Source organism: Mauremys mutica, chromosome 2, assembly GCF_020497125.1.
Source record: "Mauremys mutica isolate MM-2020 ecotype Southern chromosome 2, ASM2049712v1, whole genome shotgun sequence".
Classification (NCBI taxonomy): domain Eukaryota; kingdom Metazoa; phylum Chordata; order Testudines; family Geoemydidae; genus Mauremys; species Mauremys mutica.
The window spans coordinates 73,293,676-73,415,571 of NC_059073.1; the positions used below are offsets into that span (position 1 = coordinate 73,293,676).

Genomic DNA, 121,896 nt, shown 5'->3' on the forward strand with positions numbered 1-121,896 from the left:
AAACTGCCCTTCTTGGCACCATAGAATGAGTTCCATAAAAGCCTTTTCTCAAAACTACATCTGCTCTGGGGAAGGCAGGTTCACTCTGTCGAGGACAACTCACCTCCACAGGGGCTAAGGGAGTCTGGACTGTACCCCCAGAGAAGCACAGCCCTGAAGAGAGCTGGATGGGCAGCTCTGCCCCATGTAACCAGGACAGCCAAGAAACCCCTTGCCAGCCCCCTACCAACTAGAGACACCAATAAAGCTGGTCTGTGATGATAAAATAAACTCAGCTGCCAAGACTATCCAGCCAGAGAGGGAGCATCCAGCATTGCTGCTGCTTTTTGTTCAATAGCTGGGAGTGTTCTCTTGCTCAGGCAGGGTGAGTGCAGAAGCCAGTAACAGGCAGTTTCAGCAGAGCCCCAAGGAATCACCCAGCTAAACAAGCTGGCTTCCACTGCTTGGAGGGGGATTTTCATCAGTTAACATATCAGTGGCCAAAAGCTCAAAGTTCTGTTAACAAATGTTTTTTCCTGCTGAGCCCCAGTTACGTGCTAAGCATTTTGTTCTGCCACCAGGAGCTCTAGTCAAACCCTTCCTCTCATTCACAGTCTCTCAGCCCCAAAAGCCATGGACTGAGCTTCCTTCCAAGGACATGCCCAAGTCAAAAGTAATTATTGATTTGGTGTGCAACAGAATGCAGTACGAGTGTGGAATGGGTTTTATTAACACTATTGAGCTGCTTGTGACGTCTTTCTCTGAACATCACTGTAATTGGCAGTGACGGTTGCTAGATTTGTCACTGGTCCCTTTGTCACTTGTTTCCTCATTAGGGAAACCAACAAGTCGTTAAATCTAGTGACAAAATTGCTAACTTGGCAAATGTGCCCTATCCTTCCCTGTCGGGTGCCTCAAATGGTGGTGGGGCCCCATATGGAATCTTGTAGATTTCATTGATATCGGCACCAAAACAGGAGAGGGTATTAGAGGCTATTTTTAGAGAATCTGAAAGACAGTTGCAGGGGACAAAGCTATAACAATGGAGCTATCATAGCTGCCACATACAAAGGTGTTTAAAATCAAATTCAGCAGGTAAATCAATACATGTCTTTCATCCCATGTGCTGCCCACTCACTGAATCTTGGTGGAGAAGCTACTGTAATGGTGGTTCCCCAAATTGTTCTAACTTTTGGAATTGTTCAAAGACTCTATATCCTGTTTGCCGCTTCTACTGGTGGGGATTTGAAAAAGCACACTAGCATTACATTAAATACCAAAGCATGACAAGACGGTCAGAGAGGCAATCTATGTACCACTAAATCAGGTTGAGGGTATTCTCTGCACTTTATATGAGATGTACAATTGTGTAAAGCCTTCACCAGAACTTAAATCGGAAGCTGATAGCTTCCAAAAATAAACAAGGCATGTCAGAGTTTGTTTCTTAGTGTAACCTCTTGGATAAAATGTCTTATCAAAAATTAATGATGAGAGTAAAAATATTTGAGTCTAGATCTTGACATTGAAATGTCTCATGGTTTACTTGGCCTTCAAGGTGTGTGTTTGGCGTTATGCTGTTCTGGATTCATTGCATATAAAGAAGCTGGTGCTTCACACACTGAAACATTAGGAATATCCATGCGGTTCAAAAAGAAACCATCTTAATGTAATGCCAGGTGAACTTGAAAAGAACAAAAAGTTACCAGATCCTGAAAGTGTTTGAATGCAAGGTTTTTAACCCCATCTTAGATACGGTATTAACCCAATTGGACACTAGGAGGCCTAAGTATGATAGAGGTGGAGAAAGGTTTGCTTTTTTGACTGCTGTCTTTTCAGTTTCTCATCCATGAAGACCTTCAGAGCACATACCTAGTTAGTTTAATCTGGGAAAACACTGTAAAATTCTACTGTGAAAGCATTCTGCTGAATGTTTTCTTTTTAATAAAGATGTGACCTACTTTTTCACAATAACCTGTATTGGGTTCATTGGGCCTTAATCAGCACTGCATTACTCCAGTTTTACATAGGTGAAACTCCACTTAGATGATACCAACATAAAACTGCACTGAGCTCTTACAGTTTCACTGCATTTACAGTGGTATAAAACTGGAGTAATGCAGTGGTGACTCAGGGCCTGTCTACACTTAAAAGGCTAGAGCTGCAGCTGCGCAGTTGTAGTACTTCAGTATAGACATTACCTACACTGACGGGAGGGATTCTCCCATCAGGGAAGGTTATCCGCCTCCAAGAGGCAGTAGCTAGGTTGACCAAAGAATTCTTCCATCAACCTAGCATGGTATACAAGGGGATTTAGGTCTGCTTAACTGCACTGCTCAGAGGTGTGGATTTTTTTTACACCCTGACTGATGTAGTTAAATCAACCTAATTTTCTAGTGCAGACCAGCCCTTAGACCCACAGTGGCTAATTGCTTCTGTATCTCAAAAGACTTAAAAGTACCACCATGCTATAGTTGTAAAATAGCTCTGCATTTCTATTGAATTTTTGAATACAGTGTTGCTTAAAACCTGCATTACTTTTCAGCGTGCAATTCATTTTGGCTAGCTATTAGAAATTCTTTAGAAAAATCCATTTAGCTGCTCTTGTGGAAGGGAGGTGGTTTGGGTTTGGTTTGGTTTTGGCCTTCTCCAGTCACCTTCAGGATTTTCTCTTAGCAGCATGTTAGTGATCAAAAGTCACAAGAAAAATAAGTCTGAGAAACAGATTTTTATAATCTTTGTATTGAGCTTCTAATTCATATAAGGCCAGATTCTGTCAGTTCTGCTATAAGTTTTGCCTTACTGTTAATGCACTCACTGACTTCAGTGAGGTGCTCCTTGAAAGTGGCAGAATCTAGCCCAGCAACTTTCACATTATTAGAAAATATTATGTAAGCTTTTCTCTTTGATGCCTTGCTTACTTTATATTTAAAGTAGCCCAATTGACCTACTTTCTTTAATGAGTTCCAAATAGCAAGTCTCATTCAAGTAACCGCAGAAAAGATACACACTTAAAGATTCCAGTCCCTATTGAGCACTAGAATTTTTATTGCTACTTATATCCCTGGTTTAACATTTCTTTAGGCTAGTAGATAATTAACTCTCAGGTTTAGGCATCAGGACGATGCCATATAACTTCTCTGATTAAAAGGGTGGGGACTCAGACAAGTATTTAGCCATCCTGATGTATTAAAATATTCAGTCAGGTAGCAGCATGTAGAATGGGCTTGGTTCAGTGACATCTTCCACCATTAACAATGCTTGGTGATGAGAAAATGCTGGGTTTTGGCCATTACTCAAGACTTCACATAAACAGACCTTCTGTTTACTTGTCTTTGTTTTGCACGCTAAAATACATACTGCAGGCCAAACAAAATAAATTAAAAAGATCATAAATCTGTGAGTGACAAGTGGAAGGGAGGTAATGTATTTAATCGGACCAGATTCTGTTGTGGAAGGAACAAGCTTTTTAGCTACACTGAGCTCTCCTTCCGATCTGAGGAAGGAAGCAGAATGTCTGAGCTAAATACAAGTTGGGACAGATTGTTAAACCGAAGGGGTAATGCATGTTGGAAGTGGTCATTTGAAATGAAGTGGACAATTGTGGATTAGATTGTTATGCATAGAGTTAGAAGTGGGCAACTAAGGGTAGCAGGCAGTGTCATATGTTACAGATTGTTCTAATGAGCCATAAATCCTGTGTCCCTGTAAAGTCCATGGGTTTGAAGAAAATCTCTCTAGCTTGAAAGCTTATGACTGCCACCAACAGAAGTTAGTCCAGTAAAAGATATTGCCTCACCTACCTTGTCTCCTGGAGCCAACATGGCTGCAACAATACTGCAGTAAACCTGTTTATCAATACGACAGCATGGTATCCCTTCTACAAAAGATTCCTAATTAAGAGAGGATGATGATCAGTTCTGAGCTTTTAAAAGTAGCTTTATTAAATGTGATATTCTTTAAATTATACTAATCAGAATAGTTGCTAGCTTGCAATAATATCCTGCAGTAATTCCTACCTCAAAGTGCCAAATAATGTAAAAGCGTTGTGTGGGCCTACATCTGTGAAGCACTTAGCAATGACCTCAACTCACATTAACTTTTATTAAAGTCAAAGGGAGTTGAAGACATTCAGCACTTCACAGGAGTAGTCCCTGCTTAGCAATACCAGAATCCTTAGGTATGTTGTCTTTAACCTCCTTTTTATTCTACTTTATTGCCTTGCTAGCTATTTTATTTTTTCCAGTTCTACAAGTCTTCTCCATTTTAACTTTTTATAAATGTGCCAACTGTAGTATGTGAAATTCCATCCAGCCTCTTCTTCCATATACAAATGACCTAATGTCTGTCCTGGTCTAGTGCTCATTTCTTGCCTGCCAACAGCCTCTTCTGTCATCTTTTTGACCCTCTATCTACCACAAGTTTTGCAAAGCCAGAAGCTGGAATTAAAGCACAACTTTCCAAGCAGGAGACCGCAGTAAGGGAACATACTTTCTGTTACAGCCTGGTTCTGCCAAAGTCAGATGCAGTCATGGATGGGGGAACTGGGAAAAGTGTTCTGCCTGGTTAGTTGGATGAGCATGGGCCCTTAGAATAGCAGGGATCTTTTGGGCCTCAGATGATTCATAGAGCCTTTTCCACCTGTGACTACACAGTACAGTTCCATGGAGATATCCCAGATACTGAATTTCTTATTTGGTTCAAACACATTTATGAAGCTTCATTGTCATGAACTGTCTTGACCTTGGCCATCAAACTGCATATATTGTTCTTACTGCGACCTGCTAAGCCACATCATCCAGACAATGCAAAAACCTGTCAGTCACAGGTACAATATCTGCCAGTCTTTGAAAAAATGTAAGAATTTGATGCTGGCTGAAAAGTGTGACTACCTGGGCCCCTATAAGGCAGCCTTTATGCTGAAGATTAAGCAGGAGTCATTTGATAGAATCCAGCAGAGTCAAACTTTCCCTTCTCTGGTTACTCACTAATACTAATGTTAGGATTTCTTTAATCTTGACCATGGAACTTGCTTCCTTAATGTTATATTGTTTCCTAATAAACCAGCACTCTACAAAACTGTAGATAATCACAAATAATTTACCAAAAAAACAAGGAATTACAGTAATTCAACTTTTTTAGATCTGGGATCTACCACTACTTTCTTCTTAATTACATTTTTTTTCTTAAATTGACAGAACCTTCCATCCCAAATGTTGTTATAGAGTTTGAATACTGCCCATGCTGCGAGTGTTTCAGAGGTGTTGAGAGAAAATGGCAATGTAATCCACAATAGAACAAATATATTTCTTGTAAATTTTATCACTGTAAGTGATTAGTTATTTTAGCATTTGTTCTGATACCCTGCTGTGAAAATGTAATCAATAGTTAGAACATTTAGTTAGTATTGCAAAACAGTCAGAAAGAATACAAAAGAATGAGTAGAACTTAGTCTGCATTAGCCATTGAATATATCTAGTAGAGGGAACAAGATGCACCTATTCTAAAATGGTCCATTTTATCTTTTTGCAGCTTTCTCAAAAGTGCTATCAGCGTTAAAATGTACATCCACAAAGTGAAATAAATAAGAACAGTATAAATATTCCTCATTTTATTAATTGTTCCTCTCACTGGGTTAGTTAATTGTCTGCTTACTGCTTACAGACATGAAGAGCTCTGTGTAGTTTGAAAGCTTTTCTCTCTTTCATCAAGAGAAATTGGTCCAATAAATAATCCTCACCCACGTTCTCTCTAATTTCCTGGGACCAACACAGCTACAACACTACTTACTGCCCTGTTGTGAGTAGAATACACAAATCCCTGGTGCAATATGGGTCATATTGAAACCTATTATATGTTATCATTCAAAAACTTAAAAGTTAATATATCTTCAGTAGTGAAACTTCAAAAGTATGTGAAGGGACACTATCATTAACTTAGTCCAAATTTTACATTTTTAACAGAAATAGAATTTCAAGGAAATCAGTTTTAAAATGTAAATATTCCCTGCAATATTTGAAACAATTACTGTAGCATTTAAGAACACACGAGCAAGTAAACTTCAAACAAAAGTGAAACTGACTTCATTGATTTTCATTATCCACACAGAAATATGTGCAAAGAATAAATGCAGCATGAATTAAAGTAATCTGTCACTTAAAGTGTTCATCCCTTTAAGTTGGTGATGCTTCGAAGTAGGTTCAAGTTTTTGTTTGTTTGTTTTTTGTATAGTCTGTGAGGAAAAATTGCTATATCTAAAAATAAAATGAAATGTGGTAGCCAGTTAGGCTATGACTAAATGTTCAATATTTGGAACAGCTTTCAGAACTTAATCTCAGCTATCTACTGTGCATATTGTGACATTGCACTCCATATGATTTTATGAAAATATGCTAATGAGTGAATATAATGTTACTGGAATATGCTTCATACAAAAGGTCTCTTGTAAGGTATCATTACAAAGCTTATATGAGTGTAGTCATCCTATTTGTATAAATGTATCATTCTTGTATCTGAAACTAGAAATATGAAATAACTCTAAGGTCCTATTGTAATTTATGCAAAGTGTGGGCCATTAATGGTGGTTTGGCATCTTGATGGCTCCCATCAACTAGGACAATTGGTTGTAAATGGCTCCGTTTACTTGCAAGCCTTCCTGTGAGTCAAGCCAGGAAGAATGAAGGCTCGGGGGTCTCACAGGACATATGAACATGTCACCTGATACTGGAATCCATCTTAAGCCTGGTGCTTTTCCATTTAGAAGAAGGGGTGGGGAACCAGCAAGAAACAAAGGAGCCCCCCCCTGTGCCAAAGCTATTAAAGGGGGTGGAACAGAACAAAGAGGGCTGCAGTCATGAGAAATCCCCTAGCTACCACCTGAACTAGGACTGTACCCGGGGGAAAGGATTGGGCCCAGACTAGAAAGGAGTCTAGTCTGTGAAAGAAGCATATTGGAACATCTCTGAGGGTGAGATTTACCTGTATTCAGTTTCCTATTGTATTAGGTTTAGACTTGCCTGTTTTATTTTGCCTGTTAACTTACTTTGTTCTGTCTGTTATTACTTGGAACCACTTAAATCCTACTTGTTATATTTAATAAAATCACTTGTTTATAAACTAACTCAGAATAAGCAATTAATACCTGGTGGAGCAAACAGCTGTGCATATCTTTCTATCAGTGTTATAGAGGGTGGACCGTTTATAAGCTTTATACAGAGTAAAATTGATTTATTTGGGGTTTGGACCCCATTGGGAACTGGGTATCTGGGTGCTGGAGACAGGAGCACTTCTTAAGCTGTTTTTAGGTAAGTCTGTAGCATTGGGGTGCGTGGTTCAGATCTGGGGTCTGTGTTGGAGCAGACTGGCATGTCTGGCTCAACAAGGCAGGGTTCTGGAGGCCCAACTGGAAGAGAAAATGAGCTCAGAGGTAGTCTCTGCACATCAGGTGGCCGTCCCAAGGGGTCTCTATGACCGAACCCATCACACATATATTTGTTGCTCTTCATTTTATTATGTGTAGTTCAGGGTTGTCATTTCAATAAGAGCAGCATTACAAATCTTATTATTTTTAAAAATAATAGAAACCCTTCTTTACTAGTCAGTACTATAGGTTTGACTTCTGTAGTTGTGTACAGCAGTGCAAAGCAGATGCAAAATGCTACTGTTTTGATTTGGTAGAATTTTACTGTACTTACTTTTCCATTTGTTAATTACAACCCCAGGTGAAAGGCAGTGGAGAATTAGGCTCATAGTATCTAAGCACTAAACACAAAGTATTTAGATTTCCAAAGCACTTCTGAAAGACAGGGAGACATCTGCTTCCCAGAGAGACATCTGCTTCTGCTCTCTGATAATAAGATTACTTAGCATCATTGTCAACAGAGTGCTGATTCCCTGAGAGGTGTAATATATAACACTGTGGAGAGAGGAACAAGACTGGAGAGTAGAGGCATGCCAAGTTGTATCCTCTCCCACTAGATGATGGCTGAAGCCAACCTTTTCAATTATCTTGGGAGACATCAACTGAAATAAGCCACCTTTTTTAGTTTGGGTCTTAAATGGTGTTCTTTGTACATCTATTGCAAAGTGCACTTATTCAGGTCTTGAACTCAATGTGTGCGCGAAGCACCTTACATGACCTACCACTGCTCTGACAGGCCTGTCATGTAATATTTGATGTGAAATAAGATTTTCTTAAGATGCTAACTTCCATTCAGATGAATAGAAGAATTGTACAAGCTATCCACATCTCAAATTCATCACATGATTTTGATCAAATTATTGTACTGCAATAAATATACTGCAGGTCCTGGTACAGAGACTGTATAGAGGCAAGGCTATGTGAGAGAATATGCATCTACCCTGTTTAACTAATGTGTGACAGAACTTTGTATTATAGTTGTAGACCGGTACATGTTTGGAATTTCCTGACAGACCTGAACACTGAAGTTAGTTACTTGCTTTCTTTTTATAGCTGAAAGAAGAGTGCAGAGTGATCGTGCTTTCCCACATCCATTTAATTGTAATGGACTAAGAAAAATGGAAAACTAAGAAAATTGGCCTGACAAAGTGTTAAATAACATCACAAAAATTAGAGGTGATTGGAACACTTCCATCAAAATTAAATCAGCAAAATATAGGAATAAAATCTTAACATTGTAGGGTTTTCTTTAAAGGTTTATGGCCATTCCGTTAAATATCAGAGTGCTGCAATGCATAATCAATGTGTCTGCTGGCTCACGTTACTGGCTTCCAGATTATTTTCATTGTTACAGACTAGATAAATCCTCCTCCCTTTCTAGACAAGTAATTTTTGAGTGATTTTAAGAGTCAATCAAACCAATAGAAAAGGTCTATTGTGGTTGGTACAAAAGGTCCAGGACAGTCATACTGAAAGGCCTGTCACGAACCATGGAGAAAGCCCTGAATTGTTTTTCTCTAACCACTGTAAGACTTGGGGGTAGCCCATGTAAAAAGACTGTGACAGATATATAATTAGAATTGGAAAAAATGATAACCAGACATGATGATTTCCCTCCCTGTGTTTAAGAATAGTAGTATTCCCCTCAAAAGCATGGCTGCTGCCTTTTCAGACTTTACCTGTTTCCAGTTTAAGACTACAAATAAGATGCTTTTAAAATATATATCTTAAATGGGTCTTTCCATTTTATTATAGGTTAGGAAAGAGTCAACTGCAAACAAAAATTCTGAATCTGAAGCCATTCCTTTAGTTTTTCTCACAAGCCTCAGTACACAATCTGTTCATCCGATCTCTAAATATAATAAGACTCCAAAGTGATTATACATGTTTTTCATGCTCACAATAGTGCATAAATTTTTTTACAACTTAATGAATGCAATACTGGCTTTTCAACTAAATACAGAAGTCATACCAATTAGCAATTATTCTCGGAGGTTTGACACTGAGGATTTCGTTCTTCCCTTCCCCACTGAAAGGGGAAGAGTTTTTTGCCATTAGCTTCACTAGGAACAGGTTCAGGCACTAGAAACTATTTGAGCTAGAATGATATTCAAAACACTGGAGGTATATAATCTAGGGAAAATAGGAGATCTTGGACTCCTGCTTACAGAAGAATCCCTATTTTATGAACTAATAGGGGATTGAGGCGCTCTTAAGATTGAACATCTCAGAATTACAGCAGGTATGATGCATCAGTTGCAGTATGGTGCACTGCATCATTTTCTTCTTTTTCTTCAAACCACTGCAAAACGATTTTTAATGCACTTAAGGTAAAGAGATGTCAACTTGTTCTTCATCAACATCACTTTTGTGATATTTTGTTTTTTCTTTTTTCTGTCGGGCAAAATGGATCATATAACCAGACATTCATAAGACTGGAGTTCACAACATGGTATTTTTACTGGAGTTACCCAACATAGATCAGCAAATTAAAGCTTGGCTTTGTTGATTGTGTTGAAACTGCATTCATTTTAAAATTATGGGTGGTTGGGTAGGCCAGATATATTATTTGAAGTCTTCATAAATACTTGACAGTTGCTGACAGGTCAAAAGAGATCAGAAATAAAATAATTATGGGGCTAGATGGAACTGTGTAAATAGTGCATTGAATAAAGCAAATGATATAACAGTACAGAGAGTGTAAACACCAAGGAGAAACTTGAAAAAGAAAAAAAACAAAAAACCTTACTCTAGCTGCATTCTGATTTCACTTGTTCCTGTTAGACCACTTCAAAGGCAAATATTTGCTTTTCAGAAGTGTTTTTAATGAGATCCAGGGATAAGTCAACTCTAGCAGGGAGAGTTAGTAGCACTCAATGAGAGGGTGTAATTCATTATCTAAAGGTATACTGAAATAATTAGCCTTATTAACCAACCCTCTTCACACCTGAGAAATCTTCAGATTCCCCTCTCTGTGGTATAGTTCCTGCAGGGAACATTGATATATAGAGAAAGGGAATTCACATGCAGGAGTCTCCTAAGGAGAGCTGCTTTGCTTGTACCATGGATCTCAGAACACACTTCTCTGGATCCTAGGTAGCAAACAAGAGATACATGATTGGAGATATTTTTTATTTAAAAAAAAAAACACAAACATTTTCAGTAATTGCCAGTCACATATTAATGGTAGATGTTAAAATATATTACTAGGTACTAATCAATTGGGCAGGAGGGAAGGAATTGCAGAGGCTCCCTAGGCATCTTGTTGCAAGGAGCAGTGTTGGCGCATAACTCTTAAGGCAGGGGTGGCCAACCTGAGACTGAGAAGGAGCCTGAATTTACCAATGCACAGTTCCAAAGAGCCACAGTAATATGTCAGCGCCTGCCAATCAGCACCTTCCCCTCTCTCCCCACACTTCCCAATCAGCTGTTTTGTGGCATACAGGAGGCTCTTCTGGGAGGAGTGAGGGCATAGCAGGCTCAGGGGAAGGGACAGGAAGGGATGGAGTGGGGGCTGGGCCAGTGGCACCCCCCCAGGCACATTGGAAAGTTGGTGCCTGTAGCTCCAGCCCCCGAGTTGGTGCCTATACAAGGAGCTGCATATTAACTTCTGAAGAGCCGCATGTGGCTCCAGAGCCGCATGTGGCTCCAGAGCCACAGGTTGGCCATCCCTGCTCTAAGGGATGCACATGCAGAGTCTCACCCAGGTAAACACAACTGAAAATATTGAACTAATCTGCGAGGACTAGTAGCCAAACACCAAATTATATTCAGTATTATCTAACAATTAAATTGTATAACACAGAATGTAGCACAATCATTTTACTGTAGAAATCTGTTCAACTCACTGCTATCAGGCATGTTCCTACTGCAAGTGGTTATGTTCAGACCTGTGGGATAGGTCCCACTGCAGTGCTTCTGAAATGCTTGCATGGAATGAATTATAGGGATGTGTGTCAGTCCTGCATCCACAATAGTGTATCTAGTATGGATGCACTGCACTGTTGCAACTTGCACAGGTAAAGTCATACCAAATGCAAGTTGCAAGGATAGTTCCCAGCACAAAGCTAGAGATGTTAATGTGATTTGCCTGAGGCCACACACAATGAATCAGTGGCAGAGCCAGGATTAGAATGTGGGAGTTTGCAGCTCATAGGCCTTTGCTTAATCCATTGGACCCTGTTACCTTTTGGGAACCCCATCCTCTCTGATCAATGCAGTCCTGCATTAGTAAAATTAGTCTGTAGGGGTCTGATTGTAGTGATCTAACTCTGGCAACTATATTACATTTTTCCCCTGATTGGGAAACTTTTACAATCAGTTTCTGTAAACAGGATTTTTTGAAGTTTCCTAGTGTATGCTGATCTCAATAGCAGCTATTTTTCTAAAACTGTTGTGGAAATTTACCAATCCAGGCACAGTCTCCTTGCCTGTGCTTCATCATGATCATAAAGGGAAATATTTATTTTACTCCTCTGTCCAAAAACATTACTGTTCCCATATAACATTTTTGCAGAGTTGTTCAATCAGTCTCAGAGTGTACAGTGACTTCCTTTTAGCTGGGTCGTGAGCCTGACTCCCTGATAAAGAAATTCATCCTTCTCTCCATCTTTGTCGGTCATATAGAGGTGTAGCAGTTGTACTTCCATATCTATAGCTTTCTGAGGTCTGACCCAATCTCACTTAAGTTACCAGAAACTCAGAGTTGTTCTTGAAACTTGGCCTGGGAGATACACTACCCTTTGTGGCACCAGATGTCTCTACCGAGGGTGTTAGCTAAACACAGCTGTTGCTCCCTGCAGGCACCAGATTAGGAGGGTGAGGGTGACTGCTTCTTACTGTGGAATCAGCTCCTTCAACATCTGTGCTGTCTTGTGATTCCCCTTGCTCTAACCTCTAAATGTGGCCCCTCTTTCAGCATCATCTCAGCACCCCCAAATTAGACCAGCCCCAGACACAAATGCCCTGCTACTCCCAATCTCCTACCTTCCCAAATTCCAAACCTCTCTGTATCCAAGCCATCTAAACCTGGGTTATCATCTTGAACTCCATCAACTTCCTTTACTTGCAGCACAAACTGCTCTACTTACAGCCCTCTGCACCTGGAACAAGGCCTCCTCACTTCCCCACCCCCACTAGCCAAAAACCCTGACCACTACTGCCCTCACTCCTTTTGCTGGCCTTCTTAATATTTGATTTTTACTGCTCTCTCAATTTGCTACCATCAACTGCCTTCCCCCTCCTTGACCCTAGACTCCAGCTGTTTCCATTCCCTGCACCTCCATTTTTTTGCCTGTCTCCAACACATGGATCCTCCAGCCCAACTGACTACAGGCTCTGCCACCTGTACTCCCTTGTCCCATAATTGCTTCCTAACCTCAAACACTTTCTGTTCCTTCAGCCCCCTTGCACCAAACCAACATCCCCACTCCTTCAGCTCCAACACTTCATGCAACAGTTGCTCTAGCCACATCTTCAAGCTATCCCAATCTCCTTTCCTTCCGTTCATCAGTAGCTGCTGAGAACTAAGCTCCCATCCTCTACCACAATTTACTGAGGCCCAAGCCCCAACCCTGCTCCCCACCTGCCCCTGGCTTCTCCAGTCTGCCACTATTCCCCCTTCTCGCCAGTTTCCATCAAGATGCTTCTGCTCTAGGGTTGCCAGGTGTCTAGTTTTTGACTGGAACTCCCCATTGAAAAGGGACCCTGATGGCTTCAGTCAGCACTGCTGAGTGGGCCATTACAAGTCCTGTTGGTAGCATAGCAGGGCTACGGCAGACTCCCTGCCTTCCCTGGCTCTGTGCAGCTCCCGGAAGCAGTCAGCCCATAGGAACAGGGGCAATCAAGGAAGCACCATATGCTGCCCCCACCCCCACAGCTCCCATTGGCCACAAACCACGGCAAATGGGAGATGCGAGGACAGCACCTACTTGGCCATGCCTCTGCTTAGAGGCCCGCTACGCCGGCCACTTCCAGGAGCAGCACGGAGCCAGGGCAGGCAGAGAGCATACATTAGCCCTGCTGTGCTGTTGACCGGGAGCCACCTGAGGTAAGCGCTGCCTGGCTGGAGACTGCACCCTGAACACGCTCCTGCATGCTAACTCCCTCCCAGACCCTGAACCCCCACCTGCACCCCAGCCCCCTCCCACACCTAACCTCCCTCCTTGAGTCCCCTCCTGGAGCCCACACCCTCTCCCTGTGCCCCCTCCTGCACTCCAAACCTCTGGGCCCTGGAGGGAGGCTAAAACCCTTCTTTCCTCCCCAAAAGGGCACTCTGCCTGAGGAGCCCAGGTGTAGGGGGGCTTTGCTGAACAGGACAGGATTTAAGGGCCAGCCTAGGAGTACAGCAGGGCCTAGGACAGGCCTCCCCTGGGCCCTATAGTCCTAGTTGTTCCCGCCCTAGCCGTGACTTTACAGGGCCTGCATAGGCTAAGGCAGTACCTGACTTCTGCCTCTGGTCTCCCACCCACCTCGCCCCCTGCTCTTCCTGCCCGCCCTGCCACTTACTCCAGCTGCTTCCCCTTGTCCCCCTGCAGGCCTGGCACCTCTAGGGTGACCAGATGTCCCAAATTTGTAGGGACAGTCCTGATATTTGGGACTTTTTCTTATATAGGCGCCTATTATCCCCTACCCCCTCCCGATTTTTCACACGTGCTGTCTGGTGACCTCTCCCCCCACTGAGCTGGTCAGCACGGTGGCACTGGCAGGGCCCTGCTGCTGCAGCTTTGTAGCGACGCCCGGTGGCCCTCGACGGAGTTCGTCACCATCCAGCAGCTGCCCTCGCGAGCGCGTCGCCAGCCTGCGCCTTTGCTAGACACGTGACCGGGGCGAAGGGGTGGCTGCTCCTTAGCCTAACGGCAAGGTTCTGCACGCCCCTAGGCAACGGGTGACGACATACACCCGTCAGTCCCTGATTGCTCCTCCGGGATGCAGGGCGGAGTCTATCCTCAGATCACGTGATGCTCCCCTCAGCTGGTTGAACACGAAGGCTGCCTCCCTCCGCTTGAGAATGGCCCACGTGACCCCAATGTTTACATGCTCTCAGCTGGTGGACCCCTCCCCCTCTGCAGCCGCTCACATCGACCCAAACAGCGGAGAGCGAGCGCGTGCGGGGGGAGCGCAGGGCTAGTGCTGCGGGACTGCCCCTCCCCCACCCCCCCGGCCGGAGACCTGGAGGACGCCGCGGAGGGGTGAGTGCCCGCGCGCGGGGGCAGCTGCCGGGCCGGGAGGCGCTCGGATGCCCCGGGGAGGGTCGCGGCGTAGATTGGACCCGAGGGACTCGGTGGCTGGGGAGGGGGCGGCCGGATGGGCCCTACACCAACCGCGGGGCAGGTAGAGCGCTACCCCCGGTCCCAGCCCGGAGTCTGGCCCCCCTCCCCCGCGCGCCGCTCCCCGCTGCGGGTCGGGCGGGGGTGGTTGTTTCATACTCTGGACTCGCCGCCCCCTGCCCTGCACGTCGGCTCTGGGCTGGCCTGGGGGGGCAGTGGCGAGAGACGGCCCCCGAGCGGAGGGGGGAGGGCGGGGGGCAGTGTCGAGGGACGGCCCCCGAGCGGAGGGGGAGGGCGGGGGGGGGCAGTGGCGAGGGACGGCCCCCGAGCGGAGGGGGAGGGCGGGGGGGGCAGTGGCGAGGGACGGCCCCCGAGCGGAGGGGGAGGGCGGGGGGGGCAGTGTCGAGGGTCGGCCCCCGAGCGGAGGGGGGAGGGGGGAGCGGGGGGGGCAGTGGCGAGGGTCGGCCCCCGAGCGGAGGGGGAGGGCGGGGGGGGGCAGTGTCGAGGGTCGGCCCCCGAGCGGAGGGGGAGGGCGGGGGGGGCAGTGTCGAGGGTCGGCCCCCGAGCGGAGGGGGGAGGGGGGAGCGGGGGGGGCAGTGGCGAGGGTCGGCCCCCGAGCGGAGGGGGAGGGCGGGGGGGGGCAGTGGCGAGGGACGGCCCCCGAGCGAAGGGGGGAGGGCGGGGGGCAGTGTCGAGGGACGGCCCCCGAGCGGAGGGGAGGGCGGGGGGGGCAGTGTCGAGGGACGGCCCCCGAGCGGAGGGGAGGGCGGGGGGGGGCAGTGTCGAGGGACGGCCCCCGAGCGAAGGGGGGAGGGCGGGGGGCAGTGTCGAGGGACGGCCCCCGAGCAAAGGGGGGAGGGCGGGGGGCAGTGGCGAGGGACGGCCCCCGAGCGGAGGGGGGCGCTGTGCAGGTCTGTCCGGCCCAGCAATTTGGCAGGCGTATTGGGGACTCGAACAGCCCCGCCGCTCCCTCCTCGCGGGTGCAGTTTGGTAGGTTTTGGGGTTGAAGGGTTTGGTCTCTTTGGCTGCTGCTCTCCTTCCCCCCAAGCTCGCCAGTCAAAGCGGGGGAGCTTTTGGGGGGAGGGGAGGCTCTCCTGCACGTTTGGGTCGCAGGGGGACAAATTTGATTTGCCCTGTCGGGAGCCGTGGAGGGGCGCTGGTAGGGAGAGGAACTGAAAATAGGATAGGCCCCTATATCCCCTGCTTACACTACGGTGGGTAACTGTAGTGTCTGTGCATGGCTGACAGCAGCAGCCGGGGCCTTTAAAGATGTATGTCTGTGTCCCCGCCCCGGCCTTTGCCATAAACCACATTGTGTCTCTGTTTACGGTGTCGTGTCTGCTTTGGCTCAGAACAATGTAGGGGGGGGGGGGGCAAGAACGGGCTTCGGAACAGCCACCTTGCTGCTTAGCTGTGTTTTCTTTGTTGTCTTTTCAGGTGGGAGGGGGACTAGCCGTGATTCAGATTCTACCTGTAGCTCCCACTCTGGCTGTAGGTTTAGTTTTGTTTTGGTTTTTTTTGCCTCGCTGGAGCTGTCAGCGGCTCATGGTGAAGTTGGAGATGAGGAAGCTGGTGCTGGTGGGAGGAATCATCCTGGCATTTATTTGATATGCAAGCAGCAGCTTAGGCCTGGTCTCTGTAGTCTCCTCTTCCTATCTGTGTAGCAGAGGATATGGCCCGCAGTTCTGATATACTTCAGCCCCAAGGGAGAAAGCAAAGGAGAAAAGGTGTATTTAGAGTTTGTGAGAGTTTGTCTGTGTCTGCTGAGTATGTGTGTCTCTTTGCAGTGCCTGCTAGCACCTTAGAGTTACTGTTCTCACTAGTTAGGCAATGTCTCCACTGTAAAGTGAGAGTGTGATAATAGCATGGGTAGGCATATTTATGCTAACTTGAATCTAGGTAGTATGGGTAACATTAGTGGTGAAGACATGGCAGCATGAGCTAGCAATTCTTGTTGATTCTAGACCCCTGCCTAACAGGTTAATTGAAACCTGCTGTTGCTTTAGGGTTGCTAACTTTCTAATCCCACAAAACCTATAACAGGGGTCGGCAACCTTTCAGAAGCGATGTGCCGAGTCTTCATTTATTCACTCTAATTTATGGTTTCGGGCACCAGTAATACATTTTAATGTTTTTTAGAAGGTCTCTCTCTGTAAGTCTATACATTATATAACTAAACTAGTGTTGTATTGTAAAATAAACAAGGTTTTCAAAATGTTTAAGAAGCTTCATTTAAAATAAAATTAAAATGTTGATCTTATGCTGCCGGCCCGCTCAGCCCACTGCTGGTCTGGGATTCTGTTCATCTAGGCCGGCAGCGGGCTGAGCGAGGCCTGTGGCCGGGACCCCGGCTGGCAAGGGTCCGTCAGCCAGAACCCAAGACCAGCAGCAGGCTGTGCGGGGCCAGGACCCAGAGGGCTGGAGGCTGGGTATGTGGGGGGTGTAGGTGTCAGGACAGAGAGGGGCCTGGGTATGGGTGGTGGTGCCGGTGTCAAGGCTAGGGTTTGGTGGGTTGGAGGATGAAGGAGTCAAGCAGAGGGCTGGGTGTGTATGAGGGAGGTACAGGGCTCAGGGCAGGGGCCTGAGGGGTGTGCAGGGCTCAGGGCAGAGGGCGTGGTGTGTGTGTGGGGGGTCAGGGCTCAGGGGAGAGGGCTGGTGACTGCCCCCCTAAGAACTCCCAACCCTGCTGCTCCTTGTCCCCTGACTACCCTGTCCTGGGACCCCTGCCCCCCAGAACTCCACCCCCCATCTAAGCCTCCCTGTTCCTTGTCCTCGGACTGGACCCTATCCCCTACCTGTCCCCTGACTGCCCTGACCCTTATCCACACCCCAGTCCCCAGCCAGACCCCCGGGACTCCCATGCCTATCCAAACACTCCCCGCCCCTGACAGGACCCCCAGAACTCCCGACCCATCCAACCCCCCCGACTCCCTGCCTGCGCCAACCCCTCTCCACACTCCTGCCTCCTGACAGGACCTCCAGAACTCCCAATTCATACAACCCCCCCAGCTCCTTGTCCCCTGACCACCCTGTCCAGAGACCCCCCACCCTAACTGCCCCCCCAGGACCCTCCTTGCTCCCGGTCCCCTGACTTCCCTGAACCCTATCCACCCCTGCCCCCTCACAAACCCCAGGACTCCCATGCCCCATCCAACCCCCCCTGCTCCCTGACTGCTCCCTCCAGAGACCCACGCCCCAACCCCCCATGGGACCCCACATCCCCATCCAACCCACCCTGCTCCCTGTCCCTTGACTGCCCCCACCCCTTATCCAACCCCCCCAGCCCTGGGCCCTTTACTTTGAGGCTCCACGCAGAGCCAGACACGCGGCTCCGCTGGAGAGCACAGCCCCGGCCCTCAGAGCGCTGCGCGCGGCGGCGGCTGACCTCCAGTTGAGCAGGGAGCGTGTCTGCCTCCCCGCGGAGCCAAATGCTGCCCCGCGGGAGCACGCAGCCCCGACCCCCCAGAGCGCTGCACACGGTGGCAGGGCTCCAGGGGAGGGGCCGGCAGCTTGCTGTGCTCGGCCGACGCTCTGGCCCCGGAGCGTGGACCCCGCGGCTTGCCGTGCCGGGAGAGTGGGGCCATTGCCCACCCCGTGCGCACGGCTATGCTTCTGCTCCCTGCTCCCACGGGGGGAGCAGAGGGCAGAGGAGAGCGGGCTGGGCTGGGCAGGATTTTTAATGGCATGCTGGAGTCCGGACAGGCTCCAGCGTGCCATTAAAAATTGGCTCGCATGCCGTCTTTGGCATGCGTGCCATAGGTTGCCGACCCCTGCCCTATAATATGGAGATATACCTATCTCATAGAACTGGAAGGGACCCCAAAAGGTCATCAAGTCTAGCCCCCTGCCTTCACTATCAGGACCAAGTACTGATTTTGCCCCAGATCCGTAAGTGGCTCCCTCAAGGATTGAGCTCACAACCCTGGGTTTAGCAGGCCAATGCTTAGCCCTGCCCCGCCCCTGCTCACTACATTCCCCCTTCCTCGGTGGCTTGCTGTCCTCCACCCTCAGGGGTGGCTCCAGGCCCCAGCATGCCAAGCGCGTGCTTGGGGGGGGCGCTCTGCCGGCACCGCAAGGGCGGCAGGCAGGCTGCTCTCGGCGGCTTGCCTGCGGAGGGTCCGCTGGTCCCGTGGCTTCGGAGGACCTCCCGCAGGCAAACCGTCGGAGGCAGCCTGCCTACCGTTCTTGGGGTGGCAAAATCCCTAGAGCCACTCCTGCCCACCCTCACTCACTTTCACTGGGCTGGGGCAGGCGGTTGGGGTGCAGGAGAGGGTGAGGGATCTAACTGGGGGTGTGGGCTCTAGAGTGCAGCCAGAAATGAAGGGTTTACAGTGTGGAAGGGTGCTCTGGACTGGGTGTTGGGGTATGGGAGGGGGTGAGAGCTTCGGCTGGGGGTGCAGGCTCTGGGATGGGACTGGGGATGAGGGGTTTGGGGTGCAGGAGAAGGCGCAGGGCTGGGTCAGGTGTTTGGGGTACAGGCGTACCTCTGGCGGCTTCCGGCCAGAGGTGCACCGGGGGAGGGACGGGGGCTAAGGCAGGCTTCTTGCTTGTCCTGACTCTGAGCTGCACCCTGGAAGTGGCCAGCAGGTCCTGGTCCTAGGCGGAGGCACGGCAGGTGGCTCTGTGCACTGGTGTCGCCCGCAGGCACCACCCCTGCAGCTCCCATTGGCTGCGGTTCCTGGCCAGTAGGAGTGCGGAGCTGGTGCTCGGGGCAGAGGCAGCGCATGGAACCCCATGGTCCCCCCCGCCTAGGAGCCGGACCTGCTGGCTGCTTCTGAGGCACAGTGCAGAGCTAGGACAGGTAGGGACTAGCCTTTTAATGGCCCAGTTGGCAGTGCTGGCCGGAGCCACCAGGATCCCTTTTGGACTGGGTGTGCTGGTAAAAAAAAAAAAAAAAAACTGGACACCTGGTCACCCCATGTTTCTTTAGTTGCAAATATATAACTACTCACCTTTATAAACAGGCATAACTCCCACTAATGACAATAAATAGACTTTGGGGCCCAATCAGTGCCACAGATAAACATAATGAACTACACAGTCCGCATTTTTGTATTTTATATACAGTACACACACAAATGTCAAGTGCTCAAAGGTTATGCATACTTGCATTTGATGTGTAAATGTAAGAAAATCAAGGTTGCCTGTGCTTTTTAGCTTCTCTCTATTTGAATCAGATTACTTCCTCCATGCTGTCGGGGTGCTAGTGGGTTGGGGATGCCATTAAACATGGCAGAGACAGGCTTGCTGCCTTCATGTGTAGTGCCCAGCCTCCCAGCAGCCAGTACAGCTTCATCCTGTAGTCCTGAGCTGAAGTATGATTCATCACTGTGGGGACCAGGCATGTGCAGTCTGGTCAGTACTAGGGGTACGTCCACACTACCCGCCGGATTGGCGGGTAGCGATCTATCTGTCAGAGATTGATTTATCGCGTCTTGTCTAGACGTGATAGATTGATCCCCGAATGTGCTCCCCGTCCACTCAGGAACTCCACCAGGGCGAGAGGCAGAAGCGGAGTTGATGGGGGAGCCGCATCCATTGATCCCGCGCTGTGAGGATGGGAGGTAAGTCGAAATAAGATATGTCAACTTCAGATACACTATTCTCGTAGCTGAAGTTGTGCATCTTATATCGACACCCCCCCTCCCCCCAAGTATAGACCAGGCCTAGGAGCTGAGAGGTTTGAGCATGCTCACTGAGGACGGACTCTTTGGCGCTATTAGCAGCTAATGTCTAAGTCTCTATTGAGTCACAAGGGTCTTTTTTCCCACCTTGCAGAGCAGATTGTGGCTTTCTGGAGCCAGTCAGTACCTATTATTAACTTGTTTGTATAACAATAGGGCCTTGAAATCCCCACCAAGAGCAGCGTACCATTGTGGTAGGTGCTGTACATACACATACAATAGAACCTCAAAGATATGAACACCAGAGTTATGGACTTACCAGTCAACTGGATACCCTGTGGAACCCAAAGTAATCAATCAGGCAGCAGCAGAGACAAAAACAAAGAAAACAGCTTCCCTCCCCCCCTCCCCCCTGGGGCTTTTGCCTTGGGACTTCAGCCCTCAGGGCTTCAGCCGGGGAAGGAGTGGGGTTGGGGCTGCAGCCGCAGCGGGAGGGAGGGGTTGGGGGGAGGGAGGCAGGGTTCCAGGCATAGGGTGGGGGGCAGGGCTTCTGACCCTTCGGAGCACTGGGGCTCAGGACTTTAAACGTGGGGGGAGCGCTGGGGCTTGTGGAACATTTCAAAGTTACAAACAACCTCCGTTCCTGAGGTGTCCGTAATTCTGAGGTTCTACTGTAGTAAGAGACAGTCCCTGCTCTGAGGAGCTTACAGCCTAAATAGAATGGGAGAACAGAAATATCATCCTTGTTTTGAGTCACAGAGACTAAAATGCATTGCTCAAAACCACACAGGAAGTCTTTATGGAAAGTTAGAAATCGAACCTAGATTTCTTGAGTCCTAGTGCAGTGCCTTCACTACAAATCCACCTTCCTCTTTTTTGTACTTTGGTAAGAGAAGCAGTGTCTCAAAAGCAATTTAGGGCATTCTTTCTCACCAGCTTTTCTCCAGTTTGATAAGTGTGTTTTATTCACTGAAATTACACTGGAGAGTGAGAATCTCTAGTGTGACCAGACGGTTGGACCTTCTAACTGAGGGGACATAATCAGGCTCCCTGAGATAGGACAATAAATTTGTGGGTTTGGAAATATTTGTATCTGTAAACCTCATCTAATTTTCTGTCCTCCTTTTTTCTTAATCTCTTCATGATGCTTTTTCTCATAAGGAGATGTGTCATTCCCCTCCTCCCCTGTAAGCCTATATTAAATATGATTGTAATGTTAGGGTATGTCTACACTACGGGATTATTCCGATTTTACGGAAATCGATTTTTGGAAACAGATTGTATAAAGTCAAGTGCACGCGGCAACACTAAGCACATTAACTCGGCGGTGTGCGTCCATGTACCGAGGCTAGCATTGACTTCCGGAGTGTTGCACTGTGGGTAGCTATCCCATAGCTATCTCATAGTTCCTGCAGTCTCCCCCGCCCATTGGAATTCTGGGTTGAGATCCCAATGCATGATGGGGCCAAAAATTTGTCACGGGTGGTTATGGGTAAATGTCATCAGTCAATCCTCCCTCCGTCAACGGCAGACAGTCATTTCGCACCCATTTCCCTGGATTGCCCAGGCAGATGCCATAGCACGGCAACCATGGAGCCCATTCAGCCTTTTTTCACTGTCACTGTATGTCTACTGGATGCTGCTGACAGACGCGGTACTGCAATGCTACACAGCAGCATCCCCTTGCCTTTTGCAAGTTAGCAAAGACAGTTACCAGCTCCACTGTACCGTCTGCTGCTTTGCAAGTTGGCAATGACGGTTACCAGTCATACTGTACCGTCTGCTGCTGTCATGGGTGCTCCTGGTCGGCCTCAGTGACGTCGGTTGGGGGAGCCTGGACAAAAATAGGAATGACTTCCCAGGTCATTCTCTTCTTTAAATTTTGTCTAAAGGTAGAGTCAGTCCTGCCTAGAATATCAGGCAAGCCTACTAAAGAACCAGAGAGGCAAACGGCTGCTCTGGGTCAGAGCCCCAGAGATCCCGCAGAAATGATGAGCTGCATGCCATTCTAGGGGGTGCCCCTGCAACAACCCCACCCGTTGCTTCCCTCCTTCCCCACCCCTCCTGGGCTACCGTGGCAGTTATCCTCCCATTTGTGTGATGAAGTAATAAAGAATGCATGAATAAGAAACAACACTGACTTTATTGCAAGCAGAGATCAAAGCGGGGAGGGGAGGGCGGTTGGCTTACAGTGAAGTAGCGTGAACCACCATTCTGTGGAAAACGGTGCCAGCATCCAGTACAGGAGTCCTATGCGCTGGCACTAATATACATATATCCTGAACCACCTGCGACAATGTTTTTGACTCTTCAGGCTTTGGGAGCTCAGCCCAGAATTCAGATGGTTTTCAGAGAGTGCAGGAACGTGGGATAGCTACAGTCGTCAGTCGCCCCTCCCTCTATGAGCATCCATTTAATTCTTTGGCTTTCTGGTACGCTTGTCTCAGCTCATTAAGTTTCACACAGCACTGTGTTGAGTCCCTGTTGTGGCCTCTGTCCATCATGGCCTTGGAGATTTTTTTCAAATGTTTTGGCATTTCGTCTTTTGGAATGGAGTTCTGATAGAACAGATTCATCTCCCCATACAGAGATCAGATTCAGTATCTCCCGTAAGGTCCATGCTGGAGCTCCTTTTTGATTCTGGGACTGCATGGTCACCTGTGCTGATCAGCGCTCCACGCTGGGCAAACAGGAAATGAAATTCAAAAGTTCATGGGGCTTTTCCTGTCTGTCTGGCCAGTGCATCCGAGTTCAGATCGCTGTCCAGAGCGGTTACAATGGTGCACTGTGGGATTGCTCCCGAAGGCCAATACCGTCAAATTGCGGCCACACTAACCTTAATTCGAAATTGCAATACCGATTTTAGCGCTACTCCCCTCGTCGGGGAGGAGTACAGATATCGGTATTAAGAGCCCTTTATATTGATATAAAGGGCTTCATTGTGTGGATGGGTGTGGGGTTAATTCGGTTTAACACTGCTAAATTTGAGATAAACTCATAGTGCAGACCAGGCCTTAGGTGCTCAGATACCACAATGACAAGTGGAGTATGAATGCTTGGAGAGAGACTATTTATGAGGGGGTCATGTGTTCATGCTGTATCCTAGCCATTGCACTGTGTCAGTGGAACTCGGAATACTTGATGAGGTCAGAGAAACACTGATGCACTCACTACATTGTATAGAAAAGTCAGTTTGCACTTTAAGGGGTAGATTCTCTGTAGGCTAACGTATGGTTGATGGTTGCAGTTTTCCCAGAACTTGGGTGGAGAGGGGGTTCTCACTTGATAGCCAATTTGAAATATAGCATTAGGAGTATTGGAGGGACAGAACTGGTACGCAGTGCCAAATTCTGTAAAAAGCGACAGAATCCTGTGGCACCTTATAGACCAGGGGTCGGCAACCTTTCAGAAGTGCTGTGCTGAGTCTTCACTTATTCACTCTAATTAATTTAAGGTTTTGCATGCCAGTAATGCAATTTAACGTTTTTAGAAGACCTCTTTCTATAAGTCTATAATATATAACTAAATGATTGTTGTATGTAAAGTAAATAAGGTTTTAAAAATGTTTAAGAAGCTTCATTTAAAATTAAATTAAAATGTAGAGCCCCCCCGGACCGGTGGCCAGGACCTGGGCAATGCGAGTGCCACGGAAAACCAGCTCCCGTGTCACCTTTGGCACCCGTGCCATAGGTTGCCTACCCCTGTTATAGACTAACAGAAGTATTGGAGCATAAGCTTTCGTGGGTGAATACCCACATGCGTCTGACAAAGTAGGTATTCACCCACGAAAGCTTATGCTCCAATACTTCTGTTAGTCTATAAGGTGCCACCCTTTGTCGCTTTTTACAGATCCAGATTAACACTGATACTCAGTGCCAAATTCTGTACACTTGAAAATGAGACACCAGCAGGGATGCTGGAGCAGTTTTTATAGTGGGGGTGCTGAGAGCTATTGAACCAAACTGTAAACCCTGTATATAATGGAAACCACTTCAAGCCAGGGGGTCCTGCTACACTCCCAGCACCCCTAATTCCAGTACCTATGGACACCAGTTTGCCAAAATTGGATGTGTATCCACATAGAAGCTGATAGCTTCTATCCCTGGTGAGGGTGTTGGATGTTAATCCTTGTTTTATTTTCAGCATGGAAACATACTCTAAGGGGTAAAAAGATCTTTTAATTATATAGTGTCTCAGGACTATAGGGTTGTTATAAAAGAAAGCTTGATTATTATGTTGCTAAATTTTGGCTCAAACAGGCTTTAAACATAGAGGTAAATATTTTTTTAAGGTTTTCATGATTCCTGGAGCTAAATTTGGAAGCAGTCTCTAGAAAATGATTGCAGCGTATCATTTATACATTGTGATTGCAACATGTGTGCAAATAACATCCCAAGGAGTTATGTTAAACCCTTGAAGATTAACCCAAACTACAGATTATGCAAAATTGTGTGTGCAGACAGTAGCCTTTGAAGTTTTCTCAAAGCAGCTTTTAATAAAAACAAGTCTCTATAGCCCTAAAATAATCTAGAGGTGACATCAGGTGTCACCATGGAAACTCAAGCTTCATTCCTGTGTGCAACTGGGTGGAGTTCTAGAATAGGGAGGTGACCTTTTGACAGGAATAAATCTGTTACTCCAGTTGGCCTATGCCAGAAAAGATTGGATTTGGCCTTCAGCTCAGAGAATGTCTTTAAAGAAGGAAAATTGGAGCACTCTGTATCTCATTTAACATACTGTATAGCCCAAGAAGGGTAAAGAGCTCACTGGAGAAGACCTGATTTGATGATCTAGGACACTAAAAAACCAAACCTCTATTTACGTGTTTTGGAAGACCAAAATGTCAGATGGGGTGTCTCGTTGTGGTTCTTCTAAATCTAAATGTTAGGTGGATTATGAGTAAGACTACGTTTATGTCATAGAGGTCATGGAAGTGACAGAATCTGTGACTTCCAGAGACCTCCATGACATTCTCTGCTTCATCCCCAGGGGCTGTGGGACTCTGGAGTGGGCAACCAGCAGGGACCTGGCAGGATTCTAGCCACAGGCAACAGGGCCCCATGCAAGCTTCCAATGACGGGTGACAGACTCCTGAGGGAGCTCGCCTCAGGGGTCCAGCGATGGGCAACATCCTCGTGCGGTGGAAGGGGGAGGGGGAAGCCTTAAGTGAGCAGCTGGGGGTGTCCCATTTTCTCTTCGTGAAATTATGGTCACTGTGCAGCTCCCAGCTCCCATGGGCAGAGGGGGAACCCCACAGCTCCCAGCCACCATGTTGGTGGGGGAAACCATGGAGCCGCAGCAGCAAAAGTCACAGACAGGTTGTGATGGGTTAGATCCCCCTCTGGTATGCCACCTAATGTACTGGGATTTCACTGAGCCCATCTGCTCCACTAGTCTGGGCTCCCTCTCTCTGTTTTGCTGAATCATGCTGTCTGGCAGCACACACACACACACAGATAGGGAGCATCAGCTGTAGAATCAAACAGAGCCTGCAAACAGCTCTCTGTGAGACTGTTTAGCTAGGAAATTGCCCAGCACTCTAGTGCCACTTCCCTGTGGAAAGTACACGCAAGATAATAGTGTGTTGCACTGTATAGAAAGATCTGCGAAGCACAAGCTCATAAAAAAATTGCCCTCTCCCTCAATGTGAAGAGAGAGATGCACTGTTTCTTGCCCCCCTCCCAAAGATATGGATTGAACAAACTAGGTTATGTTATAAACAAGAAATAAGTTTAACTATAAAAGACAGATTTTAAGTGATTATAAGGGATGGCAAACAGAACAAAACAGATTACTAAGCAAATAAAACAAAGCATGCAAACTAAGCTTGGTTCACTAAAGAAACAGGTAACAAAATGTAATTTCTCCCCCTAAATGTTTAATTAGGCAGGATGCAGCGTTTCTGTTGCTCAGAGTTCCAGTTACTTCTCTTTACAGACTAGACTCCTCTGTCATAGTCTGGACTCAGCCCTTGCCTTTCCCACCGCTTGGTTCCTTTTTCTCTTCAGGTACTTTCAGCAGTCTTTCTTCTTGGGCAGCAAGGCAAATGGAGAAGAGTCCTGTTTGCCTTACTCCCCAGCCTTAAATAAGATTTACATAATGCGGGAATCTTGACCTCCCACTCCTTTTAGTGGAAAATTACTAGAAGTCCAAGATAGTGTTTAGTACCAGGTGACAGGACCACCTGACCTAGTAGCGTCACAGCTATGTCCCATGACACCTCTCAGGAAGGAGAGAGATCAGTATCTTTAAAGTCTTGTTTCTTCCTAATGGCCTATCAAAGCTGATGGCCTATTGTTTGGTGGGTGTCTCCCAAATACACACACAGTTGTAATTGTTACATAGTCAACATTCGTAATTTTAGATACAGAAATGATACATGCATACAAATTGAATAATCACATTCAGTAAATCATAACCCTTCCAATGATACTTTATGCAACCCATTTTGCATAAAATATATCTTAGTTAGACCATATTCATATCATAACCATATTTCTATGAAAAATATGGGGTGTAACATCACACAGGTCACGGCTTCCGTGAATTTTTGTTTATTGACTGTGACCCGTCCGTGACTTTTTTACTAAAAATAACCAAGACAAAATCTTAGCCTTAATTATGTGAGTACAGTTCATAGTTTCTTTCTAATTCTATTTTTGTATCCATTACTGTTCTTGTAAATGCTACATACTATTTTATTCCCATGTGGGATTGTTGTTTGAGTAAAGTTACGGAGTCTTATAATTTATCTGCTTTGTCTTTGAGTTCAGAAGAGAGAAAAGAGAGTGTGGATGTGAAACAAATTAATACAAGAACCTGTGAAAACCACTTTTAAGGACAGAGCTAGTACTTGTTGGAGACTTCCTGATGGTGAGCTGTCACTGAATGTAAAACTGTTCAGAAAAAAAGAAATATATACATATGCTTAATCAATTAAATCCAGTTAAAAATTAATGTGTTGTATTGGTACCTTCAGGGGCAATTTCCAGAGACCTAAGGGAGTTAGGTGCCCAACTCTCATTAAAAGTCTTTCATGCCTCTTAGAAAATCTGTTATTAAATCATGTACATCTCTACCCTGATATAGCGTGACCTGATATAACACAAATTTGGATATAATGTGGTAAAGCAGCGCTCGGGGGGGGCGGCTGTGCACTCCGGCGGATCAAAGCAAGTTCGATATAACACAGTTTAATCTATAACGCAGTAAGATTTTTTGGCTCCCGAGGACAGTGTTATATCAGGGTAGAGGTGTATTATCGTATATACTTTGTAACGCTTCTGTACTACATTTTTGCCAAGTCTGTTGGAAGTAGCAATTACTGTACTAAACTTTTTTCTTTTTGCTTTAAGTCTTTGGCCTGCTACTCAAAAATACAAAGATTTTTCTTCATTGAAGAGGTCCAAATTTCCACTGAAGGGGGTGCACAAAGAAACTAAAAACTAATAGGGCCACTAAAAATGTAATTTTAGAAACCATGATTGTCAGAAAATAGATTACATTTTAACTTATCACTTTAATCCTGAGATGCTGGTAGTTTCGTAAATCTGACAATGTTGAGGTATCCCCAAACACCAACTTTAGTAAATACCCAGTTGAATCTCTGAAACAACTGTGCCATCAGCCAGACACAGTGAAAATAATTTCTCCCATCCAGGGACAGTTCTTTACTTCATCTACTGATGTTGAGCACAGCTGTGCGCAGAGTAACAAACAATAGTACTAAAGGACGCATTGAGGTCAACAGGACTATTCACATGCTTAAAGCTAAGAATGTGCTTACATGCTTTTGTTGGATCAAGATTTGTTTACTGAGGATGGGACAAGTATTTTGCATGTGGGAACTGAAGGCATTGAACTTGAGGGCACTGAAAAGTTAAGGTCTTGTCTATACTGGGAGTTAAGAGTAATCAACTAAAGGGGCGGAAGGTAAATATGCAGAAGTTAATGCCTGCTAAATCCCTGTGTGGACACACTGATTCAGAAGTGAAGTGGCCACTTTACTTCTGAAAGAGAACATCCACATGGATGTTTAATGTGCATTAACTTCACACCTTTAATTGATTTGACTTAACTTTTCTGAATGTCCCCATGTAGACCAGCCCTAAGTGAGGTAGTGGGATTCAGACTATCTGTTTAAAACCATAAAACTAATTCCATGAAAGACACAGACAAACTTTGTTTTAATTATGCATTTATAGTTACTCTAACATTGAGTTTGCTATAACTTATAATGCCATTTTAAAGCAACAAAACATGAGGAATATTAGGGGAAAAGGTAGCTGTAACAGAGTTAGTCCATTTAGCAGTATCAACAACTGTTAAAAATAAAGGTGTAGACAATTTTAATTCTCTTAGCGTATGCGCAGTGTGCACAGCCATTTGATAGCATCATCGTCATCCAGGTGAAGAGCCAGTTGTCCATCATCAAAATAAGCCAGCAGGCACTTGTCAAGGATGTCTGAAGTTGACTGCATCTACAGCACAGGTCATTAGAGAAACTCCATTTTGAAGAGATTGTCCACACAATTACCGTGCCCTAAACTGGTTCAGGGATGACCACAGGTGCCTTGGCATGTCAAAACCTGGTGGGCAGACGGTTGGGTCGGTGACTAGAGAGTGATTAACGACTGTTGTCATTGACTACTTGTTATACCAAGCAGATTCCACCATCATGTCATGCGGTGGCATAAGTGATCATAAAGGGGGTCTAAAAGACAGACAAACTGGCGAGTGATCAAAGAGGTCTGAATACAAAGGGAAATCACTGTTTTCACAGGTCTTGGCCATGAACATGCTGGAGGCTCCCTCATAGCAGCTATGGGGCAGTGCTATGATACTAAGGGCATGTTTTCACTAGCAATGTTAAAGCGTTGCTGCGGTGGCTGTGTAGTCGCAGCACCAGCACTGGGAGAGAGCTCTCCCAGCACTGTAAAGAAAAAAATCACCTCTGCGACGGGGATAGCTCCCAGCGCTGGGAGCACGGCTCCCAGTGCTAGTGCACTGTCTACACTGGCACTTTACAGCGCTGAAATTTGTAGCGCTCGGGGGGTGTTTTTTCAAACCTTGAGCGAGAAAGTTCCAGCGCTATAAAGTGCCAGTGTAGATAAGCCCTAAGTATTGGCAGCCATGGCAATGGATTTGCATGCAATGTCCTGGTAACAATGTGCATAGCTTTGTATGAGATGAGTCTCATGTGAGACGAGTGACACCAGACAGGAGCAGAGTACTCTACTGTTGAATAGCAGAGGGCTGATGTTCTAAGTGTCCAGGCTGGGCCGGCCAGTTTTCTGAGCAAGTTGCTTTTACAGTTAATATGTGGCATCGAGTGTTTGTTTTTACAATCAGCATCTAAAATATGTAAACCATTCAGGAACCAGACACTTGGAAATGACAGAAACATTGTGTAAAAATTCAGCTGCCTCCCTGGTTGAAACATTTTGTCCTGCACCAAGTATCTTAAGAAGTTGCTGGTTTCATGTCACAATGATTTTTCTATATGACATTGATGTCTTTTAAAATAACATCCAAACCTTAAAAATGCTTTGCTTTCATTTATTCTATCTATAACAGTTATAATTTGCCTAATTTTAAAATACATATTTTTAGTAAACTCATGAATAAACAATGTGGCTATATAAATACATCTTTCAGTGAAAGAATGCCTTTTTCCTGATGATGGCTTTTAATTAATAGCTGTAGTTGTATTCAGCAGTGATCAAACAGCATGAATCTAATGGCAAGTAAAGCCAACTTGAAAAATCTTGCTAGGGTGAATAGCCAGAAAGTTGGTAATAAGTAGAGCACTGGAGTGCATACTGTACAGAAAATCTGGCATTGGCAGGGGGACGGATAAGATGACCTAAATGGTCATTTCTCTTTATAACGTGTGAATCTATGAATTGATGATCCAGATGTGAAAGTAGTCATGAAATTTTAAGGGCAGTATATAATATACTGTTTGATAAATGATGTGCCATCATATGTAATTGTGCAAAAATCTGAAAGTATAGTCCTTTCGGGTGCAATAAATGTACCACTTGCCATCAGTTCTTGGGGAATACTACACTACAAAATTAAGTCGACTTAAGTTACAACGACTTACAGCCACCACTCTAATTAAACAGCTAGTGCATATCCATACTACAGCCCTTGTGTCGGCAGAGCACATCCATGTTAGCAGCTCTTGCATAGACACAGAAAGCAGTGCACCGTAGGTAGCTATCCCACTGTGCAATTGGTCACCATCTGCTATAGTGTGTATTGGAAAGTGTTGCAATGCCTCATGGGGGCAGGCACAGTGTCCCATTATGCATTCTTTCTCCATTTCATCATTACATAGGTTTCCTAAAGCATTCCATGGATTGTTGGTTCTGGGCTCAAAACAAGCACTGAGTGGTGGGATTGCATCATTATGGGATAATGAGCATTGGCTGCAGAACTTTTGGTTCCACAAAGCCACCTTCCTGAAACTGTGTGTGGAGCTCACCTCAGCCCTATGACACAGGGACACCAAAATGAGAGCAGCACTAACTGTGGAGAAGCTAGTGGCAATCATTGTAGGGAAGCTGGCAATGCCAGACTGCTATCGATCAAGTCAAGAATCAGTTTGGAGTGGAGAAAAACACCCCGGAGGTTACTGTGATGCAAACATTAACTACCTCCTGTTATGAACGACTGTAACTCTGGGCAATTTGCTTGAAATAGTGGATGTTTTTGAAGCAATGGGATTCCATAACTGCAGTGGGGCGATAGATGGCATGTTTATCCCCATTTTGGCCCCAGACCACGTTGTGATGGAGTACATAAACAGAAAGGGCTTCTTTTCTATGGTTTTGCAAACTCCCTTGGATCACTGGGGTTGTTTCACCGACATCAACGTAGGCTTGTCAGGGAAGGTGCATGACGTACACATCTTTAGGAACACGAGCCTGTACAGAAAGCTGCAAGCAGGGACTTTCTTTCCAGACCAGAGGATTACCGCTGGGGATGTGGACATTCCAATAGTGATCCTGAGAGACCCTCCTCCTGTGGCTTATGAAGCCTTACACTGGCCACCGTGACAGCAGCAGGGAGCACTTCAACCACATGCTCAGCTGTTGAATGTGCCTTTGGCCACTTAAAGGGGCACTGCCATTGCCTCCTCAGGAGGTTAGACCTTAGTGAGGAAAATATTCCCATGGTTATAGCTGCCAGTTGTGCCCTTCATAATATATATGAATCAAAGGGGGAGAAGTTTTCCCCGGGGTAGAGTGTGGAAGTGGAGTGGCTGTCTGCTGCTTTTGACTGGCCAGATATTAGAACTGTAAGATGGGCCCAATGGGAGCTATTTGGATCAGGGAGGCTTTGAAGGAGCATTTTAACAATGGGCCACAGTAATTTGTGTTTGTTTAGCCAGGCTTTTTTATTATTATTATTATTATTTTTTTTTTTTTGCACCATGGTAGGAACCTTGTAATGATTACTGTGTGTGTGCTGCTGTGACACTGCAAATGCACCTACTGTTACTATCTCTGAATGTTAACAGTAGTCACCATATGTTGGAGAATAATAGATTCATTCACTTTCCATAAGTTCAGTTTTATTTCACACCCACGGAATCATAATTATGTGTTGGTAACCAGAACTTCCTACATACGGAGAAAAGTATCTTTAAAGGGGAAGGAACAGGAAATTCACAAGCACAGTTGCCAATGAGGATCTTGCAGCTGGTTGTACGTCCAGCTGTCATTCTGCAAATTGTCAAATGAGGTGGAGTGCCTGGGGGGGTACTGCTGAGATCCCTGAGGAAACGAGGAATGTGAGGGGGACGTGTTCAGATGGGAACTGCAACATGTCTATTTGCTATCTCAGCAGCATTATCATCTTTTCCTGCTCCATCTCCTATCCTGACTATCCCTTCCCAATTTCTCACTGATTGCCTCCCTCCTTGCTTTCTGCTCACAATCTGAAGCAACTGACGACTGCAGAACCTCCTTGTACATGTCTGTCTTACTCCTCTAGTTTCTTTTCCTTATCTAAGTGATGTGTTCCCCCGGTGTGTGGGAGAACATCAAGGGCACATCTGCAGCTGCTAAAGAAATCATAGACAGATGTGTTATCAGTGCATTAACACTCTTGATGCAAACAAGTAACATCTTTCTATTATGGTGCCTGCTGAAGTAATTGCTGAATGGCATGGCAAAGTTTCCTACCATGTGGAAAGACAGCAGCCTTCCCAAGAAACCTTTGGCAGAGGATTGCTGATTACCTCCAGGAAAGTTTCCTAGAGATCTCTATGGAGGATTCATGGGACATCCTGGTGTGCATAAATAAACTTTTCCACAGGCACCCCTCTGCAGAATGAGTACTTGCCAGAGGCATCAGGCTTGGCAGAGCTGGGCTGCTGATGCTTGCGGTGGGAAGCAGTGGTCAGCACATCCCTCAGCCCGCGCCGCTTCCTGCAGCCCCCAGTGGCCTGGAGCGGCGAACCGTGGCCAGTGGGAGCTGAGATTGGCTGAAACTGTGGACGCGGCAGGTAAACAAACCGGCCACATGCCAAAGGTTTGCTGATCCCTGAGTTATGAAGTCATCCATTTTAGAATTACATCTGAATCAATCTGAAGGCCAAATTTAAGAGTCCTACCTTAGCATCCATTTGTGCATGCACAATTCTGTGTATATAATTACTTGTGTATGAACAAGATACTGTGCACGTGTGCAAAAAGCCATTTGTGCTTAAATAGTTTGCATGTACATATTTAATCATTTGTGCACATAGCAGATTGGTGTTTTTGACGTTTTGATCTGAACTCTTATGCCTAAAACCTTCAACCCCTTACCTGGTAGAAGTCACTAGTTATCCTCCAAAAAGTGTGATTTAAAGTGACAGAATCAATTCAAAAATAGCACTTCTGTCTTCTAAGATTATAAGAAATACATTTTGTTTTACTTGCTAATAACATTTAGTCTGTCAATTTGACAGTGCTTTCAGTAGTCAGTTTTGCTCCTTTGTATGGTGAATGTTTCCTTATGTTTGTGTGGGGCTTTTGCACAGCAGGAAGAGAGAAAATTTAAAAGTGGAAGTGGAGGAGCTGGTGTTGTAACTGAAGCTACTTGAACCACTTCTTGAAATTTGACTTCATTACAGTTGATGTGTCGCTTTCTAAATGTCCCTTTAAGTAGTTTACCAGTTATTTCTGTGGTTTCCTTTTTAAGTGTGGAGAGAATAAATGAGTGCTTATATTTTCCCATGCTGTCAAAATGAGATACAACTTAGTCAATTGTGCATGTCTTCGTAATAAAATCATCTGTCATTTTTCTTGCATGTGTTGGCTAGCAGTGGAAATGGGGCTCCTTTAAATTCTCACTGTTAAGCTGATGAGCTGAACATCTCATTTAAATAAATGTACTATTTCCCGCCTGGTTATTATTTCAGGCTATGTGCATATTTGCTTAGAAATCATTGCATCTACTTACTTTGGTTCCCTTTTGTCTAGTTTGCTTTGCAACCGAAGGTTAAGAAATATATTTATGAAAGCACAGGCTCTTGAGCCCAAGTTTGAGAAAATTGAGGGGAGGCTTGGGGTGAAGCCCTTTTTAAATGTGAATTAGACAATAAGCACCTTTCTTAGAAAAGGGGGTTGGATTTGCAGGGGAGCCAGAACTATCTTAATGGGACTTGATCAGCGTTCCCTCTAATTTATTACGTCAATGTGTGGAATGAATTTTGTTGTGACACACATCACCTCCATATTGGTGCACAAAACAAAATTCATGTGGTGGGGGTTGGGCCGAGGGGTTTGGAGTGTGGGAGGGGGCTCAGGGCCGGGGTAGAGGGTTGGGGTGTGGGGGGGTGGGTGAGGGCTCTGGAGTGGGGCCTGGGATGAGGGGTTTGGGGTGCGGGAGAGGGCTCAGTGCTGGGGCAGAAAGTTGGGGTGTGGGAGGTGAGGGCTCTGGGGTTGGGCCAGGGCTGAGGGGTTTGGGGTGCAGGCTGCCCTGGGGCTGCGAGGGGGGACAAAGGACTCTTTCCCCCCCCGCCCTCTCTCACCGCAGCAGCTCAGGGCCAAGGGAGAGGCGCCTCTCCCTGGCCGTGGCACCTCTGGCTGGGCTGGGCTGAGGGAGGGGGCTCCTCCCCCTGGCCATGGCACTTCAGTTGCGGGAGGGGTGCCTCTCCCCCCAGCCACGACAAGTCCATGCTGGGGGAGAGGCACCTCTCCCCGCCTGCGCCACAGCCCTGAGCCTCTGCACAGGGCTTACTATGCCTCCATGCTCTAAGCCTTTAAGATAAACACCAGATAGGATTTGCCATGTGCCTCAAGCTAAGAGCTGTCCACATTGCAAGCTTATTGCCTACTACCATAGAGTCTACTGAAGCACTCTAATTGGTATTTGAAGAATCAGGCCCTTAGTATACTAGGCCCATATCCTTATTTTTTTTAAACAGAGAAATACTTGACTGTGCATTCTTGTATTCTTGTAGAGACCAACAATCTGTATTAAATACATAGCTCTAGGATGAGGTTTCAAATGTCAAGAATGTAGCCATCTGCTATTTTTAGCCTTGACCTCGCTTGTATATTCTTTTGCTGCAGCAGTTACGCATGAAGAAACCTTAAGTCATGCTCAAAAGTATTGATTGTCATATATAAAAGGCTAGGTGTGCACTTTTAGCTGTGATCGCTTTAATCTGTGTAATATCCTAATCTTGAGTAAAGTATGACTCTTAACACATCTCCACAATACCTGGGTTTATGCCAGCTCCATTTCTTGTGCATCATGTTTGTGTAATATTTCTTAAGACATGGTAAATAGTCTATTTTATCTATATGATAGTTGGTTTATATGCAGGTGTCTTGAATCTGAGCTCTGTGAAAGCTTTGAAAAATATAAGGTGTATAATGGTGGACCATAATACTACTTCAGACTGGTTTCAACAATAAAAATATAAATTCTTTGATGTAAAGAACCTGCATTTTGTTGTATTTTCTGAAATTGAGTGTTTCATGGAAGGGGGGGAGGGTGACTTTATTTTTTTATACTTAATGTAAACCCATGTGAAGCTGTCGTTTTAGACTTATGACATATTGAAATAATAGCATGAAATGAGTTTACCTGTTCATCTTAATGGGGTGTTAAATTTTAAAGTCTAATTATGACTACTGAAATGTCATCATGGTTAACGATTTTTCCCTTTTGTCATTCTGCAAGTAATATCCAGCCAATTTTGTGTTTTGTTAGGGCTGGAAGTGACACTTATTTGAAATACTAAAGTTCCAGTTATATGAAACACGTAATCGCAAACTTTTCAAAGCATGGACTGATTAATGGAATAGTTCACCTCTTGATTCACTCAGAATCATATGGGTCAGCTTTTTGTCAGTTTGCCATTATGTAGCTACACAAACGGCTTATGTGGAAAACAAGATTGCATTTTTAGCTGTTTAATGCAATAAGTGAGTTGTATGTTTTTGGAAAAGATAAGTGTTGTCTAGTTTTGGTCCTCATTTCTTCACCTACTCATCTAATCTTTCTCAGAGATGGTAACGAAGAGAAACCACAGTCATGTGACTATCCTGCTCACTGCAAGTCATCTGCAAATGCTCTACAAATTATCAGTGGTTTGTGAATCTCTTCTACAGCATAGTGCTGCAAGTGCAAATAGAATATTCCTCTGGGATGAAAATGATACTTTTGAACAGGGTCAGTTAAATATAGGACTTAAAAGGAACATAAGTGGTGTATGGGCCTTGTGCTGGCCCTCTCCTTGGGGTGAATTTGACTTCTATTAAATATTGATTGTGGATAATTGAGCTGCTTGTTAATATCCATGTTTAAACATGTGCTAAAGGAAATATAAACTATTCATCACTGTTTAAAGTGTTACACTTCCTTAGTGCAGCTTATGGTATCTTAGAAATCTCCTATTAAACTTGTTCCATCAGCAAAGACAGTTAAGCTTAATAAGCTAAAATGCTTTTGAATGTTCTTTCTGTCTTTAAATGCTAAATCGATAGAACCATAAAAACGGGCAAAGGAGAAAAAAATAGCCTTAACTTTCAAAATTTCTATTATTATTATAGTTTTTTTTCATCCATTGGGTTGATAAAGTTGTTTATAATATATTTTTAGTAGAGGTTCAGATTTTATCAGCTAACGACACTAACACTTTTGTAAACCAAGAAAATAACACTTCCTTTGAACACGTCAGTTTGGACCCCAGTGCATGTGCCTCATGAGAATACCAGAGGTTTTTTTTAATAACACTGTTGTATCCATGCCATGTATATGCCCTCTGTGTCCTCATGCTCCTGCACGAGTACAAAGGGGTGGGGTGACACCCCCTCTCCTTCAGTTCCCTCTTCCCACCTTCACAACATTCATTTAACTGCCATAATGTGTATCAGCCTGTCTGGATTAAATGTTGTTGGTTAAATCCCCCTGTATAGGGCTTCTTAACAGGGTGGAGTCAAAACCTGTGCACTTCAAGCTCTGCCAATCATTCAGTGGGCTAGTTCACCTGAAATATAGACACTGCAGGTATCTCTGCTGTTTAGGAGTCACATATATGTTGAGTAGATATTTCTCCACAAGAACACAGAAGTTGAGATATGAGTCTGAAGCTTTGTCTTCTGGAACAATTCATGAAGGTCTTATCAGACCCTGAGGAGACAAGCTCCAGAGTTCTGCTAGTGGGCAAGCCAGGATTGTCCAACGCTTTCTCTAGCAGGCAAGTGACACTGAAGATCAGCACTGAGCAGATGGCGTGAAGAAAGGACTGACACCTCCAGCACTGAAGCAGATACCAGCATCATTGGCACTGAAGCTGGCACCAACAACGCTGGTACCAAAGTCCAGCACTGATAGGAAGTGCTCCGGGTATAGAGGCAACAACTCCAGGAGTAGGTCAGTGTCCTTCCATAAGGACAAAACATGTAAAGCCTCTAGAAATAAAACCACCAAAACCTGCACAGTGGTGAGGACTGGTGGTAAGGAGCAGCCCATGAGAGAGACAGACTGCTCTGGTGGCACATCTCTGTGTTGAGGCCTACTGTGGATGACGTGCTCCTCAGAGAACCAGGACAGGCATTGTGCCAGAGCACCTACTAGTGCAGGCCCCAGTATCACATATGTTGTAACTGCCCTAAGGAGTTTTATTCCCTCTTGCTGTCACAGGGTCATATGTTCTCACTTCTTTCCAGCAGCAAACCCTCTCCTCTGAGAGCAGTGGTCAGCAGCACAGAAGGACCTGCCAGCTTTCCTAATAGGTCTCAGCTACCATGGTCTTCTCAGGAATGGCACCAGACTGGCCAATACCAAATGACCCGTTCTGTATTCCTATGCATGCTCTCAACTTGCAGGAGGCAGACTTCCATAGAGCTATCCATCTGGCCAACACTACTTAAGATGCACAGTGGGGCCTATCCTTTACTAATAGAGTTCTGTATTACAGCACCAAAAATAATTAGTAAATGCCTGACAGTAGTGGCAGCACAATTAAGGAGATAGGAAATCTGCATATATTGTAACTGGATGATTAGCTGATCCGAAGCAGGTCCCAATACGAGACTGCTGCAGCCTTAGACATGTCCTCTTGCTGCTCTGTCACCTAAGACTCCTTGTGAATTACCAGAAATCATGTCTCACATAATCACAGCTGATAGAGTTCACTGTCAGCAAGAACCCATGTCCCAGAAGACAGATTCTGGTCTCCAGTTGACAGCAAACTACCTAAAATGAAGTCAAATGACAAAGTGTACATGTCTGTTACTCCTTGGTAACATTTTGGCATATACATTTGTGATGCTGCTTACCAGATTACGTTACAATTGTGGCTGAGGTCCATAGGCTCCTGGTCCAGACATTTTGTGAATAAGAGTTAGCCCTGCCTCAGGTACTGCGAGAGAGCTAACTTGGTGGCTTGATCCAATGAATGTACAAAAAGGGGTTCCTTAATCTAACCTATGCCAAAGGCTTATCAGAGTCCCCTCAGGGACAGGCTGGGATGCATACCTGAACCATATGCACATGCAAGGAACATGCTGTCAGGATGACCTAGAACTGCCAGTGAGTCTTCTGGAGCTGAGAGCCATCATACTGGCCTCTATAGCATTTCCTTCCTGTTCTGCAGAACTCTACGGTACAAATCCTGACAGACACGTCCAAAATGCATTATATGAACAAGCCAAGAGGCACTTGGTTGTCACCTTTCTACCAAGAAGCCATCAAGCTTTGAATGTGATGTCATCAACATGGGATAATTCTGTTGTTTCTACACCTCCCAGGGGTCAGCAATGATGCATGGTAATCAGCCATAAATTGTCACTGAGGAAGTCTGTGATAGGGCCAATATTTTGTCAGTGGGGGCTCCCATAATAGAAACCTCTTCACCATGGAAGAAGGGGACAGTGGATTGACATTCACAACATGTCCCTTGTAAATACCCAGTTTCAGCTTGTCTGTGGTCTAAAAATACCAGATGATCCATCTAGCATTTCTAATTTGAGGATTACCACAAATCTTGGCCAACTGGTCAAACAAGTTCCAGATGATGATTTTTCTAGTCATAGATCTAGCACTTAAGGTCCTCCAGCTGAATGTTGAAGGATTGTCTGCTGCCAGGTGGGACCTTATTAGTGTTCTGGCAGGGATGAAATTGTCTAGAATTATGCCAAGTTGGTTAGTATATGCAATGGCTATGTTTTTGAGAAATTGCCATTTCTGTGTGCACATTGGTGATACAAGAAGTGCTTGGAGGCACCAGAAGAACAACCTCCCGCAAGGATCATTATCTCCAACATTATTGAACTTATATTCAAATAACCTATCATATACTAGGTCTTGCAAGTTTGTTTATGTAGAGGACATATGCATCGGCAGTCAGTCACACTCCTTTGACATACTTGAGAGTGTTCTGAATGCAGATCGGGTAGCTATGGCCGATTATTGTCATCGGTGGTGCCTGATACCAAGTGGTAATTAGACAGTGTTAAGTGTTTTCCACTTACATCCACTTCAGAGAGATGAACATAGTTCTCAATGGTCAGCAAATAAAGCATGATTCACACCCAGTATATCTAGGCATCACATTGGTGTGGCAGAGCTCTGACCTTGCTCCCGTGGGTCCTGCGCTTCTAGGCAGTTTATACTAGCCTCAGTGGCTCACTGTGACCCTCCACGTAGCCCTTCTCTCTCTAGGGCCAGGGTTACAGTCTACTGAGCCCTTTTCATCATAGGCTGCAAGGAGGTTGGTGAGAGAACTCCCACAGTCTCTGTTCAGACTCCTGTCCTGACAGGGACCTGACTTCCCCTTTCAGGAGATGTTCCTGTAGTGGTGGGTTGGGGGGAACCTGGGCCCGCCCTCTACTCCGGGTTCCGGCCCAGGGACCCTAATGGTAGCAGTTGTTGGCAGCCAACCTTTCACTGCCAGAGTTGCTACATTTCCCTGGGCCACTTCCCCACAGCTCTCCTGCTTCTCCCTTCTTCACCCTTACCTTAGGGCTCCTTTAACGATGGTTTGAGAGTGTCTTCAGTAACCAGCCCTTCAGCCGCACTTCTGGCTCCCTGGCTCTCCCCTGCCTGACTGGAGTGAGCCCTTTTTATAGTATCAGCAGGGCCTTAATTAGAGTCAGGTGGTCACATTAGCTTAATGGCCTCACCTGACTCGTTACAGGTTAATTAGAGTCAGGTGTTCTCATTAGCCTGGAACAGCCCCTGCTCTGGTCAGTCAGGGAACAGAAAACTGTTAATCCAGTGGCCAGTATATCTGCCTTCTGCTATTCTGCTGTACCCAACTGGCCTGGGTCTATCACATTGGATAGAACTCTGATATCATGCCCGTCTTAGAAAGACGGCAACTAAGATCAAAACACGCAGCAACTTCCTTGGAAAGCTGGCCAGAACAACATGGGGTGCCAACACCCAAACGCTACAAACTTCAGCCTTGGCACTGTGTTATTCAGAGGTGGAGTATTGTATTCCAGGATGGGATCACTCGTCTCACACAAAGATGATCGACATACAACTTAATTCCATCATGCATATTATTTTAGGCACACTTAAATCTACTCCTCTACCATGGTTACACGTTCTCTGCTAAATTACTTTGCCCAGTGTTCGCAGAAAGGAAAGCGTAGCAAAGCTTGTGACAAAATTGCCCACACCTACCATTAATTAAAGATTTGTTTTATCTATCTGATGGTTGTCTGCCCTCACATTGCCCATTGTGGATAAATTTACTGGGTGAGGGATTTACGGTAGAGAATGTGTGGCAAACTTCATGGTCTGCAGAGAAAGTGACAAATTATCTTGTCTCAGATCCCACTCAAAGTCAACCCGGGTTTGATTTATCATGAATGCAATGGAGCCTTCTGAACTGGTTTCGTACCAGACATGGAATGTGTGCTGCAGTGGAATTTTGGGGACATTTTAGAGACAGTCCATTATGTCAACATGGACACCCACAAACCATGCCACACCTTGTTGATGACTACAAAATTACTCAAATTCCTGGACGCGTTCATGCCTTGAATATCAATAAGATCACTGTGGCTTGGCTTGATCGGATTGCATGTGCTGAATAAATAAACCACAGAGGGCAACATTAAATGCCTGAAATTCTGCTCCAGAAGGAGTGTGAGCCAAGGCCAATTGCCAGAAGCCTTTCTCCTGTGGTCTCCAGGACTCCTATATGCGACTGCCAGTTCTCATCCCCAAGATAAAATCCAAGATCAAACTGGGCAAGGTTACGATAATCCTGATAGTCCCTTACTGGTTAATATAGTTTTGGCTGTCATGTGTATTGCAGGTGGCCTCTTGTGCACCTCTCAACATGCCCACATATAATAGCTCAGAATCAAGGTCATGTGCTACACCCAGAACCACAGTCATTGCATGTGATGGCATGGAAGTTGGTTGAATGCTACTGACAGAGACTGCTCCTTACAGTTTCAGGAAATTCTCTTACAAAGCAGAAAACCTTCCATTTGGAAAACGTAGTCTCAAAATGTTTTTTTTTTTTTTAAAGTAGGTAGTCCAATACAATCTGGCCACAGTAGAGACCCTGATACCAAAGATCCTCAACTACATGCTGTACCTGAAACACACTGGATTATCATTTAACTCTCTCAAGGTTCATCTTGCAGCAGTATTCGTGTGTCACAGTCGTACTGTGTTCTTACATCCCATGTTATAAAAATTCAAGAGCCTACTTAATTCTTACTTACTGGTTAGAGACCAGAATGTCATGTAGGATCTCAATATGGTCTGAAAACTCAGAGTCTTTGTTTTGAACCACTGTCTGATTGCTTGGTATACCACTTGACCATCAAGATGGTCTTTCTGTTTGCTGTCATTTCAGCATGGAGAGTCAGTGAGCTCCAAGCTCTGGGCAGACTGTGTTACACATCCTTCCTTAGAGACAAGGTAGCATTGGGACCAAACCCCAAGTTCATCTCGACGGTAGTGTTGGAATTCCATCGCAACCAATATGTTACCTTACCCAGCTTTTTCCTGAAGCCTGCACTTAACACCTGGAGCAGAGCTACATATGCTGGACATGTTATAATTCTAAGCCCTTCAAGCTGTCTTCCACCCTTCTTCATAGATATATCCCACCCCTGAAAAGGCCAAGCCATCTTGTCTCAGATAATCTTAGTGGATCAGACAGTGCATTTCCATCTGGTATCAGATGACTGGTGACCATCTCTCTCTGCCTTGATGTTTAGAGGCAGCATCTTCTGCCTGCCTCAGGACTGTGCCAGTCTCTGAGATTTCAAGGCTACAATGTGGTGCAACCCACTGACTTGTGTTAAATATTATGCCCTTCACATAGTAGGCAGGTTAGATGCCAAATTCAGGTTAGTACTTCAATCACTATTTGATAAAGGTGAAACTCCTCACTCCCACTACCAAGGGAGGGTACCGCTTGCCATTCACTTACCGTGGGATCCATACTGACTACATCATAAAGAACCAGAGTTACTGTTGGGTAAATAACCATTCTATCCCTTAGACCATCTTCTCTTGATCTATATTCTTAGATTTCTATGTAATGGATGCCAGTATTCTGTCTGCTGTAATAAGTAATTCAGTATCCTCTCTGTCAAGGAGGACAAGCACTCTAGAGTACCAATTTTCTTTTAAAGTTAACACTTACTAATGCTAATGTCTTGAGTGTATCCTTTTGTTTAAATGCAGATGTCTGGAAGTGCATAGTTTAGACTTTTTTTCTCAGCATTTAGAACAGCAAGCATTGAAACCACTGTTACATAGTACATCAGATGAGAAATTGTTGAAAGAATACAGCATTTTTGAAGCTTAGAGAGTTGGACTACCCAAACTTTAATTTTGGATAATAGGATAGTGGGTTGTTTTTTTTTTAAATGCATCCAGAACTGATTGTTATAGATGGAAAAACCAAGTAATAAGTTGCTTATATAAGGTTCTCTTGAGGGAGCCCTTGTGAGTTACTGTGTTGTAATATGTGCATGTAAGTTCTCCATGACAGGAAATGTACTCCACATCAGCTCCACCTGAAAATGACAAGGTATACAACATATGGAAGGCATGTGGGCCAAACACCACCTTCAGCATTCAACTTATTCTACGTGTGGCAGGGAAAGGAGTAGTGGAATTTCAGACAAGAAAAATAAACCTAGTTTGACAGGAAACAGTTACTTGGAAAGGCGTCGGTGCCAATTCTAGCTCAAAGAAAATAACTTCAGTACTCTGTGCGGGCAGTCAGGCAAATGATTCAACAGTTTTCTCTGTCCAGTTCCCAGGGGCGGCTCTAGGCACCAGCAAAACAAGCTGGTGCCTAGGGCGGCAAAATCTAGGGGGCGTCCCCTGGGGCGGGGGGGGGGCGGCAGGCTGGGCCGGCGGACCTGCCGCAGTCATGCCTGCGGGAGGTCCACCGGAGCCCCGGGAGCAGCGGACCTGCCGCAGGCATGACTGCGGAGGGGGCGCTCGTCCCGCGGCTCGGCTGCGGCAGCTCAAGCGGACCCGTCGGACCTGCGAACCGTCCGCAGCCGCGGGAGGTCCAGCCGAGCCACGCGGGACCAGCGGTCCTTCTGCAGTCATGCCTGCGGGAGATCCGCTGCTCCTGCGGCTCCGGGGCGCCTCCCGCGCATGACTGCTTGGGGCGGCCAAAAACGTAGAGCCGCCCCTGCCAGTTCCCATAGATAAATGAAACACCTCAGTAAGGGAACTGCAAACAACTGCTACATAGGCCATAAAAGATGCCCACAATTCTACCCATAGTCTAGAAGTACTCTTTGATTCCTCATTTATGCTTAGCTCAGTGAGGAATCCCACCTGACGTTCTCGTGAAAATTATATTGATCAAGCTTAAGCCCCAGTTCTGCAAACTGATCTGCCCGGGCATGCACTTACACCTGCATGTTGTCCCTTATGCCACGTGGAGCCCAACTGACTTCAGTGAGTGTGCTCGAGCAGACACTCTGGGTGCAGAAGACTCCAGGCGGATATAAAAGTGCATACACACCGATCAGTTTTAACATCAGTGGGGCTGTATGTGAGCACGGGAGTCTGCCGTGCTGTACTACAGTATCTAGTACCTTCCAGTAGTGCATTAAATAATCTGACTAGGCATCTGTCACATGTTTATTTCTCATCCTCTCCCAAGAAGGAGAAGCATGTGCAGTGGAGTGTCTTGTTTTGGTAATGTCTTTTTTATAATATGAATATACATGTTGCTAGGAGTATATTACTCCTGATGGAATTCTGGGCCTAAAATATTGTGCGCAGAATTTTTAAAATTCTGCATATTTTATTTGTCAAAATAACACTATATAATCACTCCATTTTCAATTATTTTGGTAATTTATTTCAAAATATGTCAGCAAGTATGTAACAATACAGACAACAAAAAAGAATTAGGAAATAGTTTTTGGCAAATAGATTCCTTACTAAGCTATTAGCACCGCTATATGGCTCCATGGAGTAGATGGCAATGGTAATATTTCCATGTATGTCAAACACAGAAGACTTTTAGGGTATGTCTATACAGCAGAGAAACACCCGTGGCTGGCCCATGCCAGACAACTCAGTCACGTGGGGCTCAGGCTGTGGGGCTGTTTCATTGCTATGCAGACTTCCAGGCTCAGAGTAGAGCCGGAGCTCTGGGACCCTTCCATCCTGAATGGTATTAGAGTCTAAGTTCCAGCTCTAGTCCACAGCGATGAAACAGCCCTGCTGCCCAAGTCCTGCAAGCCCAAGTTGGCTGGTGTTGGCCAGCCGCAGGTTTTTCTTTAAGAACATAACATAAGAACATAAGAGAGGCCGTACCGGGTCAGACCAAAGGTCCATCTAGCCCAGTATCTGTCTACCGACAGTGGCCAATGCCAGGTGCCCCAGAGGGAGTGAACCTAACAGGCAACGATCAAGTGATCTCTCTCCTGCCATCCATCTCCATCCTCTGATGAACAGAGGCTAGGGACACCATTCTTACCCATCCTGGCTAATAGTCATTTATGGACTTAGCCACCATGAATTTATCCAGTCCCCTTTTAAACATTGTTATAGTCCTAGCCTTCACAACCTCCTCAGGTAAGGAGTTCCACAAGTTGACTGTGCGCTGCGTGAAGAAGAACTTCCTTTTATTTGTTTTAAACCTGCTGCCTATTAATTTCATTTGGTGACCCCTAGTTCTTGTATTATGGGAATAAGTAAATAATTTTCCTTATCCACTTTCTCAACATCACTCATGATTTTATATACCTCTATCATATTCCCCCTTAGTCTTCTCTTTTCCAAGCTGAAGAGTCCTAGCCTCTTTAATCTTTCCTCGTATGGGACCCTCTCTAAACCCCTAATCATTTTAGTTGCCCTTTTCTGAACCTTTTCTAGTGCTAGAATATCTTTTTTGAGGTGAGGAGACCACATCTGTACACAGTATTTGAGATGTGGGCGTACCATGGATTTATATAAGGGCAATAATATATTCTCAGTCTTATTTTCTATCCCCTTTTTAATGATTCCTAACATCCTGTTTGCTTTTTTGACCGCCTCTGCACACTGTGTGGACATCTTCAGAGAACTATCCACGATGACTCCAAGATCTTTTTCCTGACTCGTTGTAGCTAAATTAGCCCCCATCATGTTGTATGTATAGTTGTGGTTATTTTTTCCAACATGCATTACTTTACATTTATCCACATTAAATTTCATTTGCCATTTTGTTGCCCAATCACTTAGTTTTGTGAGATCTTTTTGAAGTTCTTCACAATCTGCTTTGGTCTTAACTATCTTGAGCAGTTTAGTATCATCTGCAAACTTTGCCACCTCACTGTTTACCCCTTTCTCCAGATCATTTATGAATAAATTGAATAGGATTGGTCCTAGGACTGACCCTTGGGGAACACCACTAGTTACCCCTCTCCATTCTGAGAATTTACCATTAATTCCTACCCTTTGTTCCCTGTCCTTTAACCAGTTCTCAATCCATGAAAGGACCTTCCCTTTTATCCCATGACAGCTTAGTTTACGTAAGAGCCTTTGGTGAGGGACCTTGTCAAAGGCTTTCTGGAAATCTAAGTACACTATGTCCACCGGATCCCCCTTGTCCACATGTTTGTTGACCCCTTCAAAGAACTCTAATAGATTAGTAAGACACGATTTCCCTTTACAGAAACCATGTTGACTATTGCTCAAGAGTTTGTTTTTCTATGTGTCTGACAATTTTATTCTTAACTATTGTTTCAACTAATTTGCCCGGTACCGACGTTAGACTTACCGGTCTGTAATTGCCGGGATCACCCCTAGAGCCCTTTTTAAATATTGGCGTTACATTAGCTAACTTCCAGTCATTGGATACCGAAGCCGATTTAAAGGACAGGTTACAAACCTTAGTTAATAGTTCCGCAACTTCACATTTGAGTTCTTTCAGAACTCTTGGGTGAATGCCATCTGGTCCGGGTGACTTGTTAATGTTGAGTTTATCAATTAATTCCAAAACCTCCTCTAGTGACACTTCAATCTGTGACAGTTCCTCAGATTTGTCACCTACAAAAGCCAGCTCAGGTTTGGGAATCTCCCTAACATCCTCAGCTGTGAAGACTGAAGCAAAGAATCAATTTAGTTTCTCCGCAATGACTTTATCGTCTTTAAGCGCTCCTTTTGTATTTTGATCATCAAGGGGCCCCACTGGTTGTTTAGCAGGCTTCCTGCTTCTGATATACTTAAAAAACATTTTGTTATTACCTTTAGAGTTTTTGGCTAGCCGTTCTTCAAACTCCTCTTTGGCTTTTCTTATTACACTTTTGCACTTAAGTTGGCTGTGTTTGTGCTCCTTTCTATTTGCCTCACTAGGATTTGATTTCCACTTTTTAAAGGAAGTCTTTTTATCTCTCACTGCTTCTTTTACATGGTGGTTAAGCTACGGTGGCTCTTTTTTAGTTCTTTTACTGTTTTTCTTAATTTGGGGTATACATTGAAGTTGGGCCTCTATTATGGTGTCTTTAAAAAGGGCCCATGCAACTTGCAGGGATTTCACTTTAGTCACTGTACAGCACAGTGTAGACATACTCTAAAGGGCAGCACATCCTTAGGAGTGAAATTATGCCATGATCTGGCACACCACTTAAATATGTGTATGAAGTTCAGCATCTGAATATCCCCATTGAAACTAATGATTTGCCAGATTGGGGCCTTAGTGAATAGCATGGCTAAGAAGTACTCAGAACGTCACTGTACAGTCAATGTACTAGAACTGAAACTGTTCCAGACAATAGATTAGAAGGGCAATGGGAGTGGATGCTCCAGCATGGCAGTGGGGAGCACAGGCCACTGGTTGCACAGAAGTGGGAGATCACACTCCAACCCCTCTCTCCTAGGGACAAAACATAAGGGCAGGGCCTTCCCCAGAAACACCCAGGGGCCCTGCCCCTCTGTGCTGGGCACACCACGATAGCAAGCACGCATGTCTACACATGCTCCCTGATCCAGGTGTGGAGCAAGCTGGCTCAGCCCAGCAGGATCCAAGTGTGTGGGGGAATCCCAGGTATGGAGTGAGAGTGTTCTGTGTGGGGCAGTCAGGATGAAGGTGCCTCGAGGTGGGGATCTTTATGCACAGGAGCTCATTGGGGAGTTCTGGGTACAGGAGGTAGGGCCGGCTATAGGCCGATTGGCCCGATTCCCCTGAATCGGGCCCTGGGCCGGCACCTAAGAGGGCCCCGAGCCAGCGCCTTTTTAATTTTTTACTCACCCGGTGGCACTCCAGGGGTCTTTGGCAGCATTTTGGTGGCGGGCCCTTCATTTCTTCGGTGGCATTTCGGCGGCGGGTCCTTGAGTGCCGCGGAAGACCCGGAGCGAATGAAGGACCCACTGCCGAAGTGCTGCCACAGACCCGGAGCGCTGCCAGGTAAGTACAAATTGGGCCCGCACTCATTAAAGCCGGCTCTGGCAGGAGGAATGGGACTATTCCGGAGGTCCCAGGTGAAGGTGATTGGGGCTCAGCAGGGTGAAGGGATGGCGTTTGGCAGAGGGGTCTGGGTGCAGGGGTCCAGCGGGGGTTCAGGTGCTGGGGGAAATGGGGCTTGGTGGGGTGGAGATCTGGGTGAAGCTTGTTGAGATTCTGTGGGGTGGGGCTCGGCAGGGTCCGGTAGAGGGTCAGTTGGGGGTGGTTGGGAGGTGGGGGTCCAGATGCAGGGTGTGGTGCTTGGTCGGGGAGTCTGGGGGTGGGAAGGTTCTGGATGCACAGAGGTTGGGTGGCCGGGGGTGGGGGTAGGGAGACAGCTCCTTGCACAGTGACCCCCTCCCCCTGTAGCTGGGGAGTGATGGGGGCAGGAAGCTACTTGTAGCTAGGGGAGGTTTCCAGGGGTGGCTCTGACCCAGCCCCAGGAATGGCCCAGGCAGGGGAAGAGGAAGTTTCATTTCCTTCCCCCCCCTCCCCCCGCCCACCTGGGACTAGCAGTTCGAGCCCTGCACAAGTTGGGAACCACTGGCTGGGATGTCCCTAACCCTGCCTTTCCCTGGCTCTGGGTGCATTGCAAGAGGGACAGAGTCTTGCATGCATGCCCTGCATCACCCCTCAAAACGGCGATATATATCTTTTCCTGGCTGCTTCCAACACCCAAACCAGATGTGCCCCTGTTCAAGACCACTGCCTATGAATCAATTATTCTGCAGAGAAAGAGTAAAATCTGCAGGGGACATTAATTCTGTGGTTGCACTGTGGCACAGAATTCCCCCCAGGAGTAGTATGTTGGAGATGGCAAAGTCAAAGAAATGAACCTTACACCCAGAACAGAAAGCAGTGAGGTTTGTGATGATCTTAGGCCTTGAGTTAGTTCTTAGGCTTTGACCCCAGTGAATGGTCTGTCTCCTGTGCAAATGAATTTTACTCCTATTGAATATTCCATTGTGCCAGAGAAGTATAGTTATCAACCACTATCTTTGTCCTGGAACTTTAGATGATCATTTAGATAGCCTATTTCCAGGTCATAGAATTGTAGAACTGAAAGCGATCTTGAGAGGTCATCTAGTCCAGTCCCCTGCATTTATGGCAGGACTAAGTATTATCTAGACCATCCTTGATAGGTGTTTGTCTAATCTGCTCTTAAAAAATCTCCAATCATGGAGATTCCACAACCTCCCTTGGCAATTTATTCCCATGCTTAACCACAGTGACAGGGAGTTTTTGCTAATATCCAACGTAAACCTCCCTTGCTGCAATTTAAACCCATTGCTTCTTGTCCTATCCCCAGTGGTTAAGAAGAACAATTTTTCTCCCTCCTCCTTGTAACAGCCTTTTATGTACTTGAAAACTATTATTATGTCCCGTTTCAGTCTTCTCTTTTTCCAGACTAAACAAACCCATTTTTTTCAATCTTCCCTCACAGCTCATGTTTTCTAGACCTTTAATCATTTTTGTTGCTCTTCTCTGACTTTCTCCAATTTGTCCAAATCTTTCCTGAAATGTGGCACCCAGAACTGGACACAATACTCCAGTTGAGGTCTAATCAGCGCAGAGTAGAGTGGAAGAATTACTTCTTGTATCTTGCTTATAATACTCCTGCTAATATATCCCAGAAAGATGTTCACTTTGAAGATAAGGACTGAGACATTGAACATAATTTGAAATTCTGTGTGAAGCCAGTGTACAGAGCAGATGGAGGCTGGCTGGACTGTACATGAAGGATTTCCCACATCTTGAGTAGCAGTATGTGAGTGAAGGTACTTAGCATAATCAGTCCTAACTTCTTTGTCATCTAATAATAAACACCGTTCTTTATCTAAAATAACAAAGTAAATAAAATTGATGGAGTGTCTCACTTTTGGAGAATGTAACAGTGTTGCAAGTAGTGTGTCTTTTGGGGTGTGTGCAAAGGATTCTTCGTAAATGTGGTACTTTCATTTTATTTATGTGGAAGTGGTGAGCTTGAATCAGTAGTGTACATGCACCGTTAAAATGATGCAAGCCCTAAATGAATAAACATAACAGTTAGAAACTCGATGTGTTACTTTCTCTGTCATTCATAGTCTATTTTCTGTGTATTATAGCACCTCTTTTTTAACTTCTCATGTGTCTGAACATAATTAAGCCATTAGTTTAGTTAAACTGAATTGAGTGTGCCTAAATTATTTGATTTTGTTTAAATTATTCCCAGTTACTTTATCAGAATATTGGTAAAAATGCACATTTTTCAAATCCATTCCACTTATAGTAAAACATGTAATTGGGAATGAGCCCTCTTATGAATGCTGTGGTTTACTTTGCCATTCACAAAAACACCCTTTCTTCTTAAAAGGTATGGTTGATGCCATTAATTATAAATTAATTCTTTTGCTATAAGGATGTTCTGTAAATGTTTCTTTTATTGCAGGTTGGCTTTTTTTGGTGAGCAGAATGTATCCCTACTTAGATAATTATTTTTATTTCTTCTTCTTTGAAGATATCACACAGGACTCTCTCACTCTTGGGTTTTGTACTTTGAGCATGAGGCAGATCACTACAACCCTTGCTCTACATTTTATCAGCATATACCACCAATGTCCACTCAGTGCTTAGAACATTCTAGCCAGTTTCTGAATTCTAGCTAACAACAGCTCCTAACAAAAGTCAGTGAGAAGTTAAATTTTCATGAAGTGGGCATCTTAAAATACCCAAGGGGATGCAAACAATAAAATCAGAGAAACTGATAAACATCCTTAAAAAATCTTTCCAAACTCAGAAGAGTGGTCAGTAGTTGAGTAACTATCTTGTCTTATATCTGCAAAGAAACTAATTATAGATAAGCTAATCATCTTTCTCTTCTTTAAAGAGTACTATATTTCTGCAGCATTCTCAACAGGGCAGAGTGATAAAGGGATGTCTCAAAATAACAATAAAAGGCAGAGCTCCAAAACAGGCTAATGTCTAACAAAAATGAATTGTATATCTTAACAAGGAACAAGAATGGGAATATATATATATATTTTCAAAATTTGGTCAACTTGAATCAGGAATATGCTAAAAGAAACAAATACTTTAAGGGTGGGGGGAAACAGTTTAGAGGTAGCGGCTCTCTACTTTGGAAAACTGACTGAGACATCAGAGGCATTTCTCCCTGGAAGCCAAATACAAGTATTCATGCATGTAGATAGAACCATGAGTCTGCCTTCTATTTGGCCAATACAGAAATATTCCTAACACTTGCAGCTGAAAGATGCTTTGGATAGTGTGAGCAGTATGTTACCTTCCAATTGGAGGCTTGCCAGCCCATAAAAGTAAGAGATGCATTCAGGCAGCTGTGTAAATCTAGTCTAATGAGGTTCATGTCACAGAATAGGCTATACCTTTAATGTCAAACATAAGGTAAGTTATTCTGAATACCTATGGTAGTGGCAAGTGGTTTTTTTGTTTAAGTGGTTGACTAGTATAGTGTTACTAGTCACTACACCATTACAGCTGTTACATAACAAAGTGAGATTTTAAATGTAAACTGCAAACCTTCTGCACTATCCTAATTGATCAAATTAGTTACAAGTCCATTAGATCTGTAAAAACATTTTTATATAGCATCAGAGGGGTAGCCGTGTTAGTCTGGATCTGTAAAAAGCATCAAAGGGTCCTGTGGCACCTTATAGACTAACAGATGTATTGGAACATAAGCTTTTGTGTGTGAATACCCGCTTCCTCAGATGCATGTAATGGAAATGTCCAGAGGCAGGTAAAATATGCAGCCCAGAATCAGTTTGGAGATAATGAGGTTAGTTCAGTCAGGGAGGATGAGGCCCTCCTCTAGCAGTTGAGGTGTGAACACCAAGAGAAGAGAAATTGCTTTTGTAGTTGGCTAGCCATTCACAGTCTTTGTTTAATCCTGATCTGATGGTGTCAAATTTGCAAATGAACTGAAATACTAAATAAGTATAAAAATATCAAGCGTAGGAACACAAATTGAAAATGAGTGTAAAAGCCCTCTATTTTGTTATAGTATTTGTGTCAACTGAATATGCCAATAAATGGTGAGTGTGATTTCGTCTGCACCTCTTAAAGGTGAAACATTGAACTCTCAGCTCAGGAGAAAGGGGGGTGGAGGTTCTAAAGTGGTTTTAAGTAACCATCTGTGCCCTCCTGATCCTCAATTGTTTCGGGTGCTGGAGAGGCCCCTGGTGTAACTTAAACCTGGGTGCATGTAAGTTGTGGCAGCTTTCCTAGGCTGGTTTATGGGTCATGTACTGCCCAGAATCTCTGCTGTGCTGTATGCTGTCTCTGCCTCTGACGTGCCCCTGTGTCAAGTGTTGTGAGGAGGTCCTCACAGGGCAGCTATACAGTTGTCTTCTACTGTGTCTGCACTGCGCAAAATCCTTTTGCACCTGGAACTGGAGCTTTGAGTCCTTTGTATGCTGTTCAGCCTTTTTACCCAGCCTGAAAGGGATGGAGCAGATGAGAATATCCTGTGTCGTCTTTAATATCAGAGCATGGATGATTATCGTAGCATGTGTAGGGATTAGCCTTGAAATAAAGTATTCTTTCCTTTCCCCCACCCCTTGGAGTGAGTTGACAAGGAAAATAAAAAATAAATGGTGAGGGGATCAGCTGTTCCAGAACACTTGCCACTTTTATTGTTTTGGATTGCTGTTTAGAGACTAAACGTATCAGTAAAATGACTGACCAAAGTTCTGGCCAGAGATAAGAGAGAGCAGCAGGCCTCTTGTCCTGATTACCTTGAAAATATCACTGATCAGAGAAGGACAGAATGGCTGCTTCTCCTTCCTTCCTGTCCTGCTACTTTGCTAAATTTTTCTCTAACTTTTAAATTACTTTAAATGACTCTAAATGTAAATTTTCCTCCAGTTACAGATTCTGTCTGTACAGTTGAGGTAAGAGTTCTTATGGCTTGGTATGAGCTTTCTTCAAAATGCAATATGGGCACAACTGTTTTGGTAAAGGAAGTGAGATGGGAGTCCAGTTGTCATTTTTAGCTTCCAGTTGGCTATGTTTGTCAATCAGTGCAGCAGGATGTTTAGGACTAGATTTATATCTGTGCTGGGGATGAGACCAGTGCAAAGACACAGGGCCTCTTACACTAATGGTATTTCCCAGTGGGAGCTTATGCTTTCCCTACAGCTCCTCAATACCATTGCACCTGGCTCGAAGGGGACTGGAGTAGGGACAAATTTCTATCTATAGGTGTAGTAGCTGGTCTGCAGGGCGGAAAGCAGATTGTGCTTTTTTGAGTTTTCTGTAGCAAAAGTTGTCCAAAATAAAAGAAAAGAGGGGTGCTGTGGATAGTGCCCAGTAGGAGATATTTGGTATTGATTAGAATTATTGAAACATTTGAATTAAAAAAAATATATAAGGTGCCCTACAAAAGGAAAGTTATTGAGAGTGCCTTTTTTTATATAAATATGCCTGAAGCGTTCCCTTCTTCTCATGCCATAAAGGGTCCTCTGCTTGTTTTTCACATTAGATATTCAGATCCTATCTAGCCGGGAAAAGATGATGATGACTGGACAACTGGTGAAATGATATCACAAGAGTCATGACTGAAAGCTTGAACAAGTGATGGAGGGGTTGTGCTTGTCCACGTATATGGCTGCATATTTTGCTGGGCGTACATAAGCCATCAAAATGTGCTTTTTACCCCTGGTCCTAGGAGGGCACATTCTGATGGGCTCCCCATCCCAATCAACATGGGCTCCTTAAGATCCATCCTCCTCCCCACCCCATCACACCCCCCAACCTATGTCATGCAGTAAGTATTCAGATTATGTCTGGACTCCATGTTTTAGACAAAAGAGCTTGGGATTCTGGATGAAATGGTTTCACTTCCATCTACCTTAACTCCAATCTCACATAATTACAGAATCCTTGACTGATTCAGTGTACTTTGGAAAGTGAATCACTTGCCGAAACCAAGAGCCAAGGGCAAGGGCCTCACTGAGATTTTGGTTTCCCAGTGCACTTGCTCAGTTGGTATGTTCAAAAAAAGTTATACATTCTCAATAGCAAAAAGAGCTATTGGGATGGGAATAGACTTCAAGTGATAGGTCTGGTCTACACTACGCGTTTAAACCGGTTTTAGGAGCGTTAAACCGATTTAATGCCACACCCATCCATACTAAGAGGCCCTTTATATCGATATAATGGGCTCTTTAAACCGGTTTCTGTACTCCTTCCTAATGAGAGGAGTAGTGCTAATATCGGTATTACCATATTGGATTAGGGTTAGTGTGGCCGCAAATCGACGGTATTGGCCTCCGGGCGGTATCCCACAGTGCACCACTGACCGCTCTGGACAGCAATCAGAACTCGGATGCAGTGGCCAGGTAGACAGGAAAAGCCCCGCGAACTTTTGAATATCATTTCCTGCTTGCCCAGCGTGGAGCTCTGATCTGCACGGGTGGTGATGCAGTCCCAAATCCAAAAAAAGTTCCAGCATGGACCGTACGGATGTGATCGCTGTATGGGCAGACAAATCTGTTCTATCAGAGCTCCGTTACAGATGACGAAATTCCAAAGCATTTTAAAAAAAATCTCCAGACAGAGGGCACAGCAGGGACTCAGCACGCTGTTGCGTGATAAGCGTAACGGAAAGACAAAGAATCAAATGGACGCTCAGGGAGGGAGAGAGGGAGGGGGGACTGAGGACTCAAGCTATCCCACAGTTCCTGCAGTTTCCAAAAAGCATTTGCATTCTTGGCTGAGCTCCCAATGCCTGTAGGGTCAAACACATTGTCCGCTGTGGTTCAGGGCATAGTTCGTCAATTTACCCTCCCCCCCACCCCCAGAAGGAAAAGGGGAAAAAAATAGTCTCTTGACTCTTTTAAATGTCACCCTATGTCTACTGAATGCTGCTGGTAGACGCGATGCTGCGGCACTGAACTGTAGCATCCTCGCCCCCCCTCCTTGGTGGCTGATGGTACAATATGGCTAATATCTGTCGTCGTCATCAGCCTTGTGGCAGATGGTATAGTGCAGAAGGACTGGTATCCATCCTCATAATCAGCCCGTGAGTGCTACTACTTCCCAGTAGATGGTACAGAACGGCTGGTAACAGTCTTCATCATAGCAACAGGGGGCTGAGCTCCATCAGCCCCCGCCCTTCATGTGTAAAGAGAAGATTCTGTTCTGCCTGGACTATCATAGCAGCGGGATGCTGGGCTCCTCTCCTCCACACTGCTTAATGTCCTGTCTGGACTATCATAGCAGCTGGAGGCTGCCTTTCCCTCATTTTATCTCACTAACAAGTCACTGTTTCTTATTCCTGCATTCTTTATTACTTCATCACACAAATGGGGGGACACTGCAATGGTAGCCCAGGAAGGCTGGGGGAGGAGGGAATCAACAGGTGGGGTTGTTGCAGGGGCACCCCCTGTGAATGGCATACAGCTCATCATTTCTGCGGGATCTGACACGGAGCGGCTGTGCTCTCTGGTTCTCTGATACACTGGTTCTCTAGTACACTTGCCCCATATTCTAGGCAGGACTGATTATATTTTTAGATACCATAAAGGAGGGATTGACTCAGGGAGTCATTCCCATTTTTGTCTTTTGCGCCCCCGGCCGATCTCAGCCAGGGGCACCTATGACAGCAGCAGATGGTACAGCACAGAAGGACTGGTAACCGTCATCTCATTGCCAATTTACAATGGCATGGTAGATGGTACAGAATGGCAATTGTCCTGTTTTACTTGGCACTGGTGAGGCCTCAACTGGAGTACTGTGTCCAATTTTGGGTGTCACGCTTTAGGAAAGGTGTAGATAAATTAAGACCATAAGAATGACCCTACTGGGTCAGACCAAAAGTCCATCTGAAGGGTAGATAGTCTGGTGTAGGCTTCCAAGGGAGGCTGTGGAATCCCCATCTCTGAAGGTTTTTAAGAACAGATTGGACAAACAACTGTCAGGGATGGTCTAGGTTTACTTGGTCCTGCCTCAGCACAGAGGGCTGGACTGGATGACCTCTCAAGATGCCTTCCAGCCCTACATTTCTGGACGTTCAAGTTCAAAGAACGTTTTATTGATGTATGGAAGGCTGACAATGAATGTATCAGAACATTAATAAAATAACTACTGGTGTATTTTTAGATTGAAGAAAGGGGTGTGTTTGCGTGTGTATGTTAGTGTTACTGACCTCTAAATACTCCTGTGATGCTGGTAGACCAAGGCTACAGGTGTCAGCTCAGCACTGACAGATTCATGGCAGAAAACCAGACCAGCTCACCTGTATGTTAGTAATGTTTAAGATTAGGTGTTAGACTTGAAAGGATGTGTTTAAACTATGTGAAATCCTTATAAGTTGCTGCATGTATTAATCTTACTTGTGATGTCTGTATCCCATGTTCTAGGGTAATATGTAAGTTTTGCTTTATAACTGTAAAAATGCCTGCTCTGAACTTGTGAATGTATGCAAAAAGAATGGTTCCTCTGCCCATCAAAGACTATTCCCTGCCCACAGATGGGCCATTCTGAAACATCACAACACATAGACTGGGTGAATGGCCCCCATAGATCATTGAAGGTGCTACATGCAAGAAAGCTTGTGCTGTTAGCTTGAATTCTGGAAGAAGGAAATAACGAGGACCTGACATGAAAATTCTTCATCTCTTTTCTGTTTTGGGCTCTCACAGTCCTGGAGCTAAGAAATAAAAGTAGAGATCCCCATGGTCAACCTGAGTTAGCCCTAAAAGACATTCAGTGCTGACAGGTTACCTCTGTTACTCTTTGGAACCATAGACTGTAGCACATTTGTGTATATATGTTGCCTGCTTTAACTTGTAATTAACTCTCTCATTTCTTTTTCCTAGTTAATAAATCCTTATTTAGTTTACTATGGGATTAGCTACAAGTGTTGTTTTTGGTATGAGATCTGAGGTACAGATTGACTTGGGGTAAGTGACTGGTCTTTTGGGACTGGGAGCAACCTGAATATTTTGTGATCTTTGGTATAAGTGACCATTTATCACAAAGTCCAGCTTGCCTGAGTGGCAAGATACAGGAGTGCCCAAGGGGACTGTCTGTGACTCCATGGTAAGACTATTACAGTGCTTCAGGAGTTCACATGTGTTCCTGGGTTGGTGAAATCTATAGAACATACCATCAGTTTGGGGTGTCTGCCATGGTTTTTTCCAGTCTACCCTGAGGTTGGCACTCACAGTCATGAGTCATTCCGGACAGCATAACAACTCCGTTACATTTTTTAATTGAGGTATGGAAGTCTTTCTGGCTATATAAATTATTTTCTAGTACTACTGTAATGTCAGAAATCACAAACTTTCGTAAACATAAACTTTCAAGCAATGTCTACTTTATTAACACTACATGCCAGTCACAAGAGTCTGCAACTTACAGATGACTTTGACTTTACTAGTGACACGCACCATAACTATGTGCAAAAAGTGCAGCATACAGACTCGACACCAGTGCATCACGAATGACAGTATGTGTAATCAAAACAATTGTGTTATTTGAGCTCTTGTCCGCTGGAGTAGAGTGCAGTGGGAACTGATGAGTGGAGGGTTGGTGGCTAAAGGAAGGGGCTAGAGGGTCTGATCCCTCCCATTCTTAGGAGTTAGTAGAACTACTGCGGTGATGTCCTTGGTGCCCCCTGGTCAAAAACTTGTTCAAACAGCTGGGTAGATGTAGCATGTATTTCTGTGCATCTCCATCCTTCCTCCTCTCTAGCAACTGTTCACACCACTCTTTAGCATCCCTCATGTTTTGACTGGAGTCCTGCATGGTCTCGGAGAACTTGTCCTCATTTGAGCACTTTGTTTCATCTCTGATTGCAAACAGTTGTTCTGAAATTGTTAGTGGGATTCTCCCCAGTGAAATTGCCAATAATCAAATAGAGAACAGTTGTTAGGTTGGGTAGTGGTGGTGCTGGCAGCCCATGATAACTGTTGCAGCTACTCAGAATTTTCCACCTCGTACAGTAATTAAGTACTGGTGAACAGTGTTTGCAGCCATACTGGGGAGAAAGCATTTGCCCATATATTCTGCCTTTTTCATCAGCTTTTTCTTGCCAGTTAACATACAAGGTATGCATTTGCTAAGTGTATGGGTATATCTGCCTACATTATTGTTCATTAATTATTATCACTTGCATCTTCAAGAGTCTCTCTCTCCCAGGAATGAAATGTGTCAGCCTGAGCCATTTAAACTGTGTCTGGGGGTCCAGCTGGGTACTGAATAGTTCCTGGTTTTCAGCCAACTTGCAGTATTCTGGGTTATTGCCAGCTTCCTGCCTGATGCCAAATGCCTCACCTCATTCATTGCTGTAGCGGGTGGGGAGGTGCTGCCTTTTCCTCCTCTCCAGGACATGAAGTGTTCTCACTGGTTACATGGAGAGGTGGCAGGTGTCCTGCTGAGTGTAGCATCTAGTTTATTACAAAAAAGCACTAATAATGTGTTGATGCCAGAGCTAATATTATTCTCCTTTGGTACTTTTGTCTCCACTCTTTTTCCTTTGCATGGAATTGACTTTGAACCTAAGGCCCATTAACTTTCAATGAGTCTTATGTTCCTAAATGCCCAAGCCACTTTTGAGATTGTAACTTAGGCACTTTTGAAAATGTTATCCGATATCTTGTTCTGGAGAGTACTGGAACTAACTTGATCACAGGTATTGTAGTTCTTATATTGGCCAGTATGGAAGAATTGGCTGAGAACCTGGACATTTAGGTAATGCGGATCACAGAAGAGCATGGTACTAAGAATAGAGGATGAAAGCACTAGTATAAAGAAAATGAACTTTAAAAATAAATAATAACCCCCTGTAAGTCTATAGTTAGGATTCCATGAACACGAACTACAGTAGTTAATATCTGAAGGGATTAATGTTCAAGGCACAACAGAAAACAAATGGAAGGAAAATGGAAAGTAGTCAGATCATTATGGTTATACTAGTGGCTTTTAAAGGACTAAAATTAAAAAGGGATTTTTTTTAAGTGTGTAGCAGAAGGGAGATACTACGTGGGGTAATACAGATATGTAAAGTTAAAACTGAAAGGGCATGAATAGATTGCAGTGGGTGTCAGTTCTTATGCAATTCAATCAGCTTAATGTTCTGAAAGATTTGTGAAAATGTGCATGTAACAAATCCACTGGGCATTAAGAATCTTATTAGGAGAATTCAAATAATTTTACTTATTGAATTTGGAAGGTAAATTTTCACAAATGAGTATTTAAATTGAACGTGCAATTTGCAGGTCTCCAATAATGAATGCATTTTCCCCAGTATATTCAGCCATTTGGAACATGCGTTCCTGAACATTTTGTCACTCTTGTAGATTCTTCTTTGATAGTTCTACAATTCTTAAAGTACATATATCACTGTTAGAGGGAAAGTTGCGCTTTAAATCTCTTTAGTTTCTCTTAGTGCAACCTGTCATCAGAGAGGTGCACTCATCTTCACCCTTCTCAGGTGGAGCCATGCAGTCCTACCACCAGAGCCGGCTCCAGGGTTATTGCCGCCCCAAGCAGCACAAAAAAAAAAATAAAAAAAAATCGTGATCAGCTCTACTGCCGCTGCTTCAGTCTTCGGCGGCAATTCGGCGGCTGGTCCTTCACTCCAAGAGGGACCGGAGGACCCGCCGCCGAAGAGCCAGACATGCCGCCCCTCTCCGTTGGCCACCCCAAGCACCTGCTTGCTGGGCTGGTGCCTGGAGCTGGCCCTGCCTACCACTACCACGCTGCACTCCCCACCCCCAGTTTACCAACTGTGATAACATGACAGATCCACTTGTGCTTGGCACCTGTAAGCCCTTTTCCTCCAGGAATCTGAGCAGTGGCTGATTAAAATGACTCAGAAACAGGTTCTTCAAAACAAAGTAGTATTCACCCAAAGGTATGTAGCAAGCAGAGAAAAGGGATAAACCCAACGCCTGGGTCTTACCTAAACTTTATTCCTTTGCAAGTTTTAATTGCGAGGAAAGAATATAGACATCCTTACCCTTGAACTGGGAGAAACAAACACCTCTGCAGAACTCTCTCAGAGAGACTCACCTCCAGTTGCAGCTGCCCATTTGCCCCCTTTCCTTTTTTTGGGTCAGGGTCTTTAACCTGAAGCCTGGCAGCTGGCCATTTACCAATTAATAGGCCCTCCCCCATTGTTCCGTTAATGACCCTTGGTATTCTTTCTGGGGATACCTTATCTTTGTCATTGTTTTGATTTGTTTTCTGTGTGTATACCCCTATCAGCTTCCTTTGATTTATCTCCAAGCCAGTAAATTGAGGTGCATATATTTATAAAATATACAGATGCCTCCCTCATTCTCCATAACATTCAATATTCGTTATTTGCAATGTATTTGTATTGCGTATTACTGTATTTGTTATGTTCATTTTGGACACACAAGGCCCATCATCTGGCGGCAACGCAGCAAAACAAAAGATTATGGAAGGACCAAAATGCCCATATTGATTTTTCTGCTCACATTCAAGTCCAGAGAGGACCATACTACTTAAAGTTATACAAGGTGTACAAAATATTTGTCCTTGAGTTACTTTCAATGCTTAAAATATTATCTGAGACAAAACATTGTATAGGTAAAGAGTCAAAGGACATAAATATAAATTTATGAAGACAAGTTATTACCACTGAATTGTGTATAGATCTGTACCCTAAAAGATGAGAATACTACATCATCATACAACAGCAAATTGGAGCCTTTGTCTTTAAGAGGAAAATGATTATTGATTCAGATTGAGGTTTTTATGTTGCTAAGTGAAACCATTCTTTGTTACAGAACTCTTTCATACAGTGATAATGGGGCTAAGGTTGGGAGCATTTTAACTCTTGACATTCCTGATATTTGTATATTTAAATTGCAAACATTAATGATGCCCCAATGTAGTTTTTGTATCAGTGTAATATTTCTGCATCAGTCTCCTCATTCTGTTTGCTTTTCTTGTCACAGAATTCAGTAATTCTGCTGTATTATGGATATTTAAAAAGATGTATAACTAAGGTTCTCTGTTAAAGTACCTCACTCCAGCAATAGTGTTGCACTGGTCACTTCAGTAAACCTAACATTAAGGGCCAGATTTTCAGTCAGTTGTAGGGTTGTACAATTGTGTATACCTGCGATTTGTAACCTTGCAAATTCCCGACTTCTTAGACCACACAAATAGGAATGCATAAACTAGGGATTTGAATAGGTATATGAGAGAATATTCTAAAATAAGCCGAAACCTCACTGGGATATATGATCCTGGCTGCAAGTGCTAGTTGGAATGTGTCTAAGTAGTTAGTAGTAAAATAGCAGCTGGTATGCTTTTTGTGAATGAAGTCTTATATATTCTGTTAGAATGCATTCAAGCTATACAAGGCAAAATGCCCACACTTGCTTGGCACACACTAATTAGCAGATGGGTGCCAGGTGAATTTCTGCTAACGTATTCACTAATTTTTTTAAAATACAAATATGCAAATTAAATGTTTTGGTTTATATGTGTGTACCATTGTCAATCTATGATTGGAGTGATACAAATATTTGTAGTTTTTTTTTTTTTTTGGTCCTCTAGTGGCTAACATGAAAAGTTCTACCACCTGAGCTCCCAAGTGTACAGGAACTCCTCACTTAAAGTCGTCCTGGTTAACATTGTTTCGTTGTTACGTTGCTGATCAATTAGAGAACATGCTCACTTAAACTTGTACAGTGTTCTCTTATAATGTCATTTGGCAGCCGCCTGCTTTGTCCACTGCTTGCAAAAAGAGCAGCCCGTTGGAGCTAGCTGGTGGGGGTTTGGAACCAGGGTGGACCGGCAGCCCCGCATCAGCTCCCCACTCCCTTAAGTTCCTGTGGGCAGCTGCCCAGCAGGCTATCAATTGCCAGCAGTTCAGCTCTCCCTCCCCCCACTGCGATGTGCTGCTCCTGCCCTCTGCCTTGGAGCTGCTCCCTGGAGCCTCCTGCTTGCTGTGCAAGGGGAGGGGGAAGAGAGGGGCTAATATCAGAGTGTTCCCCTTACCCCTGCTCCTGCCCCCTGCTTATCTCATTTCCATAGAGCTGGGGGGAGACCACCACAGGGATCAGGACGGAGGGAGGGAGCGTGCTGGTGGGCAGCTGCTGTCTCAACTTCCTGGTCTACTTAAAAAGACAATCTACTTAGAGTGGTTCAGCATACTTAAAGGGGCAATGCACCTCTCTCTCTCTCACTCACACACACACACACACACACACACACACACACACACACACACACACACACGTCTGTGTCTGTCTGCCATGCTGTCTCCCCCTCTCTCCAGTCGTGCTTCCTTGTAGAGTATGAGGCTACATTAACAACGTGTTAAACCTTGATGGCTCAGCCAAGTTCTAGTTCATCATTTAGCAGTAAGGCATTCCCTGGGAAATATCCCTCTCTCTTCCACCCTCCAACTTCACCACCTCAACCAAGCTTCACAATCATCATTGCTATGTACAGTATTAAATTGTTTAAAACTGTGTGTGTGTGTGTGTGCGCGCGCGCACACAAACACGATATAAAATCTTTTGTCTGGTGAAAAAAAATTTCCCTGGAACCTAACCCCCCATATTTACATTAATTCTTATGGGGAAATTGGATTAGCTTAACATTGTTTCGCTTAAAGTCATATTTTTCAAGAACATAACTACAGCGTTAAGTGAGGAGTTACTGTATTGGATTTTGTGGAACTTTCCACATTTGAGTAGAATTGGGCTGGTAATTCTTCTGCATTGCCAGAGCAGATAATATTCTGCATCTGTGTGAGAGAGAGGGGCTCCATCCATATAGGAAGCCTAGGTGGCGGTCTGTGGCACATATGACAACTTCCTGCCATATCTTTGGGTGACCTTATTGAATAAAGTTTAAGTATCTTTGGGGTCCATTGTATGAAATCAATGGTGATTGTGTTCTACTCCTTGGGGGCAGGCTGCCACAGCCCCTCCAGGAAACAAAATAATGGATGGTGGTGAAGATTATAATACCCCCCCCCCCCGAAAGATACCACCTCCCAGTAAGGCTCACATATATTAGTTCAAACTGGATTATTCAGAGACCAAGAGACAAAGGCAAATTTTTTGGATAAATAGCCTGAGTTTACACTGTCTTGGGGCTCCTCTTCTTGAGCCAACTTTCTGTCCAAGGGATGTCCCAACCCTGGAGGAAGAGTTGGAATGACTTTCACCCGCTTGAGCCCCATAATCCTGCATAGTTTCTTGTGAGCTTTTAGCATGCATATAGAAATGTTTGTTGGGTTTTTAAATATATTTTCTCTGTAATGCTTTTATCGGAAGAATAAAAGTGCTTGCTTAGAAAGAGCCATGTGGTAACTTGTAACTGCTAGTAACACGCTAGTCATAGCTCTTGAAGAGACTGCAAAGTACACTTGCTGGCCTTTTAGGCAGACTGGCTTGCTGGAGATATCACAGTAGATGGCAGAGGACTGTGCAGCCTTCACACCTCTCTTCAGAAAGGAGTGGAACAAGGGTCCCTAGCCAAAGACAGGTGATGGCTGGAAACTTGGAGTAGACCATGAACGGAGGAATACAGGTGCAGTTACTGTGAAACTAATACTGTCCACTAAACTTTGAGCCAGGAACTGTGATTTCTGTTCTTATCTCTGTTGACTGACTGACTCATTTTATAGTTCTGTGCACTGCATAACCCTTATTGACCAAGACCTCATATCAAACCCTAGGAGACAATCACGTATTGGATTTTAAAAAGCTGATTTGGGGGATAGGACCCAGGTCTTTCAGACATACCTCAGCTTATCTGCTCAGCCACCCTTCCTTTCAGAATTAATATAATTCTGTGGGTTTTGTTTAGCTGTTTCTAACCACTAGACCACAATCCTCTCCCAACACCAGAGATAGGACCCAGGATTCCTTATCGCCAATATTCTACTTCTGTCTAGTTAATGCGTAACTCACTGCCAGATTGTGTCCAGTTATCTTTCAGTAGGGTGGCCGGACAGCAAGTGTAGGATGTAATAGGTGCCTATATAAGAAAAAGACCCCCAAAATGGGACTGTCCCTATAAAATTGGGACATCTGGTCACCCTGTTTTTCAGTGACTGGTCCAATTAGCAATTACTCCTGTGATTGGCAGAAAAAGGTTGCCCCTTCCCTCCCTTTTTTGTTGCTTCTTGATGCAGTAAGAATGTTTGAGAAAGGTGTGTTTCCGCAAAAATGCCCCATTTCCCTGTAGCTGACAAACTTAATCATAGAATTTTACCAGTATGTGAGTCTGAGCAGAATTTTATTCCAGCTCATGCATCATTATCCAAACTGTTAAGACATCTGGAGTCGGTGTGGTATTTAACCACTAGTGATGCAAACCAGAAAGAACATAGGTTAACTTTATTGATTTGGATTAAATAGTTTGAAAATAAACAAAAACCCCAGGCATAACTTTTCCTCTTTTAGGAAAGGAACACTTATTTGTCCAATATTAGGCAGGATTTTCAAAAGTACCTGGGTGATTTAGAAGCATGAGTTCCACTGAAAGTTATGTAGATGCTATTGAAAAATCCCACTCAGTGTATTTTGAAAGCTTTTTTTTGAAGATGCTCAGAAACCATGGGGATAGGTTCAGTGCAAGAACCTAAACAGAGTAGAACATGGTGAATATTCAGACCTGACAATTATGGAGGGAGGGGGAATCTTTGTATGTGTAGACTAAGTAAATTGAATCTGGAAGACAAAGATTTAGGCATGGAATACTACTGTCACTTTTTTAATACTTCGTTAATTTTCCAGTGAAGTCGAACTACACTTCAAACCAGTAGCTTTACTGTTCTTCCCATTGCTACCCCTTTTGTTAAGTGATTTCTGTATTAATTAGTTGATGCTGCCTTTTTTTCCTGTGAAATTCAAAACAAGTAAACTTTTTTTTTTCTCCCAGGATTCATTTGTGATGTTCTGATGTGCTGTTGAAAGGAAAAGAACAGAGTCTGTTACACACTGACACTTCAAAACGCTCCTGCTAATGTATTTTCAAACTCATTGAATTATCATAGAAATTCATCATGGGAGGAGCTGTGAGTGCTGGGGAAGACAATGATGATTTAATTGATAACTTGAAAGAAGCTCAGTATATTCGCACTGAGAGAGTGGAGCAAGCCTTCAGAGCAATTGACCGTGGTGATTATTATCTAGAAGGATACAGGGACAATGCTTATAAAGACTTGGCTTGGAAGCATGGAAATATACACTTATCAGCACCGTGCATTTATTCTGAAGTCATGGAGGCATTGAAACTTCAACCAGGATTATCTTTTCTGAATCTGGGTAGCGGAACCGGATATTTGAGTACAATGGTGGGATTAATATTAGGTAATTTCTTTTTTATTTTAAACATATATGAAATGTCGGTTACTGAATACAGATTCTTAGATTAACATGTCAGCATTTTTGCCAGGGTTTTGTGATTTAATGTGTTATAGTTTTAAGTGAGATAATAAAAAAGCATAGAGTTAGGAATTTGGAACGTGCTTTCAGAATATTGTGAAATATTTAAGAGCTGCTAGCTAATTCTTAGAAAAACTGTTATTGAAAAACATTTTTTAAGAATTGCATTTTAATGAAAACAATATTTTTGCTGCTTACACCTCATCCACAGATTAACCTTCTGTAGTCACCTGAAGCTGCAAGCCTCTTTGACACCACCATAATTACCACAGAAGTAAAATGTTGAGTCACAAAGAATATTATGATTTTCAACAGGGAGTATGGAAACAATTATTTCTAAATTTTTCTGCAGTTTTTAAGTTCACTAAGGACTCGTAAAGATTGTTGCTCACATAGAAGGCAAGAAATGTATATGCTTAGGACACAAAGTAAGCTGCTCTTCACAAAATAACCTAGATTAAATAACAGCATTAGTAAATTTTATGGCAGATATTCACTGCTTAAGACTGGGGTTTTTTTAAGCGAAGTTAGCTGTGTAGTTTACTATTCATCCTCTCAACTGTACTTAAATAAGGCTGTGCTACCAGCTGAAAAGAGAGTGTGGTATGTTGTTGCTAACTGAATTTCATTTTAAAACTATACCGTACAGAGCAGAAAATGTACATTAAAATGTATTTGTTTTCAAAATGAAAGAAACTAAGCTTTAGTGCTGATTTTTATAAGTATCCTCAGATGTTTTCTACCTAGTGTAATAAATTTGCATTACATAACAGAATTTCATTTATTTTGATAGTGGGATGTAAATGTTACAGCCACATTTTTCTTCCACTAAATAAATATTTGCATCTCTCAGTATTGTTTTCTAGTTAAGGAAGCACCACTTTCACTGCTACAACACTCTCACAAAATGTATACTTTTTCCAGTATATGGAGTTCTTGAAGTCTTGGATTACTCATTTTTACAAATAGAGATAATGGAGAGCAGAAAACCATTAAGGGAAGCAGATACTATTCTGAATGGAAGGAGAATGTGTAACAGATTTAATTTGTCAATTCACTTCCAGGAGGTGTAGGATTCCTTCCAGTTTAATGTAAACAAAAGTCAGACCTGATTCAGTGCTCCCTCTTGTGGAAACAGCGATTCGTTTCCTTACCCAATACAATATAGTAAGCAGTAATGCTTCTGGGGAAATATTCATTCATAGGTATAAACTCAAAATTCCAGTACATGCTGCTTAAAGAATTATAGTATTTCACTTTGTTCATGTAACGTACTATACCTCTTGTGCTAGCTCTCTGTTTATGAGCTTGGGGAGTTTTATCTCCATGGGAGATGATAAATATAGGCAATTTTGTATGAGTTCTTCCCCAGTAGCTGTTAAAGTATAAATATAATATGATTAGAGGCTACTTTCTCTTTTGTTTGCTATTAGCCCTGTGTGCAGGACCATAAATATTTCCCCAGATGATATCAGGAGTGAAGATAATGAAATAAAGCCCTTTGTCTTAATATTTATTTGTTTTATTTGGCTAGGGGTGCTCTGCACCTGCTTCTCTATATGAGGTTGTATTTATCTTATCTAGCTAATCTCTGTGGGGTCAGGGGTGTATGATGTGTGCTGCCTGGCCTACTGTCTCCTCACCCAGCACAGTTCTGATTCTGAAGAATGACCTGTGCAGGTTTCCAGAAAGTGAATGAAAAGAACTAAGTAGTGAAAGTGACTAATTTCTCCCCACCTTTTCACATGAGGGGTGAGACCTGCAACAGAGGGCCTTCTAACTGTATGAATCAGCAGACACAACCTGCTCTGCAGTTCTTAAACCAGCGTGGTTAGTCAGATTTATAGCAATATTTGAACAAAATATTTTTGAAAAGGAAAGTTTATTTTACTGGTTTTAATAAAGCCAGCCCCTTCATGGAAAATGGAACCTTTACACCTTCTCAAAATGGAGCCTATTGTTTCAATTTGTACTGTATCGGGTTAGTGTTAGGAAGCTGAAGATCGTTTGTCAATGGTTGGGTATCTGATGGTTCAGTATAGGGTGGGAGTAGTAGTGTATACCATATTGATGAATGTTAATGTGACGCTAAATTAATTTGCGGGTGACTTCAAAATGAGGAATATTTAAAATACAAAGGTCTATATAACTTGCTACAGTAGTCAGAGATTAAGTTTAATATAAACAGAAGGAAGATAATACACACAGAAAGCGTAGTTTACATAATTTTAATGATCAGTACAGACGAATCCTTTGATTTCAGTAATTGAGTATTACAAGATATTAGAACTGCAAACACTTTTCCAAGACTTGATAATGGGTGGTAGATAATTGATGAGGTTAGTATAATCACATTGTGCAGGAAATTAATGTTACTCCAGGAAGTAACACAAAAGTTAGGGTAGTGTCAGTTTTTAGGAATTGGTAAGACCATTCTGGAATAGCATATACGGTCATATCCTCAAATTGGAAAAGCTAATGAGAATAATGGCACCACCTCTGTTTTGTTCAATATAACACATACATACATTTCAGTATTGCTATCATTATACTCCATATTTTGGATAGTCATGTTGCTGCAGAAACTAATTGCTGTCTCGTAACACGTTGATCATGAAAAGTTCTAGTATTACACACAAATGTTCCTCATTACTCTGACAGACACAAAACTCAAAAAATGTGTTTGATATTCTTCGTGATTGTCTTGAAAAGTGGTAAAAATTAATCTGTTTGGAAATTTGCATGAATTTTGGAACAGATGGGCGATAACTGTAATTGAAAACAGCTAAGTGCAGCAAAAATACTAGACACATGAAAATAATGTAGGAGGTTATGTTAGGGGAATGTGAATTCATTTATAGTAAATTATATTTGAAAACCTGCTGTGATTCCCAGGAATGATTTTCTAAAATATTCTGTTTTGAAAACACTGATGCCTGTTCATTTTTTGCAAGAATGCTTGCTAGCTACTTCTAATTACTAGTCAGAAACTTTTTTGTTAGAATGATATTCTGATGAAGAATACCCTCTTTCTATGGGAAAATTTCAGTTTTGCAGAAGAAGTTTCATTTTTCCATTGGGAAAATCAGAATGCCAGCTGCCAGTCTGGAAGGTGTTTGTCAATTTCACTTTCTGCTGGTCCAAAGCGCTCTGCTGGAAGGGCTGAGCAGGAAGCAGGGTTGGGGAGTGAGGGCTGGTGGAGTGGCTGGGCTCTCTGCCTCCCAGGCAATGGGGCTGAAAGGCGGTTTTCTTACAAGAAGATGAAAAACCTTTTATTTTTGTTTTCCTAAAATAGAATATTTTTTGAAATGCCTTCACATACAAATTTCATAGTGTGTGTGTGTATGTATGTGTGTGTGTGTGTGTGTGTGTGTGTGTGTATATATATATATATATATATATATATATATATATATATATATATATATGAAATTTGGTGTGTGAAGGCATTTCAAAATATATATATTGCATTTTGTCCTGGCTCAAGTTAAATTTATTTTTAAAAATACTGAAAATGTTTACAGGAAGGGATTTCACATTTTACAGCCAGCTTTACTAGTAATGCAAGAGACAGAAAAGGGAAGCAATGAGCTAAGTTAATAAAGGAGGTATGCATACCAACAGGACACCTTTCAATGCTGTGAAAGCAGGTATCTCCCCTGTGGAGCACTCTGCCTCCTGTAAGTCTGCCAGCAGGAAAGCTTTATGAGCAATGCATGTAACAACCTCTTTTGGATCCACTTTGTTTATGGTGTATAAGATGTTCTAATTTCTTACTAAGAATTACAGATGTTTAGCATATTGTGGTGATGTTGCAACATTAGGTCACGCTTACTAGGAGTATATGAAAGTTTTTGGGTTTTTTTCCATAAATGACAGGCTTTGCTGCAAATCTGCTATTTATTTTTATCCAGGGTACTTAAACATCAGAAATACTTCTATATTTTTTTTCTTTAAATGCTCAAAATACCTCTGTTCTGGAGAAAAAAATCCTTATGAATTTCCCTGGATGAATAAATTTTGTTACTGAAATAATAATTTGAGGATGCTTCTTATATTAGATAATTAAGTGTTGGGCTAAATAATTCTAAAACTAAAGGCTTGGGGAATAGTGATTACTGAATTAATAGAATGCAACCTCTACTTGCTGTTTGGTTGAAATGTGCTTTTCCTCTTCTCTACATGGCTACTAAAATCTCTGTTCTGTGGGCTGCCTATTACATACTGAATTCCTACCTCTCTATGCCCACAACAAACATGGCCACCTCTTTAGCTGGCAACCCGTCTAACTCTAGTCTTAATGTCTCTCCTTGCACCTCCCTACTTTAGAATAGTCGACTTAGCCCTTTTACCACAAACTGAAATTCATTTTCAAGCTGTTTGTTAAAAACATATGATTACTAAACGAGTTGAAAGGGTAAGGAGTTGGGTTAGAAGTGAATGTGGTGGACATGTCAGTGGGATTAATCTGAATAGAGATCTGCACCAACACTTTACTGTTGTAGATCAATACTTGTATAGCACTTTAGTAAATTTCTATGGTCCAGTTGGCTGAAGGCTGATACCCCATAAGGATTCAGGAAATTGCATAATTGAGAAATGTGTATAATTATGGGTATAGATATGCACATACTATGCTGAATCTCTGCCATCATTGGTTGAGATGATTCCACTTCAGTATAATATGCTTTAAATTTACCAACTTTTAATCCTTCTACAAACAAATACATTATAACTATCAACACCTGCTGTCTTTAAAAAATTGTGCCACTCTAAAGTCTAATTAAAAGGCTAAGAAAAGATCAGACTTACTGCCTTATGAACTTTCTCTTATGAAGGCTAATAGGAAAAATGTACTTGTGCTTTCTTGGCGTTAGTGAAGTCATGTTATAACAGGAAATAGGGAGCCAGAACTCCTGGGTTGTACTCCTGGCTTTTTCACTGGCTCACTAAATAATCATGTGCCTTAGTTTACCCATCTGTAAAAAGTATAAAAATATCCCTTTTTGTAGGGGTGTTGGAGGGCTTAATCAAATGTTAATAAAAGCACTGTGATACCATTAGATGAAAGGTGTTACACCAGTGCATAAAACAGTACTTATAAAAACACTTTTTTTAATTACAGGCCCTTTTGGAATAAATCATGGAATAGAGCTTCATTCAGATGTGGTAGAATATGCCAAGGAAAAATTGGAGAGCTTCATAAAAAATAGTGATAGCTTTGATAAGTAAGTATCTCACTTATCCAGTTCATTTTGCAACCAGAAATGTTTGGATTTTTTTTTACTGAGGTACAATATTAAGGAATAAATGACATTTTGCAAATTTTAACATCTTGTTAATGTTCATTATTGGAAATCATATTTGACGTTTGTTGGACATATTTAAAGTGAGGTAAGTGGAAGTTAAAAAATACAGATTTTGTTTTTGTTTTTTAAAGTAGGGAACATCTTTGAGTGCCAAAATCTATCCTCCTGCCTTTTTGCCATAAACACACTCAATTATGCTGTGTTCTTATGCAGCTTCTTTTGTGTGCAGATCTGGAATAAATGTATAAGTATAACAACTCAGATTAATATTAACAGTCTGAGGTGTCACTGTGCCTAGATATTACTGAATATGAACATACAGCATGTAACCTAGCAGTGTTGGTTAGAGCACGCAGATGAATGAAAGAGACACAGGGATGGATTTAAGCAGCTGGCATCAACATTTAACAATGGGGAGTGGCATTATACACCATCCCCTTTTCACGTACCAGGTATTTAATTGGGTCCAGTGGAGAATTACAGGGCTTCCATCATATAACCAGTGACTCGGGATAGCCACTCTTCAGACTTACCCCTTGGATTTACCTCACTCTTGAATCCTCTCACTTTTCCCTCTCAGGCCTTGTCTACACTACAAGACTATTTCGAATCAACTTAGTTCGAATTTGTGGATTCGACCTTATGAAGTCGAATTTGTGTATCCATACTAAATACACTAATTCAAATTTCTGAGTCCACATTCACGGGGCCAGCGTCGACTTTGGAAGCGGTGCACTGTGGGAAGCTATCCCACAGTTCCCGCAGTCCCCGCTGCCCATTGGAATGCTGGGTAGAGCCCCCAATGCCTGCTGGGGGGAGAAATGTGTCGAGGGTGGTTTTGGGTAAGTGTCGTCATTGAACCGTCAATCACAACCTCCCTCCCTCCCTCCTTGAAAGCGCCTGCGGGCAATCTGTTCGTGCACTTTTCTGGTCAGTGACAGCGCGGACGTCACAGCACTGCAAGCATGGAGCCCGCTGCGATCATCGCCGTTTTCTCCTCCTCGCACTTTATCGTCCACCTCTTCCACAGTCAGCTGCTGAGAAATTGGGCTACTTTTCAATGGTGCTGCAAGCACTGGGGGACCATAGGGGACGTTTTACAAACATCAACGTCGGGTGGCCGGGCAAGGTTCATGATGCGTGTGTTTTCAGGAACTGTGGGCTGCTCAGACGCCTGCAGGAAGGTAGTTTCTTCTCGGACCACGAAATAACTGTTGTGGATGTGCAGATGCCTATAGTCATCCTCGGGGACCCAGCCTGCCCGCTAATGCACTTGCTCATGAAGCCCTATACAGGCGCCTGGGACAGCGACAAGGAACTCTTCAAATACCAGCAAGCAGCGTGAACTGTGACTGTTCAGTTTCTTTACAGAGAAGCTGAACCTGCCCCTGTTTCTTTACCCAGTTACTGTTGACTCTCCTCTTCGGTTACATACCCCGTTCACCCCGTTACCCCCACTTCCAGCAAACGTGTAAAAATAAAATACATGTCCCATTATTACTTAACAAAGGTTTCTTTATTCATGACTTTTCGTGAAAGGGTTGAAACTGGGACGCAGGCTGTGCTGGGTAGGGTGTGCGGTGATGTAAAGACCGCCTCTAAACTCAAGGAATGACAGGCTCCTGCTCCTAGAGCGGTCCGCAGTGCCGGAATGCTTCTTTCAACGGAGCCTGCCATCCCTCTTTATGGAATTCTGTGTGCGGGCGGATATGTGACCTTGTGGTGGAGGAGGACGGATACATATTCCTCAGCTGCGTGACTCTGTGGTCCAGGACAAGGACCGCTGTATAAGATCTGTAACCGCCCTCCCCTGCTGCAAAGTCACATCTCCCCCGCCCACACAGATCCTGGAAACCACCTCCAAAAACCGACCAGGTTGCCTACTGACTGCACCGTGTGTGTGACCCGCTGCTGATCCTGCCCCCGTGTCTGTACCCTGGGAAAGGTGACTGTCCTATGCAATTAACCACCCCCTTCCCCATGCCCCCCATTCGAACACAGTCTTCTTTGAAAAAACATAACGGAAACAGTAATTAACAGCAAATCATTTTTATTAATTAAATAGACAGTTAGGGGATGGGACTGGGATTGGGACTACTGTGAGTCTGGAAGTGAAGGACTTCGGCAAATGTAGGGTATGAGAGCTTTTGGGTACTTGAGCACTGTGCTGTGGTGCAGTGACAGTATTCACGTCCCCGGCCGCCCCTCCTCCTGATTATTTTCGGTGAGGGGGGTATGGAACTTTGTGGCGGGGGAGGGCGGTTGCAGATACACTGCAGGGGCTCTGTCCTCCTGCGGTCCTGCAGAACATCCACAAGGCGCCTGAGCGTGTCCATTTGCTCCCTCACTAGTCCAAGCATTGTTTCAGTCGCCTGCTTGTCTTCCTCACGCCACCTCTCCTCCCGTTCGCTGTGTGAGCGCTGGCCCAGAGAGACGGTCTCCCTCCACTGGCTCTGCTGGTCCGCCTCTGCTACGTAGCAGCCCATACGTTCCTCGAACATCTTGTCCCTTGTCTTTTTCTTTCGCCGCCTAATCTTCGCCAGCCTCTGCGAGGGGGATGCTGTGGCAGGTCTGGAGACATTGGAAGCTGTGAGATGGGAAACAGGGAGTGAATTCCTTGCAAAGATACATTTTTGCGAACAATTAACTGAGTCTAGGCTGTCTCTGTGAATTCTGGGTTGAGACCCCTGTGCCTGCTGGGGCAGAAATCATTTTCGCAGTGGATTCTGGGTAAATGTCGCCAGCCATTCCTTCCTCCGGGAAAGCAACGGCAGACAATCATTTCTAGCCCGTTTTCCCAGAATTGCCCTGGCATACGCCATAGCGTGGCAACCATGGACACTGTTTTGCCTTTTGAGTATGTCACCGTATGTGTACTAGATGCCGCTGACAGAGGCGGGCCAGCAGCGCTACACAGCAGCATGCTTTTGCTTTTGCATGACAGCAGAGATGGTTACCAGCCATATTGTACCATCAACCATACCATAAATTGGTAATAAGATGGTAATAAGATGGGCATGGTTACCTGTCCTTTTGCACTGCCCCATTTGGGGCTGTCATAAGTGCCCCTGGCCGAGCAGCCAGGGGCGCAAAAGCAAAAATTGGGAATGACTCCCTGAGTCAATCCCTCCTTCTTGGTATCTAAAAATAGAATCAGTCCTGCCTAGATTATGGGCAAGTGTACTAGAGAACCAGTGTATCATAGAACCAGAGAGCACAGCTGCTCTGTGTCCGATCCTGCATAAATTATGAGCTGTATGCTATTCACAGGGGGTGCTCCTGCAACAACACCACCTGTTCATTCCGTTCTTACCCCAGCCTTCCTGGGCTACCATACCATTGTCCCCCCACTTGTGTGGTGAAGTAATAAAGAATGCAGGAATAAGACACAGTGACTTGTTTGTGAGAAATGAGTGGAAGGAAGCCTCCAGCTGCAATGATAGTCCAGGCAGGACATTAAGGAGTGTGGATGAAGGAGCCCATCATCCCTCTGCTAGTCCAGGGGCAATCGAATCTTTTATTTACAATGAAGGGTGGGGGCTGATGGAGCTCAGCCCCCTGTTGCAATGATGAGGACGGTTACCAGCCATATTGCACCATCTGCCATGAAAAATTAGGCACAGGCGCCCTTGATCGACCTTACTGATGCTAGTCGGCATGGTTACCAGCCCTTTTGCACTGCCCCATGTGCCAATAGGCTGATGATGAGGACGGATTTCCATCGTTTTGTACCATCAGCCATCCATAGCGTGGGGGAGCAAGGATGTTGGTGTTGAGTGCTGCACCATCGCGTCTATCTGCAGCATTCAGTAAAGATAGGGTGACATGTAAAAGAGTCAACAGAGGATTGTTTTCACTTCTGGTGGTGGGTGGGGTGTGTGCGCAAATTGCCGAACTATGCCCTGACCCACCGCAGACACTGTGTTTGACCCTAGAAGCATTTGGAGCTCATCCAAGAATGCAAATACTTTTCGGAGACAGCAGGAACTGTGGGATACCTTGCATCCTCATTCCCCCCTCCCTCCATGAGCGTCCATTATATTCTTTGGCTTTCCGTTACGCTCGTCACGCAGCTGCGTGCTGAGTCTGTGCTATGCCGTCTGTCCGTAGATTTTTTAAAAATACTTTGGACCAGGCGTAAAATTACAGTAATTCCCCTAATTAGATGCAGGAGTCTCCGAGCGAGATCACCCTGAGGAGGGTCACTGAAGGAGATAGAGAGCGCATGCTGCGTGAAAGCTAGCACGAACCAGGGCCCGATACAGCCGTGCTTGGGGAGGCAGTGCTCCCTGAGTACCTCATGAAAGCCTTGCGCGGAAAACTGTGCTACCACGGAGCACCCAATAAGGCAGCTCTCCTCAGGAACCTCCTGCTGATGCTTTTCGATTAACGCAAGGAGAGCTTCGTGGAGATCTCCAAGGATGATTTCTGTTCTATCCCCATATCTAGAGAGACCTCCTTTTCACACAGTTAAGATTGCTGTTATATTAAGAATAAAAGTTAACATGGTTAAAGCACTTACCGACTGCTCCTTCCCCTGATTCAGGGTCCGGGTTAATGGCCGGGGAGGGTTGTTGGGGGATCTCCGTGACGGTGATGAATAGATCCTGGCTGTCGGGGAAACCAGCGTTGTAAGCGCTTTCGCCTGCCTCGTCCTCCACAAACCCTTCCTCATCTTCCCCGTCCGCAAACATCACCGAGGAACTGGCCGTCGACACTGTCCCATCGTCAGAGTCCACGGTCACTGGTGGGGCAGTGGTGGCAGGCTCCGTAGCGTCCGTTTGCCGCTTTGATTTTTTGGTAGCCTTGTCTGGGGTCCTTGATTTTCACGCGGCGCTGCGTTGCATCCCGCCTGTATCCTCTGTCTCTCATGGCTTTGGAGACCTTCTCGTAGGTCTTCGCATTCCCTGTTTTGGAGCGCAGCTCCGAAAGCACAGACTCCTCGCCCCACACACCGATCAGATCGAAGAGTTCCCAGTCAGTCTATGCTGGGTCCCTCTTTCTATTCACAGATAACATGAACTCCTCTGCTGGAGAGCTCTGCATCGTTGCAGGTGCTGTGGAGCTCGCCCCGATGTCCAGCCAGGACGTCAGATTCAAAGTGCCCAGACAGGAAAATGAATTCAAATTTTCCCGGGTCATTTCCTGTGTGGCTGGTCAGAGAATCCAAGCTCGGACTGCTGTCCAGAGCGTCAACAGAGTGGTGCACTGTGGGATAGCTCCCAGAGCTACTAATTTCGATTTGCATCCACACCTAGCCTAATTCGAGCTAGCCATGTCGAATTTAGCGTTACTCCACCTGCCGGGGTGGAGTACCAAATTCGAACTAACGAGCCCTCTAGTTCGAATTAAATGTCTTCCTGGTGTGGACGGTTGAGCGGTTAGTTCGAATTAACGCTGCTAAATTCGAATTAAAGTCCTAGTGTAGACCAGGCCTCAGAGGGTACCAAGAGTGGACCTCGCTATGTCATCTCCCCTTATAGGCAAAAGGTCTCCTGATGTCTAGGAAGGCTTTACATTTTTGTGGGGGGAGAGGCATGAAAGCCAGCTCCCTTATATACTACTCCTGGGGGAATCCTGCACCAAAAAAATATTTTTTGTGCACAATATTCTAAAATTCTCCATATTTTATTTGTTAAAATAATGCACTATAATCATTCTGGTTTCAATAATTTTGGTAATTTATTTAAACTAGAGTACAATGGATGGAGAATGGGAGTGGGGAGCATTGGAGGAAATCCTTCTAATTATTGGTCAACAAATATATGCAGCCATATTCTCAGTGTTACATCATAGGTAACTGAAGAGCAAGTGAGGGCTGGGGACTCAAACTCACAATTTATATTGGCTGCTGACCACCTCCAGAAAGGTCAGTAGCAAACAGTTCATGGAGCACATTTGATAGGAATTTTTTTCAGTCCAAAAATTTAGACCAGTTCTAATCATTAAAGCACCATAACCATTTTTAAGGCCATACTGATTTTTATACCACTCTTGTAATGTAAAGGAGCCTTAAAACATTTCCCCCTGTTTTATACTCATGGAGGAATTCACTAAGAGCAATGGGAACAATTCACTAAAGGCAGGCTGCTACATTTTGGTCTGACACCTGCCTCCTCAGAAACACCCCCAAAACCCTGCCCCTTCACACCAAGCATGCCACAATGGCAAGTAAGAAGGACACGTGTGTGTGTGTGTCCCCCCCCTCTCTTTCTCACACAAGCATGATTGCCCAGCCCCCCGTCCTGGCGGTGATTTAAGTCTCTACCAGCTGCTTTGGGTGCCCAAACCAACCTGCCTAGACTGTTGGGGAGGGGTACGTGACTCCTCTTACAGCTTCCCTTAGCTTCCCCGTCACAAGTAATTTCTCTGCAGGGAAGCAAAGAAATCTGCAAGGGCCATGAATTCTGTGCACGCGCAGTAATGCAAAATTCCCCCAGGAGTAATATGCCCCTTTTTCCAGCCAATGGGAGGCAGAAAAGCCCCACCCCATCCCCAAGAATATTCTCACAGGATGAGGAGTAACTAGGCCCTGGCAGGTCTGGGTATGTACTCTCCCATCTTCTTTCTCCCCCTGAACTTTCAGGTGTTGACTATCCCTCTGCTGTCTGACCTACACCCCATACTGAGACAGAGAGCCATTCTGTTAGGATAGATAAACACAACCAGGTAAGTTCTATAGATGGTGTAGTTAGCTTTACTGCTGAATTCGCTTGCTTGCTTTTATTAATTTTTAAATCTGATCTTTAATGTTACTTTGATAGGTTTTTTGTATATTTAATTTCCTTTGTTTCCACAATAGAATAAATAATACTATATTTAAAAAGATGGGTGTGTTTCATTACTGTCAACATCATTTTAGTTCTAGACATCTCCTGATATAATTGGAGGCGTGGTGCACCCTGCATTAAACTGGTGTGAATTAGAAAGGATTATAGCCAGAAGAATTGTGTGTTTTTAAGTAATATCGAGCCATTAATCCATGATACATCTGTACAGAAAATTTGTGTTAGCATGTAGTAACTAATGATTTTCTCTACTCTAACATTACATTAGTGATCTTGTACTTAAGATTTGGATGCTGTTTCTTATTAAATCACCCAGTTTTCAGTCATTCATAACTTATTCATAAAACTATCTTTGGGGTTTGGGAGGAAGGAAGGATGGAAAAGAGGAGAAGGAAGAATGGAAATCACAACTTAATAAAAATATGGCCATTTTTGAGGTAGATGAAGGTTAAAAACAGTGGGTTTTACTTATTTTCAGTCCCTTTGTTTCACTTTATTAAAAACCTAGTTATAAACTTTGAACTTGGCATGTTCTTATTCTTGAATGTAAATGAATGTCTTTACCTTGTTTGAAGGAAAGTTGTTTTGAGATATGTTATGGAAGTTTTACAATGAATTGAAATAGTAAAGGGTTTTTTCCCCTTTGCTTAACTAAGACTTATTTAGTTGTGGTGCTCAGCATGTTGCTCTACATTAAGGTGATAGTTAATTCATTCTTTTAGCTGCAAGTGACTGTATTCCATTGTGTAACTAGATCATGAGATTAATGTAAGTATCATACACAAAGCTTTTATGCCCACTAACAAGTTTGGATCTTTTACACCACAGTATGTTACTGAATCATCATTCTTGCAACAATAAGTAACCAAGCAATGGCTATTTAAAAAAACTAAACCAACAAATAAAATTCTGTTAAGTGTGTAAGTGCTTCCTGATAATATATTTGGTAACCACTAGGTTACAAATGAAGGAATAAGGGCTGGCTGCCTGATGGATGATTTTTCCTGTCTTGAGTATCCCTAATTTTGGCTATTTTCTTTTGAATATAAAGCTTATTGTACCGAGTTAATACTGTATTGAATGGGTGATATCTTGAAGACCTGATACATGGTGTTCTAAGGGAATTGTTCTTCTGATCCTAGTAATTTGTTTATCATATATAAAATATTTTTTAAATGGCTGTCTGTCCTAAAGACCTAGTAGGAACATGCTATTGTGCTGGAGGCCTAGTTTTGGTTCCTGGGGCTTCAGTTGATAAATGAGATACCTACCCTGCGGATACTATGGTCTGTGACTTCTGATCTCAGCTTATTGAGATTGGATCTGCTCAATACTTGGATGAGAAGCGTTCCAGGAAAAAGTGTTCATGAAAGGCATGTAGAGTCTTTCACTTAGATTACTGGCTTGAACCCAGCAGGGGTCTATTGACTGAAAATAATTTTCCTCTGCTTATTTGGTGGTATAGCTCAAACTAATTATATTTGAGGTTATATTTGAGGCGTACTGACAAGGCAAAGTGTGGAAGTTTGAATCGCTACTTCCTGTCCTGTACTTATTCAATGGATGACTAGGAGTCTTTGGGCCTAACTGTCCACCTCTTATCTTTTAAAATTGTTAGCTTATTTTTAGCTACTTGCGGAGCTTCAAACTAGATTTTAAATACACATTTAAAGCAAAGGTTCTGTAATATGCTGAATAATACTATTCCAGACTGTTCTAGTCACTTGTACTTATAAGCCATAATCTTTCTGTGTTGAGCATTTCTGTGCACAACCCAGATGGGAGCAGAGACTACATTTCTAAGTGGCAAAAGTTTCAGTATTTCTGTGCTTGTCTTTGTGTTCATGTCTTGGATAAAAATATAAAAATTCCTCCAAAGAAGTTCACCAGTGCATCTTCAAAAAGTTGTTTGGCTTGGTTCTTTCCACTTAAATTTTTGTCACCAAGCAAAAAACTATAGATACGTATGGGACAATTTCCTGGATGCTTTGTATATTTCCAGCCCAGCACATGGAGATTTTGCTTAGGGATCATGCAGCTAAAGCCTGATGCTTAACACAGAGTTCTTTTCTTACAACTTAAACACATGGAGTTATTTGTAGTGTATACTGTACATCCTCTTTTGTAGGAGAAATAAAAGATGAAACATGCAGAAATCCTATGTTGTATAGCGTAACCTATAATTTTCTCCCAATTCCTGATGAGCAAATCCATAGACATAAAGATTAATCTCTTAGCAGGTGGAACAGGTTTAGATCAGAGTCTGGGAGCTCTATGAAAGTAGCATATTCATCCTTAAAGAGATTTTTGGGGGCAGGGGAAGCATGCTCCTTTTCTTCGATGCTTAGGGTGATTGACTCCTTCTGGGAGTTCAGCTGCCATCCTTTGGCCCTTCTGAAGCTGTTCCCCTACATAAAACAACTCTTCAGCGTCTTGCTTTAAAAAGGCAAATCATTCCAATAATCATTTGTATTTATATCCATATCCCACTAATCTGTAAAGGTTTAATTATCCTGTGACTGGATATGGAGATGGAGTTGTCATTTGATAATCTAAGACAAGTAAAGTGCTGTCTTGAGTCTATTTCACAAGATAGTTTTACCTCTAGAAGCAAACTAGATAGAAAGTGCATTCTTAATTCTCATTACTCTTTGGAAAGATGTGTTGTAAAAGAAAGCTTATTTAGGCATTAATTGAAGGATGATCTTGGTCTGAGTTTGACATGTGGTAAGAATCGCTTCCACATTTAACGTTTGAGCGAGGATGCATGCCACCTAAGGAAAAACTCAGTCCTTAAGAAGGCTCTATCTAAAGCACATATGTGCAAAGTGTCAGGCCCCGCTTCACCTGTTTATTGAAGGGGAATATGTTGTCTTTTCTGCTCCCAGTCGGCTTCTAGACCTAGAATATCCGTCTCGGAGGGAGAGCCAAAGGGCAGGGCTAGGTCGCCCATCTCCTAACACCCTATCAAAAACCAAACGTGTGTAAGCTGCTGAAGTGAGTGCCGTGAAAGAAATATCAACACTCTTCTCAGGATCAAAAGAATTTATCACTACTCTTCTAAAGAAACAACTGCAATGGTAAGTGACTAGGATTCTAGTACTACTTCTGGGATAAATGTTATGGGTAAGACTTCCTACTGAAGTCTTTTAGTAAGTTGTATCTGCACTGGGAAAGTGAAATTTTCTATTGTCAGTCCCAGCAGCATTCATGGTATCCAGTAAAATTTAGTTCATTTTAGTTAAACATTGTTAAGGCTAATTTCTCCATTTGTAAAGGAAGTTCAAACAATAGTCATGCACAAGGAGTCATTAGGGTTGCCAGCCCTCCAGGATTCTTCTGGAGTCTCCAGGAATTAAAGATTAATCTTTAATTAAATATTATGTCCTGTGATGACACCTCCGGGAATACATCCAACCAGAATTGGCAACCCCTAGGAGTCATCAAAGAAGAAAATAGTCTTCATCCAGCTGCAGTCAAATGATTATCCTGCTATAAAGACAAAAGGTATAAGCTATCAAAAAGAAAATGAAACGTGCATTTAACCAAAAAGAGAACAGTAACCCCTGAATCCGTCCCAAGTTCTGGAACCTTGTGCCATTCCAGAGGGGGTGAACTGTCATTGAGCTTTACTAGTCTAACAAGGATCACCAAAAAGAGATTATTTATTAGAATTCTGTGACACTATGAGAGTGTGGCAAACATTTGTTTATATTCCTCATCACCCATTATCTGGAGATGTTACAGAGGAATATTTATAACCATGATGCCTTATAAACTGCAGGATTCTAAAAATGGATATTGCAGCCAGCCTTACCAAAAGTAGGTGCAACAACTGAATCTTCCCAAGTACCCATTTTATACTAGTTGAAGAAATCCCCTCTAGTTGAAGAAGCATTGCAGAAAGATCTCCTAGACAAAAGTAGAAAAAGGGACACTGGTTCCATTCAAACTTCTTTTGCTTCTACAAATTCTGATAGGAGTAGAATTATGAACTGACCCAAAGGAAGCTGTTGACTACCATGATCAAACTATTAAATCAACAGCAAATATCACTAGCTTCATATTTTATAATGGTCATTTATGTTGACATATATATTGAGATTTCACTCTATAAAACAATATGCGCTACTTCAATGGAAAGATTATCTGCTTTCCAAATTTTCATCATAAAATTTGATGGGGAAACTTGAGGCACGAAAAAATACTGTGGCAGAAGAAATGGAGAAGGGAAAAGTCTTCCCTATATTCAAAACCTTAAAGCCCACAGTGGAATCACTTTAGATCATTCTTTCAAAATCTTTGTTTCTATTTTATCTTCAAGGATTCTAAATTCTGGAACAGACTCTGAAGGGGTGACAAATCTAGACATAAATATTTGCAAGAACCAGTGATTGAATCACAAGTATTTGTTCTCCAGAGTTAATCAGATGGGGGAAATTTATGTTTTTGCTCATCTCAATGAAATGGATGATATCAACAAATTAGCTTTTGAAAATTTATATTTAAGGGTCATGTAATACACTAATTACCTCCGTTTTTATTCAGTAATCTTGTGCTCTGCTTGAGTTTTATGTGATTCTGAGTATTTAATGCACTACTGCATTAATTTGAAGTTGGATGAAGTATCAAAGAGAAATGTTATCTGCAACATTATCAGCTACATCTCTAATGCTAAACCTATTGCATTCATTGTTGTAGTGGATGCATAGTGTTACATGTCACTTCAGATTTTAAGGGTCACTTGCTTTCACAGGTTTACTAGTATTATAGTCTACTCTTCAGATTGTCTTCAGTTTTATATGTATTCCCCCAAATAGTAGTGTTAATTCCATATCTGATGGGAAAGGGGACACTGGAGCTTTTAAGACTGTATTTGCTTATAAAAGCAATAATAGTCTAGAATTAGTAGTAACCAAGATGTCAAATGTTATAGAAAAAGAATTAATGTTAAATGCCCCCAAAAGCAATATACCACTTAGAGAAGAGCCAACGCAAGTGATTTAGGGAGAAAGTGCTATTTTATTCAAAAATAGAGGTATAAAGTGTGCATAGTACAGAGAAAACGTGAACATTGACTTAAAGATTTTGACTTTGTCTTCTAACCATATGATGTAATAGAAACAAGAATTTACATGTGCATCTTGTAAAATTATATTTGTCATTATGAATAAGGATACAATTTTTCAAATACAACAGTCTTTGACTGTTGTTCACAAACATAGTCAGAAATTTCTCCCAAAACACTTATGAGAACAGCATTAACAATGGAAAACCCCTTCCTGGATTGGGCAATATATGAAAAGTACCTTTTTAAGCTGGACAACTCAGAAGCACATCAGTGTCTTGGAACTGAGGAGTAAGAATAGTTGCACAGGAATGTCAAAGGTTATTAACAATGAGCCACATATTAATACTATCTGAAAGCAATATTTCAGCGTGTCCCACAAAAGGCCACAGAAATTGTTATTGAGCAATGACCTCCAATATCTTGGCAATGCAAATACGTATACAACATGAACATTAATTGGCCAAATTGACAGATGGTTCTCCAAAGGGAATCAAATTTTCATTGAAGACTTAGCACTCAAATACAAACTTTCAGAGATACTGAAATAGACTAAATCAAAACACAATACTCTATTTTCTTAACAGAAGGGGCTCTGGGAGCATTTGCTGTGGATGTTCAATGCTATCCAAAATTTCTAGTACATGTTTCTCTTAATTGTCTTTTAGACTGCTAAAAGATCAAGAGGAAATCCTTATAATACTGTGGCTGTAAGATGGTTGAAGGGATAATCCTTTTTGGATCCAAGAGATCAGAAGTCCTTCACTTTTACTTACCGAGAGAGGCTCTTGCAAACCAGGTTTCTTTTCTATATCCAATCTCCTCCATATAAGTTTGACTTTGCAGTCATCCTGTGAGATCCTCATCACTTCAAACATCAGCATATAAAATTTATGGCTAAGATACAAACACTAATGTATGAAAAAGAAACCAAATACTAGAAGGAAAAAAAATGATACTCTAGCAAGGACTATCTCTGGGATTATATCAACATCTTCAAAGTACAAGAGACTGTTTTGAACAGTGATATAGATTCCGAGGGTTAATTCTGGAATCTGTATACTCTCACACTGTAAGATTCTGAAAAGGTGTAAATCTAACTGAGATTTGTATAGGAAATATTTTTATCCTGCCTAAATCTTGTACTATAGGCAATTGACAAATGCTTTTAAGAGACGTGAGTTTAATTTCTTCTTGATTTTTGAATACTTAAACAATATTTTTATTAGACATGAATGCTAGAGCCAAAGCTGTTTCCATGGCCTATCAATATTAGATTCATAATTAGCTTTAAAAATATTTTGTGTATACCAAAGCTTAATTTCCTTTTCTTAGGCCACAAGAAATTGACCTGTCTTGGTCTTAGCATAAAAAGGGTAAAGTAATAGCACAGCTGGATGCATGAAGGACAATAAAATCTCCAATGCATTTTAAAACAAATAAGTATTTTGAAATACCAAATTGTTATACTGCTTATTAGGATTTTTTAAAATAAGAGCCTCATTGGAATCTAGCATCCGCAATGACCCAGATGGGAAGTTAGAACAAAATGGAATAATGCTAGCCATGTCCAGAAATAATCAACCACCTTCACAGCTGTTTGTTTCCAAGTCACTAGCTTGTCTAGATTTACCATACCACAAATAAATACATCTTGAAGATTCACTGAAAGGCTTTTTTTATTGAGACCTGAGTTCATAGTTTTCATGCTTCCCCTGATAACATTAATGATATAAAGAATATCTCAAGCGGTACAGGCTGTGCAGCTCCCTGGACTGTTTGTGTTCATGATATCATCTGTGGAGGGTGAAACACAGAACCCTGATGTGACAGGTTTCCTGCAAGAGGAAATAATTTTCAAACTTGTGTTTAAAACGTGTTTGTAATTTTTGAAGACTACTTGCAAATGTGTTTTCTTAGGATGACATTCTTTTATTCCGGCTACAGTATTCGGTCTCTATGCAGGTGGAGAATGAGGAGGTGGGGAGCTGACTTTTACTCCCTCAACGGAGGGATCAGGAGCATGGACTACTGCAGAGCCCCCCAACACCACAGGCTGAAATAGCCCCTCTAGATCAGATGTGCAGTAATGTGGCTCCCTGTCATAGCCTGACACTGGGCCATCATTAACACTCCTTCAAAGTATCCCATGCAGTGGACACAACAGGAGCCTCTGTATGACTGTTGAGTGCCCATGCCCAGCACAGCTCCTGTGTTGGCTTGAAGTTTTGGGATTTTAAGATACATTTTTTAAAATTTTATTTTTAGAAAAAGCTTTGGGGCAACTTTTGAGAGCTAAACACTTATGTAAGTCTATAATTCTGTGTGTCTTCCTCCACCCATCCTCGGAGGAAGGAAAGTATCAGAACCAACTGTTATAAAATGGATAAGATAAAACATCTAGAAGTTATGAAGGAACAGGGCACAATCAAGGCTTTAACTTTGGTTGTACAAGATCCATCTCTACTGCAACATTTGGGAAACTAGTCCAGTAACATTGGCTAGGTGGATGGATGGAGGTAATGGATTGTTTTTAAATATATAATTAAAAATTCTGTCCTTTTTTCCTCCCCACCATTTTGCTTGTTCACTTTATACATTCTCAGATGTAGAAACCATGGGCCTGGTTTTCATTTATATTAAAGTCTCTGGCAATGAAAAAGTAAATGAAAATCAAGTGCCATGACTTTGTGCATGTGCTAAAGTGGGACTATGATCCTGATTTTTTGTTTTTTGGACCAGTCCAAAATAAATAACACTAACAAAGGAAATAAGCAAGATAATTGTGTAGTCATCATTTTGGAAAATATTACAAATTGATATGAGTCAATGGAATGACTCGTGAGTTAGAACTGCAAGGTTCGGTCCTTGTTTTGGAAAGCCATTTCAGATGAATCTTTTGGAAGAATGGTACTCAGTCTAAATCAAACTTGCTCCAGTATCGTTTAGCTACTTCTCTCTGTGATGGAGTGGGATATTACTGTAACAAATTGTGGAGGTTTTTATACCTGTGTACTGTGACCACATTTGTTTGGACTTGCCCAAGGGCAGGCTGTTGTGCTGCACTCCAGACAGCTGCTTTGCCTGGGAAAGGTGTTGTACATCTCACTGAAGGGCCATTGCTGACAGCCGTTGACTTTGACTACAGGCCTGCCCCTCATGGAATAATGGTAGTTCTACAGAGTGCCCCAAAAGAGAGGTTGAGGGGGACAAGCATGACCGATGGCTATAGCACTTATAATTTGCACACGTGGCACAGAGACAGAACCTATGTAAGATCAGGATTTTACTCTGTGCAGGAGGGTTGACTGCTACATATAAGGACTTGCAGGACAGAGAGGGAAGGAGGGACTCTGCCCAGCTTAGTCTGTTGATGCACTACAAACTCACAGAAAGAGGTGAGCTCATACTATGGGAGGGTGCATTTTAGGACTTCAGGTCTGTGTTCAGAGATCTGTAACTCTTGATTGGTTTAAGAGTAAATACGGTTAAATTCTTCTGCTAAAGCCTTTGTTCTTTGATTTTTTGTCATGTTGTGTCTGATGGGGTTAATTAAACAAGTAAGTCCCAATTGCCCACAGCCTAGGTTGAGCTCTGGGGGATTGCGGAAAAGCAACTTGGGGGGGCTCAGGAGGATTCAGACACTGGTTTCTGGACATTGGCATCCCACATCCCAAGAAAGGGCATCAGACAAAGTCTGAGCCTGGGAGTGTGAGTCCTAGAGCTAGTGAATAGAAGAATCCAGACCCAGCTGGCTTGGAAGCACATGAGACTCAGTGATTGGGTCCACTCGCTGTGGGTTAGTGACTATATGGTGAGTTACTGGGCCAGTTTGTAGCACCCTCTAATTGAGGGTTTAATTCTATGATATTGATAAATAGAAACGTTCCTTTACCCTCTTTGCTTGTTATAGTAGACACATAATATAATAGTAGATATGGATACAAGTGAAATCAAAATTAACCTCTTAATTTCTTTTTTCAAAGTAAACACTGCGGTCCAAATTGGTGAATGTTTAATTTTTATTCTGTAGTAATATTTCATTGCTGGTTCTTATGGAAAATCATACTTTTCATGAATATGGATTTCATAGTCTGTGTTTAATTAAACTGCTTTGGCAGGAGAAGGTGAGAAATGAACTTAAACTCCCTGGATCCTTGATTGACAGAGGGTTTTTTTTTTTGACTTCCAGTGAAATTGTCTGAAAGAGAACATCCTGTTTCTGTTGGATTCATGGGCATGTTATACCAGAGAGAATAAATTAACAAAACAAATTTTTCATTACTGCTTCTTCAAATGCAGGCTATGAAAATGCAGTCATTACGGTTTAGAGGGAAAAGTGTATCATTACGAATAAACTGGAACAAAATCAAGTGTACTTTGGCTATCCTTGGCCCAATATGAAAAATCGGTGCAATGTTAAATTATTCTACGCCATGTGCTTGTGGCAGGTGTCCATTTAAACACTGAGGAATTCTTCCTGTTGCCATGTTATAGATAACTAGAATTTTAATTTCTGACATTCTTGGTGGTCCTACCAAACTCATAATGAAAGTATCTGATTCTGTTGAATAAACTGATATGATTATAAACACATTCTCCATATTAGCAGAGCTTTGGGTCAGCATTATCTAAGTATTTACTTAGCACAGTGTATATGAAATAACGCAGAGAGATTTTTCTAAACTTTCCTAAAAAAATAAATCAAACCACAATGGTAATCACATTAGGTGTTAACAAAAGGTGACTCACATCAGGCATTTGTTAGACCCAAATCTTTTTCTAGTTTCATTTCAGGGCAATGACTAAGTGAAATATGTCTCCTCTTGATAAGTAGCTTATGTATTTGTCAGTGCCAACGTTCTGACAATACATTTTTTTTCCAGCAAAGTTCTTGGTGTTAAAAAAAATTAAAAGCTTAATGTTAGAGAGCAAAGGAAATTGAATGACTAATCCATTTTGATGGCTAAAAAACATTGGAAATTAAATCAATGGTGACATCTTGTGTGTAGTGTCAGTAAGACTAAGTGAAGGATTTTAGCTCAGATTAAATTGAATTTCATATTAAAACAAACTAGGTTTATGTGTTTTGTGGTATTAAAGTGTAATGAAGAGATGTGACATAGTGATAATCATTTTTAAAGCATTTATTCATTATATTACAGAAGAGTATTTGTATTATAGTCAGCGTTGTGTAGTGTTCTGCAGAAATTATGGTAAAAACAAGCAGTGTGGCATGCGGGTAGAAGAGGTTGCTACAGCTAGGCTGTAGGTTTCCTTCTTCCAAATGCTACTGCAATGATACTGCATTTATCGTCAACTGTTTACGCTGGAAGTGGTCTGGAGGTACAATACAATGATGTGAACTTTGGGTATGTTTTTGCCTTTTGAGGGAAAGGTACCCTAAGGTATTTGATTAAAGAAAAACCCAGCAAAGCTCTAAATGCCTCTTTAAAGATTTTGGTATATGAAGCATAGTAGAGAAGAAATTCTCATTTCTCTCCAAAAGAGGTTATATCAACTGAAGTCTTCATGAGACGCTGTTGTTTGAGTAGCTGGTCTCATACTACATCAAAAGTTTGTATCAAAACTCTTGTGGGCAACTGTTTTTCAACTAAATTATATTTTTGGGGAGCATTTGATCACTTAAAAATAGACCCAGGGAGCTTTACACATCTTGTAACAGAATTAAACTGTCAGCTTTGTATTCAGAAATTCTTGAGTTACTTATGGAGTCAGAAAATGAGTATATCAATAGGAGGGGGGCACACAATAGAGAAGCAGGTATTTCTGTTTCCTTCGACTCACAGATTCTTTAACGTTCTATCTTTAGTTCCATAGCTCCTGTTTGTTTTTCCTACTCCAGGAAGAGCAAGTCAGTTCAGGAGGCTATTCTGGGTTGGGGTATTTTATCTGTTTTCTGCATGGCTGAAACTTTGATGGCGATAGCTTTTTCTTTTTTCTTTTAGACTTTAGACCTCCAATAGTTGAGCAGTGGATTCACAACAGTACCTTTATAATACTGAAGTGATCACTGATTATTTTATTATTCATATTACCATGTGACGTGTGTCGCCTGTCTCTAGTCATATAGTGCCAGGTCATGAACCAGATGGAGCTCCCTGGCCATAGTAATGGCTTTCCCTGCATATCACAAAGGCTGCATGTTGCTTCAAAGGCCTTTACCAGCTCACTTGGATGAAGACTGCAACCCTGGGCCATAGACAAAGGTTGCAAAATGCCACAAACATAGTAAGAAGGAAGAGTTCCTGGTATTCCTCCTTGATTCAGCCGTGTTATGACCCCAGCCCATAAATCAGAGACATAATGTAAAACCGAACTTGTCTGCTCCTCCACACCTCAAAAAGTATGCAGTAGGAACACTAATGTTCATATTGTGCCTTTAGGGAGCCTCTAGCTCATCTGGGCTATTTTTGTGGGCATTGTGGGAAGCTCTCCCCCTCTCCTCTAGTCTCCTCTGCAGTTAAATTCTGAAGGAGGAGAACAGGTATCTTCTCTGCTAAAACTTTTCAAAGGGTCCCTAACCACAACTGTCTTCACTAACTATAACAGACACTCTGAAAATGTGTCTGGAATCTCCACATGTCACTTCTCTAAAAGAGATTTTTTTTTAAAGTAAGATTTTTGTGTGTTACCCATGTGCATGCCATTGCATTTTCTTGGAAATACTTCCCTTTCCTATTTATTTCAGAAAGATAAAATGGCCAGAAGTGCCACAAGCATCAAGAGACAACAGAGACTACCAGTAGAGGAAGCATGGAAGGCTGCTGCTGGGAGTGTCTGGTAATATGTTTGCCGGATCCTACAGAGGAAGGGCAAGAAGAAGCCATGAATGAAAAAAGGGGTCGTAGTAGTCGGTCAGGTCAGGCATATAGACTGGCTACCTCTGCTTTTCCCTGAGACCTTGGACTAGAGCAAGGATACCCTGTAGGGATCGTGAACAGGTTTCATTAATTATTACCATCCCTCCCCCCGCCCATCTTTTTTTCTTTTTGTGTTTTTTCTAGTCCTTGTGTTTGCAGAGATAATATAAAAATGAACTAAATGTGAATCAATGTAGTGACTGACAGCTTGAATAACTCTGATTTGTGAACTGCCCATTCATCTCAAGCAGGGCCCTGTGGACTCTTCAGTTTTGCTGCCATGGAATCAGGCTTTTTCCCCATGTTGCCATTAAATGGAGAATTCTGTCATTTTATTAATTTATTCTTCTGCATCCAGGCATCCATTTGTTTTGTTTGTTTTTCTGTCTCCCTGTCCTGCTGGGACCTGCTACCTCTTGCTCTCCCAGCTTCCCCTCAAGGTGAAGTTAATTGAATTATAGTATGTACACCCTGTACTGTTCCATAGAGATGGATCAGACAGTCCCAACCACCCTCCCTTTCTTTCCCTCTGCTGTAGATCTGTTTCTTGCAGCCTGGCTTTCCGTTCTAGAGGACTCTGATCAAAATGCATATCAGAATGCTTGAGAGCTACCCATAATACTTCAGAGGCTGTTGCAGTAGTTGGCAAAGTATTTTGGGATATGCATACAGCTAATAATAGGAAGGAGCACTGAGCTGTTTCAAGATCAAACATCCATCTTTACAAAAGAAATGCATTGAATTCTTCAAGCAAAAGCTTATAAGTTTACAAAACCAGAAGATTGTTTTACTAATGGCAATACTATGAACATGAAAGCCCTTGAGTATCATACTTAGTGTTGCTGTGAATAGTGAAAGCCGCCAAGTCTCGTTATAATTTGAGGAAACATTGATAGCTCCCTGTGTCTTGAATGTTGTCAGTGTTTTGTTGGGATCTGCTGCTGCTGTTAGTCAATTCAAGACATTCTCTCTCCAGTGATGCAGTCCGCTGTCAAATTCACAACATGTCTGCAGATCTCTGTGAACTTCTCAATACAACTGGATGAAGGTTGAGATCCACTGGATTTAGAGACCTTCCAGATGAAATCAACATGTGACTGTACCCTCTGAATGGATGAGGTTGTTTGGTTTACACTTGATATGGTTTTTGAGAGAAGAAAACAATTCTGTCCTTCCCATCTCACCTCCCTATAGACATCTTATAAATCTTGTAATCCCGTATTTTCTGTTTGATAAATTTCCAGCTATTGATTTTTAAATCTAATCCAAAATTAGCATACTTTTGTATGCCACTTCACCAGCAATGTGCTGCAAAGATTTGATTATTGTCAGTACAGATCTGTGTACTTCAGTAAACATGAATCTAAGCACCAAAGTCAGAAACCCTCTGGAAAGTTCTTCCCATATGGGTCTAAGCATATTGGGTTTTCAGGTAAGGAACTGTGGCCCAGAGTTCTGTTTTTTTCAACCTCCAAAGCCATGAGGTTGAAACTCCTTTTGAACATTTCAGTCGGTACTGAATAATACACAGGGCTTGCACAAAGGATTCTGTGGCCATATAAACAGTTGCGTAACTTCTCCCTTTTGATGGAGCAGTTGAGAGGGAACCAGGCAGTGTTAGAGGATGAAGGAAATGCAGGTATCAGTGACAGCCTTTTATAGAGCCCTATAGGATCAGAAACCCTGATGGAGGGATCTTGGAAGCTATGCAGGACATACCTATGTGTAACTCTTGAAGGTGGACAGGAGAAGCACGAAGTACCTTAGGAGCTCCATTTGAATGTAGCTAGGGGCAGGCTGACCTCCTGCACACTTGAAGCATGATGCAGCTGTGGATGTTCTGGCACTGGAATTCCTGAGCCGCATCAGGGACAAGGGCTGCGTCTTTCGAAGCTTTGGTTTAAACTTTAACAATTTCCTAGTTGTAGCCCCTTCTCAGACCACCCCGTTATTGTATAGGAACACTTGAAAATATTTATGAATGTAGGTCTGACCCTCAGGAGCCTCACCGTCTAGCAGCCCTACAGAGAAGAGGGAAGCATACAGACACTTATGGCACAAGACTGGGTGTTGAGCGTTTTAGGCTGCTATACTGCCTATGAAGGGGAAGGAGGCTTGTGACAGTAGATTGGTAGAGTTTTTCTGCTGTACTGGGCTTTGCTGCATAATCTGCGTTCAAGGTATAGCACAAAACAGGCAACATCTAAGAATGCAGGACCTTACTAATTAAGCAATTTTTTTCTTGAAAGGAGTGTGTTTATATCTGTGCTCTGGGATCAGCATTAGCTGTGCAAATTGATTTTGGATGAAGTTTAAAATGCTGGTTTTGACTTGACTATCTCTAACAATATGATTTAGATTATCTGTGACACCACCTGCTGTCCCTTGTGATACTGCTGCAATGGCTTCTGTTCCAGCTGCAGAGCTTATTGCATCTCTGTCCCCTTCCTGCTCCCCTAAGGCGTCAGGCCTCATGCCTTTACCTCTCCTGGGGTGGAATTCCTCAGTTCCCTCACTCTTAGACCAGGTCCTGGGCTACAGTACCCTATGTATGAACTATGCTCACCGATGTGGTCTGATTGGATTTGGCAACTGTGATTTCTCCTTTGGGAGTTTGTGACCAGTGGTGTGTGTAGTGATCATACAACTTACTTAAAACTAAAGAATTTTGTTTTAACAGTAGGAACAAAGCATTTAGGGAGTAAGGATTTTAAAACCGTCTATGCATATCTGTTTTACCTTCACCCCTACCATTCCCTGTTGGTAAGCTAGGTTAGGCCTAACTTCAGTCACAGAAGGTGTCTGTCAATCTGGTTCCCCTGAACTCCCTAAAATCTTGAGAAAGAGTGAGTCCTTTTTAGTCCAGTCACAGTTTTTGTTCTTGTCAATTCTCAGGCTTTGCCCCTGCTTGTCAAACCCAGTTCTGCAAGATGATTGGAACAGGAGGTAGAATCTCTAAAGTTAATAGTTCAGGGATTTGTCTCTTAACCCTTTATTTACTGAGGGTTGGCTTATCTTGAGTCATTGTTTCACGTCCTGTTGTTTTTCTTGCTAGTCCCCCAGATTAAAATAAACTAATTTGTGCATACAGTAAACATAAAATTACCAGGTTTCATACAGTATCTGAGTTATTACAGAGCTGTTCCTCTTCTGTCACAACTTCAGTGAGACTGCTCATGTGCTTAAAGTTAGGCTTATGCTTAAAAAGCTTACTGAATAGGAGCTAATGGAATGGAATTCTTAATGAGGGGACTTTGACTCTTGAAATCACTTTCTCCTCTTCTATTTGGTCTGTCAGAACCAGAATTGATGACTTTTAGGGCACACACTGGAAAACACATCTTCCCCTTTTTTTTTTTTTTTCCTTTTGAGAAGGGAGTTGGTTGGGAGAGAGCTGGTTTTAGGGGGCGATGAAAGGGGAGTAGTTTGAGACCAATGACTTACTGAACTGTTTTAATTTTTGTGCAACACCCAGAGCATAACATGGATACTTTATAAATGTGAATAAAGACAGTAATTTAAAAGGGCTTTTTGTGTTTGTTTTTTTACGACTTTATTCTTCAGCAAGGCATATATGATTGCATTTAGAAAATAATACACCGTTCTTTTTTGACAGTGTAAACTGATATGCATAGACAAACACTGATATATTTCAGTTGTGTCTTCTGTTTCTGTATCTAGTACAATTACAGCATGCCGACACTCTTTAAATGTGTTAATTACAAATGAGCAAAGGTGTGAAATCGAAGTTTTACTATATTTAGCTAAATTTGCTTGTATTTAAAAAATAGACAACTATTCTGAAATATTTACCCTTTCTTCCCCTCCGTCCCCCCAGATTTGAGTTCTGTGAACCTGCCTTTGTGGTTGGTAATTGTCTGGAGATTGCATCGGATAGTCATCAGTATGACCGGATTTATTGTGGAGCTGGGGTCCAGAAAGATCATGAGAACTACATGAAAATTTTATTGAAAGTTGGAGGTATTCTGGTTATGCCAATAGAAGATCAGGTGATTCACTGACAATTTTCCCTTGCTGTATTTTGATATAAGAATCACACAGTTTAACAAAAATGCTTGTCTCATATGTAGACTATAGACTCTATTTACTTGCTTTTTGACTAATGATTCTTGTCTGCTCAACTACAGCAGTACAGTGTGAGTGTGAAAATTTTTACAGTCTTTTAAAGTGATCCTAGGGGCTGTTTGAGTATTTTGTTTTTAAGTCAAACTAGCTTGCCATATCACCCAAAAGTCCATATTTACAAGGACAACATTAACTTGAAATCTAATTATCTTTTAAAAAAAAATGCTGGGACAAAGGGTGAAATCCTGGTCCCGTTGAAGTCCATAGCAAAACTCCCATTGACTTCAGTGGGGCCAGGATTTCGCCAAAAGTACTCTAATGTGCTATACCTGCCCCGTTGCATCCTTGATTATAATACAAACAAACAAAAAATCTTATCCTAGTTTCTTTAAAAAATAATTTCCTCTTTCCTATTGTGTGAAAGAAAACTCAGCACAGATTTATCTAGCTGACTGTAGGGGAAGCAGTGACATTAACTATATACACAAAGTGCTGTCAAATGCACAAAGTAGGCAGACTAACAACATTGAGTTTTTTAATGTTCTCTTTCAGATGTTATCTTAGGTGTTATTTGTCACAATAATAGGGAAAATATTTTCAGTCAGAAGTGTAATTTAATAATGAAATATTTAGCACCTATATCATTTGTATTCATAGATCTCAAAAAGCTTTACAGGCAAAAGTAAGCATTATTATCTCCAGTTTACTGATGGGGGACACTGATGCAGAGAGATGAAGTGACTTGCTCAAGTTACTGTCCCTTTACAGCCAAATTTTTATTGAAATGTTTGAGCTGAAGATTAGTTTGCAAGTTACTTCCTAGTTAACAGTCCTCACTAAAGGGGCTGCCATATAGTTGCTACATAACTTCTTCAAAACAGCACTGAAATTGTTTAAAAACTTGTATCATTAAAATATGCTATCATATAGGTAGCATAATTGGGTGCTTTCTAAATTGATGAGCATAACATGTTACTTTCACTAGTAAACATTCTCTATATAGATAAACTAAAATATTTTTAAAGGAAAATTCTATTCTAATTAAATAGAAGATTAATGATTCGTATAAGTATACTTTGCTAATATTTATGAATACAAGAGAAAGTGAGAATTATCGTGATCTTGGACTTGCTGGTTTTACCCTGGGCCAATGCCAAAAAAAGACCTGCTAGATCAATTTAAAAATAGAGGTGTGTTCATTTCTCCTATTTTTCAGACACGAATAAAGCATCTTTAACAATACATCCTATAGAGAGATGTGTAGTTATGTGCCGACTACTGTGGTGGTTAGACACAGGTTGTGTCTAGGCAGTTTAGGGTTTTCAGAGTATGATCACGCAAATGCAGATGAAACTGTACTAAATCTTTCTAAATGTCGCTCTGCCTTCTTAGCTTACAGTAATATTAAATGTAAATAATTTGGACATTTGAACTTTAAAAAAAAAGTTACCAAAAGGGCATTGTTAATAAAACATAAATATATGTCAAAGCTCTTATTTTTTTCAGAGCACAACAAAATGGGAAATGGCTGAATATCATTTTATAAAGTATATCAAATTCAGATTTGACAAGAGAACAGCTTCTCTGAATTACATTTGAAGCAAATTAAAATGGCAATGTTATAAACTGCCTCAAAGTGAAGAATGGTGGGTGTAGCAAAAACAAACAAGAAAGCAGATGAAATAATTTTCTTAACTGCTGAACTTTGTCTTATATTTTTGTTGTTTTCATGCAGCTAACACAAATTCTGCGAACTGGACAGAACACTTGGGAAAGTAAAAACATCCTTGCTGTTTCATTTGCTCCATTAGTACAACCCAATAGGAATGACAACAGCAAACGTGATACTGTGGGACTCCGTAAGTGTCATCTGTTGTGGCTTTTCCTTTTTGGCACATCTAGTTTATTGTGCCTGAGCTGGTATTCCTGTCCACAGAGTGGGGAGGCTGTGTTATACAGACATAATGCACTAGAATGGGAATGTACTGTTCAGAAAAGCTCTAGCCCCCTCTGGTTCTGATATATAAAATTTCTGACTTGTGTTCAGCGTCACTAAGACACAAATCTCTCTGTACCCAATTAAGTGTATTATTTTTTGTATTTTAAATTAAAACCATACAGTGAGTTTCCTGTTTCCCTCCCTCATTTTTTCTTGTGGACATTCCCAAAATCCTATTGTTGACATAGAATCATAGAATATCAGGGTTGGAAAGGACACTCAGGAGGTCATCTAGTCCAGCCCCTGCTCAAAGCAGGACCAATCCCCAACTAAATCATCCCAACCAGGGCTTTGTCAGGCCAGACCCTAAAAACCTCTAAGGAAGGAGATTCCACCACCTCCCTAGGTAACCCATTCCAGTGCTTCACCACCCTCCTAGTGAAAAAGATTTTCCTAATATCCAACATAAACCTCCCCACTGCAACTTGAGACCATTACTCCTTGTTCTGTCTTCTGGTACCACTGAGAACAGTCTAGATCTATCCTCTTTGGAACCCCCTTTTAGGTAGTTGAAAGCAGCTATCAAATCCCCCCTCATTCTTCTCTTCTGAAGACTAAATAATCCCAGTTCCCTCAGCCTCTCATCATAAGTCATGTGTTCCAGCCCCCTAATCATTTTTGTTGCCCTCTGCTGGACTTTTTTTCCATTTTTTCCACATCCTTCTTGTAGTGTGGGGCCTAAAACTGGACACAGTACTCCAGATGAGGCCTCACCAATGCCAAAGAGAGGGGAATGATCACGTCCCTCGATCTACTGGCAATGCTCCTACTTATACAGCCCAAAATGCTGTTAGCCTTCTTGGCAATGAGGGCACACTGTTGACTCCTATCCAGCTTCTCGTCCACTGTAACCCCTAGGTCCTTTTCTGCAGACCTGCTGCCTAGTCACTCGTTTCCTAGTCTATAGCAGTGTATGGGGATTCTTCTGTCGTAAGTGCAGGACTCTGCACTTATCCTTGTTGAACCTCATCAGATTTCTTTTGGCCCAATCCTCTAATTTGTCTAGGTCCCTCTGTATCCTGTCCCTACCCTCCAGCATATCTACCACTCCTCCCAGCTTAGTGTCCTCTGCAAATTTGTTGAGGATGCAATCCACGCCATCCTCCAGATCATTAATGAAGATCTTTGGGGCACTCCGCTTGATACCGGCTGCCAACTAGACATGGAGCCATTGATCACTACCTGTTGAGCCCGATCAGCTAGCCAGATTTCTATCCACCTTATAGTCCATTAATCCAGCCCATACTTCTTTAACTTGCTGGCAAGAATACTGAGGCAAGAATACATCTCCCCTCACAGTCCACGAAGACCACTTTGATTAAGCACAAATAAAACATACAAAGTTATTACGATGTTGCAGAGGATGGTGAAGGTATGCCCGTTGTGCTGCCTTCCAAAGAGCAGTGAAACATTGCATAAATCCCTCTTCTCCCCTGGAGTGGAATGGGATGGCCAAAAGCACCACATGCCTGATGGGTGATGGTAAGCTTCTGTGCCTCTCTATAGTCTGTGTCTTGGGAAGGGGGCCAGAATATTTCAGAGACATGGAGATCCTTAACAAATGGTGATTGGGATTTTCTTTCTCATTCCAACACTTTGGATCAATTTTTTAAAAGGTATTTAAATGTGGTGCTTAGTGGGATTTTTCAAAAGTGCCCAGTTGCCCTTCTCTGTTCAGCCATTTTTACACACTTTACACTGTCTTATGACCAGGGTTCTCAATCCAATTCAGTCATATTCCCTAGATGGTGAAAAACACTTTTCAAGCTCTCTCCACTACCTTGCTTCAGTTCTCATGATATAAATTCATTTTTTTCAAATCCTCTTTCCTGCCTAGAGGTATAGGCAGGGGGAAAACCTACTTCTTGTGTTCTAGATACAGTACTTTGAAAGGAGGCAGTGTAGGAAGGAACTCAAATGTGAAATGGCAGCATTATTAACTGTGGTAAGTAACCTGTCATTTAGATCAACTTCTGTACCAGATGACTAGAAGATAGCTAATGTGTCACCAATATTTTAAAAAGGCTCTAGAGACGATCCTGGAAATTACACGCCGCTAAGCCTAACTTCAGTACCAAGCAAATTGGTTGAAACTATAGTAAAGAACAGAGTTATCAGACACATAGATGAACACAATTTGTTGGGGAAGAGTCAACATGGTTTTTGTAAGGGGAAATCATGCCTCACCAATCTACTAGAATTCTTTGAGGGGGTCAACAAGCATGTGGACAAGGGGGATCCAGTGGATATAGTGCACTTAGATTTTTCAGAAAGCTTTTGACAAGGTCTCTCACCAATAAGCTGTCATGGGATAAGAGGGAAGATCCTCTCATAGATCAGTAACTGGTTAAAAGATAGAAAACCAATGGGTAGGAATAAATTATCTGTTTTCAGAATGGAGAGAGGTAAATAGTGGTGTCCCCCACAGGAGTCTGTACTGGGACCAGTATTGTTCAACATATTCCTAAATGATCTAGGGAAAACGGGTAATCAGTGAGGTGGAAAAATTTGAAGATGATACAAACTACTGAAGATAGTTAAGTCCAAAGCAGACTGCGAAGAGTTAAAAAGAGATCTAACAAAACTGGGTGACTGGACAACAAAATAGATGAAATTCAATGTTGATAAATGCAAAGTAATGCACATTGGAAAACATAATCCCAACTATACATAAAAAATGATGGGGTCTAAATTAGATGTTACCACTCAAGAAAGAGATCTTGGAGTCATTGTGGATAGTTCTCTGAAAACATCCACTCAGTGTGCAGCAGTAGTCAAAAAAGCTAACAATGTTGGGAATCGTTAGGAAAGGGATAGATAATAAGACCAAAAATATCATGTTGCCTCTATATAAATCCATGAATACTGCATGCAGATGCAGTCGCCCCATCTCAAAAAAGATATATTGGAATTGGAAAAGGTACAGAGAAGGGCTACAAAATAATTACGGGTATGGAACAGCTTCCATTGAGGAGATGTTAATAAGACTGGGACTTTTCAGCTTGGAAGAGATATGACAAAAGGGGGATGGGTTAGAGGTCTGTAAAATCATGACTGGTGTGGAGAAAGTAAATAAGGAAGCATTATTTACTCTTTCTCATAACACAAGAATTAGCAGTCACTAAATGAAATTAATAGGTAGCACGTTTAAAACAAGCAAAAGGAAGTATTTCTTCACACAGTATACAGTCAACCTGTGGAACTCTTTGCCAAAGGATGGTGTGAAGGCCAAGACTCTAACAGGGTTCAAAAAAGAACTAGTTAAGTTCATGGAGGATAGGTCCGTCAATGGCCATTACTATGCTCTGAAGTGTCCCTAGCCTCTGTTTGTCATAAGCTGGGAATGGCAATAGGGGATGGATCACTTGATGATTACCTGTTCTGTTAATTCCCTCTGAAGCACCTGGCATTGGCCACTGTTAGAAGACAGAATATTGGGCTAGATGAACCATTGGTCTGACCCAGAATGGCCGTTCTTCCGTTCTAGCTGTCACAGCCAGAATAAAACAAGCCTAAGTAGGAGTCCAAGCCTTGCTTATTAGAACCAATATAGAACTTAATACAAATATGGAGGGACATGTCAGGTGTTGTACTGACAGTTACTGCAGTCCTTCTGTGAGCCAATCAAATCATTCAAAAGGCAGAACAGAACTAGAAGACTGCAAAGTTTGCACTAAAAGGAGAGTCCTGGTGCAACCTTAACTGTGAAACTATTTAATGTTAATCTCTGTACTAGACGACTAAAAGTTGTTCTTTATGGTCCCTATATGTATATTCCAAATGTGGGTGCAAATGCACTCTATGCGCCGGATCTAGAAGATTTTCTTAGCAGTATTCGTTGACCTGCACATGCATCAGGCATCCCCTAATGCTCGTAGCTGAGGGTATAATAGATTGTGCAGATCAACACCTCTCCAATTCCCTATTATCGCCATGTGGTGTGAGTCAGAACCCTAGTTCTTTCACACTCTTAGTTTAAGAGAGTGACTTTTGTCCATTTGTATATAGGTGTTTATATTGTTCATTGTTGTAGAACAGGGGTCGGCAACCTTTCAGAAGTGGTGTGCCGAGTCTTCGTTTATTCACTTTAACTTAAGGTTTCACGTGCCGGTAATGCATTTTAACGTTTTTTAGAAGGTCTCTCTCTATAAGTCTGTATATTATATAACTAAACTACTGTTGTATGTAAAGTAAACAAGGTTTTCAAAATGTTTAAGAAGCTTCATTTAAAATAAAATTAAAATGGTGATCTTATACCGCCGGCCCGCTCAGCCCGCTGCCGGCCTGGGGTTCCTTTCACATAGGCCAATAGCAGGCTGAGTGGGGCCTGCGGCCAGGACGCTGGCTGGCAAAGGGCTGGCAGTGAGCTGAGCAGGGCTGGCGGCCAGGACCCCAGCTGGCAAGGGGCCGGTAGCCAGAATCCTTGACCGGCAGCGGGCTGGCTGGGGACCGGGACCCCAGACCGTCGGCGGACTAAGTGGGGGCCGGGACCCCAGACCAGCAGTGGACTGAGCAGCTCAGCCCGCTGTCAGTCTGGGGTTCCGTCCGCTGGCTCTTGCCAGCCAGGGTCCCAGCTGCCGGCCCCACTCAGCCCGCTGCCGGTCTGGGGTCCCGGCCCTGTCCACATAGAGTGGGTACCTACCTTCTCCCTGGTTCTGGCCTATTCTCTTCCTCAATCTCTGCACTGAGCTGAGGGTGGGGGTGCACTGAGCACAGGGCTGGGGGTTGGGTTGCAGGGTCTGGCCAGGAGCTAGAATGAGGGATGGGGGCTCAGGGTTGGGGCAGGAGGTTTGGGTGTGGAGCACTTACCTGGGCAGCTCCCATTTGATGTGAGGGGTGCAGGAGCTCCTATTTGGTGCTCAGAGTGGGGGGTGGGGATGTGGGGGGTGCAAGAGTCAGGGCATGGGGTGTGGGGGGACTGGGTATATGTGGGGGGTGCCAGAGTCATGGCTGGGGTCGTGGGGGGGTGCAAGGGTCAGGGCTGGGGGGGGGCGTGATCCCAGCCCCCTGCCCTGAGCGGCTCAAGGCAGGGGGCTGGAGGGATATGCCCCCTTCCCCAAGGCCCCGCTCCTGCCTCTTCTCCCCTTCCCCAAGGCCCCGCTCCTGCCTCTTCTCCATCTCTTCCCGGTCTGAGCAGTGAGGGTGCTGAGGCTCCTCTTCTCCCCTCCCTCGCAAGGGCCATCAGCGGCAGGGAGTGAGAGGAGGCGGGGCATGATGCAGCACGATGGGGGAATAGGCGGGGGGAGGGGGAAGCTTGGCTGCCGGCAGAGCCTGCCCTACAGCAGCAGCCAACAGGACCAAGCTTGCTTCTGCCCCCCCAGTGGTAGGCAGGGGGCGGAGAAGAGTGGGCTGGGCCAGGCAGGATTTTTAATTGCACGCTGCTGCCTGCCAGGGTCCTGGCCATCAGCCCCGCTCAGCGGGGCCTGCAGTGGCCAAAGCGTGCCATTAAAAATCGACTCGCATGCTGTCTTTGGCACGCATGCCATAGGTTGCTGACCCTGTTGTAGAATTTCTCTTTTCTTTTAACCCTGCATCAGCTGCCTCCTCCCCCGGACCACCCAGGGGAACCTTCACATCAGTGCATTCTCCAACAAGAAGCCGACACTCTTCTCGTGAAAGGAGCCATAGAGTGGGTACCACCTCCCTACATGGGAAGAGGCTTCTATTTCTCATACTTCCTCATCCCAAAGAAGGGCAGAGGGTGCCACCTAATTCTCAAACTTCAACTACTGAACACCTTTATCAGAAAAGCCAATTTCTGTATGGGACATTGGTATCCATTACCGGTATCCCCTGTCTCTGCTACGGGGCCTTGTTTGTGGCTCTCAACATGGAGGATGCCTACTTCCACATTGACATTCACACAGCCCACCAGAAATTTCTCTATTTCCATGTAAGGGGACGCGACTCGACTCCATTGTGGCATGAGCTGTCCTCTGGCAGACTGCTTTGCAGACCTATGCTACAACCCATGCACCATGGTTCACTATTGTCTCTTCCTCCTTGGACATATGGCAGCCTGTACCTCTGTGTGACCCTGCAACCACGTCTACACATCCATTGCTTCCAAACATTCGGTCTGTAGATGAAGAGGAGCAAAAAGGACTACTTGGAGGCCAAACTCATTGTCCCCCCACCAGACAGTTCTGGTCTCCCTCACATGGTGGAATGACCTTGGAAGGGTCAGAGTTGGTACCTTCTTCACCCCTCCTACCCTAAAGGCCATGATCAAAACAGATTCCTCCCTCGTGGGTTGGGGAGCCCACCTAGATCATCACATAGCCCAGGGTGTCTGGACACCACAAAGAGGCCAGGATGCAAATAAACGTGCTAGAACTGATGGAAGTCTGTTTTGCATGCCAGGCATTTCTTCCTCTCATCTGTTCCCGCCATGTTCAATTTCTCTGAGAACATCGCAGCAGTTGTGTACATCAACAAGCAGGGCAGCACCAAGTCTACCTCTCTCTGCTCCCAGTCCATCCACCTTTGGAACTGGTGCATCAAACACCATGTGATGTTCCACACCATGTATCTCCCAGGCACCTCATATTGCCTGGCTGACGCCCTCAGCAGAATTCTCTGTGTCAACCATGAGTGGGAATGAACGATGCCACACTCTGATACTTTCCCCACAAATGGGGCACCACATGCTGGGATCTCTTTACCACTCATGAGAACTGCAAAGTGCCCCTTTATTATTCCAGGGGGAGCTATAAGGGAGGTGTGACCAGGGTCCTAGTGGGGAGCCAGTTATGGTCACTCAATTAGGGTGAACTACAAAGAATGGGGCAGACAATCCCCATAAAGCTGGTGGATATTCCAATACTTAGATTCACCAAGCCAACATAAAACAGCTTCTTTATTACTTTACTGGTTACTCAGAAGTCCAAACAACATAGTTCCCTTATAGTGATCCAGCCTCAGGCCTGTATCCAGGTACCCACATCACATATAATGAAAATTATTGTAAATCTTATTTTGTCCTATAAGATTTACAGAAAAGGTACTACCAATCCCAAAGGATCGGACACATTACCTCCCAGGTTAATGAATGTTTCAGTTCTTATTCAAATACACGCTACAGCCAATTCTTATTAACTAAAATAAACTTTATTAAAAAACACGAGAGAGAGAGAGAGAATACGGTTAAAAGATCAATATACATACAGACATGAGTTTGATTCATTGATGTTCAGATTCATAGGAGAGATGGTGAACGTTGTAGTTGCAGAGTTCTTTCAGAAATAGTTCATAGGTTATAGTCCAAGGCCCAAATCTCATATTCAGGGCATACCAGCATAACTGGGACCTCAGTCTTGCGACTCAAACTTCTCCTGATGAAGCCTAAGCAGATCTGAGACGACAGAATCGGGATTCAAGGATCTTTTATACAATTTCATGTCTTTTGACAAGTTGGAGTTCCTCAGGGAACAAAAGGTAATTAGGATGACTTTGAAAGAGGTCCATCACCAGTACTTAGCTATACGAATTAATATAAGGCCGTTTGCTTGTTCCTCCACCATTCACAGTACATTTCAAGGAGAGATGAATACCGAAATATCCCATGATTACAATTCATTTAAGTGATAGGATGTTCTTTTGACTTTTAAATTATCAGAATACAGCATAGACAGGGACTGTTGATTACATTGTCAACCCTACTCATACATATGTAAATAAACAAAAACACAAACATCATCTCCCCACATGTCTTTTGAGGGTTATTTATTTTGCAGGATGTTTAACGCTTTCTAGCCATGTGTCACAGGAGGACTCTCAGAGCAATGCTCTTCTCCCCTCGATGGGCAACTTCCACTAAGCCTTCCCCCAACCCCCTCCTCCCACAAGTGCTACGCAAGATTTGCCGAGCTACCATAATACTTATAGCCCTGTTCTGGCCCCATCAGTTTTGGTTCACACATCTCCTCATACTCGCCACCTGCACACCACTCCACCTCTGAATGCTTCTGGATCTCCTCATACAAGATTGGGCCAGGGCCAGCATCCCAATCCAGGCCCTCTTCTCCTCACAGCCTGGGTTTTGGATGGGGCTGGGGGTAGACAAAGCATGCTCCAAACTGGTATGATAAATTCCTAACCAGAGCAGGAGGGCATCCATCAGGGCCTGTTACCAAGCTAAATGGAAATGCTTCATCTCATAGGATCACCACCCACTGAGTGTAATATCCCTATCTATTGTCCTCCACTACCTTCTCGAGCTCAAAATGTCAGGCCTGTCCCTCAGCTCTATATGGGTCCACCTAGCAGCACTCAGTGCCTTTCTTCCCCCATGGACAGCGCTTCAGTGTTACACACCCTACCACCATCCATTTCATGACAGGTCTCCTCAGTACTTTCTCACCAGTACTCAAGCCCCCTTAATCTCATTCTCTTTGCCCTCATGAAGCCCTCCTTCAGCCACTAACAACACACTCCCTCTCCCATCTCTCTGTGAAGGTGATGTTCTTAGTGGCCATTACCTCAGCTAGATGGGTCAGTGAACTGGCGGTCGTGATGCCTGACCCACCCTGCTTATAGTGTTCCATAGTGTTCCTTACAGCTATATCCTAAATTCCTCCCAAAAGTAGTGTCGGAGTTCCACCTAAATCAGTGCATCCACCTGCCTGTGTTCTACCCCAAGCCTTATGTCTCCGGCATGGACAGAGTCCTACACTCCCTCAGCATGCGCTGTGCACTTCATTCTACATTCTTCGAGACCTGTGCTTTTCGTTCTTCACCAAAACTATTTGTAGCCATTGCTGACTGATCCAAGGGCCAAGCCCTTTCCTCCCAAACGAATCTCCAAATGGATCTCCAGGTTCATCCATAAATGCTACACATTATCCAACTTACCGCCGCCTGATGGAGTCACAGCACACTCTATGCAAGTGGATGTCTCATGGCAAGACACCCGTCATGTAGCAACATGGTGCTCCATCCACATGTTCACATCCCACTATGCCATCGGCCAAGCAGCAGCTGCAGACAGTGCTGTAGGTCGTGCTGTACTACAAAGTGTACTTCCTCTCACATCCTTGCACCCACCTCCATGCTGATCACTGCTCTCTACTCACCCACATTTGGAATACATACAGGGACCATCACTCGAAGAAGAAGAGGAGGTTACTTACCTATAACTGCAGGTTCTTTGAGATGTGTGGTCCCTATTTGTATTCCAGTATCCGCCTGCCATCCCCTCTGCTAAGGGCTGGACTACTCAGCGGTAAGGGTGACACTGGAGAAGTGTTGACCCTCACGACCTTGGCCTGTGAGCACAAGGGGATGCACGTGCAGGTCAACAGACACTACTAAGAAAACCTTCCAGCACATGGCGCAAACACGCACCCACGTTTGGAATACTAATAGGGACCATATATCCTGAAGAACCTCCAATTAAAGGTAAATAACCTCCTCCTTTTGAAAATTGTCTTGTTCCCGTCTGTAGAATAAATATCTTTAAGTGAAAATGATTATGGAAGGTGTCATTTTTTTTTCTTAAAAATGCTTCAAAGCCCATTATTGCTACTATTTAAATTTAAAAAATAAGTTTCCATTTGAGCCAACCAAAGACTTTCTCAGCATTAAAAGCTTATCTAGGGTCTTACTCTCTTATCTAGAGTTGAATTTTTAAAAGTCAAAATGTATTTAGCTCAGGGGTTGGCAACCTTTCAGGCGTGGTGTGCCGAGTCTTCATTTATTCACTCTGATCTAAGATTTTGCGTGCAAGTAATACATTTTAATATTTTAGAAGATCTCTTTCTATAAGTATATAATATATAACTAAACTATTGTATGTAAAGTAAATTAAAATGCAGAGCCCCCCAGACCGATGGCCAGGACCCGGGCAGTGTGAGTGCCACTGAAAATCAGCTCGTGTGCCGCCTTTGGCACGCATGCCATAGGTTGCCTACCCCTGGTTTAGGTGCTTGGTATTAACTGAGTTATGTTGGCCTGTTATAAACTAAATTCAAGTGCACAATCAGTGTTTCAAGCCTTTAAACACAATCTTTGTGAGGAGTTCATAATCTACATTTAGTATAACGAAATGAGTCTGTAGGCACTGTAAAACTTGGAGGCTTCCCCTCCTGTATTAATGTAGTTGGCGCTAAGAATTTTTTTGGCATGGAATCATGAGGGATAATGTATTTATCTCACTAACACACGTCCATATGTGAAGCTTTACTTTACCATTCTTAGGAGATAATTGGGATAAGTGATTCCTGATGTGATTGAAGAAACTTTCTTTAAGTCCTCAAGACGTTACAAATATATTTATTTCCTTTAAGAAATCTAATGGAATATTATCAACTGTGTATGTAGTAGTAGAAATAATAAAATGTCTGATTTTATGCGTATTTGGGATGAGAGGATTTTGATTTTAGGCATTGTTTCATCCTATTAGTTTTATGGAGAAGGAAGGCTGAGAGCTCATTGGCTCGTATGCTTCTCTTGGGACCTTTACTTTCAGACTTTTATTTCAGCATTTTATCAAATAGTTTGTTCATTTCTCCTATGATTTATGAAGGGCTCTTCCAACTTTGAGTCCCATTTGTGGTAGGAATGTCTACTAGTTCATCTTCTTTACCCTCTAAATCTTTTATAGTTTGTATACAAATCTATGACTGAACCATGGCCTGAGACCAGGGCTCAGTAAGCTTGTGATTTAACAAATGTATCTTTAAGAGGTTTTAATTGGTTTTGTTCTTTTAAATCAACATGTTGGGGTTTTTTTTAGATTTGCCATTGAAATTTCCAGAAATTTGACTAAAATCCTTGTTGCCAGTACAAGAATCAGTGTTTTACAGGCAGAACATCATAAATATTACTCTTCGCTATTCCATTTTTTAGCACCCAATTGAAGCCTCCATATGCATCTGTAAATATCGGAGGAAGAAGCTTTGTCTGAAATGTATCTGGCTGCTAGATTTTTTTTTAAATCCAGTAGTGGGAGCATATCTAATTTTTTTAACCAATTTTGCCTCTTCCCCATATCATTTTTCCATACTTGAAACTGGTCCATTTCTGTTGTATTGTCCCAGAGATGCATGAAGAAAGACAAGGACACAAGGGATGTGGTTTCACTCAACTTCAACTTTATTTAACTCATTGCTGGATAGTTCCAGACTAACTTGTCCAAGTAGATTATGCTTTCTTTCATAATGTGTTCTGCCCGGGGCAGGGGAAAGGGGTTGCCATCAGGCTTCTCTTCTCTATCCCACCCTACCCCCCTAAGCTGATCCCAGAGCTATTGCTGAGACCCCACTTCCCTCCCCTTGTACAAGATTTGGGGGAAAAGGGATTGTCTGATACAAGAAGACATCAGGAGCTCCTTCCCATAACTCCACTTCCAGTTCCGGTTCATCAGGGAAGTGGGCACACTATCAGATGGTACCTGTACTGGACACCTGTCAAGTTGGGTCAATGTGAACTTTACCTCCTAACCCACCCTACCGGGTCACTGGGGGGCTGTGGGAAAAGTGGGGGGGGGGGAAACACCTATCCAAGCCAGTCTGGCAGCGATGGGAAAATTTCTTCCCTGCCCTAAAAAGGCAACTAGTGCAATGCGGACAGCAGATCAGAAACCTGGTCCTACTCTAATCCCAGGAGAGGGAGCCATTGCTCTGGGCATGTAGTGCATCCCAGCCAGGGAGGAAAGGGCTTATATTTCCTCCCCTTGGGTGTGTGTGATCCAGTAAATTCTGCTTGGCTACTCTGAAGAGCACATCAGCTGAGATGCACCCTCTCCCAGGGGATTGGTCCTGCTTTCAGCAGGGATTGGACTAGATGACCTCCTGAGGTCCCTTCCAACCCTGATATTCTATGATTCTACACTCCACCCTTCAAAAACCATAAGTAAAGCCTGCTCACATAATGTTACTGATCTGCTACATGATTTGTCAAAGGTTTCCAAGCTTTGCCTTTTATATTTGCATATCGTAGAAAATCTTCAAATTGCGGTTCAGGATCATACTTTATCTTTCTGTAGTAGTTTCTTACTTTTAGAAAATAACAATTTCACTGATATGTTATGCATAATTTTTCTTTTTCCTCTTAGCCCCATGTGTTGTTAGGAATCTACAGGACTTAGCTCGGATCTACATTAGACGCACTCTTAGAAATTTCATAAATGATGAGATGCAAGCCAAGGGTATCCCTCAGAAGCCCCCACCAAAACGAAAACGCAGGAGGTGCCGTAGACGCAGGATTAACACCTATGTGTTTGTAGGCAATCAGCTCATTCCTCAGCCTCTAGACAGTGAAGAGGATGAAAGGATGGAAGAAGACAACAAAGATGATGATGATAAAGATCACAATGAAGCCTTGAAGCCAGAGGAACCTCCTCAAAATTTATTGCGAGAAAAAATTATGAGTCTACCGCTACCCGAATCTTTAAAAGCATACTTGACGTACTACAGAGAAAAGTAACTCATTTTAAGTAGAAACATTAATGCCTACTGATAGCTCCTTTATTCTTGAAAATGTAGCATTTATTAAGAAATAGATGGACAAATATAATTAGTCTTTCAACAAGACTGAAGTACAGTGATAAATTGTAACTTCTCTGTCTTAACTTTGCTACAAAGACTTTATTCGGTAGTAGAGAATCCATTTTTAAAAATCTATTTTTCTTTAAATTTTGAGAAATACAGTTTTAACTCTGGTAGAAGGATATTCCAAAGCAGTATGCAGCACTAATCAAGACTTGGCACGGTAAATCTTTTTTGATCTTTAACAGATTTGTATTGATAGAAGGGTAAGTGAAATTTTATATGTGCTAAATAGATGTTGAACAAATGCATTCTGACTTGAATAACAGTTGTCTGCATGAGGTTTTAAACATGCACACAGGCATTTCTCATATAATATTGAAATTGTACCCTTTAAAAACATTTATTTTACCATGACTTTGTTGCAGTCATTATTACCGTGTTGATATAAATGTATTCCAAGAAATACGTAAGTGCAATAACTGTATACAGACATTAAATGAGCTGGCTTTAATGAAATACAAAAATGCAAGTTCTGAAATGTCAGGTGACCCTGCTACTTTTGCATTTACATCTTTTGCCAAAAGATCTTGAGAAAAGTGACCATTTCTCTCGGAGCCTTAAGGGAACATCATGTTGAATATAAAGCAAGATGCTTACTACAACCCTATTTGTTTAACTCCATACTACATTTTCAGTATTTATAAATAAAGACATTTTCTCATTCTCAAGGGTTTTAAGACAACTTATTTAGTTTCTTTCTAAAATTCACAGTATAGACACACAATATTTGGTAATAAAAAAGATTGTAATTTAGAATTAAATGATTTATATTTACTACTTTAATAGAATAGAATATGAATAAAATTTAGCTTGTATTGCTTACTTGGATAGCTGTAATAGTAGAATTTGTTCAGCAGATGCACTTTAGTAAGTGGATTTTGTATTTCATCTAAATATTTCTCTGAGAAGGCAGGGTTGTGCTGGCCTTACATTTGTTTCTGAACACAGCTATTTTTAGCTCATAAATATTCACAATCTTTTATATCTGTCTGTTGGAAATTGAGAATAGCGGCTTAAACTTTGGGACCCACAGAGTGCTCATTTGAATATTTCCCCTCCACCTCTTCCCTCCCATTTGGTGAAGTTGCTTGCAGTTTTCTTCTTGGCTTGATGGAGTGCTTTGTGCATTTTTGCCCATTTAATATTTTGAGTGTATTGTAGCATAGCCAGGAGGGAGAATGCAGTTTAAGAACTAGGAATGATGTTCAGTAAAAGCCACTTTTATTGGAAACATCTGTCTGTTGGACCTAATGGAAAACATTCCTCTTAGAGAAAATTTCTGTGCAATATATGTACTGTTGTGGTAATATTAATTATTAAATCCATTGACCATTTAACCATAAGATAAAATCATCACCATTGCAGTTATTATTTTCATAGCCAGATATTACACACCTAGTGTAATAACCCCATTTTCCAGTAGTCACTTAAAAATTAAACATTGTTTCAGACTTTAACGGTGAGATAAGTTAGTCCTGCTACAAATTGGACAGTGATTTTTGATTGTGCATTTCATGCTTCATTTACCATTTTAAAAAGTATGTCTTAGTACTATTGAAAAGGCAACTTGATGAAAGGCCTATTGTACCAGCATGTGGAGTTTTTTCCACAGCATATTCACAGCATGAATAAATAAAATTTAAAAAAAACCTGCCTTTATTTCCTGACATTATTTTCACAGGTAAGAGATAGTTTAGATATTTTCCTATAAAATGATACTAATGGAGTAATTGCAGTGGCTTAGCTATTGGAACCATTGAATATACTCTTTAATTAAACATTTTGTTTTTTAGATGGAATTAAAATTTAAATAATCTGAAATTCAAGATGTTATACTTTCCAGGTAGCCTGGGAATTTTGTCTTCTCCCCTTTCCAGAATCAGCATCCATATGTTCAAGAGGTTGAAGTTACTAAATATAATTTACATATTTTCTTTGAGAACTTTATACAGGATGCTTTTGAAGATTGACTTTCTGCATTGTTTTTCACTCTTGTATACTTGGTAAAATAGACAATGGATGATTTTTCATGATTATTCACTATGTAACTTTTTGAGAGTCACTGAAAGTTTCTTTTGTGTTTATATGTGGATTTATTTTACACTGTTGAATTTACATTTACATTAAATAAAAAAGTAGAAATGCAAAATGAATCAATTGTCTTTGACGTAAGTTGATAATGGGACATTATTGCAATAAAAACTTTTTTTTGGTGGCTTGTGCTTACTCAAACTTGTTTTTTCCATGGAAAAGCTTTCATTTGTGTTTGGTTTTCATTTTCAGTCTGTTCCTATTCAGACCTCTGGTAGCTTTTTAATTAGAAGACAATGATATAATTGAAATGAAAAACTACTACAATGGGGGAGAAGTGATGATTTATCCTTTCACCAGTTTTGGAATTAGAACTACTACATAAGACTAGATTGGGTAAGAGCCCTCTACTCCTGGGTGGCCCCTCTTATACAGGACACAGACTTCAAACAGTAAACTAACTACATCTGCTCTATTTGGAAGCAATCATGCCTCTTGAAAGGAACACAGGTAGATATAGGCTCTGGATTCTTGCAGATTCTCAGTCAAGAATCGAGGGATACAAAACCTTCCTAACAGTCAGAGTGGTTAAGCACTGGAATAAATTGCTTAGGGAGGTTGTGGAATCACCATCACTGGGGATTTATAAGAGCTGGTTAGACAAACACCTGTCAGGGATGGTCTAGATAATACTTAGTCCTGCCTTGAGTGCAGGGGACTGGACTAGATAGCCTCTCGAGGTCCCTTCCAGTTCTATGATTCTGTCTCTGATGTGTGTCAGATTTGTAATTGGGAAACAGCACTGGTTGATAGTACCTGTGTTCAGAAAATGCTTTGGAGTAGTAAATGAATAAGTACAGTGAGGGCCAGGTGCATTCACAATTAGAGTTGGTTTTCATTTAAAAGAATACTGATTTTTTTAACTGAAGATATTTGATTATTCAGCTGGAAACCAAACATTTTCCGTTTAAAACAGTTTTTGAGGAGGTGGGGGTTCATTGTGGAAAACATTTTTCACAAAAACAATTTTTTGCAAAACATTTAGGGTTTTAGTAAAACACCATATTTCAATGAAAACCCTGTGTTGAAAATTTCTATTGGTCCTATTCACAATCTGAATAGCTAGCCTATCACGTTGTTATGTTGGAAATGAACCAAGAACCAGACTCTACCATCATTAGTATAAAAAATGTGCTATGTTTGAAGCTAAACTTGACAACGTTTCTGGCTCGTTCCTTGAGGAACTTTGTCCGAGAATTCCTAGACACTACCTTTCGTGTTCCAAGACAGTCTGAGACATGGGGGATTTGGCAGGAATAATTTGTCAGAGCCAACAAGTGGTGGTATGGGCTGTGCTGTGAATGCTGTTAAGGTAGGGCAGCTTGGTGCACAAAAGGCCTCAACAGCTGGTAGTTCCTCTAGCATCTGTCCAGGAATATTAACCCCTGAGGTCTTGGTGAACTAAATACATATACTATCTGTCTCCAGATTATAGGTGATTCAAGCGTCTCCATGGCCTAGCTTGGGGATGATTTCCACTTTAGACTTGGATTTCTGAATTTCTTCCCACTCAGATGGTGGAGGCTATGTGTATGTTGTCTTTGGCTACATTGCCCTCACCTAATGGGGTTTTCCACTCAAAATAACTAGTCACTCCAAGGACAGCTGCTCACAGATGTTCTAAACATTAGGGCAATGTTGACCTCCAGAGAGATGAGATCCTAATAGGTAGTCCTGATCCCAGACCTGCAGAAGAACTCAGTATGGCTCAAAAGCTTGTCTCACCAACCGAAGTTGATCCAATAAAAGATATTACCTCACCCACCTTGTCTCATATTAATATCCCGGGACTGACACAACTCTAGCTACACTGCAGAGTAGTGATCCAGACAGATGCTGACTAAACTGTTTAAAATAAACAAATGGGGAGGATTTGGATGGGGAAGAGGAGCAGGATTGTGTTCCCTTTGTTAAGCCCTGCAGGCACAGAACTAGGCAGCACCCTACAACCATTCCACTTTACAAGCATGAAAAGGGAAACAATGTAGTGCAGATACATTCAGTCAAATAGTCATAGTCTCGTGCTTGTGCTTGCTAAACCAAGGAGTGGTGGCTCAGATCTGTCTCCAGTAGAGGACTCTAGAGAAATCTATTTGTGAGTGTGCTGAAAAAGCCACTGCTCTTCCACCCACCTCATTAAGAAAATGACTACCTTGTGGAAGAACACCTTTTTGAAAGAGTGGAGAGGAAAACTCAGCTATGTTTTTGCTCTAGTACCTCTGGTAACAAAAGCATCTAACCAAACTCAGTTGAGATAAAGATTTGATCATCTTTAACTTGCTGAAAAAATACAATTCTCAGCTTTGTTGGGGGTTAGCAGTGACTGTACCAGTCTGGCCATAGGCGATCACTCAAAACCAGGGCCTCTTTCTATGTGCCAGTCCAGGATCCTTCTCAGTGTACAGAAGAGGGTAAATAGAGTGGTAGTGTTTCTGAGCACATGTTTCAAATCCATCAAAGTATACAAGGAGGGCTTAACTTTAAGGGGGGGGGAATGAGAGAACTGCTTGCCTACGCCTTTCAATAGACTAAGTCTGGTGCCTAAACCCATTTTAGGCTGATTTTGTTTTTCAAATATGCTTAGCAGCTATATTTTCAATGGGACTTGGTATCCAACACTTAAAAATCTGTCCATATATGTACATGAGATTCCTAAATCCATATTTAGGCACTTAAATCAGGCTGGCAGGCAACTTGGCGCTTATTTCCTAAGTGTTCATTTGCCACCTCTTTTGGCCTATCGTGAATACAAAAAAGATGAGGTTCTCTGCTGTCAATTGTCATCAGATGTGTGGGGAGTTGATGAAAGCTGTCTTTGAGGTACTCTATGAATGGATTCACCTCCCTCTTGTGGAAAGTCTTTTTTTTTTCTTCCCAGACTTCAATTTTTTTTGACTGACTGAGCTATCTTATGTTCTATCCTGCTAGGATAAGATAGAGTGAACACATGCTAAATTCCCATCAAAGGCATTTACAGAATTCCACTTTAATGAGCCAATAATCATGCTGACAACATTTCCCTCACATCAGTGTACCCACAGCAGTGAGCCCTTTCTCTATAAACTTATGTGAAAAGGTCAGTAGGCTGTTTACTGGAGCAAACTAAAGCCCTTAAAGTCCACCTAGCTTTTATTCTTCTGATAACAATATGTTACCATGAGGAACCCATAAATGGCTGGCTGGCTGCATCTCTCACTTCTATAGCTACCAGACCTGCATCTTAAAGGTCACATCAAGACTCATTCAACTCAGGCCATGTCAGCTTGGTTCAGATTTGCTAAAATCAGGGGGTTTGAAAAGCAGCCACATTGTCTTCTCCAGATGCATTTACAAGCAGTTTTGCTTAGATTCATCACCTAGCCTGGAAACCAACATCAGCTTTTACATAACCTATTCTACAGCCTGGGGAGCCAGATTCCCTTTGCCTTCTTAGTTTCCCTGTGTGTCTGAGATGTCTCTTTAAGTTGTCCACCTCTGGTAATTTTGTGGCAGGTGTCTTTACTCTCTTCTGCATTGTTAAGACAGTATCTTAGCATAGTCTCTCTAGTTCAAAATGTTTCTATTTTCCCCTTAACGCAAATTAGCCTTGTTTTTCTCTGCCCTCAGTCTGTTGCCGTCTTTATTTTCTTTGAGAGACGTTGAATTTGTAGGCCATGATTTTCAAACATAAGCTAAAGTTAGGCTCCTAAATTTATATTTAGTCCCCTAAATAAGTGGCTTAATATTCAACAGAGCTGAGAACCCAGCAGCTCTTGTTAGCAAGGGCAGCTGCCTGTGAGCTCACTACCTCTGAAAATCAGGCCACTTATTTAGGAGACTAAATATGAATTTAGAAGCCAAATTGTAGACCTGCATCTTTGAATATCTTAGCCTTTGGCTTTTGTCTCTGAACAGGGAGCATGTATCCCAGCACAGGTAGGCAGACATGCTCTAGCTCTGATAAAAATAACAGTGTAGCCAGAGGGTAGCACAGGGCTGGCTCAGTCTACCCTGAACTCAGGTGGCTATCCTGAGCTGGCACCTTTGCTACTCTCTGGTTATACTGCTATTTTAGTGAGCTAACCTGAGCAGAGCTAGTGTGTCTCTACCCGCACTGGGCTGCACACTCCCAGCCTCAGTGTAGACATACCTTAAGAGTCTGAATCCACTAAGTGGTGTCTCTGAAGAAAAAATTCTAACCTATAATTCTCACTCACTAAAACACTTAACTCTTAAGTCAGGCATGTAAGGCCTGCTACTGGTACCATGTAACCCAATACAACCTGCTGAGTGCTCTACAGCTAAACCAGGGAGCCCTCCACTCACTGAGTGGTGGGAGTTATGCCAGATACCCATTTGAATAAAAACTAATATCCACTAAGGAGTAAATCCAGCACTAACTCCAATTTTTCTGCATTGACATTTGCGCTGAAGGTTCAGAGATGAAGAGGGTTACCAGCAAGCCTGCATGTTGGAATCTGAGGATACTGTGCACTGGTATATCAAACAATCTAGAGGAGTTCAATGACCCTAGAAAGACCACCATTACTGACAAAGAGCTGGATAAGTTTTTTATCTCTACAGCCACTCTCTCTGGAACTAGACTAGCTGACGCATGCTAGCTACGTGAGATGCATTACGCCGTCTTCTGGCATGTAAAAAGCAAATAAGACAATCACAAATGTGGGATCATTTTGCAGTCAAAAACTCATTAGTGCCTATGATCAAATGGCCTGTTGCAACATCAGAATATACTATATTACTAAGAAGATCTTCAACAGGTGACTTTGCCAACATCAGTACATAAGCCCCCATGCTTTCCTCCATCTCTGAAGAGAAGGACTTTTTTATCATCTACTCAACAGTGTCATCAGTAAGCTACCACCAGGACAGCAGCTCTATCCACTGGCATACTTTAAAGTTAGAGCCAGCTCAGATCACAAGATGTGGCTTCTATACACTTGCCACCTTGAAGTAGGAAAAATGAATGACAGTGGGTAAAGACTACTAGTGCTCTGCATCCACTGAGGACTGTGCATTACCAATACCTACTTCCAAGGCTGTCACCATCATTATGTTGTGTGGATCTGGACAGTGGCATTTAATAGTCACCCACAGAAAATACCTACAGGATGGTCTCCATACTCACAGTTTTCACAATGCAGACTGTGATACAGACCATGGGCTTACATTCTGAAAAATAAGGCATTTGTTATGGAAATTTCATTATCCCCAACAAAACTATTGTCCAGTTATTAATACCAACAACACAAAAGACCAAGGAAGGTGTCTCCAATTCACTATGAATCTTGGAAGCTATGTCATCAATTGCATGGAACACACGCTGAATAAATATCCATATAGCTGCAACCTTACCTTTGGTAAAAAAACTGTACAGTGAGCTAAAGACTGGTTTATGGCATACTCTGAAGAAATGCTCCAGTCACTGACACAAAATGAACATCATATTTCCATCACAACACAAACCCACCTCCTGAACAAGAAGTTTTGGTTCCGACCTTGCAAAGCTCTATTTTCCCATTTACCTAAATGAGTAATTTTTTTTGTCCTCAGATGAGTAAAATCAGGCATCTTAACTGAAAAGACATTACCATAAAATTTGTTCCTGGTTCTTTCAAATATCTCTAATCACTTTTCAAGACTGTTTTGTGCCTGTTTGTTTCATTTTTGTCTTAAATTTATCTGTACTGAAGTGCAGAAGCCATTAGTCTGCCCTGTCCAAGGCATTTTGACTTTGATTGCTTGTCTTCTTTGTGCTGCATGCATTTTCACCCCCACCATGTAATTTTGGATCATCAGCAGATTCCAGCAGCTAACTGCCAGTGCCTTCTTCCCAGTTATCAAAGTGAACAAAACTAGGTCTGACAATGATCTTTGTAGTAGCAAAGTGCTTCAGCTCATCTTCCTTCTTTTATATCCAAGCTGGGTTTGTAGTTCATCTCCAAATCACACTTTCTAACCTTACAGATGTGCTCATTGTACTGTAGCACATGAAAAACAATTTCACACGCTCAAAGAATAACATATTATACCGAAAGAGGGCAGTATTGCCACACAGGAAAGATCAAAGCTAAAACTGCTGACACACAATTGCATAGAAAAGACAGTAGAATTAATAAAGCCATCTCATGTGAATGTTGAAAACTACATAGCAAAAGCACTATTACCGGACACCATTAGGTATTAAGTAAGCAAAAACATACTTTGGTCCCTTTCCCTTTGGCTGTAGCGTAGTGAGTCTTTAAAAGGGGGAAAAAAACTTCATGTTTGACTGTCTCCTAGATGGTAATAACTGACCTATTTGGAAGGAAAGAGAAAAAGTTAGTTGAGATGGGCTGGAGCTGTTGTTCTTAAAGTCCAATCCTTAAGTTATATCAGTCGGCCTTTTCTTTAGATTAATTCAGCCATTCGGTCTCACTTTTCCCCATGAACATGTGTTGTTATAGGTTATTGTGACATTTTATGAACTTTCACTCACTTTGCACTCTAGAGCTCACAATTCGGGTACATTTGCATGCCCAATTATTAAGACATGCAGCACAGAGGGCGGGAAATTTAATCAACCTTTACACCCTCCTGATCCTGGTCTGATCCTGGGTCTGGAAAAGGCCCTGTCATAATGTAGAGAGCCCTCAGGGCATTACCCAGATTGACTTTTTGGGGAGGAAGTTCGCCTCTAGTATCATGGTTATCTGAATGGCCTTGAGCCTTTGGGGGAGGGTCTTTTATTCCACTTGTTGCTAAATACAGCATTCATAATCGCATCTGTAAGGAGAGTGAGTGAACTGCAAACTCTAGTGGCCCATCCTCCTTTCCAGTGTAATCCACAGGGGCATAGTTATCCTGTGTCCTCGTCCAAAATATTTGCCAAAAGTGATATTGGAATGGACCTGACCATTAATCTCCCATGTTCTTCTTAGTCTCACCCAGGAGAAGTCAGGATTCACACTCTAGATGTCAAAAGCATTTCCCCATGGAGGATGTTAGACTTTTTTAAGCCTTTGGGAATCAATCTAAAGAAAATGCTATTTCTGTTCATGGATGACCTAAGTGGATTACGCAGTGCATTGAGACATAGCCAGGGTGGCAACACCTGAGGGTTTTAGGATTCACTCTAGCTCCTACAGGAGGCAGAGGTAGTTGTGGCATGCTTCTTGATTGATATATTCACTGAAAAATGGTGAAGGAGCAGCTCACTTAGTTTAAATGTAGCTAAATCTACTTTGTGACATGATTTAATTTATATTTTACAGAGTCGGATCTATAACTGGAAATGGTAGCCAAACCCTTTCTTACTAGCTTGGGCCTCAAATAACTTTTGGACTGAGGACCTGTTATGGATGGCTTATGAAAAACATGGTGAACATTATTTAACACTTAAAGAACAGTGAATTTGTTAACAAATCCATTCTAGAATATGGCCAAAGAACTATAGATTATCTGTGGGCCTTAGAAAGAAAGTTTTTAGCATTGTAGGAGAGAGTATGTCTAAACATTTTACTGGTAAAATACTCCTGGAAATAATTAGATCTCTGCATGAAAAATGTTCCAGTGAAACTGAACTTCAAATGTCTATTCAATACATTGTTCTTAAAAATGTATTAAATGAGTTAGTACTAAATCCTCAAGTATTTTACTTGGCAGAACACAAGACAAAAGTATGCTTCAAATAGTTCTCTGGCAAACAAAATAGCGCAACTGTTGGAGTTTCTATTACTGAATTAAAAATATGTTAATACAACATTAAGGGTGAGGGTATAATGGTACAAAAGACAGGAAACAGAGTTTAGGTTGCCTGTGTAATCTTAAATTTACTGCCCTGTTTTATGCATCACATGATCATACATGTAGCCCATAGGGCTAGTTTGCCTTTATTATATTCCACAGTTATGAAAGGAACCTACAGGCTTGTATCCTGTAAGGCAATAGCTTCAGCAGTTTCAGCATGAGGCTTGAGACCTATGAACTTTGGCACTGATAACCATCCTAATGGAAAACCGCAAGTATTGGGGAGCTGAAAATAGAGGGAAACTTCTGACCACAGGACATGAATCCAACCACAAGGCAGCCATGGCAACGAAGTGATGTATATGATAATAATTTGGGATCATTGATATACTAATCTATAGGAGAAAGGAAGGAAATAAAAATAAGGAAGAGGCAAGAAACTCCTACTGAATATGTACCAGACATAGTGGTGTCAACATAACATATTATAAAAGTGGCATCCCAGCCTATGGGCATTAGGCGAGTGAGATTAGCCCTGGGGAGGTGCCAGAATGATGACCACTGGTGATGAGGGGGAAGGTGATGGTGATGAGGAAGATGATGGGTAACATTTCAGGGTGTTCTGCAAGGGAAGGTGTGAGTATATGGATGTGCAGATGTACATTCTGTAGTAGCTCTATCTACTTTACTGAGTTGGGATGTTTGTGACTGTGCTAAATGTATTAATTAACTATTTGTAAATATAGAAGAGTTCCTGTAGTGTGTGTTTTGCAGCTGTGCGCATCGGGGTTCCCAACTATTCAATAATTTTATCTTAGGACAAGAACCCTCAACGTGATAACTGGGAATTCATAAGTAATCAATGTAATTAATACATAATCTATAGATCAGGCTCTACACACAACACTGAACAATGCAAGATACCACTCAGAAAGTACTCATCATTGTTTCCATACTTATCAAGGAAAAATGGACACACAAAGGAAAGTCACATTAATTTAACAGCCATAATCAGCGATGTTTATTCTCAAATTGCTTATTGACAAATCCGGGGCCATTCCCTTCATCACTGTGGTTCAAGCCTCAGTTCAAACACCCACTGGGATTTCCTAAAAATCAGTTCCAAAGTAAGCATCTGCTAAAATGGAGATGGTGTTATATGAACTTTTAAATGAAGCTGACTGGAGAGCACTTGCTAAGAAGCCATTTGAACAATGTACCCAGCCCAGTACTGCATCACTGAATTTCTTTAAGGAACAGAAACAGCACTTTGAGCTGATCAAATATTTTAACATTGGAGTAACTCATACCAAATTACGCTCAGAATCATTGAGCCAATACAGTTGAAAGGCATCAAGCTTCTTGCTTTGGTGATTAGCAGTAGAAAGCAATCAGGGATAAAATGTTCAAAAGTGCCTAAGTGACTTAGGAACCTCTGTTCCATTGATTTTTAGTGAATCCTTGGCTCCTAAATGCCTAAGTAACTTTTGAAAATGGAACTTAGGCTTCTAAGACACACAGACCCAGAACCTCAGAAGTATTTAGGTGCCTAACTCCCATTTTAAAGTCAATGGGAGTTTTGCCATTGACTTCAATGAATCCAGGATTTCACCTACAGGCTATAGTCCGATCTCTGGAGAGTGCAATTTAAGACAAAAGAACAGGAGAAAGGGCTGGGAAAGGGATACAATACACAAATAAAGTGAACAGTGTGAAGGCAAGTACATGTCATGTTAGCTTTATGCTCTCTTTTTCTAAAATGGATTTGCACCTGTTGTGTTTAAGCTCTATTACAAAAATGTCATCTTAGAGTTTCTTGTTTGGTTTGAGGGTGTGACATGGAGTAGATATGGGAGAGAGGAAGGATATGAGCAGACCAGATAAGGCAAGGAGGACATAGAAAAGGAGGAAGGTAGACAGAAGACATGGGAGCGAGTGAAGCATGATGGACGTGGAGAATGAGGTTGGGTTGCTGAATAGGTTCCAGTGGTAGGATAAGGTGGGATGAAGTGGGATCAACCAACAATAACAAATGAGAAAAAAAGTCTATTGCTTTTCACCGAGGGGTGAGGGGAGAAGAAAGTGCTGGTCCTGGTACCCCCGAAGGGGAAAAGGTGAGTTGGAAGGAGGTCCCTAATCTACCCTCTGCACCCCAGGCTGCTTTGGTGAGGGAGCCCATAGGATCTGAAGATTTCCATAGTCTTAGGCAGGTCCCTCTGGGACTGATGGGTGGCCATAAGGACAGAGAGGCTGGAAATACACATCTTTGCTTGACACCTGACCTAATTTGACCAGAAAGGATACAATCATAATGAATTCCAGATCTGTCTGGCTTCCCTGGGCATCTGCATCAGAGGTGAGTCATTTTAAGCTGCCCATGAGCTCCCGCTGGGTCAGGGGCCACACCACATAGCTCTGCCCCACTCTGGCCAGGACGCTGGGTTGGGGGGCTGCACCATGTGGCTCAGCCCCACTCTTGCGCTCCGGCTGGGGCGCTGGGTCGGGGACCCCTCTATGCAGCTCCCAGAAGACTCGGCATGGCCCTGCTCCGGCTCCTATGTGCTCCAATGGCCCCCTCCGGCACTCCAGTGGGAGCTGCAGGGATGGCGCCTGTGGATGGGGCAGTGTGCGGAGCTGCCTGGCCGCACCTCCACATAGGAGCTGGAGAAGGGACATGCCACTGCTTCCGGGAGCTGCTTGAGGTAAGCGCCGCTCAGAACCTGCACTCCCTGAGCCTCTCCCCATGCCCTTGCCCCAGCCCTGATCCCCCTCCTGCTCTCCAAACCCTTCGATCCCAGCCTGGAGCATCCTCCTGCACCCCAAACCTCTCATCCCCAACCCCCCCACCCCAGAGCCCACACCCCCAGCCAGAACCTGCATCCCTTCTCGCACCCCTGCCCCAGTCCTGATCCCCCTCCTGCCAACCAAACCCCTCAGTCCCAGCCCAGAGCACCCTCCTACACCCCAAACGCCTCATCCCCAGCACCACCCCCTGAGTCCGCACCTCCAGCTAGAGCCCTCACCGCCCCCACAAACACCCCATCCCCAATTTTGTGAGCATTCATGGCCTGCCATACAATTTCTATTCCCTGATGTGACCCACCCATGATCTATATATTTCCTGACGTTCCCAGAACTCCCCTTGGTTAACGCCATCAAAGGCCCTTGTTAAATAAATAAAAGCCGTGTTTAATGCATGATCTTTTTCACATGCTTTTTCCTGACATTGCCTGTGATACCCTATCATGGTGTAATACCACATGAATTTTCAGGCAGAAAAACAACTGACACGTGGCCAGGCTCTGACTGCGAAGCATTCACTCCATCACTTTGGCAGCAACAGAGCAAAATGCGCTCTCCCCCCACCTCTGTAATTTCCACACTGACCTAGCACCCTTCATAGGGGCTTGGGGTTTTTTTGGCCTGGTCTTTGTTCCCCAAATGGATACAAATAAGTTTGGATCGCGATACCTGGCAAATAATATTTCTTTGCAAAGCAACATTATTTCCCCTCCATTATCTCCTCCCATTGCCTCTGGAAGTGCTCTGCCTTGACTGAGCCAAGGAGAAGTTCGTAGAGTTGGGTAAGTTTAATACATGCACATTCTGAATGGATTATTTGGTCAGTAAACCTCAGAGCTGCGAACTCCTTGGGAATGGAGGGTGTTCGTAACTGAAATGTTCATAACTCCGGACAAAACGTTATGGTTGTTCTTTCAAAAGTTTATAACTGAACATTGACTTAATACAGCTTTGAAACTTTACTATGCAGAAGAAAAATGCTGCTTTCCGTTTATTTTAGTAGTTTATGTTTAACACAGTACTGTACTGTATTTGCTTTTTATTTTTTGTCTCTGCTGCTGCCTGATTGTGTACTTCCAGTGTGTGGGTGACTTGTCAGTTCCTAACTCTGGTGTTCATTATCAGAGAGGTAGCCGTGTTAGTCTGGTTCTGTAAAAGCAGCAAAGAATCCTGTGGCACCTTATAGACTAACAGACGTTTTGCAGCATGAGCTTTCGTGGGTGAATGCAAGTGGCATCCGACGAAGTGGGCATTCACCCACGAAAGCTCATGCTGCAAAACGTCTGTTAGTCTATAAGGTGCCACAGGATTCTTTGCTGCTTCTGGTGTTCATAACTCTCAGGGTCTACTGTATTACTATTACTTATTTATCTCTACTGTCATCTATCTATGACAGATACTGTCATATTGTTCTGTATTTGTACAGCACCTAGCACAATGGGGTTCAGGACAATGGCTTGGGGTTCCTAGGCTAGTGCCAGCATTGTGCTAGGTGCT

General features: G+C 43.0%; 1 protein-coding gene across 6 annotated transcripts; it reads left to right on the top strand.

The window, feature by feature from the left end:
• The first annotated feature begins 14,406 nt into the window (after positions 1-14,406).
• PCMTD1 (protein-L-isoaspartate (D-aspartate) O-methyltransferase domain containing 1) lies at positions 14,407-109,927 on the top strand. Of its 6 annotated transcripts, XM_045005254.1 has the most exons (7): positions 14,453-14,586; positions 27,062-27,161; positions 64,588-65,018; positions 70,219-70,321; positions 92,981-93,152; positions 94,964-95,087; positions 107,283-109,927. In XM_045005254.1, exons 3-7 carry the CDS (start codon positions 64,712-64,714, stop codon positions 107,651-107,653), a joined length of 1,077 nt encoding a protein of 358 aa, XP_044861189.1. In that variant the 5' UTR covers positions 14,453-14,586; positions 27,062-27,161; positions 64,588-64,711; the 3' UTR covers positions 107,654-109,927. The 6 variants fall into 6 exon arrangements, with proteins under 6 accessions (XP_044861193.1, XP_044861189.1, XP_044861188.1 ...); XM_045005253.1 differs by lacking the exon at positions 27,062-27,161 and having other exon boundaries at positions 14,456-14,586; XM_045005256.1 differs by lacking the exons at positions 14,453-14,586; positions 27,062-27,161 and adding an exon at positions 15,570-15,654.
• Positions 109,928-121,896: the final 11,969 nt, after the last annotated feature.

Excerpts from the sequence above, each read along its gene's own strand:
- PCMTD1 (XM_045005254.1), top strand. The coding sequence starts at position 64,712 with ATGGGAGGAGCTGTGAGTGCTGGGGAAGACAATGATGATTTAATTGAT. Across the intron at positions 65,019-70,218 it reads AATGGTGGGATTAATATTAG|GCCCTTTTGGAATAAATCAT; the intron begins GTAATTTCTTTT and ends TTTTAATTACAG. Across the intron at positions 95,088-107,282 it reads ACGTGATACTGTGGGACTCC|CCCCATGTGTTGTTAGGAAT; the intron begins GTAAGTGTCATC and ends TTTTCCTCTTAG.